General features: G+C 31.2%; 11 protein-coding genes, 1 long non-coding RNA gene and 1 pseudogene across 22 annotated transcripts; 8 read left to right on the plus strand and 5 right to left on the minus strand.

The window, feature by feature from the left end:
- Positions 1 to 3,867: 3,867 nt before the first annotated feature.
- LOC131172695 (disease resistance protein RPV1-like) lies at positions 3,868 to 7,481 on the plus strand. The gene is made up of 6 exons (XM_058134206.1): positions 3,868 to 3,934; positions 4,006 to 4,339; positions 4,603 to 5,689; positions 5,911 to 6,204; positions 6,302 to 7,162; positions 7,272 to 7,481. Exons 1-6 carry the CDS (start codon positions 3,868 to 3,870, stop codon positions 7,479 to 7,481), a joined length of 2,853 nt encoding a protein of 950 aa, XP_057990189.1.
- Positions 7,482 to 16,570: 9,089 nt separating this feature from the next.
- Positions 16,571 to 18,415, plus strand: LOC110652777 (thaumatin-like protein 1b; annotated as a pseudogene).
- A 6,276-nt stretch (positions 18,416 to 24,691) lies between these two features.
- On the plus strand, positions 24,692 to 28,310 carry LOC110651898 (uncharacterized). Of its 2 annotated transcripts, none has more exons than XR_002494272.2 (5): positions 24,692 to 24,931; positions 25,033 to 25,091; positions 25,402 to 26,983; positions 27,594 to 27,825; positions 27,943 to 28,310. It is a non-coding gene; the product is annotated as an uncharacterized LOC110651898 (long non-coding RNA). The 2 variants fall into 2 exon arrangements; XR_002494271.2 differs by having other exon boundaries at positions 24,694 to 24,931; positions 27,984 to 28,310.
- Positions 28,311 to 49,593: 21,283 nt separating this feature from the next.
- LOC110650382 (zinc finger transcription factor YY1) lies at positions 49,594 to 54,535 on the minus strand. Its single transcript, XM_021805330.2, has 6 exons — positions 54,131 to 54,535; positions 53,003 to 53,061; positions 52,177 to 52,376; positions 51,910 to 51,999; positions 50,754 to 50,897; positions 49,594 to 50,291 (listed from the first exon to the last, which is right to left on the minus strand). The coding sequence occupies exons 1-6, from the start codon at positions 54,214 to 54,216 to the stop codon at positions 49,746 to 49,748; spliced, it is 1,125 nt and encodes a 374-aa protein (XP_021661022.2). The 5' UTR covers positions 54,217 to 54,535; the 3' UTR covers positions 49,594 to 49,745.
- Positions 54,536 to 55,933: 1,398 nt separating this feature from the next.
- LOC110650380 (serine/threonine-protein kinase-like protein At5g23170) lies at positions 55,934 to 58,121 on the minus strand. Its single transcript, XM_021805328.2, has one exon. The coding sequence runs from the start codon at positions 57,292 to 57,294 to the stop codon at positions 56,191 to 56,193; it is 1,104 nt and encodes a 367-aa protein (XP_021661020.2). The 5' UTR covers positions 57,295 to 58,121; the 3' UTR covers positions 55,934 to 56,190.
- A 7,598-nt stretch (positions 58,122 to 65,719) lies between these two features.
- LOC110650383 (transcription factor TCP8-like) lies at positions 65,720 to 68,007 on the plus strand. The gene has a single exon (XM_058133947.1). It carries the CDS (start codon positions 65,927 to 65,929, stop codon positions 67,568 to 67,570), a length of 1,644 nt encoding a protein of 547 aa, XP_057989930.1. The 5' UTR covers positions 65,720 to 65,926; the 3' UTR covers positions 67,571 to 68,007.
- Positions 68,008 to 71,538: 3,531 nt separating this feature from the next.
- On the minus strand, positions 71,539 to 77,262 carry LOC110650385 (protein EI24 homolog). Of its 9 annotated transcripts, XM_058133955.1 has the most exons (10): positions 77,005 to 77,262; positions 76,665 to 76,730; positions 75,740 to 75,890; positions 74,420 to 74,472; positions 73,979 to 74,116; positions 73,771 to 73,834; positions 73,460 to 73,545; positions 73,286 to 73,368; positions 72,846 to 72,922; positions 71,539 to 72,740 (listed from the first exon to the last, which is right to left on the minus strand). In XM_058133955.1, exons 5-10 carry the CDS (start codon positions 74,080 to 74,082, stop codon positions 72,621 to 72,623), a joined length of 534 nt encoding a protein of 177 aa, XP_057989938.1. In that variant the 5' UTR covers positions 74,083 to 74,116; positions 74,420 to 74,472; positions 75,740 to 75,890; positions 76,665 to 76,730; positions 77,005 to 77,262; the 3' UTR covers positions 71,539 to 72,620. The 9 variants fall into 9 exon arrangements, with proteins under 9 accessions (XP_057989938.1, XP_057989939.1, XP_057989934.1 ...); XM_058133956.1 differs by lacking the exon at positions 75,740 to 75,890; XM_058133951.1 differs by lacking the exon at positions 74,420 to 74,472.
- A 2,953-nt stretch (positions 77,263 to 80,215) lies between these two features.
- Positions 80,216 to 80,566, plus strand: LOC131172696 (uncharacterized). Its single transcript, XM_058134207.1, has one exon. It carries the CDS (start codon positions 80,216 to 80,218, stop codon positions 80,564 to 80,566), a length of 351 nt encoding a protein of 116 aa, XP_057990190.1.
- A 9,188-nt stretch (positions 80,567 to 89,754) lies between these two features.
- Positions 89,755 to 94,355, plus strand: LOC110651428 (disease resistance protein TAO1-like). Of its 2 annotated transcripts, XR_009143370.1 has the most exons (4): positions 89,755 to 89,994; positions 90,104 to 90,388; positions 90,482 to 91,735; positions 94,151 to 94,355. XR_009143370.1 is itself a non-coding variant. In XM_058134903.1 (2 exons), exon 1 carries the CDS (start codon positions 90,503 to 90,505, stop codon positions 91,136 to 91,138), a length of 636 nt encoding a protein of 211 aa, XP_057990886.1. In that variant the 5' UTR covers positions 90,398 to 90,502; the 3' UTR covers positions 91,139 to 91,735; positions 94,151 to 94,355. The 2 variants fall into 2 exon arrangements, 1 of the variants encoding a protein (XP_057990886.1); XM_058134903.1 differs by lacking the exons at positions 89,755 to 89,994; positions 90,104 to 90,388 and having other exon boundaries at positions 90,398 to 91,735.
- Positions 94,356 to 95,376: 1,021 nt separating this feature from the next.
- On the minus strand, positions 95,377 to 100,100 carry LOC110651430 (probable magnesium transporter NIPA4). Its single transcript, XM_058134902.1, has 10 exons — positions 99,794 to 100,100; positions 99,443 to 99,678; positions 98,622 to 98,678; positions 98,199 to 98,289; positions 97,956 to 98,116; positions 97,746 to 97,873; positions 97,510 to 97,647; positions 96,643 to 96,735; positions 95,985 to 96,090; positions 95,377 to 95,776 (listed from the first exon to the last, which is right to left on the minus strand). Exons 2-10 carry the CDS (start codon positions 99,597 to 99,599, stop codon positions 95,667 to 95,669), a joined length of 1,041 nt encoding a protein of 346 aa, XP_057990885.1. The 5' UTR covers positions 99,600 to 99,678; positions 99,794 to 100,100; the 3' UTR covers positions 95,377 to 95,666.
- A 1,340-nt stretch (positions 100,101 to 101,440) lies between these two features.
- LOC110649213 (ATP phosphoribosyltransferase 2, chloroplastic) lies at positions 101,441 to 107,170 on the minus strand. Its single transcript, XM_058134864.1, has 11 exons — positions 106,711 to 107,170; positions 105,909 to 105,968; positions 104,997 to 105,110; positions 104,387 to 104,452; positions 104,174 to 104,281; positions 103,996 to 104,079; positions 103,280 to 103,381; positions 103,032 to 103,145; positions 102,874 to 102,954; positions 102,355 to 102,474; positions 101,441 to 101,799 (listed from the first exon to the last, which is right to left on the minus strand). The coding sequence occupies exons 1-11, from the start codon at positions 106,981 to 106,983 to the stop codon at positions 101,704 to 101,706; spliced, it is 1,218 nt and encodes a 405-aa protein (XP_057990847.1). The 5' UTR covers positions 106,984 to 107,170; the 3' UTR covers positions 101,441 to 101,703.
- Positions 107,171 to 125,389: 18,219 nt separating this feature from the next.
- On the plus strand, positions 125,390 to 128,528 carry LOC131172697 (protein FAR1-RELATED SEQUENCE 5-like). Its single transcript, XM_058134208.1, has 4 exons — positions 125,390 to 125,417; positions 125,524 to 127,668; positions 127,746 to 127,814; positions 128,458 to 128,528. The coding sequence occupies exons 1-4, from the start codon at positions 125,390 to 125,392 to the stop codon at positions 128,526 to 128,528; spliced, it is 2,313 nt and encodes a 770-aa protein (XP_057990191.1).
- Positions 128,529 to 136,511: 7,983 nt separating this feature from the next.
- LOC110643465 (zinc finger BED domain-containing protein RICESLEEPER 1) lies at positions 136,512 to 141,743 on the plus strand. The gene is made up of 12 exons (XM_058134209.1): positions 136,512 to 136,620; positions 136,708 to 136,764; positions 136,877 to 136,932; positions 137,045 to 137,145; positions 137,304 to 137,386; positions 137,554 to 137,638; positions 137,913 to 137,965; positions 138,041 to 138,100; positions 138,202 to 138,295; positions 138,561 to 138,613; positions 139,466 to 140,222; positions 140,308 to 141,743. The coding sequence occupies exons 1-12, from the start codon at positions 136,512 to 136,514 to the stop codon at positions 141,536 to 141,538; spliced, it is 2,739 nt and encodes a 912-aa protein (XP_057990192.1). The 3' UTR covers positions 141,539 to 141,743.
- The last annotated feature ends 2,436 nt before the right edge of the window (positions 141,744 to 144,179 follow it).

Here is a 144,179-nt window from a genome sequence, read left to right on the forward strand (position 1 = left end):
AGCCGATCTAGAGAGTTGTTTATCAATAATCCCCTCTTCTTCTACAAGGCTTTCCATGTGCTTGAACGTCCACGATCAGAGCGGCCAAGAATGGATCTTTCCTTGTTCAATCCTGCGAAATGGGGTGCTCCTTTCAGTGGATTGGCTTAAGTTCGTTCGTCACAAGAATCTTGCAGTAAATGATAAGATTATCTTTCTTGAAGAAAAGATGGAAAACCAAGCTCCAGGAATCCGCAGGATCACAATCCAAGTCAAGAGAAAAATCAGGTTGTTTGGCAACGATATTTGGGTTGATGTATGATGTAATTGTGCGTATCTGCCATCACTGCTACTCAGAATAGTGTTTGATTTTATCCCCAAAACTATAAGATTTTGCATTTTAATAGAAAAGAAAAAGAAAATTATGGTCATAGTTTTCTTGGTTGTGCCTCCCCAACATTCGTAGGGATATGCAACAGATCGGTTCGATTTTGATTCGGATTAACCAAAATATCAAAATCGAACTGAATACGACTTTTGGACAGAATCGAACCGGATCATGGACAGAATTAAACCATATTGATAAGTTCAGTTCAATTCGGTTCGGTTTTCACATTTCCTTCCCTTGCAGATTCTCAGTTTCTTAAAGTTTCTCTCTAACCAAACAATCGCACAGACTAAATCCCAGAGATTCAAACCACCCACAATCAATATCGTAACATAGAAAAATTACAGATTCAAGCTCAAACAACCCACAAAAACAATCACTGCCCAGATTCAAGCTTCTCCAAACACAGATTCAAGGCCTCACGAAACAAACACTACACAGATTTGTAAACTCAAATATGTTGCCTAGGTACAAAAATGAAAAATCAAAACTACAAATAGGAAGTCAATAACCAGCTGGGCTGCAACATCGATATTCAAGATTCAATAGCATCGGCAACAGCTGCGCATCTTCAACATCAGCTCAAACATGCAACATCTGGAACATCGACTCAAAAACGCAACAGGGGAGAGGGTCTCTGAAGGACGTAAAAAAGGACTCAATATGTCTGTGTGGGCGAGCAAGCATAGGAGTGGAGTGGGCCTCTGAAGGGTATAAGAAAGGAATTGATCACTGTGGGTGAGCAAGAATGAAGAAACCCGTGAATAGAAGAACTGAGAAGTGGATCTTTGTGGGTGAGAACAAGAACGAAGAAAAGAGAAGGAAGAAGATTCGGCTATGGGCTGCGGCTGCCGAGGAAGGGAAGGGAATATGACGGCGTGCGTTGAAAATGAGGGTGAATTGTTTATAATTGTGTGCCTTGGCATAGGCCTAAAACTGCAGGCTAATGATTTTTTTTTTTTTTTTTGTGAATCTCACTGTGATTCATAATTAAGAATTATAATAATTTTATTTTATATCTATTTATTATTGTTGTAGATAAAAAAAAATTTCTTTTATTTGATTGTAAATATTTAATGGAATTATTCAACATTAATTAAAGGGTCAAAATTAATCTTTTATCTAAATAAATAATTTAATTTTAAAAAAAATAAAAATAATTATTATATAAAAATTTTGTAGAGATAATGTTAGATCCATTCCATAATATTATCCGCTTTAACGTTTTAAAACTTGTGAATTTTTACTTTAAGGATTTAATTATGATATTTTTAAGTCTAATAATATTAAAATATAAAAAATAAATTTATTGGATCTAATGAATATGAGTCAAAGATTATAATACTATTAAATGAAATTCAAGTTAGTCGATCCCAATCAAATATATATATATGGACAGAGAATCATTTGAAACAATCATGAGCTTTTTTGTTATGCGGTTTAATTTGGTTAATAAGGTTTGCATTAGTAATTATTTAATTTTTTTTAATAAAGATTTACAATTATTGAAAAATATAAAAAATTTTATTTGAAAAGAACATACTTAAGTTAAAAAAAAAAGAAGAAGAATAAAATGTAGATCATAAATTAGGAAATTATTTGATATTTTTATTTATTGAATATTAGCATAATATTTAAGATTTTATTTTTGAACGTACTTATCATTATATTTGTTATTATGGATAAATTATTTTTAATAATATATAGTATTTTCTAAAAGTAATTATACTATAAAAATATTATATTGTTATAATTTTATGAAAGAATATATGGAAAATAATTAATAATTATTTATGAAATAAAAATTAAATTTAATTTTAATAGAGATATAATTATTCAAAATTTTAATAAAAATTTAAATTATATTTAATGTAATTAATTAAAAATTTTATTATTAATAAAATTTTACATTACGATTTTGAAATATAAAATTTTAAAAAATAAATATTAAATTATATTATTAAAATAAAAATAAAAAGCCGCGCATTGCATAGATAAAATTACTAGCAATAAAGTAATTTTTTTCTCTAGTTATTAATTATACAAAGTAATTATATTGTAATAAAATAACAATAAAGTACATTGATTTAAACTGTTAAATTTTTTCTAGTTATTACACAAATATTTTCCAATCATTAGTTTATTATAAGATATGTTAATTTTTCTAAACTGATGAGCAATTAATATAATTATCTAAATTGATGAGCAATTAATATGATTTTAGAAAGGTTAACTTCTTTAATTTATAAAATTACGAATGATTTTGATGATTAATTGTACGACCTTTATTCGGTCTCAGAACTTTAATGATTATTTTATTATAATGTGATTACTCTGCGTAATTAGCAATTAAAAAATTTATAGTGTGATTAATCTGTGATTACTTTATTATTATGTAATTTTTGAATTGTTTATTTATTAAAATATATTTGAATTAGTAAAATTAATTTTTTAGTGTAAAAGTTCAATTAAATAAAATATAAAATGTATTTTATATGATAAATATAAAGTTTAAATCAATGGATTTTTAATTAAATAAAACTTCAGGGACTATAATTTAATTTGTCATTATTTTCTCAAATTCAATTTAATCCCTTTGTTACAATTATGATAACTAACTAAGATTTAGATATAATACACACAAAAATAAAAATTTTGGCTATAATCATGAACACTTTAAAAGTTTTAGATTTTTTTTTTCCAATAGACCTGAATTTTCAATGTTTTTAATTGCTCTTTGTTATTATGGTCCATAATACCTTGAAATTGTAACCCTATTGTACAATATAGTTAGATTGTACGGAAATTAATTTTATTGATTTTTATTAGTTCATTTTTTTAAACCAATTTCAAAAATATATTTTAAATTAAATTCATTAATTATTTTAAGACATTAATTACACAAATTAAATATAAATTAATAAATAAATTCAACAATAACTCATACTAATTGGCAAGAATTTTCTTTTAATTATGAAGATGTTTTTCAATTTTCCTTTTTATTCTTGAGTGGAGTATATGACAGACTAATTATACAATACATTGAAAGCATTTAAAAAATAATATAACTTTTTTTAATTTATAAAAAATGAGATCCATGAAGGAAGCATACCGTGATATATAAAACTGTGGGCGTAGAATTGGTCAATCTCAAACTAAAATTTGAATCTTCAAAGTCTTAAACAAATTATTTATAAACATTTTTTTTACGGGAAGTGATTTTTTTTTGTCACTTTTGTACAATAAAATTAAGTTGACTTGGAAAAGTTCAAAAAAAAAAAATGACTTGGAAAAGTTTGGAACTGAAAATTAGTAATAAGTTCCTTCCAAGAACATGAATATGGTGTTTCCGGTCACCTTCTTCCTTTTTTTCTTTCGTTTACTTCTCCATTTCCAAATCTGGTGTTCATAAATTTCTTATCTCAGAATAGTTCACCAAACGATTCATCTCTACCATCTTCAAACTCAAATTGCTCAAGAGTCTTCTTTTATCACTTATCATGGTTTCTATCCCTCCCTGCAAATATGATGTCTTTATTAGTTTTAGAGGCAAAGATGTCCGTTATGGTTTTCTCTCCCATCTCTCTTCAGCCTTGCATCAAAAACAAATCCATGCCTTTACGGATGAAAACCTTCAGAAGGAGAAGATATCTCCCCAACTTTCTTGAAAATAATTCAAGAATCATCTGTCTCAATTGTTATTTTCTCTGCATATTATGCTGATTCTCCCTGGTGCTTGGATGAGCTTGTGAAGATACTTGAGTGCAAGGAAACCTTAGGACAATTAGTCCTACCAGTTTTTTACCAAGTAGATCCGACTGATGTTCAAGAGCTGACAGGGAATTTTGGAAAGGCATTTACTCTTGCTAAGCATGGCGAACAAGTCAAAGGCCGTTTAAACAAGGTGGACGGATGGAAGCATGCTTTGATTGAAATAAGCAACTTATCAGGATGGGATTCACGAAATATCAAGTATGTTAATTACTTTTTTAATTACTCTTTACTGTTGTTTTTCTTCAATTTACAAAAAGAGAATCAAAATATAGATGCTTTTAGTGCATTTCATTAATCTTAATACACAGTACTAATCCAAATATAGATATTGCTAATATATATAGAAATCAAATAATTATTATTTTATTCTAAAATCAGAACATATTAATTATACATTATTATTTACTTAGAAGTGTCAGTCCATCATTACTTACTGGTGTTTATTATTCATATGTAACTAGGTATGAATCCAAATTAGTTGAAGAAATCGTCAACGATGTTTTGAAGAAATTTAGTCATATGTCTTCAAGTGATGATGCTTATGATCACAATTTTGTTGGAATTGATTCACGTGTGAAAAAAGTGGAATGGTTGTTAAATGACAAGCGAGTTATAGGAATTTGGGGGATGGGAGGCATTGGTAAAACAACCATTGCGCAACAAGTGTTTCGTCGAAACATGACTAAATTTGATGGTCATTGCTTTGTTGACAAGGTTAGAGAAACAATGACAAAGCAACCACCAATTGTTGTACGAGACAAAATCATTTGTCGATTGTTAAGGGAAAGAAATTTATATGAAGACGCATTGAATTTGGATGTTTTTATTAGGAGAAGGCTCCACAGTGAAAAGATTTTCATTGTTTTTGATGATGTTGATGATCCAAATCATTTAAAAAGTTTAGTAGGAGAGTGTGACTTGTACCATGAAGGAAGTAGAATCATTATAACTAGCAGAGATTGGCAAGTACTTAAAAATTTTTGTTCAAAGGAATGCATATATGAGGTTGAGAAATTAAGTGATTCTGAAGACATTGAACTCTTTAGCTTGCATGCCTTCAAACAAAATCATCCTAAGGAAGGATATGTGGAGCTATCAAAGGAGGCAACAACTTATGCCGGGGGGAATCCATTAGCTCTTATAGTTTTGGGATCTCATTTATTTGACATGGGGATAGAAGAATGGAAAAGTGAATTGGGAAAATTAAAAGGGGAATCTCTTAGGAAAATTCAAGATGTTCTGAGAATAAGTTATAATGGACTAGAGAGGAATGAAAAGAAAATATTTCTTGATATTGCATGTTTCTTCAAAGGGGAATATAAATATCACGTTGAGAGAAGATTAGAAGGATTTGGTTTCTTTCCAAAAAGTGCAATGGCTCGTCTAATTAATAAAACTCTCATAAATATTGCATGCGGAAAGGTAGATATGCATGACTTGCTACAACAAATGGGTAAGGATATTGTTATTGAGGAGTGCAAACAGCCTGGAGGACGTAGTAGGTTGTGGAATCATGAAGATATTCATCATGTATTGACAACAAATACGGTAAGGATCAGCTTCTTTCATTATCATACATACTTGAGTTTTGTAAGAACTTTAGCTCGCATAGGCATTATTTGCAATACATTTACTCAATCAAGTAAGGACCAAATTAATTGATGTATTGTATTTTATTTTCATATTTATTTGAGTTTTGCAAGACTTATAGCTCTCAATATGTATACATATTATTTAACATGCAATCCTTTTTGCTGTTATTTTATTAGGGAACCAAAAATGTTGAAGGCATATTACTTGATATGTGTGAGAAGGATAATTTGGAGCTAAGTTCCACAGCCTTCATGAAGATGTGCAATCTTAGATTCCTTGAAGTAAGGAATAGTTGGGCAAGAGAACGAGTTCTCCTTCCTAACAACCTTAAATTTCTTCCAAAAGAGCTAAGGTATCTTTCTTGGAAAAATTATCCTTTGAAAAGTTTGCCGTTAAATTTTTGGCCCAAGAATCTTGTAGAACTTTACATGCATGACAGCAACCTCATAGAACTTTGGAATGGCGACAAGGTACAATTTGTTGAGCTACATACTTTATAAATTTTATCTACATTTTGCAAAGTTAATTTGTATTTTCTAATTTATTGATATTTTCTATTTTTTACAGCCTCTTGAAAATTTGAAATTAATGGACCTCAGCTACTCTGAGGACCTAATCAGGATTCCAGACTTACCGAGTACTGCTCCAAATCTTGAGTTTTTATATTTGAGTATCTGTGAAAATTTGGTTGAGATTCCCTCATCTCTTCAAAATCTAAGCAAGCTTGTTGAGCTAGATCTACTTGGGTGCTATAATATTACTGATTGTCCGGAGATTCCGTGTAACATAAGGACTCTAACATTAGATAGCACTGGAATAGAACAATTGCCCTCATCAATTGAGCATCTATCTCAACTTGTCAAATTATCTTTGAAAAGATGTAAAAGACTTGTGAGTATTCCAAGCAGCATTGGCGGATTGAAATGTCTTGAAGCACTTTATCTCAATGGATGTTCAAGACTCGTGGGCATTCCAAGCAGCATTGGCAAGTTGAAACGTCTTGAAAAACTTTATCTCTATGGATGTTCAAGACTCATGAGTATTCCAAGCAGCATAGGGAAGTTGAAATGTCTTAAAGTATTTCTCCTCTGTGGATGCTCAGAACTGCTAAGTCTACCAGAGAGTATCAAACAACTTTCTAAGTTGAAACGCCTTGATTTAAGAGGTTGCAAGAGACTTAAATGTTTACCAGACCTTCCATCATACTTAAAAGACTTAAATGCGTCAGATTGCACGTCTCTGGAATCTGCATCAACTTCTTTCCTTTTCGTAGAACATGCAGATGAAAATAAAGATGAAGATTGTTTTGCAGATCGCAAATTTCTCATGTTTGTTGGTTGCGTCAATCTGGATAAGAATGTTATGGAGGATGTATTGGAAGCACATCTGTTGGGTCAGGATGTTGCTTTATGTATGGCAGGATGTGAAGTGCCGCAAGGGATGAGATATAAGAATAACAGTGGGTCCTCGCTTTCATTCAGACTTGACCAACATCGCTTAATTGCTTTCTCTTTTTGCACTGTTTTTCTTTCCACAGATTATTCTTTTGATCTTACATGTAGAGTGGATTTTACAGACGAATCTGGACACAGGCATGGCACTGAATTCTTTTATGGGACGAAGTTGGATTATAATTATTCAACAGAATACATGTTGCTTTGGTTCCATCATAATAAATTCTACTCCGTTGATAAAGAGTGTTTCGTTGAGGCCTCCATTCACTTCTCCATTGGCAATTGCACTTTAATGAAGTGTGGAGTCGATCCTATATATAGATGGGATAGTTTTAGTAGAAATAAAAAGGAAAGTCGAAATGCAGAGCAACCCCATCAGCATCAGGATGACAAGGAACACCTACCAGCTCTTCAAAGATTAAGAGAAGAAGAATCAATTGTGAGGAGGAAGAAAAGGAAGAGGAGTCATCTGCACTCAATCTGAACCTCTCTCTATCTCTTACTGATTCCTCTTAATAATTCTCTGCTCGAATCTACTCACGTTCACATGCAACAGGTAAATTAATTTCTTATTCTCCCATAATTGCTTTGCTTTTACATGTACATGCAACCGTTTGCAGCTCTACCAACACGTTCTTTGGTTCTTACTGAAGCCTAAATCTTCCAATTACATATTGATGGGTTTTATTGCACGACTTACCTGTTTTCATGTATGCCATATATTACGTGACACAAGTGAAGTGTGTTGTCTTTCTCTGCTGCATTCTTTCTTCCCATTTTCTAGCTCTCTACGTATATGATCTTCCACATCAACAAAATCCAATATCCCTCTTAGCCATGCCCAAGGCTTCTTATTTTTATTTAAACTCTTCTAATATTTAAGCCAATTCCTCTTTCCCCCCATATTTTCAATTAGAATTTATTAAATTATACAATGATTGATGCCTGCCTTTAAGGGTAGAAGGTAGATCCACTAGGCCTTCATCACTTCGAACAAACTCTGCTACCCATTACCCAAGGGAAGCTGGGAGCTGGGACACTAAGCAGGTTTGTGCTTGAGGAGTGATGAGCCGTTGGTCTAATACTCACAAGTAATATGGAGGAAAGGTATTTAAATGTCCAAGACTAGGGAAGAAATTTCTGACTATGTCATAATAATTTTTATATATATTATGCAAGTGATAGCTAGCTAGCATCTTGTTCAATTCCAAACCCTTTAGGCAAATGGTTGAACTCATCAACAAAATACCATCTGATACAGATGCAAGTTATTGATTATCATTTCTAATTACAGAAGAGAAGTGGAACTTCACACACCATTCACAAGAGCAGGTATGTTCTTGATCGTGTTGAAGAGCTAAAATCATTGACACGGATTGCCTTAGTGCGCAGAAAGGGGTCTTAAGGAGGGTGACAAAATCATTTTGACAAGAGAAGTTGATGAAAGCTAAAACAGAATTAGAGCTGAGAAAGAATGAAGGGCTTGGAAAGGATCCCTGTTGCATGACCATGATGGCCTTCTCTGTAAGGTTGATGTTTTTTTTTTTTCAAGAGATAAATTTGGATTTCATTAATAAGAAAAAGGCTTCTCTGTATTGGGCTGAGCCTTCTCTGTCAGTTCAAAAGATGAGTGTTGCGAGTGTTACGTAATTTCCAATTAAGTCTAAAGATGAAATATTAAAATACTAAGAGAATCTTTAGAATTTGTAATAGCAAATGAAAAATGAAAGATAAAAAATTGATCGATTCTTATGATCAAGCAGCAACCCGAGCCTCCCTACAGGACCCATTCCTTGGCCCTGGTTGCGCATACTGCTGCAAGTCATGCCTTCTTCTGCCTTCATTTTGAGTCATTAATCTTGGAAGGTGTCAGGTAATTACTGCTAATTATAAGGAGAATCGAATATAGTTATTAATTAGTGCTTGTAAAGGAGAGATGGGTTTATATTGCACAAAATCAATTAATTAGTGTCAGAATTCACACTTCTCTACTTAAAAATGACTCCACTTTTTCATATTTATTTCATGTGGGATATCTTTTACCTTCATATTTAGATCTATTCATGAATCTTCAATAAAAATTTGATACAAAATCACAGCAAATAAAGGTTTGGGTAAGATAATTAACTAACCATTAGCTTGTTAATTCGGATTAGTCATGGCTACTATTCGTGTGTTTCGAAATATTGTAATTATTATCTGTCCTGTATTAATTGCGTTCAAGTGTCAACTGATTTAAGTCCAGTTATAGTTAAGGAGAGAGGTGTCAAAGAAGTTGTCTCACATTGAATAAATATGAAAATATGGAAGAAATTATAAATGATAAGTGTGATTGCTAATATAAATTAATCAAAATTTGGTTTATCATGGATTTAATATATAAAATATATAACGGAGCTCATTTATTAAGTACATAGATTTCACGTATCTGTATCTTGAGTCCACGGTGGATCAAATTTAAGTAAAATTTTTTTCGCATTAATTTTAATTAAATGAGAGATATAAACTTAAATTTATATGAAAACAAACTTAACAATTTTATAAATTAAAATTTATATAAAAAATTATGCAAAATTAATTACAATATATAATAAATATATAAATTTAAATATAAATATATAATCTCATTATTATTAAGCAGATTCTTATATAATGTGAAGCTTATAATAGTGGCATCCTTATATGATTCTTGTGCAGTAATACTTTTCGAATATATTAATTTTTTTACAACGTGCATTGCACTTTATTATACTTTTTATATAGATTCGTGGTTTAATTTTTTTTATATATAATATTTTTAATTTTTTTATATATGATATAATATTATTATAATATTATAAATATTATATTTAAATTAAAATATTAATTTTAATGTTATCTTAATTAATTATATAAGAAAAAAAATTTATTAATTTAAGATTTTTTTATTATATTATAATTTTTTATGAAAGTTATATGTTATTTTATTAACATATAATATTAACTTATAAACTTAAATATAATATAAAAAAAATAAATAATAATAAGCATTAAAAATATAAATGGGCAAAAATTTTTTATAATTAAAATAAAAATATAATAAGTATAAGTTAGATCATTGAATTAAATTTATTCAAACTCTGTTATTTTATTTTTTAAAAAAAGTTTGATTTACTTTTTTTTCATAATTTGAAATAATATTAACTTGTACAATGAGATGTATAACTAAATTAATATAAAAAATTTATTTATAAAATTTTAAAAATTATAATTTTTAAATATATTTTGTAATTTAGTGCATTATCATTATAAAATTTTTATTTTCATTTTTTTCATATTGTTTAATAGAAATAATTATTTTAAAACATATTTAATATGTTATTTAATATATTTAATAAGTATTTTTATTTTTTTTAAATGATAGATTATATAATATATATTATAAATACATCATATATTAAAATATAAATATAAATTTAATCATTCATTTTTAATTATTTCATAATAATTATATAATGAATACTCTCAAGTAGTGAAATTATTTTTTTCCCCTTTTCTTTTTAATTATATCTTCCTCTCGTTTTTATTATTTTAAAAAATTTAAAACATAATAACTTAAAATTAATATTAAGAGGAGCATAACTTTTCATATAAATATATGCAAAAATATAATTAGATTTTCTTATAACCTTAGAGTCATAATCAATAACTTAGCTAAGATTAACTAATAAATTAAAAAATAAAAAATATATTCATGCACATAAGAATGATATTAACAAATTATAATTAATCTATATTAAAACTAAGTAGATCCAAGAAAATTACAATCTCATACCATCTCATGTAAAATGCACTTCTTTTTTATATAAAAATAATATTAATTATTCCAAATATTATTAGATGCATCAATATTAAATATGAAAGAAATAGGAAAATCAATATGTTTCAATTTATGTAAATATAATTGAATTTGTAAGGATATCATTAGATATTAGCATAATAACAAAATCCTAATAATTATATTCACGTGTAACTACTCTCATAAAAATGATATTTGTGAAATACAAAAATTCAAAAAAATGTAAAAGACTTATAAATAGATTTTGATCATCGGAAAAAAAAGACACATATAAAAATGTAATGAAGAAATAAAAAAATATATATTATATATATGTCAAAGTTAATTAGGGTTTGGGTCGATTGCATAAAAATAGAGTTTTTAAATATAAAAACTTATCCATTACTTATATTTAAAAAAATACCTATAAATTTATAATAAATAAAATATTTATCACTAAGTAGGACTAAAATTTCATATCTATTGTTATAAAGAAAATTTTTTATATAATTAAATAGTTAATTTTTAATAACAATTTTGTAATTATGTTAAATAAATAGTTAATATTTTAATAGCAATTTTATAATTTTAATATTATAAATTTGTAAATATTTAAAATAATTAAAAAATATAAATTAGTGAAAGTGAGATTTAATGTTTAAGATAGTTTATTAATTTTATTATAATAAAATAATAATTTTAATGAATTAATAATACTTATAGAATTAATAATATATAATTATAATATGATTTTTTATATAAGTTGAATTACTATTAAAAAAAATTTAAATTTTTAATTTATATTAATTATAATAATTTAATAATTAAAATTATTTATAGATTTAGTGACGAATAAGTCATTGCTAATAATTATTAGCGATAACTTTATATAAAATAAGATTTTTTTATGAAAGTATTAGTAATAAATATGTTATTATTAAAAATTATTAATAATAAATTTATATAAAATAATTTTTTATTACTGAAAGAATAAAGATAAATACATTGTCATTAAAGATAAGAAGTATGATTTTATTTAAATTAATGACAAAATTTTCATCGTTTTTTATGTTATTAATATATATATATTTCTCATAGCCACAACAAACTCGCTCAGTCAGTGGCTATTCTCTTATATATTCCATATTTAATTAGTAATTGTTGGCGTTGATTTCAATATATTATAAATTCAATGTTTGCCCTTGCGTGCTCGGTTCTTGGTGGTGGCAAGCAATGGAGGACGATGAAGGAGGGTCCCACCTGTAGTCCTAGGATTTTTAGGGTGGGGACGGGGATGATTTGGTTTGGGGTTTAGTTTCTAGTTTGAGTCTTCGGTTGGATCAGTTTGGTTTGGGTAGATAAGCTTGCAACGGCTTATAATTGGTGGCCTTCTTTTTTCTCTTAAAAATTTACACCAGACCAAGTTGTAACTATTGCCCGGCTTTCGAATACAGCTTAGTTTTTTTTTTTTTTTTTTAAAGGAAAAAAAAACGTATTTATAGTTTTATCTAGTTTAAAAAACATAATTAATAAATTAAATAATAAATTTTATTTAATTATTTGCTAATATACTTTTTATTTATATTGCTTTATTAAAAAAATTATATAGTTAATTTTTTTAAATTAATAAATTTTATTTTTTTATTATAATAAAAAATTATTATTTTAAATAAAAAAGTGACATATAATTTACGAATAAAAAAAATGAACTTATTTTTATAAGACCAAAAGCAACTTATCTTCAACTATTTATTCTTTCTCAACTTTAAGCTAAGAAGAAACTCAAATGTGCACATATTATTAGATGTGGGCCATTGTATGTATAATTTTAAGCTATATTTTCTCTAATTTTACCCACTTTTTTAGTGAGCATCATAATTATTAGAATTTGACTGAAATCACAATCAATGTAAGATAGCGAATAAAAAAAATCATATTCAACCTTAAATTATCCATTAAAAAGGGGATAAGTCATAAGAGACGAGCCAGACAATTATCTTCAACCCAAAAGGCTAACTTATTTGTTATTATTAATAAAAGAAAGGCTAAAATTAAGTCACACAGTCACACTTTGAAGATGATGGGATCAGCTACTAGTCCAATCATATCTTCTTCATAATATATTAATTATATATATATAAAAAGATAGATAAAATCAGCAAAATTATTTTAGGTTATCAATCATAAGGTAATTGTTAATTTTTTTTTTAATGTGCAGAAAATTAAGAAATTTTGTGTTTGAATTCTTTATTTTATTTATTTTAAAATTTATCATATCTACATATATCAAAAAAAAATTATCATATTTAAAATAAAAAAAATTGTAATAATTCATCAATTATTATTGAAATTGTTGAATTTTTATTAAATAAATAGAAAATTATTGGTTATAGCTTTTATATATCCCCAATTTTCAACTTCTCCCATCAAGTTATTACAATATATATATATATCCATGGGAAAATGACAAACATGTGCCAATTTTTGATCTACCTCAATATTTTCTCTCTCTCAATTTTTATTTTCCAATTTTTCATTTCACATTTTTTATTCGTTGTCCTTAACCCACAGGGTGAGACACTAAGAGTCAACAAAAATGTCTGAGAAAGGTTTTTGATAGCATTAATTGCTAGATAGATAAATGTTCTCAACTGTAGAACCTTATTGTTAATTTTATTCAAATTAAAAGATAAATAGTGATAATCTCACATTCTCTATAAATATATGTCTCCTTAAGAAACACTCTTCTCATCAAAGCTAAACATCTCCAAGCTAGCATATTGATTAGCTATGGAAATCTTCTCAAAGAAACTCACCCCCATTGATATTGAAAAAGGTTTGGAGACACCCCCTGATCGTCGTGATCATGTTCTATCTCTACCAGAATTAAAACTTGGGAGGACAGAACTTCTGGTGGCAGATACGAATGGGAAACCTTTTAAATTTGTTTGCTCCACCAGACGTGGAAGCATCCCTCCAAATCCTATATTTTCGAATGGCTGGCTTGAATTCGCTCGTGATTCGGGTCTCCAACCTGGTGAAACTATCATCTTCTATAAGGAGGTAGACCAAGCTACCGGAGCTCAGTACAAGATTAAAAAAAGGAGCAACTAGGCACTACTACATGTTTGGACTTATTTTTCTTCGGATATTGCTAGGCCACTACTTCATGTTTTGTTATGTGTGCGTGGTATTAAGTAGTAATCTTTTGTTCTTTGTTTTATATACCCTCCTCCTATATTATAAACTGATCAATATAAGGGAATAAAGGTTGCTTGCATGCCCTAAAAGAACAGAGAGTACTGATCAGTGTACTTTCCTGTTAGATATGTAGTTAGGGCTTGTCGCATGAGTGTGTTGTTGAGTGAATTGTTCAGTAAGTTCTGCCATAAAGAAGTTTTCTATTAGGGTTTGTAAAGTGGCTAAGACATTACTGTTGCTTATTAATAATATGCTCCTTTTCATATGGTTTGAGTGCTATACTCCTCCTTCCGCTAACAAATTTTCTTAAGTTTTTTTTTTTGCAAGTAAAATTTTTTATTAAAGATATGAAAATTAGGAAAAACTTAGCATGAATATGGCCAGTTAAACCAAATCAATAAGCCTCCCCAATACACGCAAAGGCAATGATATGCTAGGCAAAACAAATTTTCTAATTTAACAATCAATTTCTTTTTAATAAAGAAAAGTGAAAATTGAAGTGAATGTGAACGTGTGTAAGAAATTAAACTTATTTTGTTTTTCAATTAAAGGTGCTGTAAATATTATTCAATGTAAATAAACAAAATTTTTAACTAAACGATGACTATTTTATATATAAAACAAACTATGCCTATTGATTAGATTCTAGTTTGGTAGGAGTTTGCTGAGTTTTTTTTTCTAACTTTTTATTTTAATAAAATTAATTGCTTATAAAAAAAAAATTGGCATTACCTACAAAAATGACATGATATCCACAGAAAAAAAGTTTATGGGCATTGTATAATTGGCATCAACACCATGATACGAATTGGTATGTGTAGATGAACATTTTGCGAGAAAGTGCTTTCAATTCATTATAAGACACAAGTCTTTTCTCTTGGAAAATTCTTAGATATATTAAAGTGTGTAAAAAAATTTATACACCTATTCAATAAAACAATTAAAGAATTATAATTTGTATAGGAATTTACCATATTTTAGTAATGTATCATAAAAAAAAAATCATAAATGCTGATAAAAAATAATTTAAAAAATATTTTGTTATTTAATACTTTTATAATTAAAATATATTAAATTTATTTTTAATAAAATTTTAATATTTTTTAATTAATATATTTAAAAAATATTTTTCACAAGGATAGTGTTAAGAGCAATTCTAAACTAACTAGCGGTTGATTTGCTGCTGCTGTCGGATGGCATGAAAATGAAATATTTATTCATGAAACTAAAAGCAAGATTTTAAGATTCAGAAACCTCCAAATAAGAAATTACGAGTTTGAATATTTTATTTTATTTATTTTAAAATTTACATATTTATAATAAAAAATTAATTATATATGTCTCCTATTTTTCAATGTCTCACACACACATATGAGAAAATGACAACCATGTGCCAATTTTTGTGATTTAAATACTATATTTCTTCATTCTATCACCATAATGTGATATTCAACTTCTAAAAAAATTATTCTTTAACTAAAATTATAAAAGTATTAGCAGAATGCAGCTTATGGACAAAATAAAATAGAAATTGAAAGAGAAAAAGAAAAAGAAAGGGAGAAAATTTCATCAAAAGATTGATGTTGATCATCTGATTCTTAATGATCCAGTCTTGTTTGCTCCTTGGAGTTTGCTTCACCACCACTTTTTTTTTTTATGACATTTCTTTTCTCTTTTTTAAATAAGACAATTTGAATAATGAATGTATAGGGCAAATTAAACTGACCCATACGGCAAATATAGGTTAAATGAGATATCTACAATCAAATGATCAACTTTTCAAATTAAGCTCACCGTATTCCTAATTTTTGTTCAAAAATCAATCCAATCAAAAAAAAAAAAAAAAAATATATATATATATATCCAATCAAATCATAAATGACCTTTCGATCGTTAAGTTGATCATCTCCTTTAACGGCAGATCAAAATTTTCTCCCCCTTTGTGTTTCAGCTCACCTTTTCACCCTCCCAATCTCTCTCTTTCTCATTCACATTAACACACTCAAATAAACTTCTTTCATGTATATTCTTTTCTCTCCCCCGCCCGACCAAAAAAAAATCTACCTCAATAATTTCTCTCTCAATTTTTATTTTCCAATTTTTCATTTCACATTTTTTATTCGTTGTCCTTAACCCACATGGGTGAGACACTAAGAGTCAACAAAAATGTCTGAGAAAGGTTTTTGATAGCATTAATTGCTAGATAGATAAATGTTCTCAACTGTAGAACCTTATTGTTAATTTTATTCAAATTAAAAGATAAATAGTGATAATCTCACATTCTCTATAAAAATATGTCCCCTTAAACGTGATGTACTCTTCTCATCAAACCTAAACATCTCCAAGCTAGCATATTAATTAGCTATGGAAATATTCTCAAAGATACTCACCTCCAGTGATATTGTGAAAGGTTTGGAGATACCAAGTGACCGTCGTCAAATTACTATAGCAGCATTACCAAAAGGCCAGAGGATAGAATTTCCAGTGGCAGATGTCGAAGGGCGTTCTTATACTTTTGTTTGCTCCACCAACCATCCAAAGCCTGTATTTTCTGATGGCTGGCTTGAATTCGTTGGTGACAGGGGCCTTAACCGTGGTGCAACTATCACTTTTTATATGGAGGGAGACCAAGCTCATGGACCTCAATACAAGATTAGAGTAAGATCATAAGCACAAGCAGCTACGCCCTACTACATGCTTGGACTTATTTTTCTTCGGAAATTGCTAGGCCAATACTTCTCGTTTGGCTATGTGTGCATGGTATTAATTAATAATCGTTTGTTCTTTGTTTTGTATACCCTCTTCTTATATTATATGCTGATCAATATAAGGGAATAAAGATTGCTTGCATGCCCTAAAAGAACAGAGAGTACTGATCAGTGTACTTTCATGTTATATATGTAGTTAGGGCTCGTCGCATGAGTGTGTTGTTGAGTGATTTATTCACTAAGTACTGCTATATGAAGTTTTCTATTAGGGTTTATAAAGTGGCTTAGACATATACAGTTGCTTATTAATAATACATATGCTTCTTTTACATGGTTTCAGTGATATCCTCCTCCTCCTCAGCTTGTTTTCTTATGGTTAATTATATTCTTCTCTTCCTTATCTGTGCAAGTATCCTGAGTTCTGTTCTCCATGTAGGTGTAATGGGATGTCTAAAGTTTTATAAGTGGGATGTGTGCAATATTCTTTGTTAAATGCATGAAATCATAGCTTTAAAATATAATTAAATTCGATATTATATATATTGTAAATTAAATTTTAATAAATTTTCTAAGTTAATGGTTAATTTCTTTTTTTTTTTTTTTTTTAAATTGAAGTGGATGCGAATGTGCTTAAGAAATTAAGCTTAATTTGTTTTCCAATCAAATGTGCTATCACCGGCGTTTTCCACCACCGATTTCGACCTCCAGAAGGGTGAGACCAAGACCATCACCGCACCAACTTCATGGGGTGGTCGCAGGTGGCGTAGAACCTTTTGCTCTGAAGATTCTACTGGAAAATTCTCACGCCTAACAGGTGATTGCGGCTCCAGTAAGTTAGAATGTTCCGGCAACGGCGCTGCTCCTCCGGCTACACTGGCGGAGTTCAAGCTCGACGGGTATAGTGGGATGGATTGCTTCGATGTCAGTCCTGTGAATGGGTATAATCTGCCCATGCTGGTAGTGCCTCAGGGTGGCTCTGGACAGAATTGTTCAAGCATAGGCTGCGTGGTGGATTTGAACGGCTCGTGTCCTTCGGAGCTCAAGGTTACAAGCTCAGCCGGCGACAGTGTGGCTTGTAAGAGGGCGAGTGAAGCTTTCGGCCAACCACAATATTGTCCCGAAACTTGCAAGCCAATCCTCCTACTCTGAGATCTTCAAGAGCGCATGTCCACGTGCGTACAACTACGCTTATGATGACAAGACAAGCACTTCCACATGTACCTCCGCAAGTTACGTTATCACCTTCTGCCCGACCCCAAACACCAGCCAGAAAGCGTCGCAGGCTCAGAACACTGACGCTACGAATACGAGCACAATCACAAACAATCCACTAATCAACAGCACCATGGTTTACGGAGGAGCCTTGGACCAAAGTGGAGCATCGCTCATGTCCACGTGTACTGACGTGTCAAGATCACATGCCATTTCTAGTATAGTTAGCGTGGCAGTTGAGGCATCTCTTCTGAGTTCTAACTCGCTAATTAGCAAGCTTTTTTTTTAATTCTATTTTAATTAAAAAAATATACAATTTGGAGTTGGGTAGCCAAGGAAGCTAAAATAACGCCCATCTAAGTTTTGGTGCAAATGGGTTGTCGTTTCGGTCATGGACCCCGCGATTCTGATGGTATGCACTTTTCCATGCATGGGCCATGTGACGCAGGGGCGACGCGGTACTGAGCCAAGACGGAAAAGTTCACCTGTCGATTTCATCGCCATTTTGCTTCTTATTCCCATTAATTTTAAATTTATTTAACTTTCTGTTAGGAGTATAAGAATTTATTTAAATTTTTTTTATTGTTTAATTAATATATTTTAAAAATATTATTCACAACAATTAATAGCTGTAGCGGCCATTCTACACAGACATTGGTTGATTTGTAACTGACCGTACGGCATGAAAGCGAAAGATTTGTCCACGAAACTAAAAGCAAGATGATAATATTCAGAAATCTCCAAAAAGGGATAATTTGCATATCTATAAATTTCAATTTTCAAGAGTATCTTTCAAATAAATTAATTTCTTCAAAGTATATTATTTTATAAATAAATAAATTATTTTTTAACGCTAACTACCTTCATTTAAAAGTTTGCAATGAAATTCTATTAATACTATGAGAGTTATATTAATGACCCTAATTTCATTAATTAAAAAATAAATGAGTCAAATTACTTAAATTTAGGTCGACTAATTCTAAATTAATGATATATTCTTATTTTTTTTAAAATAATAATAAAATAATAAAATGTATGTGCAGATACTGCAATAAAAGATGAGGCGACGCAACAACTTGTGATAGAAAAAATTATACAATAAAATAAATATATATATAATAATTTAATTATAATTATTAATTGCAGTGGGTCTCATATAGGTCTTACCATAATTAATTATTATAATTAAATTATTATATGTACAATGATTACACTGAATAAAAATATTTGTGATAAAAGCTAACTGCAGAGTTATTACAAAATATACAAGTATAACTATTCAACAAGTAGGTGCAATGGGATGTCTAAATTTGTATAAGTGGGATGTGTGCTATATTCTTTGTTACCAAATGCATGAAATCATAGCTTAAAAATATAATTAAGTTCGATATTATATATATTATCCATCTTTAATTTTTTTTTAATTTTAATAAGTCTTCTAAATTTATGATAATTAAAAAAAAAAATTGAAGTGGATGTGAATGTATATAAGAAATTATGCTTTTTTATAATAGAAATTAATTTTATTTTATTTTTCAATTAAAGGTGATAAACATAATAGTTAGTATAATTATTATCACTACTATATTATATTTGCATTTGTTGCCATAACATAAACAGCAATTTAATAATGTTTTCGCAAAGAATAAAAACTGTTAAGCTATAAATTATTATTATTTTAATAGTTTTAATGATAATTTTATTAAATTTTTTACATAATTTATTAATTAATTTGCAATGGTTTTAAACCGTTATAAAACCGTTGCCTTATGAGTATAAATGCAACAATTATAAACTGCTATAAAAGAACCGTTATCTTTGTAGTTGCATTCAATGTGAATAAATAATTTTTTCAACTAAACAATTATTGTACATAGAAAGAAATTTTTTTTTTTTTATAAATGAGAAATTTTATTAATTCACATCCAACTTAAACCAAACCAAGACATGCTAAGAGAAAAGACCTTAATAAAATTCATATACCCAAAAAAGATTACGGGTGTTGTATATTGGCATCAAGACCTTGATACCAATATGCATGTGCAGATGCAAAAAGTTGCAAGAAAATGCTTTCAATTCATTAGAATTTAGAGGACATCATACATAAATATATATAAGGTCCTATTTATCATTGAATTTCAAGATTGAATTTCAAGGTTTAAAAGGTAATTTTCAAAAAAATATATCACTAAATGCTATTGAAAAAATAATTAAAAAAAATATTTTGTTATTTAATATTTTTTTATAATTAAAATATATTAAAATTATTTTTAATAAATTTTTAATATTTTTTAATCAATATATTTTAAAAATATTTTTCACAATTACAAATTTAAGAGCAATTCTAAATAGACACTAGTGGTTGATTTATTGCTGACCGTATGATATGAAAATGAAAGATTTATACACGTAACTAAAGCAAGGTTATAAGATTCAGATATCTCCAAATAAGAAATTCAACTTCTAAAAAAATTATTCTTTCATTAAAATTATAAAAGTATCAGCAGAGCAGCTTTGACAAAATAGAAAAATGAAAAAGAAAGGGAGAAAATTATTTCAAAAGATTGATGTTGATCGTCTGATTCTCAATGATCCTGTCTTGCTTGCTCCTTGGAGCTTGCTTTACCTCCCCATTTTTTTTTCTAAGGCATTAATTTCTTTTCTTTATTTTAAATAAGACAATTTGAATAATGAATTTATAGCACAAATTAAACTGACCCATATGGCAAATATAGGTCAAATCGGATATCTGCAACCAAATGGTCAGCTTTTCAAATGATATAACGACAAAAGATCTTAGAAAGGCTTTTGATAGCATTAATTGCTAGATCGATGTTCTCAACTGTACAAACTTATTCTCAATTTTATTCAATTTAAAAGATAAATAGTGATAATCTCACATTCTCTATAAATATATGTCCCCTTAAGAAACACTCTTCTCATCAAAGCTAAACATCTCCTAGCTAGCATATTGATTAGCTATGGAAATCTTCTCAAAGAAACTCACCCCCAGTGATATTGACAGAGGTTTGCAGACACCCCGTGATGGTCGTGATGCTGTTCTATCTCTACCAGAAATAAAACCTGGGAGGACAGAACTTCTGGTTGCAGATACGAAAGGGAAACCTTTTAAATTTGTTTGCTCCACCGGAACTGGAAACATCCTTACAAATCCTATATTTTCGAAAGGCTGGTTTGAATTCGCTCGTGATTCGGGTCTCCAACCTGGTGAAACTATCATCTTCTATAAGGAGGTAGACCAAGCTACCGGAGCTCAGTACAAGATTAGAAAAAGGAGCAGCTAGGCACTACTACATGTTTGAACTTATTTTTCTTCGGATATTGCTAGTCCACTACTTCATGTTTAGTTATGTGTGCGTGGTATTAAGTAATAATCTTTTGTTCTTTGTTTTGTATACCCTCCTCCTATATTATAAACTGATCAATATAAGGGAATAAAGGTTGCTTGCATGCCCTAAAAGAACAGAGAGTACTGATCAGTGTACTTTCCTGTTAGATATGTAGTTAGGGCTTGTCGCATGAGTGTGTTGTTGAGTGAATTGTTCAGTAAGTTCTGCCATAAAGAAGTTTTCTATTAGGGTTTGTAAAGTGGCTAAGACATTACTGTTGCTTATTAATAATATGCTCCTTTTCATATGGTTTGAGTGCTATACTCCTCCTTCCGCTAACAAATTTTCTTAAGTTTTTTTTTTTTGCAAGTAAAATTTTTTATTAAAGATATGAAAATTAGGAAAAACTTAGCATGAATATGGCCAGTTAAACCAAATCAATAAGCCTCCCCAATACACGCAAAGGCAATGATATGCTAAGCAAAACAAATTTTCTAATTTAACAATCAATTTCTTTTTAATAAAGAAAAGTGAAAATTGAAGTGAATGTGAACGTGTGTGAGAAATTAAACTTATTTTGTTTTCAATTAAAGGTGCTGTAAGTATTATTCAATGTAAATAAACAAAATTTTTAACTAAATGATGACTATTTTATATATAAAACAAACTATGCCTATTGATTAGATTCTAGTTTGGTAGGAGTTTGCTGAGTTTTTTTTCTAACTTTTTATTTTAATAAAATTAATTGCTTATAAAAAAAAAAATTGGCATTACCTACAAAAATGACATGATATCCACAGAAAAAAAAAGTTTATGGGCATTGTATAATTGGCATCAACACCATGATACGAATTGGTATGTGTAGATGAACATTTTGCGAGAAAGTGCTTTCAATTCATTATAAGACACAAGTCTTTTCTCTTGGAAAATTCTTAGATATATTAAATTGTGTAAAAAAATTTATACACCTATTCAATAAAACAATTAAAGAATTATAATTTGTATAGGAATTTACCATATTTTAGTAATGTATCAATTCTTAATTAGATAAGTATATATAACTGTGTGTAGACATAAACACCTATCTTCTTTTAGGCAATTAATAATTTATTATATGATATCTTTGCAATTACACATAAAGTATTTTTAGAAAAAAAATATCATTAGATGCTTTTAAAAAATATATTTTAAAATTTTAATTTATTATTTTAGTTTGTTAATTAAAATATATTAAATTTAATTTTAAAATATTTATAATTGAAAAAATGATCAAATAAATTTATGTACTTTCAGTCAAGAACCAAATAAGTTTAAAATTAAGTTTTAGACTAAATAAACCCCTTATATTTTATAAGTCTACACTTAATAAGATATTATTTTTAATAAAAAAATTATTTTTTCTGATTTTTAAATAATAAAATATTAAAAATAATAATTTTAATATTAAATAATTCTTATTCACCATTTTTTTTAATTTCTTTTTTTAAATTTTATTTTAATTAAAATTAATAAATAATTTTTAATATTTAAAATTAGGAAAAAAAAATTATTAGGTGTTGACTTATTTAACTTTATTAGAAATCACAGAAATTTTATTTTGCCCAAATTTAACCTTGAATTTATGTGACCCATTTATTTAGATTTTTTTCATTTTCTAATTAATATATTTTAAAAAATATTATTCACAACAATTAATAGTTGTAACAGCCATTCTACACAGACATCAAGAGGTTGATTTGTTGCTGACCATACATCATGAAAACAAATGATTTGTCAACGAAACTAAAAGCAAGATGATAATATTCAGAAATCTCCAAAAAGGGATAACTTGAATATTTATAAATATCAATTTTCAAGAGCATGCTTTCAAATAAATTAATTTCTTCAAAGTATATTATTTTATAAATAAATAAATTATTTTTATTAATTTCTAAATTTAAATAAAAAATCAAGAAATTTAATTTCTTTATTTTTAGTTAAATTTCTTGATATAAATCTAAAAATTAAGAAACATAATTTCTTAATTTTTTTATTTTTAAATTAAATTAAACTTAAATTGAAAATTTTAAATTAATTTAAATAAAAAAATTAAAAATAAACGTAAGGGTGAAATTGAACTTAAACCATAATTATTTATATGGTATCAGTATTTGGAAGAAATTAAAGATTATTCAATTCACCTTTATTAATAATTTTGTGGGTTTATCTTTCTTATTTAATGAAGGATTTACTTTTTATACGAGACGAGTGAGGATGCAATTCTTTAGAGAAAATGGTACGATAATGCAATTCTTTAGAGAAAATTAAAAAATTAAAAAAATTTTCTCAATAGTTGAGAATTTTCAAAATGAAGTCTCTTGTACTAATGGCATAAAATATTCGTTTTGTATTGATTAAAAATTTCAAGACAATTTAATCAAGTCATATAAATTATTGAGTTTATTCTTAATTTCATGAATTTAAATTTATGTGGAGTAGAATTAATTATGAATTTTTTAGGATAATTATAATACAGTCACTCAATTTTATTGATATTTTTATAAAATTTATTAAATTTTAATTTAATTTCATAAAAATTATTATGACTATAAAATAAATATTTTGATATTAACTTATTAAGTTGTTGATTATTTTATAAATAAAATTACTTAACTAATAGTCGCTGGTTGAGAAAAAAAAAAAAAGGAACGAAAGGGGTTTGATGATGGGAGAAATAAATGAATATATTTTGTATATTTTATTATTATTTTTTAAATTAATAAATAAAATAATTTTATTTATAAAATAATTAATAAATCAATTAATTAATATTTAAATTGAAATTTAATAAATTTTATAAAATAAATTAAAATTTAACAATTTTTATAAAAATATTTATAAATATATATGCATATATATAATATTTACCTGAATTTTTTGAATCAACTTAATTTAAATAGAATGAGCCAGGTGAATTCAAATTTCGAAATATTCACTTTTAATTTTAAAAATCATTTATTTATTTTTAATGTAATAATTAAGGATAGAAAATAAGAAATTAGAAAATAAGAAATTATATTATTATTTTTCTGCACACATTAGTAAATTTTGGTAAGTTTATTAAAATATAAAAAAAAAATTATAAATAGTAATACTTCTATTTTCAAATTTTGTGGATCTCAAGCTCTATGCTCTGGAGTGTACCTAAATAATGGTCACAGTCTACTTGGCAGGACTTCAACTACTCACTCTGCTTTATAACCATTTATTTTCCGTCATTGTAAATCAGCCGCCCATTTGCTCCTTCCTTCCAGACTCTGTTGTCTGCCCTGCTTTTTCATAGTCTTCCTTAGCATTTACCAAGAATCTTCCAAGACAAAATCTCTCTCCTCAAGCCTTCAACCTTTGCCCTTATTTTCAATTTGCTTTCTCTGCAATCAGTTGCTAAGCTTAACAGATCTCTTTGCATCTAACAGGTAATTCTCAAAGCTATTCTACTAATAATTTGCTTCTTTTAGTTCTTTTTTACCCCCAGTAAGAAGTGAAATACATCAACTGATCTGATCCTTTTACACAGCCTCAAGCCTCCAGGATTCTTGGATATTCAGCTGAAAAGGGGAAGAAAGAAGGGTGAAGGTAAGTTACTTATAATATGGCCTCTGAACTTTAGATTTGTTTTTTAATTGGATGTTTAATTTTAAATCATTGTTCTTGGCAAAATTTATTATGGACTTTATAGATCTGTATCATGTTAAGACTTTACCTAAAAGTGCTAATTTGTTCTTTATAATTATATTTGCTTAGGGAATACCAATTTACAAGATAATATTATTTTGTGATTCAACGAAATTTGGTCTTCATACCACAAAATCTTTTCTTTAAGTTTTAGGAGTTATTCTTTTTCATCTTTTCTTCAACCTTTGATTTGAAAATTTGGCATATGCAGAGTTGCTCAAATTATCCTTGGAATGTAAAGGTAGGGTGCAAGCTAAGGGAGATGGCTACTAGGTATGAGGAAGTTGTGACCATGTATTTGAGGATGACTGTTGAAGGGAATTCCAATAAGATGAACAAAAGAGTTCCAACAGTGGTGTTGGCAAAGGAGCTTACTATTTATGGAAAGGAAAATAATGAGTATTCTATATTTGAATTGTTGATGAGTAATAAAGGAAATATCTTGAGTTTTTGTGCTTTTAATAGGCATGGATGGAGTAGGGAAGAAATTTCAACCCCAAATTATGTGCAACGATGATATCGGGAAATTTGATAATAAAGCATGAATTTATGTTTCTAATGAATTTAACATTCTTGTTTGGAAAGAAGTTTTCAGTCAGTCTAGATGATGTTTGGACCGAGAATTAGGAGCATTATAGTATTGATATCCTTCAAGTTTTGAGATTGAGCTATTATCATCTTCCTTCACAGGGAATGGTGTTATGCTTATTGTGCAATTTTTCCTAAGGATATCGAATTAGACAAGAATGAGTTGGTTTTGTTATGGATGGCATAAGAAGTTTTAGAATATACATAGACTCATGCTTTATAACTATTAACATTATATCATCATGAAGATAAAATGTGTGATATATGATCTGGTAAGTGATCTAGCTCAATTTGTTGGTGGAGAAATGTGTTTTAACTTGAATTATATCATCATGGAGATAATATGTGATGTGTGATCTGGTAAGCGATTAGCTATTTTTGTTGGTGGTTATATCATCATGAAGATAATGCATAGTGTGTGATTTGCTAAGTGATTTAGCTCAATTTGTTAACGGAGAAGTATGCTTTAATTTGGATGATAAATTGGAGGTTACAAAATCTTGTATAAAGGTTCAACATTCATCATTCACTTCTTGGTTATCTTGCTAAAGTTTTAAGCTGTCTACAAAATCAAGAGCTTGAGAACGTTCTCCTAATATTATCAACTTTTTCATTATGAGTAACAATGGCTTAGTTACAAATTAAAATTCTTGAAATTAGTAGAGTTAGTTGGGGACAACAGGATTGATGAATCTTCCTTATCTAGAAGGGAAGCTTGACATTACAATAATGTGGTTAGTAATTGAGATGTAAAGTCTACTGCTCTAAAGGAGAAGTAAGCTGTTGAAGGATTAGACTTGGGTTTAGTTGATGATTTCCAAGATAAGTAAGGTGAATTGGTAATGAAAGGCAAAAGTTGGAGTACAAATACAATTTCCTTTCTAGATGAGGGTGGCTTACCACTTCCCACTAATTAATTTGGAATGCCTTTGTGGAGAGCCTCCAAAACCTCACTTCTCTAGAAGATTTATGGATATTAAGTTTCCTCAAACTCCAATTCTCACCACACTTGGATACCAGGCGTTCAAGTCTTGTTCTCTTCTCAAACATCAGTTGTCTAAAGAAAAATGAGACTATTGGCCCATTGTCGCTTGCATCCTCGTAAATAGAATTGAGATAAAGTTCAGTATAAAAGAGACAATGAATTGATGGTACAAATCTGTGGCACTACTCAAATTTTCTGCTTGAAAAAGAGAAGAGTTCAGGTACTATTCCTTTGTTCAATCTCTTATCTGTTCCAACATTATATTTCAATTTCTCATGTTGATGGAATCTTTGTTATCTTCTTCTGTATTCTGTTCTTTTGTTCATCTCTAGTGATGATAAATAGAATTAGATGCAGTGGATAATATATGCATAAATCATAATTTCATAGATAAAAGTGTTGTACTAATTACTCAACTGGCTTTTTTTTGTATAACTGGTGTTTCTGAGTTTATTCCCTGGAAGTTTGAACTTGTTGCGACTTTTCTACTGGGACTATCATTCTAATTTTGTAGAGAGTTATGTGTCATGAGTCATTTTCAATTATCATGCATCATTCTTAAATTGTTTATGGTGATTGTATTTATCCCAAATAATTCCAAAAAATTGGCGTTTATGCTTCAAATAGTTGGATTGTCTATATTTCCTAATGGGTTGTTTTGAAGTACATTCTATTAGCCAAAGTTTTGTTAATGGACTTACTGATTGTCTCCGTTATTGTGATATGCAATATGATTATTTCCAAATTGTTTACAAACAATTCTTGGTCAATAGCATATGGTTAACTTGTTCCAAGATGTAAAAAGACCGACTTATGCTTTATTGTTGCAGATAGCTGCAAACAGTAATGTTTATGTGAAGCCATCAAAGACACACCAGCACACAACTTGGAGGTCTCAGAAGGATGAGAAATGGAAGCTCAATTTTACTCCTCACTAGAATGTGATTGGCTTCTTTTACATTATCCTTGTGGCTGCTTCAAGCCGCCTTCAACCACCAAAGTATGCAAGTCCTTCACCCACCAGCACCCTCTTGCTACAGGGGCTTTCATCGGAACCTCATGGTCAGTAGTCCTTATTTGACCAATATTACTCTTTGATCCATTATCTACACCTCTTGATCATGTTTCTGCTAATTTTCTCTGACCTGCATGAATTGTTACTGCATTTGCTATTATTAGGAAAATTCTCAGTCAGTCAGGATTTTTACAATGTCACACAGAAAATCCTCTTTCAGGTTTGCAACTTGCGAGAATGACCCAATAATGAGGTGGAGCTGAGCATAGCGGGAGGTGGAATGCTGACTTCTGCACTTATTGTATTTGCTGCTACTAGGTAGGCGAAGAATGTGTCGTGTGTGGAATAACGTAACTGCACTCTTTTCTTATTTAACTGTATTCAAGTTTCTTTGAAGACACGAAGAGGATCATAGTTTATAGCATTTGCAAGACTTTAACGAGAATGTTATTTGTATGGATCATATGTGTGGATCAATATTGAACATTGCAACATCAGTTTCTTGTGATATCATTTACTGCTTCTGATCAAATTTACTAATGTTTTCTCTCTCTCTCTCTCCTGCTTGAGCTGTCTTCTGACCCTTTTTAGATTATTCTCTTCCTTTTTAGATAAATATAGCATCATTTGGTCACTAATCAGTAGGATCCTTAGAGAGCATCTACATTCTCTTCAGTACTCAAAATGGCATTAATATCATCAGCTACAGCCTACAGCCATTGCATCCCTGGAAACTCCAGAAGGAGCATTCCTTGTAATTCGAACACAATAAGTCCCATTTTCACCCTTCCAATGGTTGGTGTCACGAACTTGGTGATTTCAACCAACAACTCGTGCGGCACCTAGTCTATGGTCACCGAAATTAGCCTCTAACCAAGTTAGTCCAACGAAAGAAGACAAGGGTACAGCCGAAATGCAAGGTCTTGAAGTGTAATATAAATTCTCCCTTACCCAAACACACACTTCTCTCGCGTTACGCAGCCAACTTAGCTTCCTTGTTTTACTTTTGTCACCCTTGTTAGTCTTCTTTTGTTGGACCAACTTAGTTAGAGGCTGAGTTAGTCCTTGCCAAAGTGCCGCATGGGTTATTGGTTGAATCACCAAGTCCGTGACATATGGGGAATGGATTTCTGGGCAATGCCCTCTCCGTTAAGGATGTATAGCTGTAGTCCTACAGAAGCCATTAACACAACTTATCAATTCAGATATAATCTTAATTGATTACTTGATTATAATCCAAAGATTAATTCTCTTGGGAAACATATACATAGATATACCTTAAGACATTTTATTGGGTACGCTTCTGTAGCCCTTCGCAAAAACCATTGCATCAAAATTTTGCTGAAAGACCATCACTGAACTTCACCATGTTATCATTTATGTTCTCAATTGCAGCAGCAACCTATAAAACAATAATCACAAGAAGGGAAAAAAGAAATAGAAATTAATTTTCTGAAATATTTTAAATCTTATTCACTGTTCTAACATCAAGAACAGGAGTTTTTCTCATCATTATTTTATGAGTGAATGGCTCTCCACGTGGCCGACAAATTCTATACTTAGACAAATCACAAAACTGCATTCTTGAGAGTAGGGTGACCATGGCATCCACAAGCCTCATTGAAAGGTACTCTGCTTTGCATGCAACCACATGAACCTGCAAATTAAACCATTCCAACAATCAAAATGATCTGCTTATAACATTTATATTGGGGAAATTTCTTGCCTGAAACCGGTTACATCAATGTACTAGAGATCAGCAAGCGCATGCATGGTCGATCCACCTATTTTGCATGCAGATCCCACAAGTTTTGTCTATTGATCTATGTTGGATCTAACCTGATTCATTGAGCAAAGATCCGTTGTGTAGCATGCATGGTGTCCGTCCAATAAGTTCTTCCAAAACCTGCCTCCTTTTTCATGTCATTTCTACAAGAGAGACACAGAAAGAAGGCATGCAATAAAAGTAGAGAAAGTGATGGAAAAATAACTTACAGGCTTCTAACAGCCACTAATTAAGCTCATAGGTTCCGTGGCTCGAAAGATCATAGCTGTTGACCCCGTTTAGCTCAAAATGAGCATTGATTTTGATGATAACAAAACTCAAAGAGAATCTATCTAACCCAACTTCAAAGTGATGTGTAGATTCTTTGTCTTATGCATAAAGAACCTTTCAAGTTGTATCTAAGGAGAAAAGATACTCAAAGGCATTTCAAGACAAATCCAAAATGAGAAAAAGACTATGGAAGCCAAGACTCAAAGAAAATGTATGAAAGGCATAGTGTTAGAGTCTTAGGTCTTTTGTGAAAAGAATTGATGAGAATTTAGTCAAATGGAGCTCAAATATGAAATTTTATTTTCTGATTACTTTTTCTCATTATGACCTTGGACACTACTATTGAAACATTTTTTTTAAGGTCTAAATCATTTTACATTGCAAGTTGAGACATGCAGCTGTTGACTTAGTTTGCTAAAATTTTCGGTTTGCTAATGTGTTTGCTAAAAAAATTAGTTTACTAACCAGTTTACTGACTGCTACCATTATTTCATTAGTTTGCTAATCGATCGAGTCGCTCAACCGCACAAAAGGACAAAATAACGGCCATTTTGTCTTGGGCAGTGTGTATAACATTCCAAAAGGGTTTCAAACGGTCTAAAATGATTTGGGACTATAAATACATATTCTTTACTTCATTTACACTGGATGAAAGCTTACATTTGAACTCCAATATTGATTTTTCATTTATTTCTTTCATTCAAGAGCTTTAAAGATTTTGAGCTACCATTGGCAAATCAACTCATCTCTTCTTTATAGTTTGATTTGTATTGAGTAAGAGTGAGTGTTGAAATATTGAATTGCATTCAAGAGAGGTTGTACAAGCACCTATTGAAGCTTGAGAGAGAAAGTGTTTGTGATAGCACTTGTGGAGGTTTCAAGCTACCTTGGTAAAAGCTTGGTGTTGAAAAGTTGTAAAGGGCTTTTGGTCTCTTGCCTTCAAAAGAGCAAATAGTGGAGAGAAGACTCAAAGAGGGTTCTTTGAGAGAGTGGATGTAGGCTAGTTAAGCCGAACCACTATAAAAATCGTTGTGTTTGATCTCTCTAACCTTGACCTCCTTAATTTTGTGCAATTTAAATTTTACTTGCTATACATGATATTGAATGTTGTTTGAATAAGATTGAATTGATAAATTTGAGGACATATTGAGTGACTTGAGAAATTAATTGTATATTTTATGATACATGCCTTGTTAGATATTGCCATATACATTGATTGAGGGTTGAATTGCAACTTAGGAATACATTGTTGAAGCACATATTATTTTCATTATATATAGAGTAGCACTTAGTTGAACAAAGCCACAATTTTCATTAGGTTACAAGCAAGGGCCGAAAAATTGGTAAAGTCCAATTCACCCCCCTCTTGGACTATTTTTGGGACAACAAATTGGTATCAGAGTCTGACTCTCTTGCTTAGGGTATTACAACCTTAGAGTGATCCATAATGGCTAGTTCATCTAGTATCTCGCAAAGATACCCGCACCATTAGTCGAAGGCTACTCAATCACTAGACCACCACTTTTCAATGGCACTAATTATTCATTTTGGAAAGTAAGAATGAGAAATTTCATACAATCTGTAGATATTGATGCATGGAGAATTATTAAAAATGGTCCACATGTTCCTCAAAAGAATGGTCCAGGAACTTCAAAAGTTCCAAAACTTGAAGATGAATATGATGACAATGATTGGAAGAAAATTTCTATAAATGCTAAAGCTATTAATATTTTGCATTGCTCACTTGACCTTAATGAATACAATCGTGTTTCAGGATGTCAATCTGCTAAGGAAATTTGGGATAAGCTTGAAGTGACTTATGAAGGAACTGATGTTGTTAAAGAGTCCAAAGCAAACCTTCTTATTCGAGATTATGAGCTGTTTGAAATGAGGCCAGGAGAATCAATTGCGGATATGAGTACAAGGCTTACTGATCTTGTAAATTTTCTCAAAGCGCTTGGTAAAAGATTTGAGGAAGCTGAACTTGTGAAGAAAATTCTTAGATCACTTCCAAAGTCTTGGAAAGCAAAGACAACAGTTATCCAAGATACCAAAGATTTCAAAACATTCACCTATGATGAACTCATTGATTCTCTCATTGCACATGAGATGGTATACAAGAAAGATGAAGTTGAAAATGAGCAAAAGAAGAAGAAAAGCATTGCTCTCAAGTCAAATAAGGATGAAGATAAGAAGAAAGGAGTTGCATTCAAAGTTGACTCAAGTGACAACTCAAGTGCTTCGAGTGAAGATGATGATGAAATGGCTATGCTTGCAAGAAAATTTAAAAGAGCTTTCAAGAAAGGAGGAAGCAAATACAAGAAATTCTTGAAAAAGTATACTCCCAAGGATAAACACTTCAGAGATTCAAAAGAAGAAATTGTATGTTATGAGTGTCACAAACCTGGACATATCAAGCCCAAATATCCATTGCTCAAAAAGAAGAAAGGAAAAGAAGATAGGAGCAAGAAAGCTATGAAAGTAGTATGGAGCAACAGTGAAGAATCTTCAAATGATGAATCAAGTGACAAAGAGGCTGCTCTTCTTTGTATGATGGCACTTGAAGAGAAAGTCGAAAGTTCACAAAAGGAAGAAGAAAGTGACAATGAGGTAAACTCTTATGAGTCTCCTAATGTAGAAGAACTTGAACTTGCATTTGCTAGAGTATATGATGAGTATAGAAATTACAAGAGAAAGTGCACTAAAATGAATTTAGAGATTGAATCATTGAGATCACAAAATATTGCCATGTCCAATGTGTATAAAGAAAATGAATTTTACAAAGGACAAATTGCCATGTTTAAAGAACTAGATTTAGAGTTGAAAATCTCAAAAGATACTTGTGAAATGCTCATTGAGAAAAATAAAGTTCTTGAAGCTAAAGTAGAGTCTTTGACAAATGATTTGGCAAAATTTACAAAAGGAAAAGAAACTCTAGATGTACTTCTTGGAAACCAAAGAATTTCGAGTGAAAAATATGGAATTGGTTTTGATGGTTTCATGAACTATAACAAGTACAAGAATCATTTCATTAAAGCATCTACATCTTCCTTGCCTAATGTTACATGTTATTATTGCAATAAAAGAGGTCTTGTGCACTTAGGAAAGGTCATCTTAAGGTAAAGAAGGTATGGGTACCAAAGGGAACCTTGCTTAAGGTCACTAACCCCCAAGGACCCAAAGTTGCTTGGGTACCTAAAGCTAAATGATTAAATTTCAGGTTTGTTGCAAAGGGATGAAGGAAAGTGATAAATGGTATATAGATAGTGGTTGTTCAAAGCACATGACTGGTGAAAAGGACAAGTTTTCAGAAATTGCAATGAAAGATGGAGGATATGTAAAATTTGGAGACAAAGGGAAAGGAAAAATAATTGGAAATGGCACAATTGGCACCAAACCTTGTATTGAAGATGTATCGCTCGTTGAAGGTTTGAAATACAACTTGCTAAGTGTAAGCCAACTGTGTGATAAAGGCTTTGAGGTAAAGTTTACTTCTTCTCTATGTACAATCAATAGTTTAGATAATGACACATTGTTCATTGCCAACAGATCAAATAATGTTTACTTGCTTGACATGAATAATTTTGAAACTAATCATGGTACATGTCTATTATCTCTTGATAACTCTAGTTATTTATGGCATAGAAGACTAGGTCATGCAAGCATGCATACACTTTCAAAACTGTCTAAGAAAGAACTTGTTAATGGTCTTCCTAAGATTAATTATGAAAATGAATTTCAATGTAGAGCATGTGCACTAGGAAAGCATACTAGAGCATCTTTTAAATCTAAGAATATTGTGTCTACCACTAGGCCATTAGAATTGCTTCATCTTGATTTGTTTGGACCTGTAACTCCTACTAGTCTAGGTGGAAAGTCATATGCTTTAGTTATTGTTGATGACTATTCAAGATATACATGGACATTTTTCCTTGCTCACAAAGATGAAACTTTTGAAAAATTCACCTCATTTAGTAAAATGGTTCAAAATGAAAAAGGCTTTTAACATCTCATCTATAAGAAGTGATCATGGAACTGAATTTGAAAATCATTTATTTGAGAAATATTGTGATAAATATGGAATCAATCATAATTTTTCAGCTCCTAGGACACCACAACAAAATGGGGTAGTAGAAAGGAAAAATAGGACTTTGCAAGAAATGACTAGAACTATGTTGAGTGAAAATAATTTGCCAAAGTACTTTTGGGCTGAAGCTGTTAATACATCTTGCTATGTGTTGAATAGAGTTTTGATTAGACCAATTTTGAAAAAGACCCCCTATGAGCTTTGGAAAGGAAGAAAACCAAATATCTCATATTTCAAAGCATTTGGTTGTAAGTGCTATATTTTAAATAACAAGAAGGATAACTTAAAGAAATTTGATGCTAAATCCGATGAAGGAATCTTTCTTGGGTATTCAACAAAGAGTAAAGCCTATAGAGTGTTCAATAGAAGAACTTTGGTTATTGAAGAAACTATTCATGTTTTGTTTGATGAGACTAACCCTTCTATTAGAAAGGAAAAATGCTTGTGATGACAATAATGAGCAGGTTTTTGGAAAAAAAAAATATAATATCAAGTCAAGAAATGAAACAAATTGATGACAAAGATGAAGAAACTCAAGGAGAAACTACAATAGATGTCCATGATGCCAATGAAGATCAAATTAATGAAGAAATGGCAAATTTGGAAGAATTACAAGTAAATGAGCCCCAACATGAAGATTTACCTAAAGAATGGAGATTCCATAGAAATCATCCCCAAGAAGACATTATTGATGATCCATCTCAGAGGATGATGACTAGAGCACAATTGAGAAGATATTTTGGTAATGTTGCTTTTGTTTCACAAATTGAACCTAAATGTTTTGAAGATGCTCAAAATGATGAAAGTTGGATTCTTGCCATGCAAGAAGAACTAAATCAATTTGAGAGAAATAAAGTTTGGAATTTAGTGCCTAGACCAAAAGATCATTCAATTATTGGTACTAAATGGATTTTTAGAAACAAAATGGATGAAAAAGGCAATGTTGTTAGAAACAAAGCTAGACTAGTGGCTCAAGGCTACAACCAAGAGGAAGGGATTGATTTTGATGAAACCTTTGCTCCAGTTGCTAGAATTGAAGCTATTAGAATGTTGTGTGCCTTTGCATGTTACAAGGATTTTATGCTTTATCAAATGGATGTCAAGAGTGCATTTTTAAATGGTTATATTGATGAGGAAGTGTATGTTGCACAACCTCCAGGCTTTGAAAATCATGAGCATCCAAATCATGTTTATAAACTTACTAAAGCTTTATATGGTTTAAAGCAAGCTCCTAGAGCATGGTATGAAGGCTTAGTAAATTTCTCTTACAAAATGATTTTCAAAGAGGCAAAGTGGATACAACACTTTTTGTTAAGAAGCATCATAATGACATGCTCATTGTGCAAATTTATGTTGATGATATAATTTTTGGTGCTACTAACGAATCTCTTTGCAAGAAATTTTCTAAGATTATGCAGAATGAATTTGAAATGAGCATGATGGGTGAGCTCACATTCTTCCTTGGACTTCAAATTAAGCAAATGAAAGATGGCATCTTCATAAATCAATCAAAGTACATCAAGGATATGCTAAAAAAATTTAAGATGGAAGATTTGAAGAGCATGGGCACTCCTATGAGTTCAACAATTAAAATGGACAATGATGAAAAAGGTAAAGAAGTAGATACCAAGCTTTATAGAGGTATGATTGGCTCTCTTTTGTATCTTACTGCATCTAGGCCAGACATACACTTTAGTGTTTGCTTGTGTGCAAGATTTCAATCATGTCCAAAAGAATCCCATCTAAGTGCAGTTAAAAGGATTTTTAGATATCTCATTGGTTCACAATCAATTGGTTTATGGTATCCAAAATGTGAATCATTTAATCTTGTTGGCTATAGTGACTCTGATTTTGCTGGAAGTAGACTGGATAGAAAAAGTACTTCAGGTACTTGTCAATTTCTTGGTCCTGCACTAGTTTCTTGGCACAGTAAGAAATAAACTTCAGTAGCTTTATCTACAGCTGAGGCAAAATATATAGCTGCTGGTAGTTGTGTTGCTCAAATTTTATGGATGAAACAACAATTGGAAGATTTTGGTTTAAAATATAATCTTGTTCCAATTAGGTGTGACAACACAAGTGCCATAAACTTGATCAAAAATCCAGTCCAACATTCAAGAACAAAACATATTGAGATCAGACATCACTTTATTAGAGATCATGTTCAAAATGGAAATATCAAGATAGAGTTTGTTGCCTCTGAAAATCAACTTGCTGACATTTTTACAAAACCACTTAATGAAGAAACCTTTTGTAGAATTAGAAGGGAAATTGGTATGTGTGAATCACTTGCTTGAAATCTAAGTCATAATAATTTCATGCTACTACATTTTATTCAATGTGTATGAGATCTGCTATGATATAAGTTTGCTGAGAAATCTTTAAAGAATATTAGCTAACTTGTTTGTGTACACGTGAAATTAGTTTACTAAGTTGTATGCTAATATTGCTTGACCTAATTTAGTTTGCTATATCGTGTACTGTTCAAATCTCAAACCAAAAGGTGATTGTGCTTGAAATTCTCTGCGTGTCCAGCTATGCATTTATCTTCTCACATTTGATATTACATTCTCAGTGCTGTGTCAGACATGTAGAAATGTTTATTTGTGCATATAGGGATAGATAGACATGTTTGAAATATAAAATAAAAAAAAAAAATAAAAGAACACAGGTTCAGTTGAAAGTACAGTGAAAATGAAAAGCGCGGGACTCAAGAGGACTTAAACCCTCTGCCACACGAAACCCCCACGCTTTCTCTCTCTCCTCTGTATCGATTTCCGACACCTCCCAAAACACACCCAATATCTCTTTCCGGCAAAACATACCCTAACTCACCAAATATCTCAAGTCTCCTTTCCTCTTCCTCTCTTCACTCACCGAAATGCCATTACCAGATTTCATTTTGTTTTAATGGCTCGCACCAAATGAAAATCCCCTGTTGCTGCAGCTGCTTCATCTTCCTCGTCAGCCTCTGACGATGTTCCTGTCGCGGCATTACGAAAGAAAATGAAAGGAAAGCAAAACTTACCTAGATCAAAATCAGCTAGTGAGTCTTCAAATCCATCTAAGGGTGTCGAATCCCCTATACCGACGCCAAAAAAGAAAAAGACGGGACAGAAGCAAGGGATGGATACCCAACGAAAAATGCGTACCGTAAAATCTTCGGGTTCAGTGGATAAAGCACTGTTGGATTGCAAATTCATCAAATGGGAGAACTTTAATCAGGTAAACTTTCAATTCAAAGAGCTTTTTGAGTTTCAAGGATGGTTGGATGTGTGTGAATGTGCAAATGAGTATTACCCTAGGCTTGTTCAAGAGTTTTATAGAACCATGAGAACTGTTGATGATGAGGACAGATTTGAAGTGATTTTGAATAACAATACATATGGTGTTTCTGTTGAACTGATAGCCACGGCTTTGAAATTGCCCAATGATGGAAATAAAATTTCCACACATAAGGATGTTGCTAGGGTGGCAGGATTCAATTTGGTTGAGTTTGAAAATGAGGTGTTCCCTGTTAACACTGCCGCAAATGAAAAATCCACCAGTACAAAAGCCCTCCAACATATCAAAATCATTCACAGTATGGTGAACTACATTTTCTATCCTAAATCTGGTAGTTATGGTTATTTGAGTCACTTGGACATGTGTATTATGTGGCACATTGTGAATAAAGTTAAGATGAATTTAGCTTATTTAATTTTCAAAAACATGTGCAAAGCTTATGGGATTGGAAAACTGCCGTATGCACATCTTCTGTCTGCTGTGTTTAAAGAGCTACATGTGAATGTTTCTAAGGAAAGCTCTAGAACTGATTTGATAGTGCTTAGAGAAATACATTCAGACACTGATGGGAGAAAGAAAAGATTTGAAAAGGGTGGTTCCTCCTCTGCTAAGGTTGATTCTGAATCTGCTAGTGAATTTTTGAGTGAAATTCAAGGGATAAAAGCTACTGTTAATGAATATTTTAGTTCAACAAATCAGTCCCTTGACATTCTCAGAAAATTTGTGGATGTGGTTGACTATAAAGTGAGTCACCTGCTCACTCAAAATGAGGAGTTAAAGAGGCTGATTATGGATCTACAGCAGACCAAGGAAACTGGTGTTCCAACCAAAGTTGAGGCTGCTACTCAAGTCTTTGCTGATAAGGGTGAAAGCAATAAAGTTGATGAGTCTCCTGCTGCTATGGCACATGAAAGTGACCAAGTAGCTGAACCTGAGCCTGAACCTGCAGTAGAAGCTCCTGTTGAGCATGCTAGTGACCAGGTCATAGAACCTGAGATTGGCCTTGTAGCTGATGTACCTACTGAGCATAATGTTGAAAAGGTTGTAGAACCTGAAGGAGAGCTGCCTGTTGAACCTCCTACTGCACCACCAGTTGAGACTGCTGCTGCCCCTACGCAGCCCCAGGAAACTTCTTTAAAAGATCACCAAGCTAGTGCTCAAACTCAGCTATCTGCAGCTGCTGCCCCTGCAGCCAAGAAAGGTAAGAAAAGGTACAAGTCCACTATGTCAAATCCCTATCAGACATTAGCTGCTGCTCTTGAACCGCCATCTGAAGAAGATGAGCCCGAGAAAGATGATTAAGTGGCTGACCAAGCACCTCAGCCCCCTATTATTAAACTCCCTAGGAAGAAAATGGTGCCTTCAAAATCCACTCGCAGGAGTAAAAGACTTAAATAGCATCTCATCTGGATTTTTAGTTTACTGTCTGCATAATTAGTTTACTAGTCTATTTGCTACTATTGGTTTTTAGTTTGCTACTGTCTACCTTACTGCGTTTACTTTGGGCTAACATGATTCTTTTTGGATTATTTTCTCCTGTTTCCTTTTTGATTGATGACAAAAAGGGGGAGAATGGATATGGATATGTGAATATGTGTTCATACTTGTGTTGATGAACATGGAAATATGGAAATGTGTTGATATACTTGTGAAGTGTGATGATATGTGAATATGTGTTGATACTTGTGTTGATGGATATGTGTTTATACTGGTGTTTATACTTGTGAATTGTGAATATGCTTTATAGCATAAATTCAGGGGGAGCTTATGTACAGAAAATAGATTTCTTGGAAATTATGTGCATATATTTAGGGGGAGCATTTTCGGTATACTATACTGCTTGGATTTATATACTCACATAAACTCTCACACACTTTTATTTTTGATTGTTGATTCAGTTGAGTTTTGTCATCATAAAAAAGGGGGAGATTGTTGACCCCGTTTAGCTCAAAATGAGCATTGATTTTGATGATAAAAAAACTCAAAGAGAATCTATCTAACCCAACTTCAAAGTGATGTGTAGATTCTTTGTCTTATGCATAAAGAACCTTTCAAGTTGTATCTAAGGAGAAAAGATACTCAAAGGCATTTCAAGACAAATCCAAAATGAGAAAAAAACTATGGAAGCCAAGACTCAAAGAAAAGGTATGAAAGGCATAGTGTTAGAGTCTTAGGTCTTTTGTGAAAAGAATTGATGAGAATTTAGTCAAATGGAGCTCAAATATGAAATTTTATTTTCTGATTACTTTTTCTCATTATGACCTTGGACACTACTATTGAAACATTTTTTTTAAGGTCTAAATCATTTTACATTGCAAGTTGAGACATGCAGCTGTTGACTTAGTTTGCTAACTGGTTTGCCAAAATTTTCGGTTTGCTAATGTGTTTGCTAAAAAAATTAGTTTACTAACTAGTTTACTGACTGCTACCATTATTTCATTAGTTTGCTAACTGATCAGAGCTGCTCAACTTCGCACAAAAGGACAAAATAACGGCCATTTTGTCTTAGGCAGTGTGTATAACATTCCAAAAGGGTTTCAAACGGTCTAAAATGATTTGGGACTATAAATACACATTCTTTACTTCATTTACACTGGATGAAAGCTTACATTTGAACTCCAATATTGATTTTTCATTTATTTCTTTCATTCAAGAGCTTTAAAGATTTTGAGCTACCATTGGCAAATCAACTCATCTCTTCTTTATAGTTTGATTTGTATTGAGTAAGAGTGAGTGTTGAAATATTGAATTGCATTCAAGAGAGGTTGTACAAGCACCTATTGAAGCTTGAGAGAGAAAGTGTTTGTGATAACACTTGTGGAGGTTTCAAGCTACCTTGGTAAAAGCTTGGTGTTGAAAAGTTGTAAAGGGCTTTTGGTCTTGTAACACCCTAGGCAAATCCCACATCGACAAAACACGAGAGAGATGCTGGGTTTATAAGTTGATGGTTCGTAACTCCTAGTAACGCGTTTTAAAACCGTGAGGGCTACGGCCCAGAGCGGATAATATCACTAGTGGGCCGGGCCGTTACATTTGTGGTATCAGAGCCGCTCCGCGTGCAACCTTGAACGATGGTGGGGCAAACCTCAGCGAGGACGCTGAGTCCCATAAGGGGGGTGGATTGTAACACCCTAGGCAAATCCCACATCGACAAAACACGGGAGAGATGCTAGGTTTATAAGTTGATGGTTCGTAACTCCTAGTAACGCGTTTTAAAACCGTGAGGGCTACGGCCCAGAGCGGACAATATCACTAGTGGGCCGGGCCGTTACAGGTCTCTTGCCTTCAAAAGAGCAAATAGTAGAGAGAAGACTCAAAGAGGGTTCTTTGAGAGAGTAGATGTAGGCTAGTTAAGCCGAACCACTATAAAAATCGTTGTGTTTGATCTCTCTAACCTTGACCTCCTTAATTTTGTGCAATTTAAATTTTACTTGCTATACATGATATTGAATGTTGTTTGAATAAGATTGAATTGATAAATTTGAGGACATATTGAGTGACTTGAGAAATTAATTGTATATTGTATGATACATGCCTTGTTAGATATTGCCATATACATTGATTGAGGGTTGAATTGCAACTTAGGAACACATTGTTGAAGCACATATTATTTTCATTATATATAGAGTAGCACTTAGTTGAACAAAGCCACAATTTTTCATTAGGCTACAAGCAAGGGCCGAAAAATTGGTAAAGTCCAATTCACCCCCCTCTTGGACTATTTTTGGGACAACAATAGCCACTCCCAATAGATTGAACGACTTGTCCAGGGAAGCTACCCATTCCAGGAATCTCACCATTTTCTCCTGTAGCTACAGCTAAAATTTTAGCAACATAAACTTCAATTTCCCCAGAAACTATGTCTTCCTCTATAATCCATTTCTTTGAACTTTCTTGAGAAATGGCAGATATACAGCACATTGATTACAGCGAGATTTTATATTAACTGCATGCATCTAATAGAAAATTAAATTTTTACCTAGATCTGATACATCCACAAACTTAAAATATAAAATATATGATGAAATTTATATTAAAATAATAAATATCACATATTTATGTTTTAGATCTAGGTAAGAAAAATCTACTTCTAAGTAACTCAAGAACTCCCTTTTGGACATAAATGTTGGGGTAGTAGACAATTGAAGCATAAAAGGTAGCTCAGAATAAGCTTTAGATGTAAGTTTATCCACTATCACTAATATGGCTTCCATTTTTGCAACTAAAGAAAGTGTGTGCGTTCTTCTTCCAAAAACTAAGACTATAATAGTGTTTCTTGATTTCTTCCTTTGTTTGTAGGGCAAAATGATTGCCTTCAACTCCCTTTTTATAGTGAAAAAAGTGCATAAATGACAAAAAAGGTTAGTTGGAGTTTTACATGGCTATGACATTTGTATTGGGGAATCTTAATGTGAATGTTATTGGTAAAATTTGAATATTTCACTATTCAAATAATTTTAGTTTCTTTATTATAATATTATTATTTAAATTTGAGATTTTATATTATTTTGAATATGATTTTAATTATAATATTGTGATTTGAATTCAAATTTTATATTATTTTAAATGTAATTAAAGTTATTGATTAAATAGTTTTACTATTTACCCACTCAAAATTATCACTTTTCTAGATGTGAAGATAACTGAACACAACACCAATCAATAAAATTAAGAAACCATGGAGGCATTTTCTTCTTTAATATTCATTTTGAAAAATTAATTAATACCCCTTATATATAATTTGAAGTATCATATTGGCGAAAATATGTTTTTATTACGTGGGCCAAACTAATTATATAAATACTAAAATTCCCAAAGATGATATATTTTATTATAATAAATAATGAAAGATAATAAATTCAAAAGTATAACAATGAAAAAAAAAAAGGCTAAAATCAAACTGTGAAGTGAATTTGATAATAATAATAATAATAATAATAATAATAATATGTGATCATATTAAATTCCGATCATGTAGGATGAATGCGACAAAGATAAATAAAGAAGTGAGACAATGATAAAATGTGCTAAAATCTAAAATCTAAATTCACAAACCATGAACATATATAATTACCATATATATGAAACATTCTTTTTCATTTTACTGATGAATTCATTTTCTATAGAATGTTGTTTCTTTTTCTATGTAGATTCCTTTTGTTGGTCTCTGTAACAGAATTACCTCAGGCTCTTTTTGCCTTTACATTTCAGTTTCTAATCCTGTGGAAAAGAAGGTTGCTATCTTTAATTTTTTCTGAAGTTGGATACAAATTTCAGACTCTATATACCATTTGTGGTTTAGTTTGGTCTTTAAAATGGTGCAGAGAAACTGAAGAATAAAGGGCCAATGAATTCTTGGCCAACACAGCAATTACTTATAGAAGAAAGCTAAGACCTGGAAAGGATATGGACTTGGACTAGCTAGCTCTATAATCCATAGAAAGAACAATTCAGGAGTAGTTGCTACTTTGTTAATAATTCATTTTCTTTAATTAGTAGATTAGATAAAGAATATCATACATGAGTTATTTATGCCATATTTGTGACTCAAAATCTTGATGGATTTGGAGACCTTTTTCCTAATTTAAGTGAAAAAATGAAGCTGATTTGATAAGCTGATTCTTGCAAGATGTACATCAAGTTTATTTTTACAATTCAATGCTTGTGCACTAATTTTATTTTATGATGAATATTATGTGAAATTCACCGTAATCAATAAAGAATATCTCCTCTATACACAAAAATGCATCGTCATCAAGATTTTATTATTATATTTTTATTTTAAAATTTGATCATATCACAAATTTATATTTTCACACTTTTCATTTTTTTTATTTTTATCAAGTATAAATTTATTTGATTAATAAATTGCGTTAATACACATACATGAAACCAAAATTAGAGAAATAAGAGGAGAATAATAAAAAATATTGTTAGCATAATTACAGTAATTAGCATGATTATAGAAGATTTGTGTAGCATAATTACAGCAATTATTATTCTTGTCTAAATTAGCTCATATTCTCATGTATAAATAGATGTAATATCTCTGTAAATCAGACACAGATAAATACACAATCCTTTACTTCATTACTTGTATTCTTTCTTCTAACATAGTATCAGAGCCGTAAAGCTTTTATTTTTAGTTTCTGGGGTCTCTCTTCTCTCTCTACAACCTGTTCTGGTTCATTCTTTCATTCCTGTTATTATAACTTTTTTTTTTCTCCTCATCTTGTTATCAGTGGAGAAATCTGATATTTCAAAACCTATTACAACAGTTCTGACTGGTTCTAACTATAATCTTTGGGTTCAAGGAATGAAAAGTTTTTTGATAGGTCGCAAGCTTTGGCATATTGTTACCGGAGATATCACTACGCCGACAAGAGAGAACGATGAAACTGGTACAGAATTTGCTAACCGTCTTGAGGATTGGGATAGTAAAAATCATCAGATCATTGCCTGGTTTCGCAATACCTCTGTCTCGTCTATCCACATTCAATTTGCTAATTATGACTCTGTAAAAGAAATCTTGGATTTTTTGGCTAATCGATATCAGACCACTAGACTTGCCCACTATTATCAGTTGTGGACTACTCTTCATAATTTGAAACAAGAAGCAGGTCAATCTATGAATGATTTTCTTGCCCAGGTCCAACCCATTTGGAATCAAATATCTCAGGCCAAAATTAGTGAAGATCATCTTCGTCTCATTCAAGTTCTAATGGCTCTTCGATCAGAATATGAGGCCGTTCGAGCATCCCTGCTACATCGAAATCCACTCCCATCATTGGATACTGCTATTCAAGAGATTATTTTTGAAGAGACTCGTCTCAGTTTGGATAAAACTCCTCAATTTGAAACTGCTCTTACAACTACTCGATCCTCACATCGGAAATCTGGCAATCAACTCTGTAAGAATTGTAATCAAATTGGTTATGCTTTTGCATATTGTCCTACTATATTGTCATGGTTACAGTCATCTTCTTGAACATTGTCCCACACGCCCTCCAAGACCAAAAGGAGGGCATTCTAAATTCAAGAATGTCTCAAAGCCTGGATCTTACTCTGTCACTGCTGTTGTTGCTACTGAGGGTTCTACTGCCATCACCATGAGTGATCTTGAGGCACTATTCAAACAGGTTATCTCTTCTAATTCTCCTGCTGCCATGTCTACCACTCCGGGTAATTCTTATTGGCTTTTTGACTCTGCATGTTATAATCATATGACCACTAATATTAAATTCTTGTCTTATGCAAAACCTGTATCTTCCTTACCACCAATCCATACTGCAAATGGTACTAAAATGAACATCACACATACTGGTCATGTGTCTACCTCAAATCTTCATCTCCCTGACACCTATTATATCCCTAATTTGGCACTCAATCTTATTTCTGTTGGTCAGTTGTGTGAAAAAGGACTAAATGTTATTTTTTCTCCCCATGGTGTCCAGGTACAGAATCCACAAACGGGAAAGATTCTTGGGGAGGGTCGCAGAGTGGGTCAATTATTTGAGCTTGCATCTTTACATCTTCCTCAGAGATTTATGTCTGCAGCTACAATCCCTAATTCCTCCATTCACCAATGGCATCTTCGTCTTGGTCATGCTTCTGCCAGTAAAGTTCAACCTTTAATTTCTCATGGATTATTAGGATCTACTAAATTTGAGTCATTTAATTATTTAAATTGTCATCTTGCAAAACAACCTGCATTATCTTTTTCTCATAATAATACTACTTCAGACACTCCTTTTGATTTAATTCATTCTGACATTTGGGGTCCTTCTCCTATTTCTTCAATAAATGGTTTTCGTTATTTTGTGATATTTATTGATGATTATTCTCGGTTTACTTGGATATATTTTTTGAAACATCGATATGAGTTATCACAAATTTACATCACATTTGCAAAAATGATTAAAACTCAGTTCTCTTGTGACATTAAAATTCTCTGAACAGACAATGCCATGGAATATCGGGATTCTTCTTTACTTCAGTTTCTTAGTCAACAAGGCATTGTTGTTCAACGTTCTTGTCCTCACACCTCTCAACAGAATGGGCGAGCCAAACGCAAGCATCGCCATATTCTTGATTCTGTACGTACTCTTCTTCTTTCTCCCTCATGTCCAGAAAAATTTTGGGGAGAAGTAGCTCTTCATACTGTTTATATTATTAACCGTCTTCCTACCTTGGTTCTTCATAATTTATCTCCTTTTGAAAAGTTGTTTGGACAACCTCCTGACTATTCCATCCTTAAACCTTTTGGATGTGTTTCTTTTATTCTTTTACAACCTCATAAACATACCAAATTAGAACCCCGTGCTCGTCTATGTTGTTTTCTTAGTTATGGCATTGAACACAAAGGGTATCATTGTTGGGATCCTATTTCTAATAAGTTACGCATCTCTCGTCATGTTACCTTTTGGGACAATACTATGTTCTCTTCTCTTTCCAAATTTCATCACTCTGTCAATACTGACTCTCTATTTTTCACTGACTCCTCCAAAGAGCTGTTTCCAAGTCCTAATCCAGGTGATTGTGATGTGCTCAATATTAGCCCAACTACACCTGCCCCTGTTGAATCTGCACCAGTTGTTGATCCAGTACCTACGCCTGCATCTCCTCCTAGCACTACTCTTCATCGTTCTACCCGTGTAAGAGAAACTCCTCATTATCTTTCTGATTTTCACTGTTATTCTACTATTGCAACCCTTCATGAGCCTCATTCTTATCGTGAGGCAAGTACTGAACCTCTTTGGTAGCAAGCTATGACTGACAAACTTCAGGCTTTAGAGAAAACTCATACTTAGGATTTAGTTGATCTTCCACCAAACAAGACCCCTATTGGTTGCAAATGGATTTACAAAATCAAGACCCGTTCTGATGGAACTATTGACTACTACAAAGCTCGCTTAGTAACCAAAGGGTACACTCAAGAGTATGGTATCGACTATGAAGAAACTTTTGCTCCAGTGGCCCGATTAACATCTATTCGCAGTCTCTTAGCTATTGCTGCAGTTCGTAAATGGAAACTTTTCCAAATGGATGTCAAAAATGCTTTTCTTCATGGTGATTTAACAGAAGAGGTTTATATGCATCCTCCTCCTAGTTATCATTCTCCTCATAAGGTTTGCAAACTTCGGCGAGCCTTATATAGATTAAAACAAGCTCCCAGGGCCTGGTTTGTAAAATTTAGTTCCACTCTTGCTCAACTTGGTTTTCTCTCTAGCCACATGATTCTGCATTATTCACTCGCCGAACTGACAGTGGTATTGTTCTTCTGTTGCTTTATGTTGATGATATGATAATAACAGGAGATTATTCATTTGGTATTTCAGAGTTACAACATTATCTCAATCAGCATTTTGAAATGAAAGACCTGGGTTCTCTCAGCTATTTTTTGGGTCTTGAAATTTCTCAAAATTCTGATGGCTATTATCTATCTCAAGCCAAGTATGCATCCGACTTACTTTCTCGAGCAGGCACCACTGATAGCAAAACAGTATCAACCCCGATGGAGCTCAATTGCAAACTTACACCTCTTGATGGCACTCCTCTTGATGATCCTACTTTATATCGACAGCTTGTCGGGAGTCTTGTTTATCTCACGCCACTCGACCGATATTTCATATCTCGTTCATCCGTCACCGCTTTATGTCTGCTCCTCGCTCAACTCATTTCTCTGCAGTACTTCGAATCCTTCGTTATATCAAAGGCACTCTTTTTCATGGTTTGCACTTTTCCGCTACCTCCTCCCTAGTATTATCCGCTACTCGATCTTGATTGGTGGTGATCCGCTGCATCGCCGCTCTATAACTGGTTATTGTTTCTTCTTGGGTAATTCTCTTATCTCTTGGCGTAGCAAAAAGCAAACTGTTGTTGCACGTTCTAGCACAGAATCTGAATATCATGCTCTTACTGATGCTACATCTGAATTACTTTGGTTACGGTGGTTATTAACTGATTTGAGTGTCACTCATTCTTCTGCCACAATGCTTCATTGCGATAATAGAAGTGCCATACAGATTTCTCATAATGATGTATTTCATGAGCGTACCAAACACATCGAAATTGATTGTCATTTTGTACGTCATCATGTTGCTCATGGCACCATATGTTTGATTCATGTCTCCTCTGTCAGCCAAACCGCTGATATGTTCACCAATACGCATCCTCCCGCTCGCTTTCAGGATCTCTTAAACAAACTCAAGTTGGCACCTGTGCTACCACCTTGAGTTTGAGGGGGGGGGGGGAGTTAGCATAATTACAGCAATTAGCATGATTATAGGAAATTTGTGTAGCATAATTACAGCAATTAGCATGATTATAGGAGATTTGTGTAGCATAATTACAGCAATTATTATTCTTGTCTAAATTAGCTCATATTCTTATATATAAATAGATGTAATATCTCTATAAATCAAACACAGACAAATATACAATCCTTTCTTTCATTACTTGTATTCTTTCTTCTAACAAATATATTTAAAAGTGAAAAAAATAAAGAAAATAATTAATATTTTTTATTTTGTAAACACACGTCTATTCCATTGGTTATACTTGCATCATGACCTAGAGGCTGGAGCAGATAATTCATTATTGTCATTCTGTTAATTAAATGGACAGCCAGTCCATTGTACAATTATGGCTCAAGGGTAGGCCATGGAAGCAAACAGTTTATAACTTACTGATGTTCTCTGGTATCGGGGGTATTGCAGACGAGTGACACGTGGATAATGTCACGATAGATATGTTGACGGCGATGGAAATACAAGTATTTGATTTAGAATGTGCCATCCGAATGATAAAGACTTTGTCTAACTGGGTTAGACTGGTGAGAAGCAATATGCATCTACTCCTGCAAGATAGCAAGGGGTTAGAGAATTAAAGAGAAATTATTCTCCGGTAGCATTCCGTTGATTAAGTTAAACATGACTGATAATAAAGAGAATAATAAGGCTAGGTATGAGTTTAATATTATTACCATAAAGTTTAATACGTCAGTAGTTAGATCAATGACGGAGTGTCAAAATGTTGATAGCAGGCACAAGCTAGCTAGTCAGCAGTATTCAATTTTAGCGACGCGAGATACAAAGTTTTTTCATTATGTTAAGCTCCTACTGCCATTACAATTAGGAGTGTTCAGTTTGAGATTTACCTAGAAATCGGAACCGAATCGAAATTTGAATATAGTTTCGATTTAGTTCTTCATTGTTTCGATTTCAATTCGGTATGGTTCTTGATTCTTCAATTTCGATTTGATTCGGTACGATTCTAGTTCTGTTCTCGGTTCTTAAAATAATTTTATGTAATTATTTTCTTAAAAAGTCATACTTGAATTAATATTTAAGTTTTGAATTGAGTTATTAATACATAATTTATCAAATAATATATCTTTTAGCTATACTTAAATTATATAATATTTAATTATAAAGTGCATAAATAACTTAAAATTAAATATATTATATAATATAATAGTATATTATATAATATATATTTTAACTATTTATTAATCATATAATATTTAACTATAATATACAAATATAGTTAAGAATTTATATTCTTAATTATAAATATACTATTATCTTTTATATATATATATATATATAAAAGATAATAGTATATTTATAATTAAGAATGATAAGGTAATTTAATGTATTTATAATTAAATTTATTAAAAAAATATATAAAAATAAAATGTTATATTAAGTTATATTTAATTCATAATTATATATACATACATAAGTATATAAAATTATATTAAAAGTATATAATATATCTAAAAAAAATATAGAAAAGTATATATATATAAATTTAGTTCTAGATTCGATACCGGTTTGATACAGTTTCAATTCAATTTTGATACAATTCTGATTTGATTCTTAGTAAAAAATTAAAATTAAATTAAAATATTAAAATAAATTCAATTTGATGTAATTTCTGTTAATTCGATATGATTTTTTGATTTAATTCGATTTTCTTAAAAATCGTGCACACAGTTGCTATCATTGTATTGTCAATGATAGTAACATTGAATTTGTCTTGCAATACTTTCTGATGTGGCTCATTAATGCTTTTGTTTAATTTTCACTACTTAATGGTACCTTTGAAAATGGGCATCGGTGACATTCCAGTAATCTTTCGGAATGGACCAGTGACAGTTCAACAAAAGGATAACCGATCAGTAAAATGGACAACGGGTTGACATATTAGGATCGAATAACCACCTCATCGTAACAGGCAAAAATCATTACTTTTTACGTACAGATGAGATACTCCATATATATGAAAGTATGAGCTACCGCAAGATCAAGTATCATCCATCCATCGGGTGGATATTTTTACATGTATCACTTACTAAAAAGGGGAGGAAGGGGAAAAGTGAGAGTTCCAATGCCGCTAGTCAATATTGCATAAAAATTTATAAATTTCTTCAAGTTCAGAATTATTTGAGAGAGAAAAAAGAGAACTATTTTACAAGAACACAAATTAAAAAAAAATATTTGAAAATGAAAAAAGCACCCTAGCTGTGTTTCTCTTCAGTCTTCATACTCCGTCTCTTCATCGTCGTCATCCTCATTGTTTTCTCCATATCTCCATCCATCCTCTGCATTGTCGCGATCCTCCTCCTCTGTCTCTTCACTATCTTCTTCCTCGTAGGTTTCTTCTTTTGCTTGCCAAGATTTTTTCACCACATTCAAACTGGCACGAGATGGACTTGCACCTTTCCGTTGTGTAATTTTTGATGGAGGCATCTTCAAGTTGGGCTTGGGCCGGCTCTGTTTCCGACTTTTCCCATTCACACGCTTCTCAGCATAGGCATCTTGATCACTGGCCTCATCCATCTCATTGTCAGCATTGGGAGAGGCATTCTCAGCGTTTTCATCAGACATATGGCCAGGATGCTCTTTTCTTAAATGTAGTTTAAGCTTGTATTCATGGATATAGGCCTTTATACAACCTTCATAAGGACAAGCATAAGGACGATCCGATGATGCAGAGCCATACGCCACTGCTGAAGGCTTGGAAACTTTAGTTATCTTTTCTGGAGGCGTGGTATATTTCACTGCATCTGCAGTTGCATGCTGTAGAATTGATGAAGATTCTGAAAATTAGATCCTACTAATAAACAATTATACAGTAATATAGATATGCTACACTCTTATTATATCCTTAAAATGCTCAACAACAAATCAAGAGATTCCCTTTCAGAAAACTAAATCAACTCCAAACTATAATCAAGTGGACAATTTACAGGATTATAAGACTGAACACTCCAAGAAATTAGAGCATTTGAAATATATTCATTATGACTGAACAGTACATCAACCTCTTAAATTGTCTCATTGCCCAGCATGCAATAATTGCTCTATGTGAAAGATCAGTGTATCAAATGCTAGGGATGATGTATAATGTCATTTCAATTAAAAAAGCAAGGGAAATTTTTTGCCAACACATTTGGATTACAGTTCCAGAAAAAGAACATCAGGAATAACATTTGAAAACTATGTATCAGAAACATTATTAGTGAAAGAAATAAAACTAACCTTTTCATGGTGAGCTGAAATATGGTTCTTCAGTTTGTACTCATGAGCATATCTCTTTCCACATTCTGAGTATGGGCAGATATGGTAGTTTTCTTGTGAATGCGTTTTCATGTGTGACCTCAGGTTGAAATCCAGTGAAAATGCCTGCAGTTTCCATGATAAAAATTGGGGAAAAAATGACTAAATTATATATCACATATAAGTGCATTCACACAAGATATGTAAAGATAATACCTCAAGTTCGTGGTGCGCAATTATATAAAACTAACTAAACTAATTATGAGTTATCATGATGCAAGGGCAGGTTTAAATCGTTTTACTGTTCACGAAGCTCATCACCTCTCATGGTACTGGAGCAGTTTCAAATTTAAAGTTATAATATATGCCTTGTCTTAATCTTTTGATTATGTTACTCAGTCAAAACCTAACTATAAGGATTTTAAGTTCAAAACCTATTTCAATTTGAATTTATGCTATACCTAGGGCTGTAATAATCAGTTTAGAAGCAAATTCATAGTTACTGGCTACATCAGTTTAGAACTCTCACATTGGCTCAGTGAACAAAAGCACCGGTTTCTTGTCCACTTGAGATTCATGGATAACCTGAAGTATCTCTTTCCTTTCAAATTCTCAGTCATCTACTATATGAATCTACCAATTCAAACTCACTCCAACACCGCTTTTTTCTCTTTTTTTTTTTTTGGGGGGGGGGGAGGGGGGGGGGGGGTATGTTTGGGTGGGCAGCACTTACAAAAAGAGAGAGGGAGAGGGGAGTGAAGTAGAGAGAGAATTTTGCAACCTAGATAACTTCCATATGCAATACTCTAAGTTAGACAGTTTTAGTTCTGATTGCGAAATATATAAGAATCAACAAAGTACATTCTCAAGCATCCAAGACTAAAATGTGGAGAAGCAACAATTCTGGCCAACAAGTTTAACCACTAGCAAAACCTGAATTGCATAAAAACTAGAAGAATTAATTCAGATGCACTGAAAACACCACAAAGTTCATGTTGACAGAAACATTTAATCGTAAAAATCTTATCATCAAATTACTTGGTAGATGCAAGTAATAAAGAAAGAAAAGAAAAGAAAAGAAAAGAAAAAAGCCACAAAGAAAATAAGAGAAAAATAGAAGGGTAAATTAATTTATCACCTTACCACAGCCTTCATGAGGACAAACAAAATCTCTTTCACCTGTATGAATTAAGAAGTGTCTTTTCAACTTTGAACTATCTAAAAATTTCTGCAAAATAAAGATACAACCCTTTTAACTCCTGTACACCATAATACAGAAAAATGAAAATAGTAAAATAGAACTTTGAAACTATGAATTGCATTTCAATTTTCATGGTTTTATTAAGCAAGCATAATATCCTTGGACAAACAAAATAAAAAGGCATAAAAATTTTATTTTTGAAACCTTTCCACATCCTTCATAGTGACAAATATATTGTCTCTCTCCATGGATATGAGAATGCTTTCTCAAAGCACCAGCATCTATAAAAGTCTTTCCACAGCCTTCAAAACTACATAGGAAAAGAACCTCTGTAGTAGGTTCTGGTTCTGGTTCTGGTGCTGGTGATTCTTTTGCCTTCTCTTTCAAAGCCTTCAATTGGTTTTCTATTTGTAACAACAAAAAGAAAAGTTAGGAAAAAATTCACATGCTAAAGTCATAAATCAAAATTACATCAGAAAAGATCCGTATTGGTTAATCTCGTGTCTGACTCCAAGAAGCTACCCAAAAATTGGATCATAACCCAGGAGATCAAATTCCAAATTTACATTGTTTGAAACGAAGTGAAATAATTAAAACTTTGGCTGTTCAAATGAAGAATTCTAGAACCTAAAATTACAATGATTCCAATACGAGAAAATTTGATTGATACAAGTTTTCCTAGTAGACAATAATCAATCATAATGGATCTTGAATACATCATCATGCAATAAATATTGTAAGAAATCAACATTACATCACGACTCATCATATTGTAAGACCCTATTAGAATATCAACTCAACTCAACTAAACTTTTATCTCAAAAATTAAAATTTCCGATGTAGAGCGTTGTAAGTAGACGACACCCCAACGTTTGTATCGTAAGAATCCATATCAATGTACTAAATTTAAAAAATAAAATAAAAGCTTAAACCTTGCATCAAGCATAAAAACCAAGTAAGGCCTTCCTTGCAAACAACATTTGAAAATTCAAAACTATAACTAGAAGAGAAAAGTAAACCTGATACTCACCATTTACCCATTTGAAAAGAGAACACTTCCCACCAGTTGCCACAACATCTTGGGGCACCCTAAGAAAAGTAAAGTCGGATTATCAGCATGATCTAGAAACAAAATAGGATGTCATACAATGAAAGCTACATGACCATTTACAGCTTGACAACAAAACAGAAAACTGCCAAAAAAAATAATGAAAAAAGGAATATCTTGATAACAAAATAACATTTAATTGCAGTTTTTATGCTCAATTCTATTTGGTGGATTAAAAATGTAAAATAAATAGTGAGGAGAGTGAGAGATATGACAGAAAGATCATAGACAGAGATTGAATCACAGAATAATAAAAGTATGTTCATAAGTATTCCACATCACTTTGTATGTAGGCCTACATATCCAAATCATTTACTATTAAATGTCAGGAATGAAGAACAGCTAGATATCAAAATTTCTAGAAATAGAAGCAGATAAAACAGGAAGAAGACAGGTCAACTATGAGCTATGATTGAAAGCCACCATTCACTTTGTCTTAATATCATGGTTTAATGAGATATATTACAACCTGTATGATCTAGACATGTTACTGGTTTAAACATTTCCATAATCAATTACTCCAAAACATCTCCCTTGAATGGCAAATATACAGGGGTATGCCTTCTTACCTTCTTTTTTCTTTTTGTTTATTTTTATTCTTTTGTTTATGGTTTTTAACTGAGCCTCAAATCAGAGCCAACACCTTGCCTTTCCTTTTTTATCTTTCCCTTCTCTGAGTTATCTCAGCAATCAAAAAAACAGCTGAAAGCAAACTTTAATGAAATAACTCCTTAAAAATCAATTGAAATAACAGTAACCCAGAAGCCCAAACTCCAACCACTTCAAATTAAGCAATTTTTTTTAGTCTAACCACATGTTTGGATCTCCTCCAATACACGAAACTACACTAAATTCAGATTAGAATTTCACTTTAACTCATTAAAAACCGGCAACACAATAAAGACATTGAATTTAAAACTTCATTCTTTCCTTTCTTTTTTTCCTCAAATTTCCTAAGATTCTCGCCAATGAACGACAATAAAAGAAACGATGATTACACATTTACACTTACAAAATTGAAAAACTTACTAAAAATTGAAAATCAATTACCATTCTTTGAACCATTTAACAGCAGGAGCCTTGGATTTGACAAAGGGGCGTCGCTCGTACAAATTGTGAGTGAACTGAGTCTCCATCGACCTTGGCCTTTCTTCTCTTCGCTCTCCTAGTTCAAAGCGAGAGGTTTGTGAAGCAGTGAGAATTTTGGTGGTGAAGGAGCAGGATTTATGTGGAATTAGGGTTAGGGTTTCATTTTTGGGAGAGGAGGATAGAGCGACATAAGAGGAAGGCAGGAAGGAAAGTGATAAAAGCTTCAAGAGTCTTTGTTCATGTCGGATTAGTCTGTTACGTTAGGTTTCGAACCGGATTTGAACCGGAACGAACCGCCCTGTCTAAAAATCTTCTCTCCTGCGTGGTCGCCTCGTAGGGTTGAAACGAGAGATTGGTAATGAGCCATGACTTGAGACATTTGATAATTATAATTTTTAAATTAATTAATTAATTCTTTTGGTAACATAAATTAATTAATTTTTTATGTGAAAAAATATTTTTAAATTAATAATATAAAGTTAAAAATTATAATTATATAATTAAAGAATTGAATATTGAACTATTAATTTTTTTTTATTTTTTAATTATTTATTACTTATTTTTTAAAATTTAATAGAGATTTAACAGATCAAGCAATAACTAATAGACTGTATAACGGGAGGTAGTCATTTTATTTTTCACTATAAAAGTGAAATATCCTAGAATAGGTAGCAGATAAAATATTCAAATTCGAGATCTCTTCACTTTTTTCACTTCAAAAATGAAAAAATATCAACCAGCCCTCATCGATAATTATTTATCAATTTTGATTACTAATTTCAACCACTAACTTAAAAATTTTGGTTGCAAATTCAAAGATTTAAAGGCATACTCTACTCCTTTGATTTATTAAAGAAAAAAATAAATTTAAGATAAGGAGTACTATCTTAAATTTCATATATAAACTTTTAAAATTGCAAAATTCTGTAAACATTTTTTTTAAGACCATGCTCAACTACATGTATATAAATTATGTACATATTTATATATTTTTTTAATATCATTTTTAGATCGTCTATTAGTTATATAAAGGTGATTTATATAAAGGAAATTTATAATTTGAAGTTTAAAATTTTAGAAAATTAACTATTTAGTTTATGAGTTTTACATTATATTATATTTTAATCACTATTTTTTAAAAATTAATTATTTAATCCATAAATTTTATATTATATAATACTTTAATCCTTTAATTTTAATATATAAAATAATATAGTTCTTATATTAATGAATGAAATTGTTGTATATATTAAAATTATAAAGACTAAATTATTTTATATATTAAAATTAAAGGGACTAAATAATTTATTTCTCAAAATCTAGATACTAAAGTATAAAATTTAAAGACTAAATAATAAATTTCTTAAAACTCAATAACTAATGTGTAATATAAAACAAAACTCAAAGATCAAATTGTAAATTTCTTTTATATAATTATGAGTTCTTGAATTTCAAATTTCAATTACAGCTATATATAAATAGTTTACAATTTGATTTTTGTAATTTAATAAAAATTATAAATAAATTCCATTATTTTCAATTACAAATAATTTAATTACTTTTTTTTTATTTGCTTGTAAAATCTTTATTTCTCTCCCTCTCCCTTTCACACCCTATATCAGTTAAAGCTTGGAGTCCAACATAAAGAATCAACAACTTTCCTACAATAAAATGAAATCCATGATAAAGAGATGAATCATAAATGAAAACACAAAAAAAAAGTAAAGAAACAAATAAATAATTAATAAAAAATGATATTAATTATATAGAATATCCTATTAAAATAACTAATCTCCAAAAGTATATGTATGATCATAAAAGCAAAAGAAGAAGCAAAATAAAGCAGATCTGTAACATCACAATAGAATGACAGGGCATCACAACCAATCTTTGTTTTATTCTTCACCAACTTTTGGGAATCTTCTGCTTGGACTTCAGCTTCATCTTATCATTAATTTAATCCAAACCCATTCATCATTTGACCCAGTCGAGTTGATTGACTCAGTTCTTGATCAAGACCTCTATGTATCTGCCAATATCTCCCTTAACAGGAGCTTCCCTTTAGAAATCTCACTATAATCTTCACATTTTCTCTTATATTTCTTGGCTAATCTTCTTTGCCTTCTCATCAGAATCAAACCCCTTATAAGGCTGGTCCAGCTGCTTGGGCTGGCTACTACCACTTTTACTCTTTCAACCAAGCAATAACTATCCATCTCCATAACAATTTCACCAATTGATGGGCGATTTTCTCCCTTGGAAGACACACAACGTGCAGCCACATTTAGCAAGTGCCTAATCGTGCCCTCCATGTGTGGTGGCAACCCAATTCTTGGGTCACAAATTTCTTTAATGGGTACCCTATCCTTTTGAATTAGTGGTGTTGCCCATTCTACGATTGAAGCTGGTGCCTTAGAAACATCAAAGGCTTTTCTGCTGCTTATAATTTCTAGTAGTACTACCCCATAACTAAACACATCATTTTTAGTACTTAGTTTGCTAGGAGTAATGTAACAAGGGTCTATGTACCCTATAGTCCCCGCTGGTTGACTCGCCTGGTGACTCAATGAGTCGAATGGCGACGACATGGCGAGTCCATAATCTGCCAACTTAGCGTTCCAATTTGCGTCGAACAAAACATTAGCAGATTTGATGTCTCTATGGATAACCAAAGGATTGTTTTCATGAAGGAATTGCACTGCCCTAGCGATTTGGAGAGCGATCTCTACACGTTTAGGCCAAGAAGGTGGAGTTTGGACTACATGCAACATTTCATGAAGAGAACCATTGGGCATGAACTCCATGACCAGAAGCTTTCTGCTGCTGATCTTCTCCTTATTGCTAGCAGCTGCAGCCGAGTCATGACTCGTTCCAAGAAAGTTGATGATATATGGACTTTGATGATCACGCAGAGATGATAATATACAAATTTCATTCTCGAGTTTCTTGGAGTTGTCATTGGAGACATGATCAATACCAATGGACGATTTCTTGATTGCAAGAACTTTATTTTCTTCAAGCAGTATTCCTTTGTAGACTGATCCATGGCTTCCTTTACCTATGAGTCTTGATGGACAGAATCCTTCAGTGGCTTTTACAAGATCTTGATAGTCAAACTCTGCCATTTCGATCTTTTCTTCTCTGCTTGTTCTTTTGTTGTTGTTGTTTGGGAAGAGAGAATCCTAGTGGGGTATTATGGTTCTGAAAGAAAGAGAGAATTGGATGGTTGGTTATGGTTGTTTGTTTGGACGGAAAGTGGGTTAATTTTCTTGGGCTTGGAAGGAATGTAAAGGAAAAAGAAAGCAGAGTGTAGAAGGCAGAGAATAAAGGGGCTTTGAGCTGCATGAAAAGGAGAAATTATAATGGGAGAATTATTGAAGAAAGGAAAAGCACGAAGGGTGTCTTAGTTAAAAGGAAAGGCGTCTGACGACGGACAAGGCTGAGCTGGTTGTTGGGTCCTCCACCAATTTTTTTTTTTTATCAAGAATTATTGTAATTTTATTATTAATTATATATAATAATAACTTTTTTTTGAAAACATATAATAATTATTATTTCTTTATTAGTGTTTGTGGCATCTAAGTAGCAAATATGTTTTGAGTACTCACATAGTTCCCTATCACATTGAACTCATTTCTTATGTCAGAGAAGGTTGGAAATTGAAACCATAACATCTATTTTTCTATTGTTATTGAATTACAAGCAAGCCTACTTCTCTCTAGATATCTAGAGAGAGAAAATTCTCTCCTTTTATTTGTTATCTTTCAAGACTCAAAGTAATTTCTTTTATCAAATTGTATTTGTCTCTGTCCCTTCCTGGTTGAAGGCAACTTCTTTTCTCTTAATTCGGAGGGTAGGTTATTTCTTTCCATATGATGAATATTTTGCCCTTTTTTTTTTTTCTCTTTTAGTTATAAGCCTATGATTAATGAAACATGAAACTGTTACTTCACTAATATAAATCTCATTTCTATCGTCTCATTTAAGGGAACTTACAAAATAAAAAAAAAACTGTGAGAGATCCACCAAAGAGGTTTCTGAACCCTTTAATGCTTAAGTTAGAGGGATGATATTTTAATAGAAAGAAAAAGGACAGAGAAGAGTTTTGAGAGGAAGTGTGAGAGAGAGAAGGTCTACGAGAAAGGATGAGAGAGAGAAGATCCAAGAAGAATGAACATTTTATTATTATTTTTTATCTCGTTATATTTATAAAAAAAAAGTGAAAGAAGCACTTCTTCACATATTCAATGAAATATTTTTTAGAAGATAAATGTTATATGCAGTCATTTTACAGTATATCAATGGTTTTTTTGGGTGAGAGACAGAGAAAGATTTACCTAGATGTTTTAGTATTTGCTCCCACTAAGGTTTGGCTTGCCATGCGAGAGGGTGCTTGGAAGTTAACTTGAGATTGGCATCTTTAGGGGTAACTTTGCCGACTACTCCAATGGTCACCATCCCACAAGGCCCTTGAAGCTGTAGGAGTCCTATTATTTGCCTTCTTTGCAAAACATTGAAAGGGTGTTGTGCATAGGTGGTTGAGGTGCTTGAATTCCAGACACAAGGAAGAATAAGAAAAGGATGGTCAGCTGTGCCTTGGCAAAGTCTTGATGATCACTGTCAAAGTTGTTTAAGGGTCTATTTGGGACATGTATTTATTATCTGTGGACTATGTATTTGGGTTGGTCCATGACAGATTCAGCCCCTTACCCATCACCATCCTTCCAAAACGTAACCGGAAGCCTTGCATATTTGTCCAACAAATTTCCAATAACTCCCATTGGATTTAGCGTTGGGCTCATCTTGTTGCATTGACAATTCATGACCATTACAATTTTGGATTTTTTAACATATATAGGTGAGATTCATTTATTTTATATATAAATTTTATTATTTATTTTACATAATTAAAATTTTTAATTTTCTTATAAGGGATTGAGAGAGTAAATGCTCGAATTTAAGTCTAATAAATAAATAATATATTTTCAGTTATTGAATTAAGTCAGGGTATACATTAAAGTTTTTATTGTTATTGCCAAGTTGAAATTTTTTTTTTCTTATAGAATTAGGATTTCTGATTGATTTGTGATAATTTACAGTTTTAAATAATTTAAATTGAATGATTGAAAATATAAAACCATTTATGTTTGAGGAATTACGTCCCAAAATGTGTAGAAATTAGGTTTTGTTCGGATTTATATTACTATTTTTTATTATAAAATAAAATTAAGTGGTTAAAAAAATATCTTAAAATTTAAGATATATGATATTTAACATATTAAAAAATATTTTTTTATAAAATATTATATATAGATTTTAATATTTGAATTACTTAGAAAAATAGATTAATAGAATATATTTTTCTCATTAAAAGAAAAACTCAATTGAAAATACTTAAACATACATAATATAAATATATATTATTAATTTAATATTATAATCAAATAATGAAAATATTTTAATAGTTTTTTTTATTTTCATATACAAATAAACGAAAACTTAATGGAAATATTAATCAAGTCTCATCAGCTGAATTAATCATCATTACTAGTGATAAATAACTTATATTAATACTCATTCTATTCTTTTTTATTTATTCTTTAAGATTTTTGTATGTTAATTAAAAAATAATTAAATCATCTAAATTATAATAAAATACTCTTTAATTTTGTTAAATTATCATTTATCTCGTCTAATTAAGAAAGAGAGAGATGATAAGATGAATTTTAAGAAATCATATAAATAATTTATTATTGTATTTAGTAGATATAAGAATAAAATTAAAAAATAATAATTAATATTCTTTAATCTTCTTAAAACGACAAATAATTTTATAAAATAACTTTTAAAATATACTTATAAGCTATTTTTTACTAAATAATATATATATAATTAGCTTCGATTTGACTCGACTACTTAAGCATATATAGAGAAGGTTAACTAGCATTCTTACTAGCTTTCTTTTAAATAAATCATTTGTAAGAAAATAATTCAATTAAATTTTCATAAAATCATGTTTAATATCTTTTTATTTTGAAATAAAAATTTTTTAAATTATAAAAAATTGAATTTTTTCATTTTAAACATAAAAATTAAAAAAAAATCATTTGAATTAAATTGTCGTAAAATTCTGCCTTCCAAAAAAAGGGATTGTGTAAAGGCCAAAAACTTGCCAGTGTTGCACGGGAGCGTGTTTGGAGAAAACATACTCCCGTGCGACACAAGGAAACAAAGTGCAAATGCCTGCGAATGAGATGAGGTAACTAAAGAACAGCATAGCTCAACTAATTGCAAAGGCAACTGCATGCTGCAAAGGATAAAGCAAAGGAGCAAAATTGATCTCAAGAATTCCAGATACAAGGAAGAATAAGAAAAGGATGGTTAGCTCTGCGTTAGCAAAGTCTTGATGATCATTGTCAAAGTTGTTTAAGGGGGACATGTATTTATTATCTGTGGACTATGTGTTTGGGTTGGCCCATGACCCGTTCAGCCCCTCACCCATCACCATCCTTTCAAAACCTAATCGTAAGGCTTGCATATTTGTCCAAGAAATTTCCAATAACTCGCATTCGATTTAGCGTTGGGCTCATTTTGTTGCATTGACAATTCATTACCATTATAATTTTGGATTTTTTAATATATATATTAAGGTGAGATTCATTTAAAGATTTAAAGGGATGAAAACTCAAATTTAAATTTAATAAGTGAGTCATATACTTTTAATCATTGAATTAAGTCAGACTATACAATAAAATTTTTATTATTGATGTCAGGTTGGATTTTTTTTTTTCTTATAGTATTAGGATTTCTGATTGGTTTATGATAATTTATAGTTTTAAGTAATTTAAATTGAATGATTGGAAATATAAAACCATTTATGATTGAGGAATTACGTCCCAAAATGTGTAGAAATTAGGTTTTGTTCGGATTTATTATGTTGACAAAAACAGGACTTTTAAGGCAATGGACAAAGACTAATGGGAGAGTCCACGGTGGTCCAAACCAAACAATTGATTTAAGCTGTAGGGTGGACCATGCCCTACCACCCTCATCATATAGGGGTCAACCCACTTAATAAAAACTCCTCTACTATAATAATTTGTATAATAGTTTTATTTTCATTATAAATTATAATGACATTTAATATAATTAAAATAAAAAAAAATATTTTTACCATTAACTCCAACCGAAACTCTAATTTGAAAATTTACAGTTTTTAAGAAGAATGATCATATTAAATAATTATTTTATTTATTAAGTCAGTAAAAATTAGTGGTAAAAAATAAAATTATTTTCTATCTTTTTATTTATTAATAAAATGAGAGTTTTTATTTTTACAAGCAATAAATTATAAATAAATAATGATGCATATTGACAAGGAAGAGTATTTTATAACCCAATAGTTAAAAATATAATTACAATCATCTTGACAAAAGGATCGCATTATTTGTATAATAAAATAATTAATAGTGACTAATCCCAAATTAAAAACAAGTTAGTGACGACAATAAGAAAAGGACAAAAATTTCATAATTCAAAATAATTATTAATCGAAATTAAAATTTTGAAATTTGATTAATACAATGATTGTCAATCAGGTTACCCTATTTATATAATCATAAATATTAAATTATTTAAAAATAAAAAATTATATATAAACTTAAAGTTAATAGTTATAAGATTTCATTTATTTTTAAAAAATATTATATTAAAAAATATTTTTTATATTTTATTTGATGAATATAAAATTCTGTTAATTCAGTTTTTACTGTTAAAAGAAAATAATTATCGGATCACGAGATAAGCGAGTTAAGCATCAAATCACTGTTGATTTCTGGATAATACGGTGGGCCCCAACCAGTATTTAGAGGTCCAATCACATACGCTCCTTATGAGCGTGGAGTTCACACGAAATTGGCTTTTTTTAACTCGTAAAAAAGTTGAAAAAAAAAAGGGAATTACCAAATTAGAGAGTGGCAGCCAAGTGCACGTGAGGTGCATGTGCGGCTGTCAAATTCCTGCTACATTCGTGTATTGTAAACATTACGTCACTCTGTTTCTATCTCATATGGTATGGATCATTTTTATGTTTTGAGTTTCCGACATTAATAATGCCTCATTTCCCGCCAAAAAGTACCGGTTGTAACTGTGGCAGTTAATTAATAGCCCCACGCGTTTGCCCTCCTCTGAGGACCATGGTTGGATCAAAAGCCCATTTCTTTCTGGGTTTGGGGGGCATTTCTGTAAAATTTATATAAATTAATGATCTAAATATATCACCATTTTTTATTATAAAATAAAATTAAATGATTAAAAAAATATTATCTATTGATATAGATCATTGTGAAACATGGACAATATATATATATATTAATTTAATATTACAATTAAATCATAAAAAATATTTTAATAATTTTTTTATTATTTTTATATATAAATTATTTTTATGAAATAAATAAAAATTTAATAAAAATATTAATTAAGTCTTATCAGCTGAATTAGTCATCGCTTCTAGTGATAAATAACTTATATTAATACTCATTTTATTCTTTTTTATTTGTTATTTAAAATTTTTATATGTTGATTAATAAAATAATTAAATTATCTAAATTATAATAAAATATTTTTTAATTTTATTAAATTATTATTTATCTTATCTAATTAAGAGAGAGAGAGATAATAAGATGATTTATAAGAAATCATATAAATAGTTCATTATTGTGTTTAATACATATAAGAATAAAATTAAAAAATAATAACTAATACTCATTAAAATGACAAATAATTTTATAAAATAACTTTTAAAATATGATAGATGATAAAATTAATGAGGATAATATTTTTCATACAGAAATGCACACATAGCATTTCCCCTATCAACCATATCAAGAACAATGGAATTTTCCTATTATGAGGCAAAGTATAAATTTACAAATTATAAGGGTAAATATGCAAATCACACTTTAATTTCTTTTTTCTTCCACAAATTTCCACTTATTAATTCAAGTCTCCCTACAAGGGGACTGAAATTAAGACAACAGAGAAAAGGCAGTGAATGTTGCAGCTTTTTTTCTTTTATTTACTTATATTATATATATGTATAAATTTAAATTTATTTTAACCATTTACTTTGGTTGGCAAGGAGTGTAAATAAGTGAAAAGTAAAAGGTCAAAAGAGGAAGTAAGTGGGAACAGAAAGAAATGAGGATCAGCAGTGGAAAATCATTTGATGGGCCATGGCAAAATTAATTTGGCAGAAAGAAGTAGCAAGTGTCGCCAAATTCAGTACTTCACAGACCACTAATTACAAGGTCCCCATAAAAGAACTGCTCCATGTGGCCTCCTGAAATTTTCTGACACGCCTTTGCCTCCGTATAAACCAGGCCACCAGACCCATTTCAGTTCGAACCGGTTTCAAATTATCCATTTTCGGTTCGAATTGATTTAAAATCATACGTTGCGATTCACCGAAAATAATGAACCCGAACTAAAACCGTAAACCTCAAGGCTCTGTTCTCATTTTCGATTCTAATTTAATTTAGGGTTTTTGAGATTTTTTAATTTTTTAAATAAAATAATAATTCAATCTAAATTCATTCAGCTTGATTTCAATTCAATTCTAATTAATTTCATTTACAATTTGAATTAAGTAGAGATTTGATCAATTTTTATCTGGTTTGAATCAGTCTAGGTCCAATTTTGAAAGGCCTTTCCATAGCCTTGCAATGTGATTTAAAAAATAATAAAAAAATTCATTTTACTAAGATTTCATTTATTTTATATAAAATATTTTTTAAAAAAATATTTTTTAAATTTTTAACATTTGAAGCATTTAAAAAAAAATAGTTAACATAAAATATTTTTTTGATTAAAAAAATTAAGCCATTTTTATAAAAAAAATACTTCTTTTTAGTAAAAGGAAAAGCTATTTTTTATTTTTTAAATGTTAAAAATTTTATTAAAATGTAAAAATATTTATAAATATATGAAATAAATATTTATAAACAATAAAATATATTTTCTATAAAAATATTTTTCATATATAAATTTTTTTGAAATAAATAGAGTTTAATTATCATAAAAATTTATTATAAAATAAATAACTACAATTTTAAGATGATAAAAAAATAAATAAATAAACCAAGATAATATGATGTGTGAACAGTAATTGCTAGCTGTGACCACTGCCCTTGACTAGCATGCACTACAGTGATATTTTTTATAAAATAATAATTATAACAATATGTTGAAATGACATTAAAATTAATGAGAGGGAGATGACAATGCTATTTGATTAATTAATGTGATTAAATATTGTTAATTAGATTAGGATAATGATACAGGTTGGGTATGTGTGCTTATTTGGATTTATTTATTAATATTTTATTATTAGATGATTATCTGTTTGTACTAATTAAAGAATGTTTTATTTATAATGTGGGTCCAGTTGGAATTGGCTGGCTGGAAATTTTAAAATATTTTTTGAATTGAGCACCTCTTCTGAAGTGTTTTTAGTTTGGCCACTCCCTTATGATTATGAGTGGACAAAAATGTACTTTGCTAACACTAACCACTGCTAAGACAGATTTTAGGTAAAAATTTTATAAAAGTAAAATAAAATAAAAATCAAAGGCAATTCTGTCATTTAGCAGGCACCTGTGCATATCACAAGAAGATGTGTCAATAATAGATTTAAATTAATAAAAGAAATTTAAAGAAAAAAAAGGAAAAACAGTGTGGGGTTGGGTTGGGATGAGCTGTCCCACTGCATTAGATGCCTTTGTGTGATGCTTAATTACCTGAGCTATTTAGCAGCTTGCAGCCATGGATTTCCAAACAAAAAACACTCTTTTCACATTCATTCAACATTAAAATTCAATCAAACTCTCATTCTTCATTCTTCACCTTCCTAATCCTAAATCCCTAATCCCCTTTTCTTCTTGAACCCTAAAACCTCAACTTCAGAAGGTTTTTCACAGAGATTTCCTTGATGTTCTGCTGCTGCAATATCAGTCTTGCCAGTGCTTGTATGATCCAAATCACCTTACTTGTGAGATGGGTTTCATATGCAACAGTACACAGGACTGCTTATGACCTGAACCTGAATATCTTTGGCCCTGGAAAGCACTGTTCAAGTACAGAACAAGAGGAAGCGAACTGGATAACTTGATCACTGTAAAGTTTTAGTCTTCTGGAGGTAAAATATATTGTCCAACTCTCCAGACACATTAATTTGACAGTTTTGCCCACATTATCAGGTGGGTTTTCTCGGTTGGAGCTGAGGGCAGTATTGGGTCTTGGACTCTGGAGAATTAACAAAGGCAAATTTTTTAACTTTCCTTTTTACTTGACCCCACGAGTGGACTTCTGATACCATTTTGTCCCGTCAAGGTGCTCCCTCATCACCTGCTTCTATTTAGCCAGCCAGCCAGCCTCTAAACCTGCGCACCCTCTCTCTCTCTCTCTCTCTCGCTGTGTTCAGGCAAAGACAACAGTCAATCAGAAACCAAAGCAACCCCACAAACTCCTAGTCCTCTACTTAGGTACAGACCCTGCCAGATTTTGAAATCTCTCTCTCTCTCTCTCTTCTCTTTTGAAGAAAAGCATGAGGTAGAAGAGAAACAAAGAGATGGGTTTTGATAAGTTGGATTGGAAATCCAACAAAAATTAAAAAAAAAAAAAAAGAAAGAAAAGAAAAGAAAACGAAAAAAGGGGGGAAAAATAATTCTAAACCATCGAACCCACCCCCACCACCAAATGGAACTCACCGATATGCAAAGCAACAAGAAAAATAATAACGCCCAAGAACCCCACCAATCTCACCACCAGCAACACCACCACCACCACCCCCAAGTTTCTTTCAATGGCAGATCATCAGGAGGACCATCTCCTGCAGGCCCATTTATGGGCTCCATCTCTATCCAAGCTGGCTTGTCTCATGCTTCTCATGTCCACCACCATCTTCATGGTCTTGCATCTTCAACCCCTACCACTACTGGTTCTGCTCCTTCAACTTCTTCTTCATCTTTATCTTCTTCTTCTTCCTCCTCTTCCACTTCCACCTCCACTTCTTCTGCAGCTCCGCCCCACCTCGTCGACGCGTCTCTCGCCATCGCCACTAGATCTGGGCCTTTTTTAGGCTCAGCAAAGAAGAATCAGCAGCAGCAGAATCTTTCCATAGTTACAACCACATCGACAACCACCTCCACCACCACTTATGTAGCAGCAACACCAGCGAAGCGGTCCACGAAGGACCGACACACGAAGGTAGATGGTAGAGGACGGAGAATCAGAATGCCAGCAACTTGTGCAGCCAGGGTTTTTCAATTGACAAGAGAATTGGGTCATAAATCTGATGGAGAAACAATTGAGTGGTTGTTACGGCAAGCAGAACATGCTATTATAGCTGCCACAGGGACTGGGACTATACCAGCAAATTTTTCCACCCTCAATATTTCGTTAAGGAGTAGTGGATCTACCCTTTCAGCTCCGCCTTCGAAATCTGCTCCTCATTCGTTTCATGGAGCTTTGGCTTTGGCTCATCATCCTCATTATGAAGAAGGGTTTGCCCATACAGCGTTGTTGGGGTTTCACCATCAGCTGCAGCATCAGCAGCACCTGATGGCAGCAGATCAAGTAGCTGAAGCGCTGCCAAGTGGTGGTGGTGAAAGAGGAGGAGGGGAAAGTGGTGGTTGTGCTGGGGGAGATTCTGGTGAGAATTATATGAGAAAACGTTTTAGAGAAGATTTATTCAAGGAGGATAGTCAACAACAGCAACAAGGAGAAAGTGTTAGTGGTGGTACTAGCGGAGGTGGTGTTGGAGGAGGATCTCCCATAAAAGGATTCAAAAGTGGTTTGCAGCTACCAAAACCTCAGCAACAAGACACAGTATCTTCTGGAATACTTAGGTCTTCAAATATCCTACCTGCCACTGCCATGTGGGCAATGGCACCAGCACCAAGCAGTGGCAGCACAATCTGGATGCTGCCAGTGACTGCTGGTGGCGCCGGTGGTGGCCCGGCAGTTGCCACCGGCACAACTGGAGCTGGACCCTCAGAACCCCAACCCCAGATGTGGCCTTTTTCTACAGCAACACCACCAAGCGTAAACTCTGTACAAGCTCCGTTGCATTTTATGCCAAGATTCAATCTTTCAGGTAATCTTGAATTTCAAGGTGGAAGAGGAAATGCTTTACAACTGGGTTCCATGTTAATGCAGCAACAACCATCACAGCATCTTGGGTTAGGCATGGCAGAATCAAATTTGGGGATGTTGGCTGCTCTTAATGCGTATTCTAGGGGTGGTTTGAATATGAATTCTGAGCATAACAATCCATTAGATCAACATCAGCAACCTCAAGGTACTAATAGTGGAGATCAAGATCCTAATAGTTCTCAATGACGAGATTCAAAGTGGGTCAGTTGCTCGTATTCAACTCTATATATATATATATATGACAGCTTGATGCCTTTGAGGTTTTTTTTTTTGTCACATTTTATTGCATAGTAAGCAACAGGAGCTAGCTAGCTAGAGATTGTTGTTGGGTTTGCTTTTGCAGATTTGGAATTGAATACGTGTTCAGTTTAGTTCTTGGAAACTCCATGAACAATGGGAGGATGAGAGTGATCAGTGTCCTAATAATTGCCATTTTGGTTTCAGTTTGTTGATTTTTGAATTCTTCTCTAGATTGATCATGTGGAAGAGTTTAAGATGTGATTTAGTTTGGTCCATAATGGGACAAAAAATGGGGAAATAGGGAAATAGAGAGATAGGGAGAGGTAGAGTTTGTATAGGAGGATATTTGTTTGTGTTTAATATAATTATTTGCTTTGTTTGTATGAGCAAAATAGACGAGAAAGCAAAAAAAATATATATATATATATATTCAGTATTTATTTGTTCCTTGTTTGCTTGCATTTTCAGATTTTCTTTGACCCCTCTTCTTCATTCTTTTGTACTTTGTATAAAAGCACCTCTTTTCAGTTTTTCTCTGCTAAAATGCTAAAAGGGTATTAGCAACTAGCATCTAGCTACAAAGCAAGAAAAAGAAAATTAAAAAAAATCTTTATATCACATAAAGCTGGTTGGAATAAACTCTTTTGACATGTAAAACTTGAATGTGCCTCCCTGCCTGCCTCTTTATCAAAGAATTGGAAATATGACAGATGGGTCGAGAAGAAAAGAAACCCAGCAACCATACCATTTTCTGTAGTCTATGTGGGCATTACAGTTGGGTTTTCCCCTTCCTCTTCTAGTTCTTTGCATTTGCCAGCTCAGCCAAAAGAGGAAAAAGAAAACAATTTTATATAAAGAGATAAGTACTATAATCATATTTTTGAAAAATGGGATACATTAATTTATGTATTCTGTTCACGTCAAATATTTTTCTGGGCATGTTTGATGATGTCTTAAGCAGCCTCCACCTTCCTGAAAATCTCCCATATTTCCAGGAAAGTTTTTATGTTACCTTGAAATTGAAGATTGTTACCTGAAATATTAACAACAATTTCAAGAACCCAAATATAAAATCCAACTCAAAACACACTATTTTATTGATTCAGTTTGTTGTCTCTGCGTTAATTTTTCTTGGATTTTGGGAAAGTGATTAATATAAGGGAAGGTACAGGCTGAAATTATGAATCTTTAAAATGACATTTGGCTAACTCGGTGAGTTGTGACTGGGTCAACTCAGTTGCTTTCCTTTTATGATTAATTTATTCGTTGCAGGCTCAGCTCTCTATCTTCTCTTCCTGAGGATGACATGTGTGTTGACGTGTACAGTTAATACAGATGACTTTCATTGCTTAATCATTTTCATATTTTTGCATTAGATCTCCTCCATTTTTTGCCTATTTATCTTTTGGCCCCACTGAATTTTTTCTTTTTTAATTCACCCCTTTCCCACTTATACAAGTCTTCCTTTTCCTTTTTTTTTTTGAAATAATAATAAAAATTTATATATTTAGAGCACAAAAATGGTCAATAATAGAAAGAAATATAATCCTGGCCCAAGTTAACCTTACCTTCCATTTTGAGCTGCTTTTGCAATTTTTGTTTTGCTATTTTTTTTTAATCTCAAATTGGATAAAAGGAAAATGGAATAATTTTATTTCTAAAACCTAATTGAATCCAAATACATTCTTGAAAATAGAAATTGTAACAGGTAAAATATCTATAAAAAATGTTCATAAAAATTATTTTATTCAAATTTAAATTCAAATTCAATTAATAACTCTAATAATTGAATCCATCTTAAATATTATCAAAAAATCATTCCAAACTATTCATATTTATCTTAAGCTTAATTATTATTATTATTTGAATATCATTTAAAATCATTTAATTTTATATTTTTTAATTAATAATTTATATAAAAAATATTTTTATTAATAATTTTCATTTTAAAAGAATTAACAAACATAAAAATATTTAAAATTTAATTATTGAAATAAATTGTTGCAAAAAATTATCAATATTATATAAATATAATATTTATATTTAATTATTTATTTATATAAGCAGATTTTAGTAAATACATATCTAAAGCATGCAACTCAAACTCTATACGAATATCATTATTTAAATTTGAATCCATCGCAAATTTGATTATAAGCTATCCAAATTCATCTTAATAGAATTTAATCAGATTGATTATCGGAAAATATCCAACCTGTTAGAGATGAAAACCTTGCAAAACTAAAATAATAATTAGCAAAATAAATATTGACATGGATGATGAATTAAAATGTGAAGAACATGCTGTGGGAAGGAGGAAAAGATTAAAAATGAAAAATGGACAAAAAATACATAAATTTCACGAATGAAATTAGACATGGAGTCAACCGAGTCCATTTCATGTCTTAATGTCCCTTTACAACAAACAAAACTTAACTTTCATCCCCTTCTCAAGCAAAATTAATAAACTATATTAATTTTAATTTCCTTTTACCATGTATTAATTATAGAAATAAATATATTTTAATATTATGTGATTTGCGCGTTTTATTAATAGGAATTTGAGATTCTTTTTAAATATTTAAGAGTTTGTGTTATTATATCATAATAACGAAGGATAAAATTATTAAATAATATTAATATATCTTAACATGGTAAATCTCTCTGTACTCTTAAATTAGTGTGGTAAGTAAATCCCATTTATTTAATTGTATATATTAGCTTGCAAAGACAGATGCAATTCAAAAAAGAAGAGTTAATTGTTCTATTTTTTTTTTAAATTGTTACTATATATTTATTTAAATTGACCCTTTATAAATTTAATATTAAATCCTTTTTTTTAATAGAAAATACAATTTTACTTATAGGAAATCAATAAACCCCTGTATATTGAGTAAATTATGGATTTTATTTTCTTAAATTTAAGATTTAACCATTTTTATATGAGTGTTGGTGTGTTATTTTTAATACACTAAATATATTATATGATTTATTTTTATATTAACCCCAGAAATTTTTTTTTCTAAATCCGTCACTCCTAATTTTCTTGCTAATTTTCTCATAATAAAAGAATAAATATTAGTATATTTTAAATTTTTCATTTAATAATTTTATTCTTAAGTGTCAACAATATAATAATACAAATTTTTAAATAAAAAAAAACCCTCAAACCTTAATTAATAAAATAACCAAATCATATGATATTAAAATATCCTTATCTTTTCATTCTAATTACTAGTACTATTTATTATTAATTAATCAATTAATTTTGGCACCATTATTCCGCAATTTGAGCAACAAAAGCTAAATTTGGGATTAATAAATTAACATTTGTTTAACGAAATGTGCTTGTAACGAACTAGTACATAATTTTGACTTTTATTATGTTTCAAAAATTAATTTTTTTTTTTGGAAAAATGTGTAAAAGACTACTGTTATGATGGGTGGGTGATCATCGTGGATGTCAATGAAAATGGACCGCCAGGATTGACTAGTACGGTCTAATCTTGGCCACGGAGCCGTACAATATATAGAGTATAAATTTAATTTTATATAAAAATAAAATTTGTAATTATTATATTAAATATTTTTTACTAAAAATTGTATTATAATAAATATCTGAAATTAAAAAAATTAATTTAATAATTATAAATTTTTTTTTTCAAATAAATTAAATTACAATAATCTCAAGGCCTGGCTTTGTGATTTGCTTAATGATGATCTTACCCGCATTGCCTAAGCAAAGCTTTGATTATCATTAATGTTCTTAAGCCATATATGGTATGAATTTTGCTGTGCTCATAATTTCAGTTGATTTTATTGCCACTAAGTGTATGCTTCTGCCCATTAACTCACATTCTTTGATCCCATCTGTCAAACATGTCATAGGAAGAGCAAGAGAGGAAAAGCAACAGTTGAGAGGGAGAGAGAATTTCTCTTGAACGCTAAAGAAGCATATTGCCCTTCAATTTTACTGTTTATTGTCACAATTTTGGAGACATTTTGTTCAATGAAAATTTCCCAAATTTGATCATAAATAGTTGTATATTTTAGTTTTCATAGTCCAGTGGCTGTACAAACTTCAAGAATTAAATGAAAAATGCTATATAGATATGACACCTGATTTCTATCTACACAAGGTACACCATGATTCCTTTGAGCCAATGGGAGACATGGTTTACCAGGAGATCTTGCACTTGATTTCTCTGAATGTTAAGCAATTGCTAGGGTGAACTGTCTGAAACATATGTGCATATACGAAGAAAAACTAAATCAAGAGTTGACCTGCTCTGGCATCCAAGTTATAAAAAAGGAAAAAAAAATCAGGCATTTAGTACATGTGAGAATTAAGTTCGAACGAGCTTACACTTAATCATATGGTGTAAGAATCAAGTCAGAACATAAAGTGCCTTATTGTCTTGCAATTGTTCTCGAGATTCTAAGGGGACGAGAGACAAGATTCCCATCCTGCAAAAAGCAAACTCAATCAAGACATGCGACAGGACCGAGCTAATATGATAATAATGAAATTCAATTGATGTCAGTTTCTCAGCCTAGAATGACGAGCAAAACCAAGTACTTGGCACCAGTTATTTTTAAATTTTGTCCTTCTGTGATCATCTTGTAGTCATAGATGAGCCCAAAATAGACAAATAGTCATATAATCCAACTCTTAATACCTCATCAAGCAATTAGTGACAAAAAGGTTAGGGAGAGAGAGAGAGAGAGAGAGCAGGCAAGAACTTGGACACTGGAATGCTGCTCAGACTAAGGTAAGATGATGCAATCTGAGACAACTAATCAACCTCATTGTTAAGAAGGTGAGTTAAGCTAAAAATAATTTTAGCCCAGAAATTATAAAAAAGTTTGTCAGAGTGAATATGAAAGTTCAGAGTTCTATAATGGTTCAAAAGGCATTTTATATTAGTTTACTGCACAATATATGTGTGTTGAATGTTATTTTCTTTTCAATAAAAAGATACTGGGATGTGGATGCTTATGACAGTGTATCTGCTGCATAAAATACTGGAAGCCTTCCCAATCCTAAATATTTCCATTTTCTTCTTTGAGAGAAGATAGGTTGGTCAGCTCCTGAGCTTGTTGCAGTCAAAACAAACTACAAGACACATGGTCATCAACCAAACCAATAATTCATGTGGTTATGAGAGATAAGACACAGATATATTGTTCATCAACCACAAAAATGATATAAAATATGTACCAGTGGGAAAAGAATAGCCATGACACCATAGCTCACAAGAGGAGAAAAGAAGAAAATAGCCAGAACACAAGGGCTTCCTGCAAAGCCAATGAAGAAAGTTATGTTGGCCATCTTAAAATCCTGTATATATGAAATTTAGAAAGCATACTAAAAGTATGTATAATGTCTCGAGCAATTTTTCATGCCCTATGTGAAATAAAACAATAATCATATAGAGCATATCAAGATATAATAACATATGATAAAAGCACAGTAGTAGTGATTTACAGGTCCTTCAATTTTGCAGTGTTATTGAGCATGCCTCAGTTAAAGAAGTGTACATTAGTTGAATGCATGCAAACTTTACTACAGATGAGATTGCAAACAGCACAGTTGGGAGAAAACATCAAGGATAGACACAAGTAACATGAAGAATAAACTCCAGCAAGAAACTATTTTACCAAAACCAGCTAAAAAGGCCCAGTTAGATTCAAAGAAGTCCAGCCGCCTGTCAAGTGCCACTTCAGACAAATTCCACTTGTACCTAAGTTAAGAAGCAGGGTTAGCAAGTGTCCAAATATTCAGTGGCTCAGTGCAACACAACAAATAATAGCAGATGCACACTTATCACTCACTCGAAACAGTAGTAAGCATACATCCAGGAAAGAAGTACAAAATTGAGTGCCTTCCCTATATATGGTGTGAATCCTGTAGCAAAAACCTGCAATGTAATTGTCAAAAGTGTAAACCAAAAGTAAAATGATAAAGGCATGGTAAAGTGGCACCATGTTCATTGCAAGTTAAAAATTACATGTGCTGAAAAGTTGGCTTTGTTGCAATAACTCAAGCAGAAGATAATGGTAATAAGAAAACAACCAATAGAATATTCAAATCATATGAGTGTGCGTGTGTTTGTACCTTATTGATATATTCAAAGACATTGTACCTCTAGAAAGAAGAAGCTCAAAAGCAATATAGAATACACCTGCTCACCAATTCCAATCATAACACTGCAGAAAAATTTTAAAACAAAAAGAGGAAGTGACAGCACTCATTCTCAAGCATGATAGTTCGTATAAAGACAAAAAGAATGCCAACAATCAGCAATGAAAACTAAATTTCAGAAATCAAATAGTTACAAGTTGGAAGTCTACCCTCCTAGACCAGAAGGCTTTTCTGTTGGACCTGAGTTGTCTGAGGTTGTTGTTGGCTCATCCTGGCTTAAGGTTTCCAATACATTATGTTCATCTCTTTCCATTGCAGCAAAACCACACTTCGCAATTTCATTGTACCTTAATCATAGATGAATAAAACAAATTATTACACAGGAATCATCTCTTAAAACAATCACATATTTCAGCACTAAAATTGGTTATAATTCAAAAGCCATCAATTCATACAGAAATCTATACACCCAGATAGAGACGTAACATCTTATATTCAACATTCATTGAATAATTTAAAGATAAACATTAAGAGATAAGATTATCTGCCCCATCTATCTCCACGTCAGGGATATCATGTCTTTACCAAAACAATCAATGATTAGTCAAAACTATGTCAACAATAAAGGGAAAAGAGAAAGAAAACAATACCAGATAGTGCTTAGAATAAGACTAAACACATACAATGGGTAGAACCAAAACACCTGCATTTTATAAGCAGTTAATGAAATTAGAGGCTGTGAAAAAACAGTAGAGAACTGACAACCATATGTCCTACACACAGACATACACACGCAAGCATATATCCATTGTACATAATGTTAATATGAATTAGTCTTCATCATCTAGCTAGAAAAACTTAAAAGAGAAAAAAGAAAACCTATTGTACCATTGCATGAACCTTTTCAAAAAGATACATACATAATTCTTCAAAACTTTTCAAAAAGATACATATATAATTCTTACTTCCTGGTACCAGTTAAGGATTTTAGGGACAGAGGGATACATAATCTTATCTAGCAGGAGAAACACACACACGCACACGCAGAGAACATAGTTAAACTTATAAAGAAAAAGTAATTCAAGTGCTATGTATAACACAAACAAGAGCCTCAATATAAAGCAAAAAACCAAAGAAATCCAAGAGTGTTAATTTTTCTTGCTGTGTTATAAACTTGGTATGCATGTTTTTGTCTATTCAATTCAACGTTTTATTTTCAAGTTACTTGACACAGATATGCTGCAGGTCATTCTTTTAATTTAATGAGTCAAAAGTATCTTCACCAGTTCCAAGTTTGTTGAGATATGAGACTCTTGAGCAACTTTGCAGAACTATTCTGGAGTCTCAGTCATGTCACAGCAACAAAAGGCAAAACCTTGGCCTGACTATTGACTAAGCAGTAAGCAAGTTTTAAATTCCATAAATGTCATTTATAGAATTATTAGAAATTCATATCCTTTTAAGGCAGCATATGCTGTCAAATTCAATGGAGATCAACTTAGCAAACCATTCAGCAGTTATGTGATGCAAAGGGGACGCTACAGGTACGACCTAAAATCATAATAACTTCATGTTTCTTTGAAAATTAACCGAATTAAGATCCAGCACGTTTTCAAAAATATATATATTTTTTTCACTTAAAAATTATATTGTGCCTTACATGTTGCATTACTGTTTGTACTGCTGTAGCAGTTGACGAGTTTGGGCAATTTGGTGGTCTTCCAGACTCCTTTATTGGTGTTTAGATTAATGATTATGATTTAATATTTTATACACATACAATTTAATGTTTTCTAAGACTATGAGTAAAGACTGTATTTTTCTATTTCGGATGCATTTGCAGCCTATACAAGCTACCCTTAGGAAAACCACCTGCCCAACACCGCAACCTAATAGCGAAAGTAGAAATTTCATGGAAATTACAGAAGCAAGAGCAGAAAGTCATAAGCATGTATGATCCACATACTTACATAAAAGAGCTGTATAAGTCCAACACGTAAAAAAGACTAAAGTTTTAAAATATTGCCAAAAGTGCCTGGTTCTTGAGAACTATTATCTGAATATTGATCAGGTGGTATCCATTGTATTGTTGGGATGACAACTGAGTTCAGGACAAACATACTGCAACGAAATTAAGACTAAAAATTTTATATCATGTGATGAAATGCACGATTTAAATGATAATGTCCAAAAACAACCAAAAGCATCATTAATTAAGTAGATTAAGTAAACACCCAAACAAATTGAATTGGATTTCAAAAGTATATTCATAACCATGAATGAAAACTTTTCCAACTCTAATCTGCAGTGATGTTCAGGTAAGGCACGAAGATGTGAACGGAATCAAAAGAGTTACTTGCATTGCTGCAAGACCACAAAAGAGTTATTGGAATTACAAGCTTAAGCACAGTTTTGCTTCATAACTAAACAGGCCTCATGAATGCATTTACTATACATGAAGCAATTGTTTTCTCATTGGTATTGATAATCCAGCACAAAGGTCTTAATTTTAGGTCCTTCTTAAGAAACATTATCAGTCCACAAAATCAATCAAACAACTATCAGGAAACCATTAAGGATCTCTCGGATCCTCATAGAGATCAATTGTAGAATCCAGAAGCTAGCCAATTAAGCACAAGAAATAAGATTTTATACAGAAGCAGTTCCCCAGATTGATTTTGTATCACAAAGCAGCTACAAATGGAGCAAAGAGAATTCCAAATTGCACAGTTGCTTCCCTTTAGCTCTAAATTTCACGCGCTGTATTGCTCAATAACCCAAAAATACTCAAAACTAACCTAATAGCGAATCTAACCAATACACATTATAAAACTAATTTTGTGAACTTGAAGAATAGAGTATATGTAGAGAGAGAGAGAGAGAGAGAGATGCTACCTTCCTGAGAAAATGAAACCATTTAAGATAAAACACTGCCCTGTTCTAATCAAAAGCTTTCTTGACCTGCCACCCAAAATCACAAACAACAAAGAAGGATGACATAAATTCAAGTCGGATTTCAACACACAAAAGCAAAGCAAAACTTCGAATTCCAGATTTTATACGATCAAACACCTCAAAGAATTCTTTTCTCGTCTGAATCTAGATTTAAAAAAAGCATAAAAAAGCAAAAGTTCTCTTTGAAATTCTGGTCAACCAAACAGAAAGTGTATTTAGTAATATAAACGAGAAAGAGAAGCAAGAAGTTATTAAGAAAAGACGAAGAGAAAAAGGGGACCTGAAACAAAGAATGACCACTCTGTGAAGGCAACAAGCTTCTGGAAAACCCTCAAGCCAAAGCAAAGCTTTTCTTTGGTTGTCAATATTATTAATGGGTTTCCTGTTTCCATTCCGGAGAGGAAGATAACAGAGAAAGAATCTATCGAGACACAAGGGACTTTGCCATCAATATAAGCTGCTGCTCCGCTCAGAAAAGGCTGACAATGCTATGATATGATTGGGAAGTTATTGGGCTTGTGCTCTGTCATCGGTCATCATCCATGGTAGAGATGATGAGGCTAAGAATCAAAGATGCTGGAACTGGAATGGATCGGCTGACTGTTCCAGAATTTTCAGGCCCCAGCTCCTGTAAGTTTAAGCCCAGTCCTAACCATTATCAGATTTCGGGTCTGTCTCTAAAATTATAAAATTTTAAATTTTAACTAAAATTGAATAAAATATTATATTTAAATTTAAACTTAGTTATTAATTTAAATATCTAAAGTATTGAATTCACATATTTTTTACATATTTAATTAATAATATTTATTTAAAAATATTTTAGTAATAATTTAATTTTATAAATTCAATAATTCTATAAAAATAAGTAAAATTTTATTTTTAAAAAATAATATTTTAAAATTTAAGAATAAAATTATAAAAAAATATTTAAAAATATTTAATAAATAATTTATATAAATAAATTTGGATGATGGAAAATCAATATATAAAACTTTACATTATTATTTTAATTTAAAGTTGAGCTAATTTTTTTTATATTTTCTTAAATTGTTAAAATAATTTTTAATTTATATTTCAATAGATATTATATGCATATAAGTAATTTTTATAATTTATGCCTGAACTTTGTTCGGTTTTTTATTTTCAACTTTAATTATTATTTGTTACTAAAAAATCTCTAAATTTTAATTTTATTTTATAAAAATTCCTTTAACTTAGTATAGCATATTTTTAAATTAAAAAAATAATAAAACTACTTTTTTATCTTCTTTATTCTCATACTAAAAAAAATTAATCATTTCAAATACTATTTAAATTTATCATAAAAATATTAATATTATCACACCAATTATTTTTTAAAAATAAGTAGGATTTATCGTTTATTTAAAAATACTAAAATTGCATTTACAAATGTTTTGAAGAGATTTTTTTAATATAAAAACTCATTATTATTGACTTAGATAAATTTTTTATGAAACAAAAATTAAAATTTAGATATGTTCAAAGCATCATAGTAAATTTTTACTTGAAATTTGTTGAAAGCATTAATAAAAATAATTACAGTGAAACTGAGTCCCTTATGAACAGTGTTTCCAAATTGATTTTGAACGTGTTAATTTACACGTTTGACACATTCTAGGTTGTGCTTTTTAATGGATAGGTTGTTCTGTCTTTTCGTTTAAGACTTTGCTTTGTCTTTTCTGAGGTAAATTTTTAAGTAGTTGATTTCTCTGACCATGATCCGTGAGAAAAACGACGCCGTTCTATAGTTCTTTCTAATATGTTATCGGGCTTTTGCTTTTTTTTTTTTTTTTAATCGAAGAAAAGATTTTGCTCAGTTCATTGACTCTCTCTCTCAAACCTGTTTTCGGGCTTTGGCTCATGTTCACGCTGATTATATAAGATTTTATTTGGTAATTAATATTGTTATATAAATTAAAATTAATTTTTTTAATATAATTTAATATTAATTAATATTTTTTTAATTAATATAAATTTTAATTAAAGTAAATTTTTATTTTAATTAAAGTAAATTTTTATTTTAATTGTATAAGAATACTTGATGAACAGACTAGATTAAGTCTTGGATATATATATATATATATATGAGCTAGTCCTCTCTCTACTTATAAGGTCACGCACATTCTCTTTTATAAAGTCAGAGATATTATGATCATTTAAAGAAAGTCTTCCATCACTAAAGTGTTGTGTGAATCAAGAAGGGTTAAGGGGGAGAAATTAGTTTATTAAATCAAAAGGTCTCTCTCAATTACTGTCATTACTCGAGTAGAACTCTACAACAGGTACACTTTATAGATCTGTGAGAATTTATTTGTTCAAGATCCATTATTAGGGTGATAGTTGAATCTTACGTTTATAATTCACGTTATGTTTATGATTGTTATGATCTATTAAGATTTATTTTATATGTGGTATCAAATTCTTAGGTTTTGAACAATTAAAATTTTTCATTAAATTTATGATGATGAACATAATATTAAATATCTTACTTGTTATTAGATATGGGTAGAATTAAAGTATAGATTGTGAAAGTTTTATGATTAATGTTAATAATTAAAATAATTAAAATAATATTATTAAAATTTGACCCAATTAAGTTTTGGGCATGAGGATTATTAACACGATGAAAAATCATATTATAAAGATATCTAAGTTTGAGATCATATTTTTTTCAAAAGAAAAAAATTAAAAAAAAATTATATTTTCTACCCAGTCTAATTAAGATTTGTAATTAAACATAATGAATGAACAAATATTAGATTTATTAAGATACATAATTTATATGCATGCCTTATGATATTTATTTTAGTTTGTTAGTCACCAAAGTGATCAAATTAAAGTAAAATAAAATTAATAGTTTATTAGTAACCAAAGTAGCCGAACTATGAATGATATTTACATGCATATAAAACTTATCAATTATCCATACCAATAGATGCCTATGATGAAAAATGGATTAATTGATACCCATTAGTCATCAGAACTTAAGGATTTTACCCAAAGGTAAATCAATTGTTCCATGGTAGTAAGAATTATGAGAACAATAATATTTTATCAAATATATATTGGATGTCTAAAGACAACATGTATATTTGATATAAGTTAATTATTATCCAATCAAGTTTAAAGACATTTAATTTAGGAAAGTATATTATAGTATCTACCCAAAAGAGAACTGTAGTATACTCTAATTATTTGAATTGTCTGAATCTATTTTAATTTGAGTATGTATAAAATATTTTGCAGCTATTACTCTTCATTCGCAAGCTTCATCTGTTATTGTATTCAATGGGCTAAACTTCTCTTAATGTTGTGAGCAAGTCAAGTTCCATTTAGGTGTCTTGGAACTTGACTTAACATTATTGGAAGACAAACCCACTACTATTACAAATACAAGCAGTGAAGAAGAGAAGTTGTACCATAAGTAATGGGAACGGTCAAACAGATTAAGCCTTATGTTTCTGTGAATGACTATTGCCAACAACATCAAGACAACAATTCTACAAACTGAAAATGCAAAAGAATACCTTAATTTTGTGGAAGAACGGTTTCGTTCTGCAAACAAGTCACTCGCTGGTACTCTAATGGCACAACTCACGACCATGAAGTATAATGGGTCGAAGAGTATGCATGAGCACATTATAGAGATGAGTGATATGGCAGCAAGGCTAAAGACCTTAGGGATGGCGGTGGATGATTCCTTCTTGGTGCAGTTCATTCTGAACTCACTACCTCCTGAATATGGGCTATTTCAAATCAATTACAATACTATTAAGGATAAGTGGAATGTTAATGAATTGGCTAATAAGCTAGTTTAGGAGAAAATGAGACTGTAAAATCAAAGGACTCATTCTGTCAACATTATGGGTCAAGGAGCTGGTAAATGACTTAAACCAAAGGCCAACAAGATTAAAAAAAAAAAAAAAAGAAAGGATCTTCAAATGCTTCTCAAACTGAAAAAAGGGAACAAATGGCAAATAAGTGTCGCTTTTGTAAGAAAGTAGGACAATGTCAGAAAGATTGTCTGAAACGTAAAGCTTGGTTAGAAAAGAAAGGTAATCCTTATGCTTATGTATATTTTGAATCAAACTTAATTGAAGTTCCTAATAATACATGGTGGCTTGATTTTGGTGCTACTATTTATGTCTCCAATGTGATGAAAGGATTCCTTACGGTCCAAATTGAAAACCTAACTAAGACTTCATATTTATGGGGAACCATATGAAGGCTCCAATTGAAGGCATAGAGACTTACCATTTGGTCTAAGATAATAGCTATCAACTAAATCTATTAAAAACCTTCTATGTGCTTTCAATTTCTAGGAATGTCATTTTTATTTTAAAACTTGATGAATTTGGGTTTAATATTGAGTTTGGGCATGGATGTTTCAGTTTATTTAATAATAATGATAATTCCATTATTGTTTTTGGAATTCTTGCTAACAATCTATATATATTGAAACTTGATGATAATTTTGTTGAATCCTTACCTGTCACTTATAGCAATATTAGAACTAAGCATAGTAGACTGAATAAAAATTCTATTTTCTTATGGCATAAGCGTTTGGGTCACATATCCAAAGAAAGATTAGAAAGGCTAATAAAGAATAGGATTCTACCAAGTTTAGATATTATTGATCTTAATGTGTGTGGATTGCATTAAGAAAAAGCAAACCAAACACAATAAGAAAGAAGCCACAAAAAGCAGTAAGCTTCTTGAAATTATACACTCTGACATATGTGGGCCTTTTGATACTCCATCTTTTGGTAGAGAAAAGTACTTTCTTAGCTTTATTATTGATTTTTCACGCTATGAACATATTTATTTGCTTAATGAAAAATCTCAATCAATAAATGCACTTGAAGTATACATAAATGAGGTTGAGAGGCAATTAGATAGAAAAATGAAAATAGTAAGGTCAGATAGAGGTAGTGAATACTATAAAAAATACACTGAAATGGGACAATGTCTTGGTCCATTTGCAAAGTTTTTAAAAAGTCGTGGCATATGTGCACAGTATACTATGTTAGGTACTCCTCAACAAAATGGGGTGGCGGAAAGGCGAAATCGAACTTTAATAGATATGGTTAGGAGTATGATGAGTAACTCTTCTTTACCTATTCTTTGTGGATGTATGCACTTAAAACCGCTGTATACTTGTTAAATATGGTTCCTAGCAAGGCAGTCTCAAAGACACCTGATGAATTGTAGACTGGAAAGAAACCTAGTTTAAGGCACCTACATGTTTGGGGTTGCCAAGCGAAAGTAAGAATTTATAATTCACATAAAAAGAAATTAGATTCTCGAATGATAAGTGGATACTTTATTGGTTATCTAGAGAAATCTAAAGAATATAAGTTTTATATTCCAAACCATAGTCAAAGAATTATGGAAACTGATAATACAAGATTCCTTGAGAATGGTGAAGTTAGTGGAAGTGTTGAGAGACAGGATGTGGATATATAAGAAAATAAAGTTGATTTTCATGTGCCTATTAAAGTTTCAATATCCACTCCTACTCGACATGTTGTTCCAGCGGTTGTTGAAGGACCTAACAATGCTACACAACATAATGATGAAACACATCCTGAAGAAGCTAACCCACAAAGAGCTAATAAAGGTGAACCATAAGAAATGCCATTAAGATGATCTCAAAGAGAAAGAAGATCGACAATTACTGATGATTACGTGGTTTACTTGCAAGAGTCAGATTTTAACATAGGAATTAATAAAGATCCAGTTTCCTTTTCATAAGCTATAAAAAGTAATGAGTCTGATAAGTGGTTAGATGCCATGAAAGATGAGTTAAAATCCATGAAATAGAATAAAGTATGGGATTTCGTCGAATTGCCTAAAGGATTTAAACGAGTTGGGTGTAAATAGGTCTTTAAGACCAAGCACGACTCGAATGGTAAAGTCGAACGATATAAAATAAGACTTGTTACCAAAGATTATACTCAAAATATGGTGTGTAAACTTAAGAAATCAATATACAAATTTAGTTAATCTTTCTACCAGTGATATATTAAGTTCAATGATATCATAAAGTCTTTTGATTTAAAGAAAAAGTCATTAATTGATGTATATATATCTTAAGATCAGTGGGAGTATGTTTACTTTCTTAATTATATATGTTGATAATATCTTACTTGCTGTAAATGATTTGAGCATATTACGTGAGACTAAAGATTTTATCTCTATGAATTTTGAAATGAAAGATATGGAAAAGGCATCATTTGTGATTGGATAGAAATGTTCTGTAATAGATTACAAAAACTATGAGGATTGTCTCAGAAAGTGTATATTGATAGAATTCTATAGAGATTTAATATGTATAAATGTTTACCAGAAATTATTCCCATATAGAAAGGGAATAAATTTAGTCTTAATCAAAGTCCAAAGAATCATATGGAATGTAAAGAAATGGAATCAATTTCCTATGCTTCAGTTGTAGGCAATTTAATGTATGCTTAAACTTGTACAATTTTTTATCCTGAAATTGATCACTAGAAAGCTGCAAAGAAAGTTTTATAGTACTTGCAATTAACTAAAGATTTTATACTCACTTATAGGATATCTAATCATTTAGAAGTGATTGGATATTTAGATTCAGATTTAGCTGGACGTGTTGACAATAAAAGTTTATTTTAACTACTTGTTTCTATTAGTTGAAGGAACAATATTATAGAAAAATGCCAAAAAAATTTATGTCATATTTTCAAGTTATAATTCATGCATTATGGATGTGAAATTTTATCTCAGGACTTGAGGCAGTCGACACCATTAACAAGTCGCTGAAAATTCATTGTAATAATTTCGTAATAGTATTTTCTTCATAAATGACAAATATGCTAAAGGTGCCAAGCATATGGAACTAAAAGTATTTTGTCGTTAAGGAGAAAGTTAAGAAATGAAGAGTGTCTATTGAGCATAATAGTATTGATCTCATGATAACAGATTCGTTAATTAAGGGTTACAACCTAGGACATTTAAAGAATATTTTCTCATAATGGGTCTTGGTTGTATTAATGTATAATTTATTGGCTTTGACACTTTGAGCTCATTAATGTGTTTCTGATATACATTAAAGTATTTTTTGTTTCTCATGATTGTGTATACATAATATTTTGAGTGAATGATAACAAGAAAAGTCTTTTGAGACATTATTGTGGATCATGATGTGATAAACATATATCTATTATGTACCTACTATGGTAAGTTGCCAGTATTGTAGTATATGGAAGGAAGAATGTGATTAAACAGTATACAACCGTTATAACTCATACTTAGTAACTTATTATAGGAAGGTAATTATGAAATACATTGTAAAAAAGATTTGCTTATTTTATGCGTGCCTAATGTTTATGTTATTAAAATTTATATCACTTAATTATTGTGCAAAGTGAACGAATGTAAGATTTTGTCCAGTAATTAATATCAATAAATGGGCCAAAATCAATTCATTTAATGTGGCTCAATATTAATTGATATTTATTTTAATTAATATAAATCTTAATTATATAAGGATTACTTTAATTGAAAATAAATATTTATTCTAATTGTATAAAGATATTTGATGGATGTACTAGATTAAGTCTTAGATATATATATATATGAGCTGGTTCTCTCTCTACTCATAAGGTCACGCACATTCTCTTCCATAAAGTCAGAGATATTATGATCATCTAAAGAAAGTCTTCAATCACTAAAATTTTGTGTGTGAATGAAGAATGATCAAAAGTGATAAATCAGTTTATTGAATCAAATAACCTCACTAAATTATTAACAAAACTTAAATAAAATATCACATCAGATATATTTTTTAAATCTATAAAAATTTATTTATTTAAAATTTATTATTAAAATGAAGGTTAAACGCCACTTTATAATTCACATTAGATTATTATAATTTATTAAGATTTATTTAAGCAGATTATACATATGTTGGATTGATGGATATCATTAGATTTGGTCAGACCTGCTTAATAGACAAAAATCTGAGAGAGAGAGAGAGAGAGGAGAGAGAGAGAGAGAGAGAGAGAGAGAGCAGATGAGGGATTGTGAAAGAGACAACAGACACAGTGCTTTCATCCCAACCTTGGAGCATCAGACCGCCAGTCCACTACCGCCACTACCTTCATCAGCCTCCGGAGAACCCAGTCATACCAATTCGTCCGCCTGTGGAGACCCAGGAACTTGAAGATGAAGCACATAGGCCCCCAGATCTTCCAAATCTCCAAAGTAGGATAAGAGATAGTAATATTCTCACAAAGTTTCTGCATATCATTATTTTACTGTTTGCAAAATTGATTTATTTGGTCTTGCTTTGTAACTAATTATCTTTTAAAAAACTTGTTCTTGACTGTTGGAGCAAGGATTACATTGAACAGCTTAAGATGGATTATGTTCGTAACTATGGTTACAATGATTTCCTTATTAGAGTTTTGGTTGAGGTAGTTAATTGGTTTTTATTTGTTATCATTTCCATTATGATTATCATGCAGCTTCTACAAGGCAAATGACGCTGTTCAGTTCTACAAGTATAATACAATTAAGGATTCTTGACTTCAATAATCATTTTTTTAGTTTTTATTTATAACTATCAATTGATATGGTAGATTTTAATTGAAGTTTTCACACATTCATGCATGACCCATGACCTCTTCTGGCATTGAATTCGAATTTAGTGGAGCATTAATTAATTTAAGCTATGCATAATATATAGAATAGCTATTGTATTTAATGATTGATGTTAATTTGTTTATTGAATCTGTTCAGCTGGTGAGAGAATAAAGAAGATTTGAACGGAAGCATGGCACGGAAATTTTGGAAAATGTATGGTGCTACGTTTTTCAAGAATGGTCTCTGTGAGGTGCAAAACTTGACTGTGTAATACTAGGTTTTTATATTTTTTATTTTGTGGAGCCCTGCCTAAATAGGAGAAGATGGAAATGTATGAAAAGGTAACATATAGTCGTAGAGATTTGGAAATGCATGATTTATACTAGGAATTGGGAAGGAGTTCAACTTTAACTTTATCTGGGGTCGGCGACAATTGAATCAACCAGGAATAGGAATATCAATCCCAGCTGTCTCTTCTCTGGGTCTGAATTCAAATATTCCACTTTGGATTTCATTTCCTTAAATTCACAACTACTTTTCAAAACATTCTGTGATTTTAAGATCACTGTCAGACCATTACTGCTAGACTATCTGTAAATTCTGACAAATCTGCTGCAAAAATATACTCTGCCAATTGCCTTTTGCTTGAATAGTGAGGTTATTCGGCTGCCCTTTTGGCAATGGCTTGAACTACAGGCTGCCCTTAGCTGATGGACTGGGGCAGTGGCTCATATCGTTTGACTGATTGGCTTATGTTTTTCAGCTCATGTTTGGGCTTCCTGATGTCACGAGTAAAACTTTATAGCTTTTGGCAGTGAATATAAAGAGAAATTGGCTTGATTCTTTTCTTAGCTGCTGTGGCTTTGCCTCCGTTTAAAGTTACATTGTCTCCTCTCTTTATGACTTTTCTATTTGTACTTCTGTTCTTATTCTTAAATTCTCGGTTTCTTTTTGTTTTCTTCTTTTAACTTATGATTCCTGCATATTCCTTTCTCCAGCTGTTGCTGTAGGTATTCATTGTTTTCTGAGGTATTTTTTTCATTTGCATTGAGTTTTTTTTTTTTTTTTTTTTTTGGTATTCTGGCCTCTGTTTGCTCCTCCTTTCTTTCTCTGTTTTTTCCTTAAATGCATTGTTAACTAAATATGTTTCCTAAAGTGGCATTTAGTTCTCTGATTATGGCACGAGTTAAATCAATGTTCTTAAGTTTAGAGAGATGTTACACATCATAGTTTCTTCATGTTTATTAGTGTGCATTTATTTTACTACATTTGCTTTCAATACTTTGATAACTAAATCTGATTCTTTGTGGTCCTTTTCCTTGGCAGCTAAAATTTTTGTTTTTGGCTCTCTGCAAATGGAGTATCATCTATGCATTCCTTGCTATTAAGTATCAGCTCTGTAACAGAGATTCAGTAGAGAAATAGAAGACAGATGAGGAGAGAATAGAGAAAGAGATGAGAATAGAACAGAACGGATTTAGACGAGAGAAGTATAGAGAAATAGAAGAGAGAGAATGAGTTTCTTTTATTGATTATCTGAATGAATGAATACAGAGTTTGCTTATCTATTTTTATAAAGAGCAGTTAGAAGTAACTGCTACCTATACCAAATCTAAACAGATTCTGTTGTAACTACCTCTAACAACTCAACAACACTTAATTACTCCAGCTACCTTTCCCTCCAATCCCCACTATTAACTACCTATTCCTCTTCCTCCTATAATACGTAACAATACCCCCCCTCATAAAAAAAAAAAAAAAGAAAAGAAAAAGAATCTTCTTGTCCCCAAGAAGATGTAAATTAAGGAAACTGAGAGGTGATGAAGGTCTGATCCTCCCAAGTAGCCTCTTCTTCAAGCAGAGTAAGCCACTTAATAAGCCCTTGAAGGACTTGTTGGTTCTGCCTAGTAATAATTCTGGTCTTCAGTACTTTTTTTTGGAGCTATTTCAATGGTGTTCCATGAAAATTAGGCAAGTCCTCCATGACCACCACATTTTCCCAAACCTTTTTCAAGAAAGAGAGACATGAAACACAGGGTGAATGGCAGCGTGAGAAGGCAACTTCAATTTATAAGCCACTGAACGTATCTTTGCTTCAACTTGATAAGGCCCACAGAACCTTGCTACTAACTTGAGATTCTTCCTAACGGCCACTGAAGCTGTGCGACTGTAATTTGAGATAAACTCAGTCTCTTACTTCAAAAACTCTTTCTGATCTCTTTTTGTCAGCATGTTGCTTCATTCTGTTTTGAGCTACTAGCAAATTGTCCCTTATGACTTTGGACGTATACTGTCTATCTTGAATAAAGTCGGCTACTGCACCGAGGCATTAGGAATGGGCAGAAAGGTCAAAGGAGGAGGCTTGTAACCATACAATGCTTCAAATGGAGTCATCTTTAAAGCACTATGATGGCTGGTGTTGTACCACCATTTTGCTATAGCAAGCGACGTAAACTAAGAATGTGATATTTGATAACAAGGCATTTCAAATAACCCTTAAGGCTTTGATTCAATCTCTCAGATTGTCCATCTGATTGGGGGTGACAGGCTGAACTATAAGCAAGCTTAGTGCCCATTAACTTGAATATTTCTTTCCAAAATAGACTGGTAAAAATTTGATCTCTGTTAGTGGTAATAGCAATAGGAAGCTCATGATGTTTAAAAACAGTATCCAAGAAGATTTTAGCAGCACTAGATGTAGTAAAAGGATGCTGTAAGGCAATGAAATAAGCATATTTTTTGAACCTGCAACGACCACCAAAATGGTATATTTGCCCTGGGATTTAGGCAATTGTTCCACAAAATCCATTGTAACACGCTGCCAAGCCTGAGTAGGAACAGATAATGGCTGCCGCAAACCAGGGGAAGCACATGTATCACAATTTTTAACCCACCCCACTACTTTAAACATGCCAGGCCAATAGAAATGCCTACTTAATCTGACAAAAGTAGCATTGATTCCAGAATGCCAGGCTATTTCTTTCTTTTGCTTTATACTGTGTAGCTATTTCTTTCTTTCAGTCACATGACTTTGTCCATTAGTAATATGTACCTTCCTAGAAGAAGATTATGATGTTTTCAGTCATCTTCGTCTTTTTTTCCCCCTTCGTTTTCTTGCTCATTTCTAAATCTGGTGTTTATAAAATTATTTCATATCTCAGAGTAGTTTACACACATACTCACAAAATATTCGTCTATAGTATTTTGCTCTCTCTGCCTTCTTCAAACTCAGTTGCACAAGATCCTTCTTTTGTCACTTATCATGGCTTCATTAAATTCAAATTTAAGCCTCATTCATTAGATTTTAAAAATGAAAGAATAACGATGAGAGATAACTTTGAGTGGCAGTGTTTTTTGTTTCCATTCTCTGTCCTTTCCTTTGTCATTATTTCGATGGAAACAAGCCTAAGACCAATTCAATAAAGCCTCTGTTAAAAAAAAAGGAAAAAAAAGAAAATTTCTCTACAAAGTAAATGAGTTGTAATATTAGCTCTAAGAAACTGTACAAAAAATGCTAAATTTCATTATTTTTGTGAAAATGGGAATTTCGAGTTTAATTCCCTTATGCATTAAATATTTGATGAAATTAGATGAGAATTAAAAAAAAAAAAAAGAAAATAGGCTATCCTTATTCATCTATATTTTAGAGTTTTAATAAAAAATTCACCATAATTGAAAATGATACACACGTTTCTTTCTTCCTGTCTCTATCTTGTTGTCACCATAATTTCAATATATATATATATATATACACACACACACACTATCTTGTTGTCACCATAATTTCAATGAAACTACTTCTCCAATATGCGCATATTGTTTTATTTAATTATCTTTCTAAATGAAGATAAGCAATAATTTGATAATTAGGGAAATAGAATGCAGGATTTGAATTCTAATAGTTTATATTAATTATAAAATAGTATTTAAACCACAAATTTTTCCGCTTCATTTTTATTTATTTATTTATAAATTTAGATTATTATGTTTAGGAAAATTAATATAATGCATTCAAAATTATAATATAATGTAATTATCATTACATTTCTATATTTTGTTGTAAGATAAAAATACAAGTGATGAAATGTAATGATAATTTTTATTTTAATATTTAATTTATTTATAGTGTTAATAATAAATTATAATGATTACAGTAATTAGTAATTAAGTGGTAGTAGTGATAGTTGCAGTGACAACAGTAGTTAGTTGGTGGCGATAGTAGTGATAAGTGAAATAATGATGGTAATAGTGATCAATTGGTGGTAGTAGTCATGTGATGGTAAAGGTGACAGTGACTAAACAATAATAACATAATCAAATGGTGATAGCGATGATAGCAATGCTAATGACAGTGATAGTGGTGGATATTGCCTGTTTCTTCAAAGGGAGATACATGAAAAGCGTTATTTAGTTATTACACGCACGTGGTTTCGATCCAAAGGGTGCAATACGTCGTCTAATTAATAAATCTCCCATAAATATTTCACAATTTAATACGATAGATATGCATGACTTGCTGGTGCAAGTGGGCAAGGATATTGTTGTTGAGGAATGCAAACGGCCTCAAGGACGCAGTAGGCTGTGGACTTATGAAGATATTGCTCATCTATTGACAACGGATATGGTTAGGCCCAAATTAATCAATGAAGTTTCTTCCATTTTCAGAAGAATTGCAGCTCTCAGGTGAATTAAGTGATAATAATTAATAATCATTTTTGCCGTTATTTTATTAGGGAACTGAAAATGTTGAAGTGATATTTCTTGACATGCATGAGAAGGATAATTTGGAGATAACTTCCACAGCCTTCATGAAGATGCCCTATCTGAGATTCCTCGAGATTCAGTGTTATTATAGAGGACAAGTTCGTGACGAGCTTCAAGTTCTTCCAGAAAAGCTAAGGTATCTTCGTTGGTTAAATTACCCTTCGACATCTTTGCCATTAAATTTTTGTCCGGAGAATCTTGTAGAACTTCACTTGTAAGGGAGAAATCTCAAAGAACTTCGGAATAAAGCTAAGGTGCATTTTATTCTACTACTTTATAAATTATAGCTACATTTTGTAAACTGAATTTGTATCTCTAATTTATTGAAATTTTCTATTTCATTACAGCCACTTGGAAAGTTGAAATTAATGGACCTCAGCTACTCTGACAGCCTGATCAGGATTCCAGACTTGTCTAGTACTGCCCCAGATCTTGAGATTTTACGTTTGAAGAATTGTGCAATTTTGCATGATATTCCCTCATCTCTTGAAAAACTAAGCAAGCTCATTGAACTAGATCTAAGTGGGTGCTATAGTGTCCGACATTGTCCAGAGATTCCTTGTAATATAAGGACTCTAAAGTTAGATGGAAATGGAATAGAACATCTGCCCTCATCAATTGAGCATCTGTCTCAACTTGTCGAATTCTCCTTGAAATGGTGTACAAGACTCGTTAGTATTCCAAACAGCATTGGCGAGTTGAAATGTCTTGAAGAAATTCATCTCAATGGATGCTCAAATTTACAAAGTCTTCCAGAAAGCATCAAAAAACTTTCGAAGTTGAAACAGCTTGACTTAAGTGGTTGCGAGAGACCCAAATGTATACCAGAGCTTCCATCTTGCTTAAAAGACTTGGTTGCATCAGGTTGCACCTCTCTGGAATATGCATCAACTTCTTTCATTCTCTTAGAAAAAGAAGGTGTCCAAAGACTTCTTTTTGCTGGATGCGACAAATTGGATGAGAAAGTGACGGAGGATGTTTTTAAAGCGCATCTGTTGGGTTAAAAAAGTTGTATTAAGTATGGTAGGAGGAGAAGTGCCAGGAAGGATGAAATATCAGAATAGAAGTGGACGCTCCGTTTCATTCAGACTTGAATGCCATCAATTAATTGCATTCTCTTTCTGCGCTGTTATTCAGCTGGATTCTTATCGTCAATGGTCGAACGGCATTAGTTGTATGCTGGGTTTAATAGACGAATCTCCTCATTGCTTTTGGGTTGAGTGTCAAGAACACGTGTATTCACGATCAAAAAACGTGTTGCTTATGTTCAGTGATAATAAATTCGACTCTGCTGATGGAGAGCGTCTCGTTGTGGTCTCATTTGACGGCCTTGCATGTAATATGTATAATATGAACATAATTCAATGTGGGGTCCATCCTATATATAGTAGAAATAAAGAGAGAAGTAGAATTGAAGACAATCAGGATGACGAGGAACGCCAATCGCTTCTTCAAATATCGGAAGACAACATTGAGAGAAGAAGAATAAATAATGAGGAAGAAGAAAAGGAAGAGGAGGCTTCTTCTTCTTCACTCAATCTAAATCACTCTCTCTCTCCTCCTGCTTCCTCCTAACCAAACCCTCTTCACTTTCACAACAGGTATAACTCATTTCTTAGCTGCTGTTACGTTTTAGAATTCTTAATTGCTTTACTCTTACAAATGCTTGCAATCTGTTGCAGCTCTACCACCACATTCATTGACATTAAGCAATCTACTGCTCCCTATTTATTTATTAAAGCCTAAATCTTCCAATTACTCAGTTCACCATTGCATATTGATGGGTTTTATTTCTGAACTTATTTGATGTATGCCATATTATTATGGAATACGAGTGTTGCCTTCCTCTATTGCATTTATCTCTTCCCATTTTCTCTCTCTGTCTATATAATCTTCCACATCAACAAATTGGATGCTTCTAAAAAAAATTAGAAAGGCGGTTTGGAACAATGAAATACACTGTGCCGTTTTATCTGCCATTCTGATTGTAGGGACCTTCTGACATTCCATAGAGAAAGAGGCAGAGAAATGGCGCAACGGAGCAAAGAGCCGTACAAGAAACAAGCTTGTCTCCCCAAGAACAACCTCCTCCCTCGAAAGTAATAAACAAGTTAGAGTATAGAAAGAAAAGGAAGGGTAGACTTAAACTGACTTGGAAGATAGTAGTATAACATGATCTAGAAATTTTACACATTTCTGAGTATTTAATTCAAAATCGTTTGGCGCCGAAAAAACGAATGCATATAGTCGACCTCAAAGATAAAGGTAGGTTTAGTTGAGTTAAGTTGAGTTGAGATATCTTATCTCTCTCTCTTCTTCATTTTTCAATGATATAATCTTATGATCAACTTAATTGGAAATTTGATGCTATAAAATTTGGATGGTAAAGATCAAATTTTTTCACTGAATTAATATTGGGTACACAAAATATGATCTAACCCATTTCTATTGCTTCGGTAGGTGCGCCTATGGATTAATTCATTCATGTATGGAGCATTTTTGCAGTTTTTTGCTTATCATTTTTCAATGGGAGGGAGAAAAACCAACTTGCACCAAACTTCAATTTTGCTATTTAGTAATTTAACTTCAAATTGGCACTCCAATTTTAGCCTACTTTCTTTGTTGGTGATTAGAGTTTTCTAAACAGAAGTATTGTGCATGTGTGATGTCGGTATTAGCATCTGCTTTGATGAATTAATTGACTGATGCAGAATGTGCAGATCACCGTCAGCTCATTTTTCAGTATTTACTTCAGCATGTTTCTTCTATTCTAAGACAAGTAATATATGTTTTAAATTGTCCATAACCTCTATATGATTGCAGAATGATTCTTACATGTCTAATTTATTGTGAAATCCATTAGTGCCTGCTTGAGCCAGTTTATGCCTTGTGCTCTGCCATGTGGATATTTTTTATCAGTTACTTGCTTTGATTGCACTAATACAAATATGACTCTGTTCAAGGAAACTCCCACCGGTAGGTACTAGGTACAAAGGGAACATTGGTTGGTATACCTGTAGTACTTTCAGCCTGGAAACTGCAATGGTTTTTTGATAAGTGGAAACTACAATGGTGTCTGCTTGAATTTTGAGTATAGATATTTCATGCAATTTTTTCCTCACCTCTGCCTCTTGTTATTCTTTTTGTTTGTTTATTTCAAGTTTTGCAACAATGGCAAGTACTGTATTCATTATGGTGGGAGGCGAGTGCATGTATTCTGCCCTTGTGTAGCTACTAAATGGCTTCCTGGGCAATCTCATTTCACCATGAATATTATCCATTTTATTTTTCTTTTCTTTTTTGCTGTCATATAATAATAGTTGTGGGACGTTGGTTCCAGCTGTTCAGTTCTCATTTTCCTACATGTTAATACAGGAGGTCATACTCGGACTGGTGTATACATGGTCTAGGAAGTGATTAGCAGTGTTGACTGCTTACTCTAATCTTGTCTCTGAATTTAGCCCTCCTGTAAGCAACTGTATAAAGCAAGGATTGGTAATTATAAGGGTTGGTTCCTAGGTGTTTCATTGGATTATGTTGGCACTATAACCTTGGTCTGATGACTTGTTAATGTGCTTGAATTCCTAGGTGATTTCATTTTGTGACTCACACAAGTGAACATGTGTTGCCTTCCTCTACTGTATCTCTTCCCATTTTCTCTCTCTGTATATGATCTTCAACATCAATAAATTGGATGCTTAAGGTTTCAAAATTCGCTTCATGTCATCAAGGTTAGAATTCACCTATTATTATGTGGATAAACTCCTTTTATTTATTGATTTTCACTGTCACTTTTGTAATATATATAACATTTTTGCTGCAGTTATCTCTCCGCATTTTCTGTCCATCTGCTTATGCTTTTTTGGACTTCCTAACAGAAGCATATTATACATTAATAAATTGGATGCTTATGGTTTCAGAAATTGCTTCATGCGATCAAGTTTAGTGAACATCACCAATACATGAGATCTAGCTTTGCTATGTCAAGTTTATTTTGTTTCTTGTCTTTATTTCAGAGTCCATGATTTTTCAAGCTACATGATCTGATGAGGTACACGAACACGATGAACATAATGCTAAGGAGGAATAGCAGATTTCAAAATGAAAAAGCAACATCAAGAGATGGTTTACTGTGCTTTCTTCACTTTCATTGATGCTGAAGCCTCAATAATTAATTGCTACAACTGCATGGAGTTTCTAATAATGATCCTCTGTTCGAACTTTGAACTTCTTTTTTTTTGGGACATCTTTCATTCTCCCTCTTATGGATTCATCTCTTCATTCTCTCTACGGACCGTTATCTTGTATGCAAACACAAGGCGAATGTTATGCTCGGATGCTTAATAAATTTTTAACCGCTGAAAGCTTCATATGATCGATCATATCTATGCTAATTAGTGGTCTATGATTTCTTGCATCTCATGTTGCATTTCATTGACATGGAATCAAGAACCTTAGAAGTTGATTGAGACTTCCATTTAACTCATAACAAATAACAATGGTGATGAGGCAATCTTTTCTTGAATTCCAATGAAAACATCCCAGTGTTTTTACGAATTTGATACCAAAGTGAAACGAATTTTATTTCATGGCTGACAGAATAAAGGCGTTCTACTTATTGGCGCCTTACTTTCCAACTAAAATTAGTAAAAAAGCTATTAAATTATGTACCTTTTTAGGATTTAATAAGATTTTAATTTTTTGAAAAATAATAATAAGAAAACTGAAGTATGGAATATGAGCGGAGATCAATACCTGTTTTTATTCATATTCCATTTCCTTTTTCCCTTCATTGATACAGTATTCTTAACACATGGTATTTCTTCTTACAAGCTTAGATCCACTAGTCTTGTTAATCTTGAAAAGCAATCTAACGCAAGCAATTAACTCCTCCCGTTAAGCATGACCCAACCTGCCGTTTAAATCAAGACAAGCTCCTTTCCACCACTAATCTTCCAGTACTGAGTAATTAATGCATCAGACATGAATGAAAAGAAAGCTTAAGAGAAGAAAAAGACCACATTATCCAAGATTATCTATTAAACATCAGAAGTTGCAAGAAGTTGGTTACGCCCACCTTTAATTCCCTATGGTGTTAATTGGCAAAACGGGAAAATATCTTGATAAAGCATCAATTTGTAACTAGCTGTGCAAATGAGGACCTCTATTTGTTGCAATGCATGCACGCCAGAGAGAGAGAGCCCTAAGCTTTGCAGGACACATTTTTGTTGAGCAAATCTAATTGTGACAAATGAAACTAAGATGCACTATATATTACCAATGTGCTTACAATTACATTGGCCAATTCTTTCTGTATGGACTGGGGCAGTGTATACAAGGAAACAGCTGAACGCTTGACTCTTTGTGAAGCCAAAATGAAACATGGAAGGGAAAAACCTCAACTTCATTTCTATGACTGTATCCCGAAAACAAAATGAAGGGAGTGCTCTCATAAAATACAGGTTGATGTCAGATAGTCTCTCCCCCAAAATATCAATTCTTTAGTGATTGCAGAACAAGCTGATGAATATATCAAATTTGCAGTGATCTTAATGACTCTTGACGCCTAAGAGGGATGCCTTCGGCACCGTAGCCATCCTCTTCTGTGTGCTTAGGGAGTCGCACAGGCAGAGACATTGACCCTGAATCTCATTTCAAAACATAAATCTAAGTTAAGAATGACATTAACATGCATTTCACTTTGATTATAGAAATCAAAAACCTAGTCAACATGTTGCAAATGCATGTTAGTAAAAAATGAAGAGTGATAACTGGGTGAACAATGAAATATTGCAGATTAATAATAATAACAATAATTATGATGATGACAAAAATTAATGCCAACCATACCATCAACCATATCCTTTGTCTTGTGAAGAAGAAACGTTCCTGAAAGGATAGTCACAAACCCACACATTTCTGTAACAATCTGAGTTGGACTCTGCCTATCCCAATCCTAAGAAGAAAACCAAACTTGAAAATTAGTTGCTTGTGGTTACACAGAAGAAAATGATAATAATAATAATAATAATAATAATAATAATAAGTAGACCAAACTGTATAAGCCAAAAACGTAATAAAATTAAACTGAAAATGGCAGGGTCCAACAATAAACTAAAACATAAAGAAAAATTTTGCAAAATTCTTAGCTTCAGAAGGCACAAGGCACTACATGGATTTTTGCCACATTCAATTCTGTAAATCCTAGATCAGTCATTTCAATGACAAGTTTAATAGTGCCCAGGAATAAGCGCCAGTGATAGCAACCATGAAACAAGGTTCACATTAGAAATCCAAAAGCACCTAAACCTTTTGGGAGGTCCCAACTATGAAACGCCAAATATATCATCTCACAAAACTGCTTTGGCCAATCTTTTCATTTTGCAGATTTTTATTTTTCCTTCAAGCACTTTTCTGGATTCTTTTCAAGAATGTACTCGAATGAGGCAATTTTAGCATGACTCATCATTCAGATCAAGTTGATTGTATCAATTGGCAGAAAATTTACCTTGAACATGATTACACTAGCCACAATGGTGAGCGATGTGAACATAACGTAGTATATGGGAGATACGACAGCAGTGTTAAATGTATCAAGTGCCTGCAGGGGCAATACCAAAAGATAAAGAATTAATCAGAACACTTAACAATAAAAAGGTGTAAGTAGTACATAGTGAAGAAGTTTCTTGTTAACAACAGAAAAAAAAAAAAAAAAAATACAGCAGTCCTATATAAAAATTCATTCAATACACATAGATTTAGAGAAGATGAACCATTTCTAAAAACCAAGAACCAATACACATTAGATACTCACTACAAGACAGTGTATTTAATGCCTCACTTGATAAGCTTCTCCTTCTTATTCTCTCTCATACAATTTTAGCAACTCTGTACTCATCTATCCAATGAATGTTAGTATGTTATACAAATTAACAAATGGATGACTATAAATGCTACGCTAAAGGTGAAGATGAAGAAAGAAAAACCCTCTTCATTGCACAAAAAGGAGAAAGAAATAGAACCTGATGGACAAGGAACTAGATATGCTGTTTCTACACTTCAGAAATGACTATAATTTCCTTGCGTCCACAACAAACTATAATGCAAAGTACAACAACCATCTAAATGTAGCCTGCATGTTACTTATCACCCTAGTTCTTGCATAGTAAGGAAAATTTATTAAGAGAAAATTTTGAGCATGAGGAGTGGAGGACAAGGAACTCATATGAAGAATACAAAAGGACAAGGAACTCATATGAAGAACACAAAATATGAAAAAAGTTGATTAGTCAAGTAGAGCAAGATATTCAAGTAGATAAACATGGCTATCAAAACCTAAAAATTATTAAAAGTGCAAACAAGAAATGATAGTTACCTTGTTCAAATAATTCATTTGGGTAAGCACACAAGTAATTACAACTAAAGTGAAAGCCCATGTTTGGGGATATATTAGCTGATTCATTCCTGACAATGTCAACTTCAAAGCAATTCCAAGTGCTTTAACACTCATAACCTGTCAAACAACAAATTTTGAATGAACAATATCCAGAGAAGGAAAAGATATGTAAAAAATCAAACTGAAGAAATAGTGAACCACATAACAGTACATACCGACAAAGAGCCAACAAGAGAACAAACTCCAATGTAAACCATTATATGTGTCTGGCCGTAGTCAGGGATATAGTGGAATATAAGTATAAACACAGCAGTTAAGACCAAAGCTGCATAGAAAAGAAAAGCTGGAAGAGGAAAAAGGGGATTAAAAATTCAGTTCTTAAGCCCTTTCTCCATTAGGAGCATAAACATTAGATCAACTATTACCAGGTTCTGTAGCAAGATCCCAAACTTCTTTAACAGATTCAATCTCACGTTCTTGAGGAGCATGCAGAACAATTGTCGTAGAACCCACAACACAAAGAGCACAACCAAGAATTCCAAAAATGTGTAGCTTCTCATTCAAAATAATATGTGCAAGAACCGCACTGCGAAGAAACAAAAAGATCAGAACTCAACACCAGGAGAAGAGACTTAAACATGAGATAATGAAGTGATGATCTATCATACCTGATAATAATGCTCAGAGCACCAAGGGGTGTGACCAATATAGCAGGTGCAAAAGCATAGGCAGCAAAATTAGCAATTTCCCCAACAATCACTGTTCAAATGACAATCAAGTTTTAGTATGGACTTCTTATTAGCAAAAGTATCTAAGAAAAATAAGTAGATGAATAGAAAATACATAATCAGAGAGAGAGAGAGAGAGAGAGAGAGATGCATCATAAGATTCATATCACTAGTTATAGAAAATGCCATACAAAGATGGATTTGATAACCATGTTTAAAGTTGCAAGGATCAATGGTAAAATAATCTACAATAAAAATAAATAGGACTCGGATGATCTTTACACTTTGTGCCATGGGAAAATTAAAGAAAATGAAATTGCAAGAAAAGTAAAACCAACCACGTTTTATGATAGTAAAACTCACTTGTTATCATGCCCACCCACCAAAGTGGTTCATACAAGTAAGAATACCCTCCACTTCCTGTAAAATGTTTTGAACAAAACTAAATTTCAGTGAAATTCCTGTAAATCATAGTCAAATGATTTATCAGAAAAGCACAATAGTAAACAAACGCTAAATGTAAAATTTGTCCCAATAGCTTTTATGGATGTTAGCAACAAATTCAAACATGCAAAAACTGTTCAACTTCTCCAAGAAAGGGAATAATAAAATGAACTGTATAGCGACACCACAAAAAACTGTACATTTGAATTTTATATATCTAGGAGCTAAGAAACTTTTAGCTTCTGCTGATGTGATGTGAACTCGAAGTTTTATACTTAACCACATTTATCAGGAAATTAAAATGATTATGAAAATGCCGGCAATTGAAAGTATAATACCTTAAGAAAACATGAGTGCTCTCTAAATTGCTATTACTAAGATTATATATGGATCTTCCTAGATCAGAACCCTAAACTTACCTGATTGAAGTGATGGAAAGTCCAAATTCCCCCTTTTGCATTACATTGTTTTACACAAAGCATAGTGATACCAACGATAATGCAAGAACATAGTTTTTATTGGTCAATGACCCAAATTTACAATGATCTATTGAATCTCAACCTCCAAATGAAAAGAATCTACACAATTTCCATCAACATATAAGAGCAACATAGATCCAAAACCAATGATATCATAATCAAATGCACAGCCAATCCATATAAAAGAAGAAACAGAATACACCAAAATTTTCCATAATTAACAAATGACCTGTGATTATACAACGAAGTAGAAGTACATACCTGCCCTGATGCCAGAGACACCAGCTTTTTTCAACCCCTTCTTCTTGACAATGAAGCTGGCACCGATGAAGAAGCTCGAAGATAAAGCCAAGACCAACCCCTTGATATTATCAGAGGACATACCCTTGTAGGAGTCTCTCCAGCTCTGAGTCGCCATGGCTGTAACTCAGCAACAGTACCCACAAAATCCCTCAAATTTTCACTGGTTCATCCGAATGTCAAAAAAACCACCATATCTGCATAGACTCCCAACTCAGCACCGACTTCAATAGGCTGAAGTAAAAAAAAAAAAAAAAATGACAAGAACCCAAGATTCCAAATGCAATTTCAAGTGAGCAGCCAGCAATATACAGAATTTGAAGGAAGGCCCCACTCAGTTTGAAGTCGATTTCATACAAAATTCCAAGTTTTGTGATGTGGGTAAGTCAAAATGAGTGGTATATGGTAACCTTGACCGAGCTTAGACTACTGGATCTAAGAAAGACAGGGAAAATGAAGAGAGAAGAAATTGAAGATTGTGCGGCGCCTGAAGAAAGAGAGAAAGAACGAAGGGGGGAGAGAGAGAGAGAGAGAGAAAGAGAGAGAGAGCTGAGAGGTTGCTTAGATTGGAAGACGGTAGAAAGAAGAAGCGGTTCTTAATTTGTTTTACCAAAAATAAGGACTCTTCTTCGACTCAAGGCTGATGAATGATGAGTGAGACTGACACTCCTTTTTGTTTCCTTTTTTTTTTCATTACTCATTATTCAAATATCATTTACAATTAATTATTAATTATCAATTACATGCCATAATAATAATTATTAACTATTAATAATATTTAACAATTAAATCAAAAACACCATAAATTAGCTTTGTTTCAATTTCTTTTATTTCGTACTATTAAAGATAATTGAGCTTGACATGAATTTTTTATTTTATAATTAGAGAACTAAAAAAGTGAAAATTTTAAACTTAAATCAATAAGATGAATTTGATATGAGTTTAATAGGTATAGAATGATTAAGTTCTTTATATTTAACTTAACTTAGTTGTTTCTAAACTAACCTTCAAAGTGTTCAACTATTATATCAGTCTCAAATTGATTGAATTGACAATTTAGGAATGTCAATTCAAGTTTGCCATTACAGGTTTGGATAGAAAAGGCTAACAAAGGGTGAAGATGGGGAAAAATTTTTCAGATTAAGGAAGCAAGAAATGTAAGTTAGAGAAAATGGAAAAATTTTGGGCCAATGGAATGTAGAATAGCCCTTCCTATGTGGCATTGACTTCATCGAGGGGGCAAAGGGTGATTGTCCCTCGTGATGAATTCCCTTCATCATTTCTAGTTAATTTTTTTTTCTCATACATATAAGAATTTGCAAAGTTTTTTTTTCATCATTTATTAGACTAAATTTACCAATGCAAATTAAAAATATTACGCTAATAAGTAAATAAATACAAAAAGGGATACTTCCAAAATCCCTAAGACTATAAGAAGTCCCCTGCATAAGAAAAATGCCAAGCTAAATATCCGTAAAGCACTAGTTTTTCTGCAAAAGAAACAAGGGCAGAGTGCATATGCCAACTGAATATATCAAATTTATAGATTATAAAGGAAAGGATTAAATAATAATAATAATAATAATAATAATAATAATAAAATAAAATAAAATAAAGAAGAAGACGAAATGAAGTTTTCCTTCAACATCTTTTGGTTATTAGACTAAAAGAAAAGTTGAGGAACTCGTCACTCATTATCTCCCTCCCAATCACCATTCACCACTCAATAAAAAAAAAATAAAGAGCTAGTTGCCACCTCAGCTCCAAGTCAGCAAACTCTATCAGAATTGGTTGGTCAAGTGAGGTGAATGTGACCGAAATTGTTTGACAGCTGGCCAACCTCGACAATTATAGCCTCAAAGGTCCTCAGAATTAAATTGTTTCAAGATCAAATCCTATTGATATTGAATTGTAATTAATATAATCATAATGTATTCTATATTCGACAAAATAAAGTAATAAATAAAATCAGAATGCTAAAATAAACTTCTGAAATTGTTTAATACAAGAGAAAGTGCAAAATCTTAACAATATTCTTCTTAAAAGAGTTCAAATCATGACATAGAAAATGCAGATACACAACAAAATTCTTTAAGCAATTCAAGCGAACTGCCCATGAAAAATATGCCCAAGATCTGAAGATGTACCAACCGAACAGCCCAAATATTTTAAGAAGCAATACAACTGTAATCAGACGTGATAATGACAAATGATAATAGGAGCTACAACCCAAGTTTTGACAGAAGCTGGCGCCATCTTGGAGTCTCTTCATCGAAAATGTAGGTTAAAGGAGAAATTAGAACTCCGCTACCTCCAATCTGCAAAAAGAAATGTACAAAGCAATATTTGTAAAAAAAATTCATTAGGTCCTTCCAAATATTAACTTAGTAGGAGCATTTGGCAAGTTCAACACTCAACTGAATCGTTTGTCAAACATGGAATCAAGTACAAAATCTCAAGGAGAGATGGGAGAAGATAAAACATTGTTCTAATGCGTATCTACTGGAATATTTAGAGAGTTAGAATTTGGAATAAAATCAGCAAACACCAACAATCCCAAATACATGAATACCCCATATAAATGTCTTAGCTTGCTCCAGCCAGAACCAGTTAACATGTAATGCATCTGAAGATAATACACTAATCTTAAGCCTGATTATACCTGAGCCATAGTTAATCAAAGGCCATTCAGAACGAACTAAACTTATGCCATACCAATGTACAAAGAAACTGTCCTCACCAAAAGAAATAAACAAAAGGAAAATCCGGGACCTTCTACGCTTGGATTTAAAGGTTCTACCTACAAACCCAAAAGTAGGAAATACCAATTTATAACAACACATCATAGCTTCTAATAAAATTAGATAACTCACCGCTCTCAGTTGCTGTACAGACTTGTACAGTGCCTTTTTTGGGACACAAATGACTATGGCGTAATAATCTGGAGAAACTTTTCCATCACGTTTGCAGTAAACTGGACTTACAGTTGGCCCCTGCATGTGACCACAAAAAGAACACATAAGAGCTTGAAATTAAGATAACCCAAGGAGATGTCTGAGTGGCAAGGATCTTAAGACTTGGCCATTATGAGTCTTGCGGTCTTGCCCCAGAGTTTAAGTCCAACCACAGCCTCTCTGGTTGCTAACCTCAAGGATTTATTTCCATAAATTGCCTGATGAGGGCATGACTGGACCCAAAGAACTGCAAGTAACTTATTAGCCATCCCCCATAGAAAAGTAAAAAGATGCGTGAAATAAAAAGATGAGAATATTGGTCAAGAAACTAGTAAATATCCCACACTGCAAGTTAACTGTTCCAAGTCATGGCATTTGCAAGGAGGGGAGAAAAAGGCAAGTTACTGTTCCAAGTCATGCTTCTGTCCTGATCCTCACCTGCAACCCAGACAAAGATGGCTGGCTCAGAACACGTTCAGCCACTTCATCTGCACTGCTTCCTCTCATGTTTGCAGTCACCTGCCATTAAAATGTTACCACCACAAAAATGGAACAAGGTAGGAGAAGGCACAGAAATAAATATATGGTAAACACACCGTGAACTGACCAATTGCCCGCAAATGTGCCTCCAGCCTCTCAAGAATCTCATGTGTTGTGTCCAGCGCACCCTTCTGTTGCATCAAGGATTTCCTGCTAGCAACAAGAACAGCCTGAAGAATAGGCCAACTTTAAGGTAAGCCAATATGTAGAAGGCATTATCTTAACCATTTTGCATAAGGACCATTTTCAAGCTACAAGAACATAGGGATGGTCATGAAGTCAGTTGTGCAGCTTGGTAGCTCACCTGGCTCTCCAATACAACTCCACCTTCAATTTCTTTCAGGTTGTTTTCTCTCAGTGTTGTTCCACTACTTACAAGGTCCAAAATAGCGTCAGCAATTCCCATCTAAAAAGAAAACAATAATTCATATAATACATGTGGATGCATTCTAAGCACCATTTTCCAAGATGTGGAAGTGGAAGCCTCAAATCAAAAAAAAGAAAGTACAGCAGGTAAAATATGAATTAATAGGGCCATTATGTACCCTCATTACCAATTTTTTAGATTAAACTGAGCCCTCTCATCTTCATATTCCATTGCCTAAACCACAAGGCTACAAAAAATTTAACCTAGAGGATGTAAAAATGTCAAGAAAGTATGCATGTTCAACAAGCATGTTCAAAGCTTGTCAAGACAGTTTAATACCTGAATATTGACTCATCTATCAATAAGTAAAAACAAATAAAAAGATGAAAATTTAAACACCACTCTTTCTGATGAAACATTTACAAGATGAATGAGGATAAAAGAAAACAGATAAGCAAATTTTTGCAGTTTGTTTATGCAGCATGCAAAAATTAAACTAAAATTAAATCAAAATTATCTCCCAACCATCCTACTTGTGAGGTGATGCATCACATGCGGAGACAGCAATGAGGATTCAAAATAATCAATTAATGATAGCACTATGAATAATAAAAATGGTTCACTTGGTCCTACAACAAAGGATTACGTCTCACCGCAGGTGCAGCTTCCAATGCTCCATCAGCAGTTGAAAATATCACATGCTCCAGCCCATTTTCTTTCATAAACTTAGGACCCAGCTGTGGATAAATGAAGAAGAGAAATAAATCTTAACGGAACTGTATAACCAAAAGCTTACAAATTTCGTTACAATTAACTCATCATATATCATACATAAGTGAAGCCAGTAGCAACTCGCAGAGGTTTCTCAGCTGTCCATTGAGGCATTTGCGCTAGCTCCCTCATTGATTTTACATTTTCAAAAATCCCATAATTAGGAATCTGGGGCAAAAGAAATATATAAATTAAGAATATTACCAGTGAAAACTATGATATTAGCACGCTAAAGGTTTGGTTAGTCATTTGTGAAAAATGGGAAAAACTTACTGCAAAGGACAAACGGCAATCCCCATACTCAAGAGCATCATGAACAAGGATAAGATCCTCATTCCCCTGACAAAAGTTTTAGTTCAAATATCAATATCAGAAGTTAATGCACTCTTCCATATCCATATCACAGTACAGAAAAATATCCAGGAAAAACAGAATGATGGAATGATAATGATAAGCATGGCTGCAGGCAACAACTTGTCGTCAATTGCGCCAAAAACAACATTTTGAAATTAAAATTCACTATTTGAATAAACTTAAACAAAGTAGAGATTTGTGGAAGATATCCTATACTTCCACATATACTCAGGATCACACAGTCTATGAGTCCACAGCAATGTCCTAAAGTGTACACATGCCATTTTGCAGGTGGAAATGATTGGATGTCTTTCTACCATGTTTTAAGCCATCAGCAGTACTGGCCACTATATTCAAGAATCCTTCATTTGATTGGGATCAACTGAATGGAAAGCATTAATTAAAAACAAAAAACCATGCTTTCTGCCATTTCAACAAAGCATAATGATATGAAAATATTCCAGACTTTAAAAGGGTAATGACGTCAACAAATCTCCAAATGAAACAATTGAATAAGCATATTCCTTACCTTTCCATACTCACTGACTGTATCAAAACCCACAATTCCAAGGTCCAAATCTCCAGATAACAACTTCCGTACAATGTCTTTGGGTCGCTGAAACCAGACTTCCAAATTGGAGAGCTGTAGAAGAAGAATACTAATGAAACCTTTATCTATATCCATGAACCAAAAGAATAAAATAAAATAAAAAGTACTAAATTAAAACTTAGCATTTCCACTAATTTAATGATCTTATAACCATATATTTAAAAAAATCAGATATACAACTTAGGTAAACCACATTGCCAGCTCAAATAGGAAAATTTTTATTAAAAATTTAGACCACATTTAGCCTGCTTCAAGTATGTTCAAATACTTTCATCATGACTTGTCTTGAATTAGTTCAGAATAATATCTAGAATCAACAAGAGAGCACAAAGTTAAGCTTCATAAAGTTCTTGTTCTTCATATACCTGATACACCAAAAAGAAAATGGAGGAATGATAGTTAAATTAGAGTCATAATTACCTTATTTTCTTCCAGGTTTTCCAAAGATCCTGAAAAATTCATTCTGCATTTAACCCATTAAATTAAAGTCTTAACCTTCACCTGAACTCCTATTCACAATCATCAGGAACTAACTCAATTTGTTTTTGCTACCAAAGTTCTATCATGTAATTCATAACTAGTTTCTAAGTGAAAATACACCAACATTTGCAAGTTCTAAAGGAGCACTGGTCAGCACTTAGTTGGTAACTTTTCATTAATCACTTGTACCGATATGCACATTCCCAAGCCGTGAAAAAAAAAATCCAAATCTATCTAAGCATAACTCTTCTTCAATCCTTTCGTTGAGGAATTCTGAAAATTACCTTATTTGTGCATGCTTATGAAATAGAAACTAGGGAAGGGAGAGAAAGAGAGAGAGAAGAGAGAGACCTGAGGAATTTCCGCAACATATTGTCGTGGATTGACCTGCTTGACGGACAATTGACAGTCCTTTACAGAGAAGAATCATAATTAAGAGGGTAAAAAATGTAAGAAAGAAATATACAAATTCAAAATAAATCCTGTTTTCCAATTTAACATTTAATAGCCAACCAATCAGAATCATGTTTCATATTGTTTACAGCTGCCAACGTAAATTAAAACAAAAACTGAACCTGTCAACTGAAGCGAACCCAAAATCCAATTCAAGTATTCTTTAATAATAATACTAATAATAATAAAATTGAAGTACAGTTCTACTCCCATGAAACTAGAATTTTGCAATCCAATTGATTTTTGTTTAATCAATTAGAATTTATTTTTTTATTTCAAAAAAAATCATTTTAAAAGAAATACAAATCATTGTGTGAATTGAATTCCTTGAAATTGAAACTAATTTTAAATTACTTAATTTAGGAAGAAAATCCAAAATGGTTAAGTCCTATCTTTTCCATCATTTCCTCACAATCCGAACACAATGCGAGCTGAATAGTTAATTCACCAAGAAACTAACTAAAAGCTAAAGCAGATTCCTATTGTAACGATTAGCGAATAGCCAAAGAAACTCAGCAAGAAAGTCAAATAACAAATCGAACTCAGCTACACCATAAAATTGATACATATATATATATATATATATATATATATATATATATATATATATATATATAATACAATCAGCTCCGAATTTGCCTCTTTCCGTTTAATTTCCATCATTTTCTCAGGTGCCAAGCAAAAAAACTCAAAAACATACCTTGAGCAGATCAAGAGTATCAGAAGCCATACGGCCTTTACTAGGCAAACCTAGACGAACCTCATTCCTCTCAGAGACTCTAGTATCGATTCTGCCATCAACAACTGAGGCCTGAGACTGTGAGAAGCGACATACAACAGGTCTAAGAGACGAGATTGAAGGTCTTAGAGTGATTATACGAAAGGACGAAGAGGACGGGAAGAGAGAGGTGGAGTAAGAGAGGGAGGCGGCGGCGCATTGTTGGACTTTTGGCTGGAGAGGAGAAATAGACATGGCGTTTTAGATTTTAGAGAGAGAGAGAGAGAGAGAGAAACGGGAAGAGACGAGATTAGCCGGTGAGAAGAGAGAAATGCCGCCTTCGGTGGAAGCGAAGCGGCTATGTGAAAAGATGGGAGCAAAGGATCTGAAGGGAAGATACTGTTATCGGGTTTGATTCTGTTGTATTGAAGTGCGAGTGAGGCTAACTACGGCCGTATATATATGACCGGTCTGGATTAGGTCCAAAATCAGTCTGGTCAGACTCAAAACTAAAATCAATCAATGATTTGTTAATGATTTAGTACGATTTGATGCATTAATTTTTTTTTAAAAAATTATTTTTATTATTAAATTATCTTAATATAAATTAAATTGGAATAAATGAAAATCAACCTATGATAAGTATCCATATGTCACGGTAAATAAAAGTATATATATATATATATATATATATATATATATATATATATGTGCGCGCGCGATAAAAATAATACACTCACCTCTTTTAAGAGCACAATCAGCAAGAAATCAAAGAAAAATTGATTAATAAAATTTATTATTTTTTTATATATTTAATTGCGATAAATTCGAAATGCATTTTCCATTATTAGTTTCCCGTCTGATCCACTTCAATCTTGTGCTCAACTGCAGTGAATTTATCATACTCTTTATACAACTTGATAGTATCACCTACTCTGAGATTCCTGTGACGAACAAATGGAAGCCAAGTCCTTGAAGAAATAATAGACTTTGGGCGGTTATTTTCTGCGAATGGAACATTGAAAGCTCCAAAAAAAACCTCTATCGTCCTTGGCTTAGTGATGACTGTGTCCAAAACTTGGCAAATGTTTCCTTTGTGGGGACTGACAGCTTCTTCTCAACATCTATTTTGGTTAGTGACTTGCAGAATATGAGCAGTGATGATGAGGAGTTTGGGTGACTTGGAGCTGAAGATGAGGGCATGTTTACTTTGCTGGAAGGCTGTAGTACACGATCAGGATGCTTACATATGGAGGATGAGACTCGAAAGAACCTTTGCCATTTGTGTTTTGTAGTTTTAAACTTTTATAATTAAAATGAGTAGGTCTGCAAACGAAGTGGTCTCCTGAAACTTTGTCAAAAATAACGGCTTGCATTTCATTTTCATTAAGTAATAAAATTAATTAAAATTGAAATAAAAATAATATTTTATTATTAAAATAAATATATATTTTTAATTAAATTAAATTCTTAATTATAAAATTCTAGATTCCAACACTTTAATTACCGAATTAATTATAATATAAGACATAAATAAAAAATAATTTAACCCAACAAAGGCTTTTTTTTACTCATTATATATATTAATTTATGATTAATGATATATTAGTTAAATTATAATGCATCATAATGATAATTGTTTTATCAAATTATAATATACTGAGGCTTCTTCTGTTTAAAAAATTAATTTTTATAGGAAAAATGTTTTTCATGGATAATGTTTTTTAAAAAAATATTTTAGAAAATATTTTTCATTATCAATTATAATGTTAAACCTATAGTATGTATTTATATAATATATATATAAGTATTTTCACATTGTAATAAAACTATCAACATTTAAAAAATAAAAAATAATTTAATTTTCCCTTCAACTATAATCACAAAGACACATAAAGTTTTGGAAATTTTTTTTAACATTAGGCCTAATATATATATAAGTGTCAAGATATCTAACTCTATTGTGCTGAGTAGGGTGTTGTATAGAGTGAGGTATACTTTATGAATTACAAAGTTAATTTCTACTAACTAATAAATCGTTTTAAAAAAAAAATATGTATTGATTAATTTGCTTCATTCAGTAATTGAATTTCTCATAAATGGAGATGACAAATGGAAAAATTATCCTAGTTTGGATTATTTTATGTTTCATCTTTATTTGGATGACTATAATTTAAATAATTTAAAATAATTTTTCATTGGAATCACTATAAATAAATATAAGATTTTTTTTATCAAATATTTATTAACTGAATCAATTTAAATATATCAACTTAAACAGAATCCATTCTAGAACATAAACTAAATAGATTTTCACTGCACATCACATCATAATGAGACACAAGAAGAGTATAAGAAACAATTCATCACCCTATATGGATGGATCATACAAAACAGAGAGTAAGAAACAGAGAAGAACAGGAAATGAACATTGCTGAACATTATTATTCATCATAGAGCAAAACTGGAGCAAATGGTAAAAGGAAAAGAGAATAAGAAACAGAATTCTCTTTAGCATATATGGATTACAACAGAACAGCACAAGAAACAGAGCAACAGGAAACAAACATTCTTGAACATTACTAGTGATTACAGAGCAAAACTCGAGTAAAGAAGCAGCTTGGCTTGTTGACTTATTAGCGTATATATACCTTAATCAGCCGCTTGAACCACAAGCTTGAACTCCACTCCAGTGAATTCATCACGCTCTCTATATAAATGGAGGGTGTCGCAGACTTTGAGGTCCCAATAACGAACAAATGCAAGCCAGTTCCTGCAAGCAATAACAGGTCTTGGGTGCCCACTTCGGCGAATGGAACATTCGAAGCTCCAGAAGTAGCCTCCGTGATCCTTGGCTGGAATACACATCCGATGGCTGTCTCCGAAGTTTGGCAAATGTCTCAAGGCCTCTGTTGGTATTTCTAGTCTTTTCGCAATATCTGTTTTAGATAGTGGTTTGGAGAAAATGGGAGCCATTTGAAGCTACCGTGTTGCTAATGAAATATAAATTAAAAATGTTCAAGAGGAAACGATAAGCAGTGAAACAATTTCGTTCTTTATCTAAGCTAAAAAATTTCCATTCCCACTGCCACACTTTGCTTTAACTTCAACTCTGAGAAGCTTGCGAGAAATAAAATGATTGGTCTTTTTTCGGATTTTTGGATTGGGAATTAAAGTGAGAAAGAAAGAGAGCAAATTAAACAAAAGAACATACAGTAGCATATGCTCATCAATACCCTACCTGATGTTGCCCACTTGAATGATCCATCCATGCAAAAATCCAATCAAACCCTCTTTCTTTAAACTCAAAAATAAAAGATATGTCTAACATAAATTTTAAAATTTTTTAAATCATTTTTATTGCATAATTATATATATATATATATATATATATATATATATATATATATATATATATATATATATATATATAATTTTTAAAAATAATTTACCCTTTTTCTAAAATATCAAAAATTTAATTAAAAAAATTAATGATTTTTAAAAATATATGATAGGATGAGAGGAATTTTATAATGTCCAAATTATAAAGATAAGGACTTTAAAATTCTTAAAATATGTAGCATAATAATTTTTTTTTAAGAGATGAATTAAGATTTTAATAGTTGAAATTTAAAATTATTTAAATAAAAGTTGTTTATATGATAAGTTAATTTCTATGCAATTGAAAATATAAAAATAAATATTAAAAAAAATATTCCAATTGTAATTTCTTAAACACACTTACAAATGAGGTAACACATTTAAAGTCCTTTTTAAATTAGTTGACATATATCAATAAAATAATAAATAAAATAAAATAAAAACACTTATATCAATAAAATAATAAATAAAAAAACATATAAAATATATCAATAAAATAATAAATAAAATAAAATAAAATAAAAACACATATACTATGTGACAATTTTATACAATATCATTCTTAAAATTCTTAGGCTTTAAATATAGGAAATGTTTTTAAAATAAATTTTAATTTTCTTTTAAATATTTTTTTATGGCTTAATTATTTAAATATGTATTAATATATTTTTTAAAAAATAATGCCACTTTTCTAAAGTGACTGAAAATTTAATTAAAAAATTGTTGATTTTTAGGAATATATGATGCATGAGAAGAATTTTTAATGTCTTAAATTGTAAAGTTAATGATTTTAAAATTCTTAAAATATGTAGCATTATAATTATTTTTTTATATGAGATGAGATAAAATTTTAATAATTAAATTTAAAATTATTTAAATAAAAAATTTTATTTAGTATAATAAGTTAATTTTTATGTAATTAAAAATTAAAAATTAAAAATTAAAAAAAAGGTATACTACTTGATAATTTTTTAAACATTCTTTTAAGTTAAGTAAAAGTATTTTTTAAAACTCAGCTCTTTATATATATATATATATATACACATAACTATTATTAATTTATCATTTGATGCCTTTCTACATGTTAGAAGTTTCGTTTCCCTTGATAGATCTTTTATAAATTCTTCTATACATGTATATTCTATTACTTATTTTCATCCAAGTATGACATCAAACTTAGATTAAAAAATAAAATAGCATAAAAGGTATTGACCCCATAAAAATATTACACTAATTATATGGTATGATTAATGAAAAAGATAGAAATAAAACTAGATATAATGAAGCCATAAATTCAAGTACTATTTTACAATAAATTCATCTCTTTTAAGAACACGATCAACCAGAAATCGAAGAAGAACAGCATATATATATTCCATTACTAGCTAGTTTAGTTCCCCATCCGATCCACTTCAATCTTGTAGTCAACTCCAGTAAATTGATCATGTTCTTTATACAACTTGATAGTGTCACCCACTCTGAGACTCCTGTAACGAACAAATGGGAGCCAAGTCCCTGAAGACAGAATAGGCTTTGGGTGCCCATTTCTGCGAATGGAACACTGAAAGCTCCAAAAATAACCTCTATCATCCTTGGCTTCAATATAAAAGTGATGACTGTCTCCAAAACTCGGCAAATGTGTCAGAGCCTTTGTAGGGACTGCTAGCTTCTTCTCAACATCTATTTTGGTTAATGACTTGCAGAATATGGGCAGTGAGGAGGAGGAGTTTGGGTGACTCGAAGCTGAAGATGAGGGCATGTTTACTTTGATGGAAGATTTGTATAGTCTATGATCGGGGTTATAATTTTCTCCTTATATAGAGGATGAGAGTGGAGAGAACCTTTGCCATTTCTATTTTGTAGTTTTAATCTTTATAATTAAAAAAGAAGTTGGTCTGGAAAGTCTACTGAAACTAATTTGTCAAAAATGGCGGCTTACAAGTTTTATGAAGACAAAAATAGCGGCTTACATGTTTTATTAAGTGGGTACCTGCATGCAGAAAATTAAGTCATGATAAGGAGTTTTGAGTGACTTGAAGCTATTAGGGTTTTGTTTTTATGAGTATTGGATTCGATCCAATTCTAATATAATGAGTTTTAATAGTATTTAATATTCGTGATCAATTCGAGTTAGATTTAAAATTTATAAGTTAAATATTTATTATCTGAATTTATTTATATAAATATTTAATTAAATATAAAATATATATTTTTTATAATAATATTATATATTTTTATATAAAATAAAATTAAAATATTTTATAACATTATTAAGTTTTTAAAATATAAATGATTAATAAAAATAATTTTTTATATAAATTTTTAATTAAAATATATAACATTAAATTAGTTCTAATATTTTTCAAATAATAATAATTATTATTTTTGAAATAAATTTAAATAATTGAAAATAAATTTTAATTAAATTTAAAATAAGATGGAATTTAGAGAATATGAATTGAACACAAGTAAAGGAATTTTCGTGGATTTTAAATTTTTTTATAAAAAATATATATATATTATAATTATCTAATAACGAGTCACATAAAAAATTAATTAATTAACAGTTTTTTTTTTTTATATGTGTCAATTAATTATTGACCATTATATGTCAAATGATGATATGAAATAGATATACTGTAAAATTACTCGAGACAGAGAGGATGAGAGAACGTTTGTCATTGGTAGTTTTAAACTTTTATGATATATGTTTTAGTTAGCCCGGAAAGTCTAATGAAACTTTGTCATAAATTGTAGGCGATGGTGCGTGGCTGCCTGCTGCAAGTTTCACTTTCATTTAATGGATATGGATATTGTCACTATACAACATGATAGATTATTATTTCAAAATATCCTAGTTTTAATTTAATATAAACATTATTTATTAGGAACAAGTGTTTCCTCTTATTGGAAATTATAAATCTCGCTTTAATTATTTTCTTTTACAATAAAAATTTTATCTTAAATATTAAATATTACCTATAATAAGAGTTTCCTCAATATCTATATAAGGAGTCAAAATCTCTATATTTAAGTATATTATTTTCTTTAATTAACTCTATATTTTAAATAAGACTCATATTAACTTAAGTATTAAAGAGATTATCTAAATTAATCCATTTAATATTCTCTCTTATCTTATAGGTATATACTCACAAAAAAATATTCAAGAACAATATTAGTGACGCCATCTGTGAGTATATTGTTTGAATTATAATGAGTTTTATTTTTAAACATATAACAATTCTTACTTTAAATTATGATATTTTATTTTTTATTAATTAATTACATGTTAATATATAATTAATGCAAATAGTTGATTTTGTTTTAATTGAACTTCAACTAAAATTTAAATTTTTTAACCGTATAGTTTTGAAAACAATTAGTATCATTATTTAAAAATTCATAGATTATAAATAGTTAAATAATGATATTCACTTGGCAAATGTATCATATTTTAATTAGGTTTAATCATAAAACAAATCAATTTTTTATAAAATTTAATTTTAAATCGATGGTTTCGATTTCAATAGTTTAAACTAAATTGATCAATTTAACTTCATTTTTATTCAACTAATCCAATTAATTAAAGTTAAAAAATAATATCTTATTATTAAAATAAAAAATATTTTTCTCCCTTTACTTCTTATTTATTTATATATATATATATATATATTAGTTCTCTCATCTAAATATAAAGAGTGTGAAAAGTTTTAGGTTCGAGTATTCCCTTCGTCACCTTTATGTATATAATTAAAAAGGAAAGGGAGAATTATATACAATGAAGCCATTAATTCAAGTACGATATTACAATAACCTTATCTCTTTCAAAAACACGATCAGCAAGAAAATCAAGGAAAAAACATCATCACATATATTTTCCAATATTAGTTTAGTTCTCTATCTCCACTTAAATCTTGTACTCAACTCCTGTGAACTGATCATGCTTTTTATACAACTTGATGGTGTCACCAACTGTAACGAACAAATTGGAGCCAAGTCCTTGAAGAAAGAATAGGCTTTGGGTGCCATTTCTGCCAATGGAACATTGAAAGCTCCAAAAATAACCTATATAATCCTTGGCTTTAGACCTGGCTATTGGTTTCGGTCCAGTTTCAATTCGAAATCGATGGTTCCTTGATACTTAGAGGTTTGAATCAGAATTAGTCCGAATTCAGATGATTTGAATTGTTTTTGGTTCAATTGCAGTTTTGAACCGATTCTGATTTGATTTTGAAGCAGTTCTAGTTTTGGTTTTTGACGGTTACAATTCTAGTTAGTCCTAGTCTAGTCCAGTTTGAGATGATTTCTGTCCAATTTTGATTTTAATTTCAATGTCAATATGAATTTTGAATTAATATTTTTAAAAAGATTTAAATTCAACAAAATTATAAATAAAAGATGAAAATTCATTTTTAATTAACTAATGTCCAATAAAATACACTATATATTTTAAATCAAACAAAAGAATTTATCATTGTGATATTCTTCCATCCCAATCCTCCATTTCATCTAATTTATAATACAAATAATTTCTCATAAATAAATTAAAAAATCTATGAAAATTTTAATTTCTACATCAACATATCATGCATCAATATAACATTTTAACTCATAAAAATTAAACTTAAAATGAAATTTCCTTTTAAATATTTCTTCACCTTAAACACCCATGAACATATTTTTTAATCCATTAAACTCTAATGAAATTAAAAAAAAAAAACTAAAATATGCTAATTAATTTAAAAAAATTATAGAAATTATTATGTACCTTATTTGAGAATAGTCTAAGAATTAAATATGCTCAAATTCATCTGTATAATTTAAGAAAAATATTAAAACTTGTAATTTTAAAAATTTCAAATCGAATATACAAATTTAAAATATGATAATTAACTTCAAAAATTTATAAAAATATTTGAGAATGGTTCAAAAATTAAAGATGCTCAATCATCCACATTATCTAGGAAAAATGTTTTAAAAAATTATATATATTTTTTAAATTTCAAATAGGACTAAAAATCTAAATATGCTAATTAATTTTAAAAATATATAAAAATTATTGTGTACCTTATTTAAGAGTAGTTCAAGAATTATAAAAAAAAAAAAAAAAAAAAACTCTGTTTTCACTAGAAGTTCCTTAATCTACTTACCTCCAACCAAACAGTGCTTATTTTCCACAAGCAAAACGATGCGTGGAAGACATTTGGATTTAATGAAACGGCGCACTTTTGGGTGAATCAAACTAAAAAGCAAAACGGTGTGCTTCATAAACAAAAGCGTCGAAGCTAAAGAAACGAAGGGAGACCCAAAACAGAGTTCAAGTAATCAGGAAGAAACTGAAGGCGGGTAAATTAATTACCAAATTGATTAGCTGGCATCAGTTATTTTTTCGTAGTTTACTGCTTTGTTTATTTAAAAAAAAATAATAATTTATATATAAAAATATTTTTTTATAAAAATAATTTTTTAAAAAAATTTTTTCAATACAAATATTTTCATTATTTAATTATAATATTTAATTAATAATATATTTTATTTCATATATATGTATATATAAATATTTTTATATTTTAATAAAATTATTAAAATTTGAAAAATAAATTTCTCTTTTATTTTTTTTAAAAATAATTTAATTTTTTATTTAATTAAAAAAATATTTTTTATTAATTAATTTTTTCAATATTTTAATTCACTTTTTATATCCCTCAGAATATTTTTTTATTAAATATGTTAATAAGTTGCCATCTTGTGGAACCCATACTCACTTTCTCGTACTAAATGACTAAATGCCTGCCAACATCCTACAAAACTTTCCCAGCATAATTAAAAGAAAATTATTCTGGTCCACGGGCCGTGGGAAATTTTTTTTTTTTTAATTTAACTATTAAAATATTATTCAAAATAATATGTTAAATTCTCTGATCCTTCCTTTCCTTATTTCCATTATGAGCTTTTTAGAATAGCTACTGGTGAATATTTTCACCGGTAATTACTTATTTTTTTTTTATGTATTTTTTTTTATAATAATATCTGAATTAATATTTTTTGGTAGGTATCTATATTTGTCCTTAATATATTATTGTTGATGGATTTAAGTTTTGTTACCTCCTTTAGAAGGATTTATTGTCTAACTTAGGGTTTTATATTTCCTCCCTTATAAGAATTGTTATTTTCTCTAGTGCAAATATTTTGTTTGTTTAATCATATAATTATTAATAGATAGTGTTTGTTTTGTTATTTTAGTAGGAGTACAATAATAAGTAGTGTAGATTTTTTTTCTTCATGATATCAAAGTTTGATTTTCAGATCGGACTCATAGAAAGATTATGGAGTCCAACAATAGTAGATTATCACAAAATAGTGTATGCTTCTAGTCGAATGGCTAAATTAAATGATATAAATACAATCAAATCCTTTAAATTAAAATAATTGCTATTATATTTTGTGCGTGTGATTTATCTTAAATTTACTTATGCAAAATTATAATAGTATGAAATTTTATACTTTTAAAATTGTATTCTACTGTCTCTATTGAATGAAAATCCTATCTTTTATTTTTTTTAAAAAATTATTTGTTATAAAAATAATTTAATTAATAAGCAATTTAAAAATACAGATGTGTTAAATATTGAGTATATAAGTTAAAATGCGCTTCTAACTTCTTACTCAGGTGATCATATAAATTGACTATATTAAATACAGTTTCCTTTTTTATTACAAAATAAATTTAAAAATGAGAGATTATTTCACTAAAATTAGAAATGAAATTGAAAAAAAAAATTATATTACTTGACTGAAAAGTATATAAAATGCATAAAAATTAAAATTACAATAGAAATTGAAATTGACAGTACTTTGAAATTGGAAATAACTGCTAAAATCTTAGATCTATAAGATCATTAGTCTTTGAATTATATTTGATTGTTTGATTGAGTTGATTAGTTGGATTGATTGGCTACACTTCTCTATAGCCCAACATCGCCTTCAGTTTTGGAAATCTTTGAATCTGACACATTCTCACTACTGACAGTTGTGGACAACTACGATGTAGAAGATAATTTCCCACTAACAAGAAACTTCCCGTAAGTTCCTATTAATTATTAGTTATAACTTTCAATTATTTGATAATCACCCAAAAATAATTAATTCTTATTTAATTTGACCTTATAATTAAATTAATTAAAAAAATTAATTAGATTACATTGCCCTTGCTTCGGCACCCATTCCAACACAACGCCGTCCACGCCGAAATTTGAGAACTAGCAAATCCGTCTCATCTAGTAGCCAGTGCAGCTCAAACACCTGCCTCAAAGCCTTGTGAGCGTCCTCTTCCCCCTCTTGCCCATGAAATTAAAACATCAACAAAAATTGAAGAAGAAACTGAGTTGGACGTCTTCCCCTCTTTCGCCTCACTCCTTGTCATCAGCAAAAATTGGAGAAGAAACTGAGTTAGAACTCTTCCCCTCTTTTGCCTCACACCCTGTCTCCATCTCTGCCTTGTTAAGTGCCACCAAATCCAAATCTGCGCATTTGCAGTTGAGACCCTTGAGCCACCACCCAGACTTCCACCACCAATCGTCATAGATGTGGTGTGTGTCCCATGTCCCTCAATGTCTGGTGAGGATTTGGTACACGATTTGACGTTAGAATTTTTGTGGGCTTTTTGTAGGTTTTTCAAATCGATGATTTGGGAAGTTATACTAATTATAGGAGAGTTTCACATCTCTGTACGAGACACCATGTGCATCTTATAACTTCCTCTATGCACCAAACCCTTGTACATGCCTTGAGGGATGGAATGGAGACATGAAACTGAATCCTGCTAATACGTAAAGTAACTAGATTTTCAGTACAGAGCATAATGAGACAGAAGAAGGGGAAACAAAATTGGATAAGAAACACCATTCATCAGCATATATGGATGGTTCATAAAAAAAAACAGAGTAAGAAACAGAGCAACAGGAAATAAACATTGCTGACCATTATTATTGATCACAGAAGAAAAACTGGATAGATACTGTAGAAGGAAAAGAGAATAAGAGATAAGAATTCTTTAGCATATATGGATTGCAACAAAACAGCGCAAGAAACAGAGGAATAGGAAACAAACTTGCTTGAACATTATTACTGAACAAAAGATGAATAAAGAAGTAGCTTGGCTTGTTTGCATATATATACCTTAATAAGCTGCTTGAACCACAATCTTGAATTCCACCCCAGTGAATTCATCACGCTCTCGATATAATTGGATGGCGTCACCAACTTTGAGGTCCCAAGAACGAACAAACGCAAGCCAGTTCCTGCAAGCAAAAACAGGTCTTGGGTGCCCAGTTTGGCGAATGGTGCAATGGAAGCTCCAGAAGAAGCCTCCATGGTCTTTGGCTAGGATACACACTCCATATCTGTCTCCGAAGTTCGGCAAAAGTTTCAAGGCTTCCGATGGTACTGCTAATCTTTTCTCAATATCTGTTTTGGATAGTCGTTTGGAGAAAATGGTAGCCATTTGAAGCTTCTGTGTTGCTAATGAAATATAAATTAAAGATGTTCAAGAGGAAGGAAGGAAGGAAGGGGTAAGCAGTGGACCCATATCGTTCCTTATGTATGCTAAAGAATTTCCCTTCGCACTGCCACACTTTGCTCTAACTTCAAAATGTCGGAAGCTTGCGAGAAATAAAATGATTGGTCTTTCTTTTTGGGTTTCGATTGGGATTATCGACCTGCAAAACGGAAATTGTCATCCTTGGCCAAAAAAACAAAAGACTTGACACTGTTACGATCCATCCTTGCTAAAAGCAAAAAAAGAGGATTTTTAGGGCTATGAAGCCAACGAATTCTTTTTGTTTGCTTTTCTGAATGATGGGAAAGACAACAAAGTAGGGCCGAATACCACCGGTGTGTTAAGCAAGGAAGACCGACCAGATATAACTGTTGAGCTCAGCAGGGAAGGTGAAGTTTGTGTTAAAAGAGGCACCCCATAAAAAACTTGTCTTTTATTTTTCAACTTCTACCTAGCCAGTTCACTGTAGGCGACTTGACCTACTTGACATGTAAGCACCATGAAGGAGCAGCGTTTGTGTTTGTTATTTATTTATTTATTTTTATTTACCATCCATCCTTTTCTTTTCACATTGTTTATTGTTGATTTCAATACAAATAATTTAAAATTAATTTAATAATTTAATTAATAAAATAAAATTAAATTAAATTTTTAAAAAAAATTTAATTGCACACATATATAAAATTATTGCATATCTTTAACAATTTAGTATGCTAAAAATTTGAAGTGAAGAAATAAATGTTTAAATATTTTGTTCACTAGAAAATTTATATATATATATATATATATATATATATATATATATATATATATATATATATATATATATGAACAAATTTCTAAATTGTAAAAATACTCTTAATTTATTTATAACTTTATTGATAAAATTGCAAATACTTAATTCTATTTTTATTATTTAATTATTATGTAAAAGCATATATATATTGTAAAAGCATATATATATTATATATATATGAAAAAATTTCTAAATTGTAAAAATACTCTTAATTTATTTATAACTTTATTGATAAAATTACAAATACTTAATTCTATTTTTATTATTTAATTATTATGTAAAAGCATATATATATTGTAAAAGCATATATGAGGAGACACCATGATGAGGATACTTGTCACTTGAATTGTCTAGACATTATAATTAGGCTAAGAAAATAAATGAAAAAAAGGGTATGTGTAAAGGGTATTCATGAAATGCTTTGCATCTTGATTTTAAATGTCTTGATTTTAAATGTTATAAGTTTGAACATGCAAAAGAAAATTTATGTACATTAAAAAAATAACTAGGCCATATCATGTTAAATTGTATGGGATTGCATATTGTTCTATTGAAATAAAATTATCAGAAGCATGATTTATGAGATTATGCATAGTTAACTTGCATACATGTTGCATGACATAACACCATTAAGTTATAACACCGCTAGGCATATTTGCTTAGCGGAGAGTTGTTTAAACTTTCTGTAGGTAATAAAAGTCAAGATAAAGAGCCGACACGAGAGTGGAGATGAAATGGATAACATTTGCTCAAGACTTGAGGAGACACCATATTTTTTTGTACACATTAAGTGTTTACATTGTATTAGGTATTTATATTATGTGATGTAATTCTTTAATATGTAACTATTTAAATTCTACAAACTACATGAATGTTAAAACAAGTCTTGTATTTTGTAAATGCTTTATATATATATATATATATATATATATATATATATATATATATATATATATATATATATATATATATATATATATATACACATTAGGTCTTTACATTGTATTAGGTATTTATATTATGTGATGTAATTCTTTAATGTGTAACTATTTAAATTCTACAACTATATGATGTTGAAACAAGTCTTGTATTTTGTAAATACTTTATACATATATTGCAAATTTCCAAGTATGTAACTCTTAATTGATTGAGTGGTTGTATAAATAATGGTTACTGTGAGATGGGTTGTGAATGAAATCACATAGGTTTCACTTTTGTCTTGGAGTAATATGATGTATGTTGATAGGTATTTTAATAGGTTTTACTTAAAATTTTTAGGGGAAATTTCGTCAGATTTTCACCTTAAATTTGAATTAATTTCGTTATTTATCAAATTCCAAATAGATGAAAAACTTATAAATTTTGTTTTCTTACAACTTAAATAAATTTGAAAATTTTAAATCTTATGTTTTTTTTTTCCTTAAAGTGAAACATAATTAGATATAAAGAAAATTAAGATTTGACAGAGGGATTGTTAACCCTTGAGATATACTCTTTAGTGTATCTTGGGGGCATGTATACACTAGTTTAGCTGCAAATAGAGTTAGGGTGTTACATGAATAATCCAATGGGGAAGAAAATTCACCCTAACTATAACACAATAAAATTCACAATTTGGGGAGCTTTGCTCACCCTCAAAATCCACAATTATATCAAAAACCATAATGGGGAGCTCTGTTCACCATAAATCTAAAGTAAAAAAATAATAAATTTAACTAATTAGTTTTTACATCATAAGGAATAACTAATCCAGTCACTGTGGAGTTATAGATTTAAATAAGTTAAATAGTGTTTAATACAACAACAATTTCAAATTTACATGCAAGAAAGAAAGCAAGTAAAATTTAAAATAGCATCCATTTATCACCTGAAAAAATAAATAATTAAACAGGGATGAGCATTCAATTTAAAGAGTTTAGATATTGATTATAAATATAATTTATATAGTTATCTACAACTAATGCATTCCTAAATATAAAATGCACACCAAACATATGCAACAAGTAAATCATCTAATACACACAAAAGAATATAATTTGGAATTATACACGTACCAATAAAGCATTTTCATACATAACTATGGGAGTTGATCCCATATCCAACTCTTTTAATCCAAGACCCACCAGTGAGCTTAACTTAAGCTAGATTTTCACTTAAATCTAAGTGTAAAATACAGTGAGATCATCTGAAAATCATACCTCACCTCGACTTTACCACAGCCATAAGAATCGATCCCAAAGAGATAAGTTCAAGCTGTATCTATCCGTTCAGTCTATATCCATAATACACTCTACACACACACAGAACTCTAAATTATCCTTAGGTGATAACCACAAATAATTAACAAGAAACAAATATGCACCAATGGAGTGCTCCTATATATTTAACTACTTATGTATATATGTTTGTGATGCATGAACATATCAACGATAATTAAATAATAATATTGAAATTACAAATATAATCAATATCTAATTCATAAATCAATCTAATACCTACTGGTTCTGCTATGAAGATGAAGATGACTGATTTGGATCACCTAAGCAAATAGATTAAAGAACAATCAAGAATTGACTAACAATAATTTGTGAAGAGACAAAAGACTACTAAGTTCATGCTGGGAATTTGATAGAGTCTCTCCTATACCTAGAATCTAACCTGCTTGCAAGAAAAACACAACTTATATCTCAACAATTCAAAGGCCTTAGGCCCACAACACAACACAACATAATACCCATCTTGAGTCTACCAGAACAACTTAGACTATTGTCATTGTTCCATTCCAGTTCAGGTGTTTAAACTCCGCAATTGTTTAAAATTATCCAAATCAACTCTAAAAATTCTATAAATATTTTTTTGGAGTCTTTAATGATGTTATATTAATATCACAATTGAAATTACTGCATTTCAATCATCCATGAATATTTTATTGGTTAAGAGCTAAACTCAAGGCAAAAAGGATCAATTTGAGTTCAGAGTTACCTATACTAATTCTGACACCTATAAACACGTTCAGCGTCTAAAAATGGTAGGACCGACTATAATATTGACCCATTTCTAAGATGGGTCCTAGGGCTTGCACGTCTGGACCAAGATTGTAGTCCCGAATACCCATAAAATTTCTTCAAAATGAAAGTACCTAGATAAAGCCCATGGCACCAAGAGTTAGAATATTATTTTATTAAACTCATGTCTGAGTATCAAATTATTCTCTAGAGGAGAAAATTTAAATTAATATCATGAGTGAATTCAAGGCCTTATTCCTACAAAATTAGTGTATAAAATTTTAATAATCATTATTTCTATATATAAAAAAATATTTTATAATTCATTACTATTTACCCACCTGCCAAACTCATATTTGAATTCCACATCTCTAACATATATAATATTTTCTTAATGTAGTTGTATTAAAATTAATTATTTAACTAAAAAATAAGTATAAATTTACAAGAATTAAAACTTATAAAATTTACGTATGAATATCTATATACTATTTTATTTTAAATTTTAAATTTAAAATAAAAATCTACTGACATTATATATATATATATATATATATATATATATATATATATATTCAGTCTTCCACAAATTACATGAGCGACCTACATTCATGCGAGTGATTAAGTATTACTCATTAAAAAAAAAAATAAAATAAAAGGGGGTGTTGCTCATGCACATCTTATAATTTCTCTTATTAAGGGCTGGTTTAGAGTGGCCCTTGGGCCATTGATGGGGCCATCAAAAGTAGTGCAGATTCACAGGTGCCCACATGGACCGAGACGGTCTCCCCTTCAATGAACCGGGAATCTGATTGAAATCGGTGATTCAACTTCTTAATCCAACCCAATTTAGATCGCTTTAAAAAAAATAAAAGGAATTTTTAATTATTTTATTGTCTAACGCAGATTGAAGTGAAGTCAAACAAAAAAAAGTCCTTAAATCTAAATTAAAAATAAACCATTTCCTTGTGGTCCGGCTCAAGCGCTACCCATCCTTACTGTCTGCACGACCTTTTATGCCTTTTAGGGACGAAGGACATGCAACAGAATTCAGGTAGAACTTAATCTTAGACTAGATTTTCACTGCAGAGCATAATGAGACAGAAGAACAGGAAACAAAAACAAACACAATCAGCATACATGGAGGGACCATAACAAAACAGAGTAAGAAACAGAACAACAGGAAATAAACATTCCTGAATATAATTACTGATCACAGATCCGAAATGGAGCAAATTGTAAAAGGAAAAAAAAAGCATAAGAAACAGATTTCTGGGGAAATATGTGGATTACAACAAAAACAGCACAAGAAACAGAGTAATAGGAAACAAGCATTCTTGAACATTATTGTTCATTACACAGCAAAACTCGACTAAAGAAGCAGCTTCACTTGTTGATTTATTAGCGCATATATACCTTAACCAGCCGCTTGAGTCACAATCCTGAACTCTGCTCCAGTGAATTCATCATGCTCTCTATATAACTGGATGGTGTGGCCAACTTTGAGGTCCCAATAACGAACAAACGCAAGCCAGTTTCTGCAAGCAAGAACAGGTCTTGGATGCCCATTTCGGCGAATGGAACACTCGAAGCTCCAGAAGAATCCGTTGTGGTCCTTGGCTGCAATGTGCACCAGATGGCTGTATCCGAAGTTTGGCAAAAGTTCCAAGGCCTCTGTTGGTATTGCTAGCCTTTTAGCAATATCTGTTTTGGTTAGAGTTTTGGTGAAAATGGTATTGGCAGCCATTGAAGCGACTTTGCTGTTGCCGATGATGTAGCAAAAGGGATCAAACGCAACAATTAAATAAAACAGAGCCTAGGGAGAGCAAGCCACTGTGAAAGGTACCATGGAATTTTGCATTTGGGTTGCTTTCATCTTTTAATTTTTACACACGCAATTAGAAATTATGTATTATTTAAATTATGAGAGATTTTATTTAAAATTATAATAATTTTATTTTTAATTATAATAAAGTAGGGGTCTACACTGGAGAAATTATATGCTGACCCGGCTATACCAACTAGGATTTCCTAATTGGTATGGCAACCCAATCAAACTTTAACATGTGTATTATTTAAATTAAAATTAAAAAAAAGTTATCAAAATTTAATTGGACACGTAAAAACATTAAAAATAATAAATTATATTTTATACAGTTAAAGAATCATTAAAGTTCACGTTTTAAGTTTCCCACTACAATTAGAAGTCTACATAGTTAAAGAATTATCAAAATTTTCACTACAATTAGAAGTTCTTTAAAAAAAAAAAAAAATTGCAGTATCAACGACAAAAGAGGAAACTGCAGTATCAAAGACTAAAGAGGATCAAAGAGGACCAAAGCGAAAATCTAAAAGAACAAATAAAAAAATAGGTACGTTTTTTTACTGCTAGAATAATTTTTTATTTTTTTTACATGTAAATTTCTTTTTGGTGAAAAGCTGCCGAATAAGTTTACTTTCTTTGTTTTCTTTTTTAAATTTTATTAGTACTTATGGTCACAAATTTCTATAATTTTTTTATTTCTTATTAGATTGTTCATGTTACAATTATTTGTAATTTCAATTTTTTTAAATCAATACTGTATTGCTTGCCGGAATAAGTTTCTAGCTGTTTTCTTATTTTTTTGGTATTTTCTAATGACAATTGTAAAAAGTATACATTTTATTTATTTATTTAGTTGAATAAGTTGCTAGAACAATTTTATTTTTTTTAGTTTTTATTTTTATTTTTATTTTTATTGCTGCTTTCTAATTACAAGTTTATAGATAATGTTAAACAAGCACGTAAAAAAAAAAAGTAAATCCTTTTATTTATATTGCAATGGCTTTAATTGTGAATGTACTCAATTTGCAGGATTATTTATTGTTAAAATTGAAATTGGAAAAAGGTTGTGATATTGAATAGGAGAAATTGGTACAATGACATATTCCAACAATTATGAAAAAGGTATAATTAAAAAGTTGTTTTAAATTGTCATTTTGTATTATAATAAATTGCTTAAATATTCAATTTTTTAATTATTATATTGATGTATTGTAATTTTTTATTATAGTTATATCCCTTGAAGATGATGAAGCACTGAAAAATATGGATATTGACAATGAGACTCCATATATTAGTCGAAGTGAAAAAGATATCAACGCTCTGATGAACACAGTGGTTTGCAATGAAGGTGAGGCATATAAGCTATATAATGATTATGCTATTGGAGTTGGTTTTAGTATTAGGAGAGGAACCACTAGATATCATGTTGGCACAAGGGATATTTCACAAAAGGAGTATTATTGTTCAAGTGAAGGTTTTAGTAAAGAAGTTAAACTTTGTGAAACAAGATACCGTAATAGATTTGAAACAAGAACTGGTTGTCAAGCTATGGTCCGTTTTACAATTGTAGATGGCATGTGGAAGGTCACAAAGTTTATATCAGACCATAACCATGAACTTGCATCACCAAGTGAAATTCATCTCTTGAGGTCTAATAGGGAGTTAACTGCTTCCAAAGCCAATGTCATAAACTCAATGATCAATGCAGGCATAAGTACCAAGCATGCTTATGCTTATTTGTCTAAAGAAGTTGGGGGAAGTGAGTGTGTTGGTTTCACCAAAAGAGATTGCTATAACTATGTTAATAAGCAAAAGATGGTTTTGATTGAAGCAGGTGATTCTCAAAGTTTAATAAATCATTTCAAACATAGAATGAGTGGTGATGCAATGTATGTGTACACAGTTCAAGTTGATCAGGAGAATAGAATGACAAATTTTTTTTGGCGAGATGGGAGATCAAGAATTGATTATGATTGTTTTGGTGATGTGGTTGTTTTTGACACCACTTATCGCACAAATAGATATAATTTAATTTGTGCGCCATTTGTTGGGGTTAATCACCATTGGCAAAATTGCATGTTTGGTTGTGCATTCTTGCTAGATGAAACTACAGATTCCTTTATATGGCTATTTACCTCATTCTTAGAATCAATGGGAGGGAAAGCACCAAAAACAATCATCACTGATCAAGATCAAGCAATATCCAATGCCATTGCTAAAGTGTTTCCTAATACTAGACATCAGTTATGTTTATGGCATATTTCAAAGAATGCTCCTTCTCATTTGGGTAGTTACAATTCAAATCCTGAATTTCGTAGGCTTTTCTATAAATGTTTACAAGGTTGTGAAACAGAGGCTGAATTCCAAGCAACATGGGATAGAATGATGGATGAATTTAGTGGTCTTAAAAACCATAAATGGTTAAATAATTTATATAAAATTCGTGAAAAGTGGTGTATGGCTCTGAATAATGATGTATTTTCAGGTGGATTTAAATCATCTCAAAGAAGTGAAAGCACAAATAATGTATTGAATGGTATTGCAAACAAATCAATTTCACTTACAAAATTTGTGCTTTCATTTGAGGATGTAGTGGCAAGGTGGCATTCTGAAGAAGCAAGTGAAGATTATAATTGTAAAAAAGGTTTGACTTCTCTTGCCATTAGGAATAGTGGCATTTTGAATCATGCAGCAAAGGTTTATACTAATAAAATTTTCAAGTTATTTCAGAATGAGTTGCTTAATGGGATTGCAACAAATTGGTCAGAAATTGCTTGTCATGATAATGTTTACTCTTTTGAAGTAGTGGGAGAGTGGGGAAACTCAAGGACAAGAACTGTGCATTTTAATGCTTCTACTATGGATATTAGTTGCACCTGTAAGAAATTTCAGTCTATGGGATTATTGTGTTCACATGCATTAAAAATTTTTATTGTCAAGAATGTGACCAAGATACCAGATAATTATATTTTAAGGAGATGGACTAAAGATGCAAAGAAAAGGATGATTGAATATGTGCAAGGAGAATCTCATGCAAATGATGAGGAGACTGCAACCATTTTTCGTAATAATTTGATGAAGCTTTCTTATGATATTATAATGAGAAGCCAAGGAAATGAAGCTACTAGACAATTTTGTCGAGATGCACTTCGGAAATTGGACATTGATATTAACAGGGAGCTAACAAGACTTCAATTAAGTGAAAATGATGCAACAACAGAGAATCAGATTATTGATTCATTTAATGAAGATGATGAGAGTGATCCTATTTTAGATCCTCCACGAGTTAAGCGGAAAGGTGTTTCAAATGCAAGATTAAAGGGTCATTTTGAAAAGAGAAAGACCAAAGCCAGAAAAGAATCAAAAAATTCAGGTATTTAATATATTTAATATTTTTAAAATTAAAATGTTGCATATAATTTTTTCTTAATTGTTCATTGTGTAATGCAGGAAAAATCATGCAATCAAATGTTAAAGAGTCTTCACAAATTGGCAGTGAGAGATCTTCACAGTATGCCTGTATTGTTCCTACAAATATGGGCATAGAATATTTTAGTCAACATGATTTCCAACAACATACCAAGCCTATGTGCAAGCAATTTGAAAGAATGCCAACCCACACGGTCATGTCAATTCAAAATAGAATGAATAGTTTTCCATCTCAAATGTATTTGTCTATGCCATTTCAATTGCCTATGCAAACACAAATGGCTACTACTATGCCATTTCAGGTATAACTAGTTAAACACTTTTATTTATTGTTAAGATAATTCATAAATTGATTTGTATACTAACAAAAAGTATGACATTTGTTTTGAAGGCACACAGAGTTAATTGCAACATTAATAATAATGTGCCATATACATGCATGTTACAAGCCATGGAATCAACATCACATTTAGATCAAGTAAAGTAAAAGTGCAAATAGTTTATATTTATTTCAATACAATCAGAATATCCAATTTTAAGTAAATTAATTATTATCATTATTTTATAGGGATCGAATTCTAATCTTCAAAAGAAACAATGAATTTTTCATTTGCTTGAAGAGTGTAGATTCCATGGTAAATAAATTATCACATTATTATTATTATTATTATTATTATTATTATTATTATTATTATTATTGCCTTATTGTTTTTTTTTTAATATGTTTTTACAGGCAGCATTCTAGTTGGTGGAAGAGAAGTTTTTCCCAAGCATCATATTACTTTCTTTAGTGTAGGATGTTAGACATTTTATTTATATAAAAGTGTGCATTTATCGTTGAAGGATTATGGGTTTTATCATTTATTCAACAGGTATTTATTATTGTTATAGTTTACATATTGTATTTGCTTGTATGAGATTTAATTTTGATTTTATTTCATTTACATTGGAGATAGGACATTTTATTTATTTAAGTTACAATGCTATATAATACTATTAGTTTTAGTGTTTTACATGCGCTTTGTAGTTCAAAAGAAGCGAAATGAGATATGGCGTAAAAATAAAAAAAATAAACTTAATTTTAATTTAAAGCATAACGCAATAAATGAGTTGTAAAGTGCATCAACTTGTTGGTTTTAGTGCTAAAAGGCAAAAGAAAATGAAAGAAAGACGATACAAAAGATTAAATTCCATGTGTTCAAACCACAAAGCGAGCAACCTATCTTGACTAGCTTATTCGACAGCTTTTCACCAAAAAGAAATTTGTATATTTTGTATTTCTATGTAAAAAAAAAAAAGAAATTTATATATTTTGTATTTGTATATAAAAAAAAAGGAAATTTGTATAGTTTTTATTTCTATGTAAAAAAAATAGAAAATTGTTTGCAGTAAAAAATGTACCTATTTTTTTATTTGTTCTTTTAGATTTTCTCTTTTGGTCCTCTTTGATACTGCAATTTTTTTTTTAAAGAACTTCTAATTGTGGTGAAAATTTTGATAATTCTTTAATTGTGTAAACTTTTAATTGTAGTGGGAAACTTAAAACGTAAATTTTGATGATTCTTTAACTGTATAAAATATAATTTATTATTTTTAATGTTTTTACGTGTCCAATTAAATTTTGATAACTTTTTTTTTAATTTTAATTTAAATAATACACATATTAAAGTTTGATTGAGTTGCCGTACCAATTAGGAAATCCTAATTGGTATAGCCGGGTCAGCATATAATTTCTCGAGAAAAAGTCACACAGTCATCAAGTTATTAAAAAAATAGGGGAACCGAGAAATGTGATTGGCGGGGCGGTCCACCTAGGACATGACATATTGACATGACATGATCTTCGACGCAATCAAGCAGCTTCATGGTGCTTATCTGTAAGCCCTTTCATTTTTTCCCGATAAATAAACCCTTTTATTTGATGAGTTCGATATTTATTTACAAAATATTTTGAAAAGTATTTCTTTTTAACATTATATATATACGTGTAGCCATGAATAATCAATTTCATCATTAATTTGAAAGCAAGTTTGGCAGAAGTTCCAAGGCCTCTGTGGGTATTGCTAGCCTTTTCGCAATATCTGTTTTGGTTAGAGGTTTGGTGAAAATGATATTGGTAGCCATTGAAGCGGCTTTGCCGTTGCCGATGAGATACAGCAAAAGGGAACACAAGACCGATTAACTAAAACAGAGCCTAGGGAGAGCAAGCCACAGTCAAAGGTACTTACATAAATAAGGGATTGTATGATTATCTATTGAAAGGTGACCTTGACCAAACTGGACTGAGATTTTATTTAAAATTATAATAATTTTATTTTTAATTATAATAAAGTATGTATCTAAACTAGTCTTTTGCAATATCCGTTTTGGCTAGTGGTTTGGAAAAAACGGTGCAGGAAAATGACAAGTCACCAACCGAAGTCCACAACCATAAATGGACTGCGTTTAACCTTTAAGCTGAATTAAAAAAAAAATTATATAGATTCTTACTTTAAATGGGAACACAATAAATTGTGAACACATTCATCAAGTTATTAAAAAAATAGGGGAACCGAGAAATGTGAAGGACACGACATGACCTTCGATGCAATCAAGCAGCTTTATGTGTGTTCATAACCCCTTCCATTTTTTCCCCAAAAATAGGCCCTTTTGTTTGATGGGTTCAATATTTATTTTCCATTTTTTTAATATTTTATGTTTATTTTATTCTTTTACTAACAAAATAAAAATTTCTCCTGTTATCTAAAAATTATTATTAACGAAATAAACAGATTTTAATTTTAACATAAAAATTCCTTTTATTAATCATGCATCATATATATGGGATGGTAAATAAAAGGAATTTTTCGTGGTTATTTTGTTCAAATTAAAATCTATTTTAATTTAATTAATATGAGCTTGCTGTTGTCGATGAGATGTGGCAAAAGGGCACAAAGGGGAAGTAAGCGAGCCACAGTCAAGTGCAACATGGAATTTTGTTGGTTATTATGTGTACTTATATGTTGAAAATGGGAGTGTTCGATAAGGACAGGTGGTTGAAAAAAAAAAAAAAAAATTCTCCTAGTCGGTAAGTCAGACTATCAGCCACTTTACCTTGAAAATTCCTCACAATGGCAGCTGCCACAGCTTCTGGAATCCCTTCTTTCCAAGCTACATCGCTGTTCAACTTCAACCAACCACTCGGGGGGTCTGCACACAGCCTCATGGCCATTAAGAGCTGAAGAAATACCTTGATAATTATTGATGCATGTCACGAGAGAGAGAAATTATTAGCTAAACGGGTACCTGCGGGTACCCAGGAGTGGACCCGCGTATATGGTGGGAGAGGGGGCAGGGATACCTTGTCAAAATTTTACGGCTAAATGGCTAAATGTAGATAGCTACATCATACAAAATTTTTAAGCAAAATTAATAGAAAAATGTTCCAGTAAACAGGCAGTGGGAGTTTTATGTTTAACTACTTTTTTTCAAACATGTAATATTATTTACATTCGTTATTTATGATTTAATTTATTTTTATATTAAATATGGTGGGGTTGGGCGAAGGGAAACGTTGTCAAAATTTTAGGCTCCAAGTTGAGTGCAAAAATTCAAAAGTCATGATGAGGATAGGGCTGTGTACGGCTCCTGACATATGCGGATTTATTGTGTAATTGGTGTGCCAATTTTCTTTTTAATATATATATAATTCCATTAAAATAATTTTTATCTTGTTAAAATATTTAAAATATTATTATATTTAATAAATTCACTTATTGTTCTAATAATTATTATATTTATTAAATAATAATAACAATTAGTGTTTAGATTAATAATTGTTTTATTTATTATTTTAATAATTAACATGTAATATTTGAAAATTTTAGTGTATTGATTAGTTTGTTGATTAGTTTGTTGATTAGTGAAATTGAAGTTGATTAGTGCCACACGGGCTGTATAAAATGCCCTAGACAAGACTTCCAATTTGACCTAGATTTTGTTGCACTCATTTAAATAGACTTCTAAGGCTTTTGAAACTCTGAAATAAGACTTTTAAGCACCTAATATAAATGCTAGAAGATAAAAACAAGTAAGAGAAAATTCACTTTACTTTCAACCCTAGTTTTTCTAAGCAACTTATAGTGAGTCTACATCAAAACTCAAGGAGACGGATTCTCAACTGAAGTTCCAAAAGTCGAAGGCTGTAGATTCTTATTCTGGGTTCTTTTGTTCTATTTCTTCATATTATTTTATGTTCTTTTATTTTAATTTTATCATATCTGTTAAACTCATCGTGAATGAGTAGTTTGTTTAATTCTAGGGTTAGAGAAGCAGCACTCTCAAATTCTGTTATGGATCTATATTAAATTTATTTAATAAATCTGACTTTTATTCTTTGATTTAATCTTCTGTGTTCTTAATGCATGCTATGTGTTGGTACTCACTTAATTATGATATAAGTTACTAAGAATTGAAAGGTGAAAATTGGTATTGAAAATCAGGATTTTGAACCTAAAAAATTTGACATAAAGATAGGCTAAAATCTTTTATGGAGTTTTATAATTAATCAAAGAGTTTAAAGGGTTTAAATTAAGATTGATCGCCATAAAAGTAGGGTTCAAATTAATAAAAATACACCTTAGGTGCTTTGAAAGAGGACTTAAAATATTTTAGAATTAATTTTCATCAAAGTAACAATTCTAAATTTGTTGAATAAGTAAGGTTAAATCCATAATAAGGTTGAAGTATGAAATCTTAATCCTTGAGTTATTTTGTTTATTTTCAACATCTTTAGTTAGTTTAAATTAGTTTAATTTAAATTACTTTCATCATAGTCGGTAGTCTAAATAGTCAAAATTGTTGTCTAACTTGGTACTCACCAATTCCTCGTTGTAACGATACTCTATTCACTACTATATTTCTTATTCATGATCAATGTACTTGCGGAATTGTAAACCAACAAACACCTGCTGCTTCTCATCATTCGTTAGTATCCAAGCTGGGTCTTGTGGACCGTCCCCATGATCCAACTTGAAGGGGGGGGGGGGGGGGGGGATATTAGTATAATTGAGAGTTTGTTTGTTCTGCCAAAAGATTAGTTAAGTTATTGTTAGCATCTTTATGTTCATTGAGAGCTCATGTGAGCAGTATTTTGTTGACTCTAGTTAGCTTCTCCTATAAGATTTGTACTGTATATAAACTCTTGTATAGTTCATTCAAGATAATGAGAAATATAGTTTCTCTTTCGATTCTTTGTCTTGATCTCAAAGTTCATAGATCTTTTACAAATTTTTCTATAGTTTTATTTCTATATTCTATTATTGATTTTCATCTAACCAAGTACGACATCAAACTTAGATTTTTTTTTTTCAAAAAAAAAAGTATGTACCCGATAAAAATGGCATACTATTTATAGTATAATTAATGAAAAGGATAGAAGATAAAAAAAAAATTATATATAATGAAGCCATAAATTGAAGTACTATATTAGAATAAACTCGTCTCTTTTAAGAACACAATCAGCAAGAAATCAAAGAAGAAACATAGATATATAACACCGCATCTCTATATATATGTGTGTGTATATATATATATATATATAGATATATATAGACACACGCACACCATTACTATTTTTAGTTCCCCATCTCCACTTTAATCTTGTACTCAACTCCAGTGAATTGATCATACTCTTTGCACAACTTGATGGTGTCACCAACTCTAAGATTCCTGTAACGAACAAATGGGAGCCAAGTGCTTGAAGAAAGAGTAGGCTTTGGGTGGCCATTTCTGCGAATGGAGCATTGAAACCTCCAAAAATAACCTCTATCATCCTTGACTTCAATATATACGTGATGACTGTCTCCAAAAACTGGCAAATGTTTCAGAGCCCGTGTTGGGACTGAAAGCTTCTTCTCAACATCTATTCTGGTCAGTGACTTGCAGAAAATCGGCAAGTGACTTGAAGCTGTAGGCGAGGGCATGTTAACTTAATTTGCTGGAATATATTTGTGGTATGATCAGAATTTTAAGTTTTCTGCTTGTATATATAGAGAGAGGATAGATGTTTAGACAAAAAAAAATAATAATAAAGGATAGATGCTTGCCATGAGAGAGAGAAATTATTAGCTTAAACGGGTACCCGCAAATTGCCAGAAAATTGTTTTTGTGGTGTTGTATGAATAATTTAATATATATAGCATATATAAAAATTTTTCACTTCTAAAATTGAGAATTCAGCATGGCCTATGACCATTAGTAAGTGTCTATTGATGAGTTCAGGGAAATTCTTTACAAGTATGAATCTGCAAAATAAAAAAATAAATGGATTAAAAATTAATTGAAGTGTTCTCAATAAAAGTTCTCCAACACTCAAGTTATTATATCCATTCACTCGCAAGTCTATTATTAAGTTGGATTTATTTTTGGAGCACACTCTTATTATCTTCTTTAATATATTAAATCGGCAGTGATAATGAGGAGCTCGAGTGACTTGAAGCTGCAGGTGAGGGCATGTTAGCTTAATTTGCTGGAATATATTTATAGTGTCTGATCCGAGTTTTAAGTTCGTACACAAAGAGAGAAGACAGAAGGAAATTATTGGCTAAACGGGTACCCGCAGCCCAGGTTTGGACCCGCATATATGGTGGTGGAGGGGTCAGTTTTTGATAGATTGGCCAATAATTTCTTTACCTTCTTTCCAGCCTCTTGGATTCGATTGATTCGTTAATTCTTGATGCACGTACGAGAGAGAGAAATTATTAGCTAAACGGGTACCCGCGTGTATGGTGGGGGTGGGCGAAGGGAAACGTTGTCAAAATTTTAGGCTCTAAGCTGAGTGCAAAAATTCAAAAGTCATGATGAGGATAGGGCTGTGTACGGTTCCTGACATATGCGGATTTATTGTGTAATTGGTGTGCCAATTTTCTTTTTAATATATATATAATTCTATTAAAATAATTTTTATCTTATTAAAATATTGAAAATATTATTATATTTAATAAATTCACTTATTGTTCTAATAATTATTATATTTATTAAATAATAATAACAATTAGTGTTTAGATTAATAATTGTTTTATTTATTATTTTAATAATTAACATGTAATATTTGAAAATTTTAGTGTATTGATTAGTTTGTTGATTAGTGAAATTGAAGTCGATATTATATGTTGAAATTGTAAGCATTAACGAGTATTTTTAGCAATAAACATTACAAAGACTTAATTACATAATTGAGTGAAAAATCAGTTGTTGAATGATTATTTGATTATATATATTAAAAGATGATTTTGATGGTACTTATAATAAAATAATCTAATAATGCTTTTAAAAAGTAAAAACTCATGAAAAATAATTATAAATTTAAGATTATAGAGGGAGTTTATTATTTTATAAAATTATTCTTTTCTACTTGATTCGTTGTTATATATTTATATTATTATATTTTTTTCTTAATAGATAGTTTATTGTTATATACAATAATTTCTTTTCCTCCAAATTAAATAAAATAGAAATTTTTGGAGATATGAAGAACCGAATTAAATCGAATTAAAGAATCGAACTAAATCAAATCGAAATAAAAAAGAAATCATTATTATAAGAACCAAATTGAACCGAACTGAAATTATTTTACTATTAATTCAATTTTAGTTCTTCAACAAGAATCAAATTGGAATCGAACTGAAATTGAACTAAATCAAAATTAGATCAAAGAATCGATTTTATACATATGTATTTTTTATATATTTTAGATATACTACATAGTTTCAATAAAATTATATATATTATATGCAATTAATATTATTATATATATAATTTAATTTATTATTAATTATAAGTGTATATGTGTAACATAATATTAGTTTTTATTATTTTTAATTATAAATATATAAAATTAGTTATTAATTATTTTATTAAATTACCTTTTTAATCATATAGTATATTTTATTGTTAAAAATTATATAATTAAAAAAAATATTAAATAATAAAATATATTTATTAAAATATATATTATAAAATGACTTAATTTATATATATATTATTTTAATCATGTCATAAATTCTGCCTGAAGGTAGGAGCACGAAACTCACTATCCGGATAAAGGAAAGGTCATCCCCTACCCGAAAGGGGCAGAGGACGACCAATGAGTGCAGCAAAGAAAATGGACTAAAACCACAAAAAGAGAAAAACCTTGAGAGAACTCTCTCTCTAATCACAGAATGGGAAAAAAACCTCGTGTAAATCTAAATTGGATGGCAAGGTGTGTAGGATTTGCATTCCATTGTCTATACTACTTGTATCAAATTCAACTAAAATTATTAGAACAAATACATAAAATCATTCTTCACTCCAGAATTTGATAGGTTAGGAAAAAAAAGGCGCAAACTTCCATAATAAAACACCCAACAGTGACTTAATTAAATTAAAAAAAAAAGAAAAGATAGAGATAAGGTAAAAGGATTAATTAAAAAAAAAAAATATATATATATATATATATATATATATATAATGAGATAATATGAGAAATACAAGTCAGTCTTTTTTCATCCAGTTAAAAAAAAAAAAGAATGGGTGTCTTTTTCATGGCCTCACTGGCCATCCCAAAAATTTAATTATGGATTCTAAAAAATTGGAGAACATCGGGTACCCGGTATAAAGTCACCATAGTGTATGCTTGAATCGGGTACCCGGTACAAGTCACCATCATGTATGCTTACTCGGGTACGCGGCAACAACGCACGTGCTCAGGTCAGACGCGGCATCGCATAAATTGCAGAGGCAATAGGAATTTGGACGCGCAGTACTATGGCAATCGCTCCCTCCTCTTACTGTCTGCTTACTTGTGAGCTGGAAGCAGAGATAACCGGAGCCCATAGTTTTTCATCGTCCATGGACTCCAATTCCCAACAAACAAGTTTCTTTTTCTCCCTTGCTGAGTTTATGGGACCTTTGACACTCGATAATGTGTCGATCGCTCAGCCTGATTATTAGGTGGACGCAGGGATAGTCGGAGCCAATACTTTTCCATCGTCCATGGACTTCAATTCCCAACAAACAGGTTCCTTTCTTCATCTTCTGCTTCGCTAGAGATTTATGCTCTTTAGTTTATCTTCTTGAATTTCGTTTGCTGGGAGATTCATTTTATTATTGTGCTTCAATTTTGATGTTAGAGTCCTCGTTAGGTTTCTCTGTGTATTGGATGGTCCCTATTCGTGGCTTGGATAACGTAAGGTTGCTTTTTCTTTTTCTTTTTTTTTTTTTAATGAAGTTGACCAGGAAAATTAAATAAATTCCCAGTGATAATAGAGAATACTAATTATGTGCAATTTGTTATATAGTTCTCGGATATATATTCTCGAATTGCAGGTAGTAATTCTCTTGCTAAACCTTGTGAACAAGCTGGGACCTCATGGTCTGACAGTAACCCTAATGTTTGGAGGTAAGGTATGAATTTTTGAAGTTGTATGTTTATTTGGAGGAAGGTTTTTTTAAAGGAGGTAAATTTTTGGACCTCCAATAACTTCACTTTTTCCTTATCTTCTATTACCTTCTTTTTAAAAAAATCTCCATACACTTCGCTGGGGCATCTGCTTATAGGAACACAACTCCGAATGGAAATTCTCTTTTTAGGCCTGTACCGAGGCAGGGGGGGCAGCAAACAGATGAGAGCTTGTTTGGAGGTAACTTTGATCTCTTTAAATATGTGTTTACTTCTGAAGGCATGTATTTTGGCATGCTTCTTGTTTTTATTTAGGCACCAAACAGCAGGACGGTGTCGCCACAGCATCTGCACTGATACCTAATTTTGTGCCATTTGTTATATAATTATTGGATATATGTTCTTCAGTTGCAGGACCTTGCGCACAAACTGGGACCTCTTCGTCTGGCCCTATACCTTCATCTTTGGGATCTTCGGGAGGAAGTGCTTGGAGGTAAAGTATGGGTTTTTAAAGTTGTGTGTTTGTTTGGGAGGAAGGTTTTTTAAAAGAGGTAAAGTTTTTGGAACTCCAAAAACCCCACTTTTTCCCTTTATCTTCTATTACCTTATTTTAAAAAACCTCCGTCTACTTCATCCAAACGTAGGCTTCAACCATCATTGCTTGGCAATGCCAGTGATGTAGTTAAGGCATCTGGAACAGCAAAACCAGGTGAAATTATTTCAGCTCTTTACAGGAATACAACTCTGAACGGAAATTCTCTTGTTAGGTCTGTTCCGACTAGCCAGGGGGGGCAGCAAACAAACAGGAGCTTGTATGAAGGTATCTTTCAATCTCTTTAAATATGTGTTTACTTCTGCAGGCATGTATTTAGGCATGCTTGTTATTTTTATTTAGGCGCCAAACAGCAGGACAACATCACCACATCATCTACACAGATACCCTCGCCTCAGCACAGTAAGTCCCCTCTGTGGCATCTTTTTTTTTTTAAAAAAAGGATGATAAAGAATAACAATTAATGCAATTTGTTATATGATTATTGGATATATATTCTCCAGTTACAGGTAGTTATCCTCTTGCCAAACCTTGCGAACAAGCGGGGACCTCATCGTCTGGCCCTGCAACTTTATCCTTGGAAGGAAGTGTCTCGAGGTAAGATATGGGCTTTTAAAATTGTGCGTTTGTTTGGGAGGAAGCTTCTTTAAAAGTGGTAAAGTCTTTGGACCTCCAAAAACCTCACTTTGTTCCTTATCTTCTATTACTTTAAAAAACCTCCATCTGCTTCATCCAAACATAGGCTCCAAGCATCATCACTTGGCAGCACCAGTGATGTTGATGAGGCATCTGGAACAACAAAACCTGGTGAAATTGTTTCTACTGCTTATAGGAATACAACTAATGGAAATTCTCTTGTTAGGTCTGGATCGACTAGCCAGGGAGGGCAGCAAACAAATGGGAGCTTGTATGGAGGTGTCTTTTTATCTTGTTAAATATGTGTTTACTTCTGCAAGCATGTATTTAGGTATGCTGCTTGTTTTTATTTCGATGCCAAACAGCAGGACAGCGTCGCCACAGCATCTGCACTGATGTCCTAGCCTCAGCTCCAAAGAACAAATTCCCTCTTCCGTTAACATTGCATCTCAAGCCCATCCTTCCCACTTCACATCCTTCCTTCTGTGACAGATAGTTCTGCTACATAACCTTTCCACACCCCACTGCACAATGGGTCCCCTCTATCACAAATCTTTTTTTCCCAATATTTATATCTTAGTCTGTTCCTCTATTAGGGTCCTGCTGCATCTGCACCGGTTCTGTTTAGATTTGTTCCTCTTTAAATTGCTTAGATCTGTTTGGTTTATATATACTCTGCACATGTTTGGTTCTGTTTATTTTTGGTTTATGTATATACTCTGTTTATGTTTGGGTTCTGCTACCACTTTCCAAATGAATTTCTGAGATCTATTAATCATTGGGTCTTATAGAGGAATACAAGGGCTGTTATGTTTAAGTTTGGTTTATATGTATTTCTAGTCTTTTATAGAGGAACACATGTTTTGTTTATGTTTTATGTTTGTGGTTTGAGTTGAAATTTATATTCTGCTTTAATATAGTGGAACACATGTTTTAAGGGCTGATATTTTTAGTTTTGTTTATGGTTGAAATTTATCGAGGAACACATGTTTTAGCATAGATCTGTTTATGGTTGAAATTTTTATTTTCTGTTTGTACCATTGTTATATATTCTGTTTATATATAGCAGAATTTTAGCATTCTCTGAGTTGAAGTTATGTTTTAACATATATTTTTGTTCTTTAAATTTAGGATATTTTCAGACATCAACAGTTAATAGTGTTGAAGCTGTAGAGAGTTGTAAAGATGCTACTGTTTCTCAACCATCTGAAACTACTCAGCGATCTAGTAATTCTGGTTTTGATAAGTCAACGACACCAATCAATCCCTCCCAATTTGTGGCAGAAAATATAGAGCCCACCTCTAGTCTTCCTCCAACTAGTCAATTGGGAAAGAAAAGGAAGTTGACGTCGTCTGTTTGGGATCATTTTGGTAGAGTTAATTGCAATGGGAATGATTGGGCAATTTGTCATCATTGTAAGTCAAGGCTTAAGGCTAATAGCAAAAATGGCACCAAGTCTTTGCATAATCACCTAGAGAAGTGTGGGAAGAAAAACAATCAAGACATAGCCAAATGTCTAGAGAAGCAAAAACAAATCTCTTTACAATTTGGGAATTTTACATTTGATCAAGAAAAATCAAGAAGAGAGTTGGCATGTGCTATCATATTACATGAGTATCCACTCTCAATTGTTGAACATGTGGGATTTAAAAAGTTTGTTGCTAGTCTTCAACCACTCTTCGAAATGGTTTCTAGAAATACTATTGAGAAAGATATTTTGAATATCTATGCTATTGAGTTTGAAAAGTTATACAATGTGTTCAAGAAACTCGAGTGTCGAATAGCAATCACCACTGATATGTGGACATCAAATCAAAAGGAAGGTTTCATGTCTATCACTGCACATTATATTGATGAGTCTTGGGTGTTACAAAATCGCATTTTACGGTAATTTGCTTATCTTTCTTAAAATGTTTAAATGCTTATTCTTTTTTGTTAATTTTTCTTATTTCTCTTCATTGTTGATATGTAGATTTGTTCATGTGCTAGCACTGCATACTAAGGAAGAACTTGAAGGACATTTGATGGATGCTTTTAGCAAGTGGGATATTTTGACAAAAATTTCTACAATCACTGTAGACAATTACACCAATGATGGTGTGGTTCCTATTATTGATGATAAATTGTACAGTGATCTTTTATGTGATGGGCCTATATTGTGTACGAGGTATTATGTGCATATTGTGAATCTTGCTATAAAGGATGGGTTATCCATTATTGAGAATTCACTTGTAAGAATTAGGGTTACTGTAGCTTTTTGGTCAGACACTCCTCAACGAGTGAAAACATTTGAAGAAATGGCAAAAGAATTGAAGATTTCTTGTGAGAAAAAGTTGAGTTTAGATTGTAGAACTCATTGGAAATCAACATATTTGATGCTTGAAACAGCAATTGGATATAAGGATGTCTTTCCTAGGTTGAGAATTAGGGAAAAAAATTATACGAGCGTGCCAACTGATGATGATTGGGAAATGGCAAAAATGGTTTTAGAAAAGTTAGAAACTATTCGTAGCATCTCTAAAATATCTGTTGGGAGAAAATATCCAACTTCTAATTGTTATTTCGTTCCCATTTGTCATTTGAGAAGTTCAATGGTGGATTGGATGAAGTCTGATAATGAGGTTATAAAGACCATGTCTAGTAAAATGTTTGATTATCTTCAGAAATATTGGAAGGTGGTTCGTGATGTTTTGTCTATAGCTGTCATATTGGATCCTCGGTATAAGATGAGAGTGTTTGAATACTTTTTTCCTATGATTTATGGTGATGATGCATCGAGTGAGATTGAGCAAGCTAAAACAACTTGTTATAATTTGCTTAGCAATTACCAATGTCGAGTTTCCGAGCCAAAATCTCATTTCATATCTTTAGTTCCACCTATTCCAATGTTAGAAAGTCAAGGTTCTTTAAAGAAAGATTGGAGCAATCTAGTTGCCTTTCTTAGCTCTTCCTCCAGTAGTGTTCATGTGAAATCTGAATTAAATTATTATCTTGAGGAGAGTCTTTTTCCATGCATGCAAGATTTTGAATTTGATATTCTTAATTGGTGGAAGACAAATGGGATAAAATATCCCACATTACAAAAGATTGCTCGAGATTTCTTAGCTATGCTTGTGTTTACGAATGTATCCAAGTCTGCTTTTAGTATTGGTGGTAGAGTTCTTAGTGTTCATCAAAGTAGACTTTGTCAGGATACTTTGTAAGCGTTGATGTGCTCACAAAATTGGTTATGTGCTGAAAGTGAAGGTAATTGTAAAATTGAACTCTTTTAATTTTATTTTCTTTATTTTAAATGTAAAGTTAACAAATGTTTAAAATGTTTTTTTTTTCTCTCTCTTTTAATGTTTAGCTTCTTGTTCAATTGCGGAATCAAGTTGTTTATATGATGTCGACGAGGATGTAGATTAAAGTAAGCATTTCACAATTTTAATACGTGTAAGTTTTATTTCCTAAATTTTTGCGCATAATTGTTATTATTATAATATATATTGTTTTAAAGTGTAATATTCTTTTTTTTTTTTGTTTTTGAAGGAAATCTTGGACTTTGGATATTGGAACTTGAAGATTATGTTTCTATGAAGTTTTAAGTATTTTAGATGATTAGACATTAGTGTTACGTTTATGAGCTATTTATTTATTACAATTTGTAGTTAAATTTTAATGTGTTTGGTACAATTTATGAAGAACTTCTTTCTATCATGATTATGATGAATTTGAGCTCTAATTCATGTATTATACTTCTTTAAATTATGTAAATTTTGTTGAATTTAGTATGATTAGTTTTTATGATTGATTTTGTTTATTTATTTTTTTTTTTGTGATTTATTTGATGAAATTATTGTGTGAAATGAAATTGTATTATTATTTTTATTAAGTTTTAAAATCCAGAATTTTCCTTTGCTATGCTTTTTAAATATTTTGGATTCAGATTTGGTACGGAATCGAGAACCCCTGCATTATATTTACAGTAAAATTGCAAAAAATAATCAAGTTTGAGTAGTACGATGTTAATAGTAAATGGAGTTTGGGACGGGTATAAGTGGTAAAAGAAAAATTCTAATCGGATTGGAAACGGGTATGAATATTTATTCCTAAGCTAGTTATTAGAAAGGCGATTTTGATTCTGAATCAAAATTATAATTCTTTTTGCAATAGCCTTATAGCATTATTAAGGACTGCGGGATAAAATTTTAGAATTTTTCGAGCTAGTTTGGTTGAATTTTTGAAAAATATTAGTTTTAAAACTTGTAGCTGAATTTCTTATTTACTTGAGTTTGCCTGGTTTAGCGGGCCTAGAAGGGGCCATATGATATTGTTGAGATGTGGATTTGAGATGTGTGATTTTAGAAGTATTGTTTAAACCACTTTGCAGGTTGGGTAGGTCCTAGGTACAGGAGAAATTTTACTAGATTTTCAACATAAATTAGAGTGTGTTTGACTCTTTAAAGTCTTGTTTTGAGTTAATTATGATAAATTTATAATACAATTGTTTAGGTGAGTCGAGTCAGCCTTCCTTCTTCGTCCAACTACTACGGTAGCTTTTGGTGTACTGTGAGTAAATATTGATTTTATTTATAATTTCAATATTATTTTATGATTCAAGGCATGTTCATGCATTACTTATACATATATGTATATAGTTAAATATTACAAAACCAGATTTTATACAAATCCATTACATCCAGAATTAGTCCATCAGACCCATCCACTTCTAACCAAAATCATCACCTTGAATTACAAAAACAGGAATTTTAGGGCCTAGGATCCCCACTGGATTCTAGTGTAAAAATTCAAAGGCGAAGGACTGAAGGCCTAGGATCCCCACTGGATTCTAGTGCAAAATTACCATTGGCCCCACTGGTCAATGTGAAAAATTATCACCACAGTGAAGTCCTCTTTGCTTCAGTTGGTGCCAATAGGTCCTTAGAACATTTCCAAACCCGTTGTCTTTCGAAGAAATTCAGGCAACAAGTTCTCAACGGTCTTCCTCAAGAGATCCGCGAGCAGATCCTATAAAATATCATCCAGTCCAGAATCAAAGAACAGCTGGATGTTTTCCAAAAAGGTCTCAATTTTACAAAAAGCAATCAGCAAGGTCACAATGGATGGTCATGGGAATGGGAGTACTACTCAAAACCCCGTTTTCATCGCACTCAGGAACATCCTAACAGATATCCTCTGTGCTATTCAGACTGTGAACACAGCTTAGATTTCAGCATTTCCCGCTTCAAAACCACTCAGATGTCTTGTACCCGATATCTAGACGCCCGAGAACTATTCAAATGGGGCATGTTAGCTGGAGTCCGAGTTACGAAATCTGATTATGAAATGACAAGGTTTTTGGGAAATAAAGTCCTTCAAGAAGTAAGAAGACTATTATTCTTCCTAAAACCAGTCAACATACAAATTATTTCAACACCTCCAGAAGTATTAGCAAATGGAGAGCTACAACAAGCGATCCATTACTTCTACCTGGATACAAAACAGCCTCCTCTCTATCATCTTCCGGATTGGCCATGCAATCATGAAGACTATTTCGTCCAACTCAACAAATGGCGAGCAAAGACAGTTGTCGATAACTGGCGAAAACACCGATATCCAGAATATGCACTAATCCATACGGGTACATACTCTCGGATATTTGTTCATTATAAACATTTGCCAGCTCCAAAACGCTTTCATATTGAAACAAGGTATGAAAATTACATGGTTCAGTATGAAAGTCATTACGACTTATCTTCTGTCTCGTCAAATGAAGAAACAAGTGACGATGAGGAGACATGGCACAACTTACAAAACATGATGGAAGGATAAAAGAGTGGTCCCAGCTCCACCCCATAAAAA

Source organism: Hevea brasiliensis, chromosome 14, assembly GCF_030052815.1.
Source record: "Hevea brasiliensis isolate MT/VB/25A 57/8 chromosome 14, ASM3005281v1, whole genome shotgun sequence".
NCBI classification, from domain to species: domain Eukaryota; kingdom Viridiplantae; phylum Streptophyta; class Magnoliopsida; order Malpighiales; family Euphorbiaceae; genus Hevea; species Hevea brasiliensis.

What these genes read in the sequence shown, in the direction of transcription:
- LOC131172695 (XM_058134206.1), top strand. Translation starts at nt 3,868, where the DNA reads ATGGTTTCTATCCCTCCCTGCAAATATGATGTCTTTATTAGTTTTAGA. An exon ending in TGGGATTCACGAAATATCAA is followed by an intron (nt 4,340 to 4,602) that starts GTATGTTAATTA and finishes ATATGTAACTAG; the next exon opens with GTATGAATCCAAATTAGTTG. An exon ending in ATGTATTGACAACAAATACG is followed by an intron (nt 5,690 to 5,910) that starts GTAAGGATCAGC and finishes TTATTTTATTAG; the next exon opens with GGAACCAAAAATGTTGAAGG.
- LOC131172696 (XM_058134207.1), top strand. Translation starts at nt 80,216, where the DNA reads ATGACTATTGCCAACAACATCAAGACAACAATTCTACAAACTGAAAAT.
- LOC110651428 (XM_058134903.1), top strand. Translation starts at nt 90,503, where the DNA reads ATGGACCTCAGCTACTCTGACAGCCTGATCAGGATTCCAGACTTGTCT.
- LOC110650385 (XM_058133948.1), bottom strand. Translation starts at nt 74,556, where the DNA reads ATGTCTGTGTGTAGGACATATGGTTGTCAGTTCTCTACTGTTTTTTCA. An exon ending in CTTATTCTAAGCACTATCTG is followed by an intron (nt 74,117 to 74,419) that starts GTATTGTTTTCT and finishes TCTATGATTAAG; the next exon opens with GTACAATGAAATTGCGAAGT. An exon ending in TGAGCTTCTTCTTTCTAGAG is followed by an intron (nt 73,546 to 73,770) that starts GTACAATGTCTT and finishes ATTACATTGCAG; the next exon opens with GTTTTTGCTACAGGATTCAC.
- LOC110651430 (XM_058134902.1), bottom strand. Translation starts at nt 99,599, where the DNA reads ATGGCGACTCAGAGCTGGAGAGACTCCTACAAGGGTATGTCCTCTGAT. An exon ending in CTCTTGTTGGCTCTTTGTCG is followed by an intron (nt 97,648 to 97,745) that starts GTATGTACTGTT and finishes GTTGTTTGACAG; the next exon opens with GTTATGAGTGTTAAAGCACT. An exon ending in CTAGTGTAATCATGTTCAAG is followed by an intron (nt 96,091 to 96,642) that starts GTAAATTTTCTG and finishes TTTTCTTCTTAG; the next exon opens with GATTGGGATAGGCAGAGTCC.
- LOC131172697 (XM_058134208.1), top strand. Translation starts at nt 125,390, where the DNA reads ATGACATATTCCAACAATTATGAAAAAG. An exon ending in TTCCAACAATTATGAAAAAG is followed by an intron (nt 125,418 to 125,523) that starts GTATAATTAAAA and finishes TTTTTATTATAG; the next exon opens with TTATATCCCTTGAAGATGAT. An exon ending in GAGATCTTCACAGTATGCCT is followed by an intron (nt 127,815 to 128,457) that starts GTATTGTTCCTA and finishes ATGTTTTTACAG; the next exon opens with GCAGCATTCTAGTTGGTGGA.
- LOC110650383 (XM_058133947.1), top strand. Translation starts at nt 65,927, where the DNA reads ATGGAACTCACCGATATGCAAAGCAACAAGAAAAATAATAACGCCCAA.
- LOC110643465 (XM_058134209.1), top strand. Translation starts at nt 136,512, where the DNA reads ATGGCAATCGCTCCCTCCTCTTACTGTCTGCTTACTTGTGAGCTGGAA. An exon ending in AGATGAGAGCTTGTTTGGAG is followed by an intron (nt 137,387 to 137,553) that starts GTAACTTTGATC and finishes TATGTTCTTCAG; the next exon opens with TTGCAGGACCTTGCGCACAA. An exon ending in TCGGGAGGAAGTGCTTGGAG is followed by an intron (nt 137,639 to 137,912) that starts GTAAAGTATGGG and finishes TTCTCTTGTTAG; the next exon opens with GTCTGTTCCGACTAGCCAGG.
- LOC110650382 (XM_021805330.2), bottom strand. Translation starts at nt 54,216, where the DNA reads ATGGAGACTCAGTTCACTCACAATTTGTACGAGCGACGCCCCTTTGTC. An exon ending in GTTAAATGGTTCAAAGAATG is followed by an intron (nt 53,062 to 54,130) that starts GTAATTGATTTT and finishes TACTTTTCTTAG; the next exon opens with GGTGCCCCAAGATGTTGTGG. An exon ending in TCTTTTCAAATGGGTAAATG is followed by an intron (nt 52,377 to 53,002) that starts GTGAGTATCAGG and finishes TGTTACAAATAG; the next exon opens with AAAACCAATTGAAGGCTTTG.
- LOC110649213 (XM_058134864.1), bottom strand. Translation starts at nt 106,983, where the DNA reads ATGTCTATTTCTCCTCTCCAGCCAAAAGTCCAACAATGCGCCGCCGCC. An exon ending in ATTGCCGTTTGTCCTTTGCA is followed by an intron (nt 104,282 to 104,386) that starts GTAAGTTTTTCC and finishes CTTTTGCCCCAG; the next exon opens with ATTCCTAATTATGGGATTTT. An exon ending in CATCTTTGTCTGGGTTGCAG is followed by an intron (nt 102,475 to 102,873) that starts GTGAGGATCAGG and finishes GGTCACATGCAG; the next exon opens with GGGCCAACTGTAAGTCCAGT.
- LOC110650380 (XM_021805328.2), bottom strand. Translation starts at nt 57,294, where the DNA reads ATGGCAGAGTTTGACTATCAAGATCTTGTAAAAGCCACTGAAGGATTC.